The 144179-nt window shown below is 37.6% G+C and overlaps 1 protein-coding gene across 1 annotated transcript; it reads right to left on the bottom strand.

Moving 5' to 3' along the window:
* Window positions 1-45511: 45511 nt before the first annotated feature.
* Window positions 45512-110482, bottom strand: LOC149772462 (glutaredoxin-3-like). The gene is made up of 10 exons (XM_089947781.1): window positions 110365-110482; window positions 103237-103351; window positions 98790-98864; window positions 96185-96304; window positions 93426-93510; window positions 86850-86939; window positions 76468-76612; window positions 67545-67655; window positions 60712-60844; window positions 45512-52825 (listed from the first exon to the last, which is right to left on the bottom strand). The coding sequence occupies exons 1-10, from the start codon at window positions 110427-110429 to the stop codon at window positions 52772-52774; spliced, it is 993 nt and encodes a 330-aa protein (XP_089803907.1). The 5' UTR covers window positions 110430-110482; the 3' UTR covers window positions 45512-52771.
* Between the last annotated feature and the right edge of the window lie 33697 nt (window positions 110483-144179).

Here is a 144179-nt window from a genome sequence, read left to right on the forward strand (position 1 = left end):
GTTTTGGTGCTGAGAAGTTCGTCCACCAATAACACCTTTTTGCGTCCGGTCCCTTGGGGAAGAGACACGTGAGTCATAAACAGTGTCGCTTTTCCATCGGTGATGTGAACTTTGTCATTCGATTGTTGCACGTGTTGAATCTTGTCGATGATTTGGAAGGTGTCAATTCTGCTGGGTTGCTAAACTCGATCCAAACGTCGGATTTTAAACTGTCGTGATGAATGGAAAGTCTCAAGCGATCGTCTTCTTTGGCTTGACATTGGCGTTTCAGAGTGGTTAACAAAGAAGCCCACACCTCGGTGATGAAGCCCTCTGCTTTCTCCAGTGGTACGTTAGACTTTAAATCTTTAAACTTCACCGTGTAGGTGTAAACCGTCGTTCTAAATTTTCTAGAGGAGCGCTTTTCCGTCTCTCGAATGTAGTAGTACTTTTCAGGGTTTACTAATAGTGAACTTTGCCTGAGTGTAGACTCTCTGGGTCTGGATTCTGGTTCACTCATGTCATCTTCAAAATCACTGGCATGAATTTGTGCCAAGACTTCAGCTACTGTACGAGGCGATAAATCACGTTTCTGCCTCTTACGTTCTTCTCCTTTCTTCACAAATTTATGCGATCGTTTCATCTTGACTGCGAAAAGTCAAATAACTACATTTTAAACGCCATGGACCACTTTATATCCATGACAGAACAGCGTATATATAAAGGGTGTGTGACTTCCCTTCCAATATTCATTTCAGTCTCAAATCGAGCAGAACGATGGAAGAGGCTACACAGATAGAACTTTTTATCAGAACTTTGCGAGGTGTCATAAGAAAATTTTCTTCAGACAAGCCGACGGACTACTCACCCTGCTTTCGAGATACAAGTCAAGGTAATTGCTATATCTGTAAGAAGAAATGGCATTGGTCTTCAGAGTGTCCATACCGTCAAAAAAGCAAAACAGGTGCTAGAAGGGACAAAAGTCAAGATACCTGTTATCATTGTCAAGAAAAAGGACATTGGTCTTCAGATTGCCCGAAGAAAAAACGTGAGGAAGAAGAAGAGAGGGGTTTAGAACAGGAAGAAGAAGAGGTACCCTCCCCAAATGAAGAACCCAGACACGTTCAGAAAGAGAAACATGAGAAGAAAAGAAGACGGGGAGAAAGTGAGGAGGAAGTGGAAGAAAAACCTGTGAAAGTGAAGAAATTTAAAAAGCAGAGAGAGCGCTGACAGAGACAGAAGAAGTTTATGAACTTTTTAAAGTGTTATGCTGTGCTGTGAATTGGATTGTAAAATTTGTACCAGGATAGACCAGGCATAAAACGTAAATGTCTCTTGGTTTTGATTTTTAGAATACAATATGGGTAAAAAGGTCTATTTGAGTTTTAATTGATTTTGGCAATTGAAATACTATCTCTTTTCGAGAGAAGTGGGTGGCCCTGAAAAGGACCGTTGGGTATTTGTTTCTTAGAAAACAAACTCAGGAAGCGGGCGTAATCTGCTTTAACTGCCTTAAGCCATTGCGACGGGAAAGGCCTACTTCTGGACTGGCTCCTATCGATATTTTGTGATGCGTATATATCAGCATAGTACGCATGTATATTTTGTAGTATTTCTTTATTTCCCGTATATAAAATATTGTTAATTTTCATTGCTTCAATTTTCTTTTCTTTTCCTTTTTTAATTCCAGCCCTCTCCCCTTATTGTAAACACCGCTAAATTTCCCAGCTCTTATTTTTATTCCTTGGGTGATATTATTGTCATATTCCTCCCACTGTTTTTCAATTTCTTTATCTTGTTCTGTTTTGGGTTCTGTTTTTCCTTGTATTTCACTATATTTTTCCTAAATCTATTGTCTATGTAGCTTCTGCATTTTGCTGTAATATTTCGTGATGTTTTTAATTTCTTTTTTCGTTTTATTCCAATCATTCATAATATCACTATAGTCCCGTGAGCTAAATTCAGCCAAGCGAAGACGAACAGTGCTCACATAATCATGATTGAGCAGATGAGCATTGCTCATTTTCCATGATCCTTGATACGATTTAATCGTGTTAGTGGTGGTTAAATTTATACATACTGGCTTATGATCTGAAATTTGGTCCGATAAGATAGAGTAATTATTGACCGTATGTGTGTGTCCTGTTGAGATGTAATAAGTGTCTAGTCTACTCTCTTTAATTCCATATTTAAAAGTATATTTTCTTAAATTACCATTTATGTATCTATATGCAATAGTGAGATTGTTTGTTTTTAGAAAGGTTTCTATTAGTTTATGAAGTTGTTTGTCCCAGTCTAATAAGCCTTCACTTTTATCCATATATGTTTATATCCAGTTAAAATCACCTCTTATAATGCATTGTTCAAGGGCATAATGCTGTACATAAATAGTGAGTTTCATAATAAATTTGACTTCTTTGCACTTATTCCCCAGGAAGGTACATGCACATTAATAAAGTTCCATTTATTCGCCCTTATATGTATTATTCTACCTTGTAGTTCATTTGGTGATTTAATGAGTTCAAGGTTCAGTCCCTTGGCGATATTTCGAACAATTGTAGCCATCCCATATTTAGTTTCTGTTGGATGATTACTAGTGTAGACTAGGCCGTCTAGTTCCTCTTCTAATTTCTTCACCACTTGATCTGACATACCGTGAGTCTCTTGAATTAGGATTATATAATAATTTTTGAAATATTCATGATGTTTTCAATTTTGTTAGTGATACCATTAACGTTCATAGTCAGGATATTTAAGTTTAATCCCTCCATCTTGGCCATGACGATGGTTATATACGGCTAAATTATGAATTATTGAAATTAATATATATATATATATATATATATATATATATGTATATATATATATATATATATATATATATATATATATATATATATATATATATATATATATATATATATATATATATATATATATATATACGTTAAATTTAAATGAATCAGTTTATTTCGTTATGGTTTTCTTAGCACTGTGTACATTTAAGGTTATTACTCTCCTTTTGTCTTCTCTAGTTAGAGAAACTGATCTCTTTTTTTCTTGGTGTTCACCAATGTCCTCGACCCCCTGGGCGCGGGATTCGACAAATTGTTTTACTTTTACATCAGGAGTTTTATGTTCCCTTATGAATTATATTATCTACATGTCTGGCCGTGCCCTAGGTGTAGATGCAGTACGTTTTCGTTTGAAAGACGTATTTGGTGTGGATGTTTTGGGTTCTTTCTGTTTCGTAGTTATAGGTCCTCCCACCTCAGGCTCCTGGGGTTTAATGGGGGATTCTGTAGCACCAAGCAGGTTAATTGATTCCTCAACTGGTTTGCCAAAGTCATGTGATTTTTTTAAATACCGAACTCGGTTCCACCATTATGGACCCAGGTTCCTGGGGTTGAATGGGCGACTTTGTAACATCCATTAAGTTAACCGTTTTCTCAATTGGTTTATCCTCAGCTGAGGTTGGTTAACCTGTTCTATGTGTTTTGTACTGTCTGTTTCGCTTTCACTAGCCAAGATTTTGTCCACGTTATGTTGTGCCTTATCTTCTAAATTTGGTTATATCAGTATAAAGTATAGATCAGATGTTTTCTCTAATAGGACTAATTCCTTCTTTTGTTTGTTTTGCAAACGTCTAGCTTAGTTTGGCTCTTTTTTTCTTAGCGGAACTTGCTTTCTTCGCCGGTTCCTATTGAAGGGATTGGTCTCCGGAGTTGTCTGCGTGTTCTGACTCTATTTCTACTTCCTCTATTTCTGAAGGTGTAGTTTGTGTTTGATGTGTTTCATGATTTACTTTTTCATTAACATTGCTCTCTACTGGGTCTGGCACTGTTTTAAGTGCATTTACGGTAGCAGCATCTATAGTGTGCACTACTTTTACATATGTTTGATTGCCTGTCTGCTGTTGACAATCTCTTGGTAAATGCCCTGTCTCCCCGCATCTATTGCATTGCCTATGGTACTGACAACCTTTGTACCATGACTTGATCATGAATCCCATACAATAGCAGAATGGTGGAATTTTCGTTGCGTCTTCCTCTGTCACACTGAGGATATGTACCCTGTGTATACAGAAGGAAAGGCCCAGTAAGTTGCCTTTTGGTTTTTACCATTTTAACTCCGTATTTTCTCTCCACCTTGATTGTAAGTTCACTTGTCAGAACTTGTGGGAGGCCGGAGAAATGAATATCTACGAGCTTCTCTCCCAATGGTTTGATACAAGGGTGGGGAGCATAGAACTTTGCCTTCTTCCCTTTTATCTCCATTGTTTGGTTGTTTTGAAATAATGGTATATCCCCTTTTGCAAATAGGAAGTAGCAACCCCTTTCTCCGTTTTGCAGCCCTAGAATGTCACCCGCTTTGGTACCTTTAGCAACCAAATGCTGAAGGACCTCAGCAGGGCGAGGTCTTTCCTTTTCAGAGAATTCAGATAAATCTATCATCTGACAGCCGGGAGTTCTGTCGGCGTACAGAATTTCTCCCTTGCTTAGTCTCTCCTATTTCAGTGAGGAAATAGGTATTTTTATCTTTGATATTCTTGCAAATTTTATTGAAGTTACTTCGCAAATGGATACAGTTCTGTTATTGAATATTACACCATGTTGCCGAGAGAGAATTGTTTCTACTGAGTGCGGCCACCACCATCACCAATTAACATAGAAGAAAGGAACAGGAAAACAAGAGCAAAGAAATAATACAAAGAAGAAGAACCGATTAGTAACCCGCCAAGCCGTGAATAAAGGATGTGCACAGAACAAAGGAACTCTCAAACAAAGGAACGATAGGAACACGTAACAGAAAAAAACAAAAAACAAAGGAGAGGCTTGGAGCGGAGGAGCAGACTGGGCGTTAGGACAAAAACAAAAGATAAGTCATCAATCAATAATAGACGCAGTTTAAGTAGAAGAATGCAAACTAGGTCCAAATAAATGGCTCTATTCAATCCAAACACGCAAACACACAAACCACCAAACAACCCTATCAACAAATCAATAAAAATAATGGATGTATCACAACTCCAAACAGCACCAATAAAGCATGTAAAACAAGCAAGATTAACGCAAGTCGTACCAACCACAGCAAACTCCAATTCAACCAACACCACACTGGGACCCCACATTCTGGTCACAAACACGAACCAAACAAACCAAAAACCAGCAGACATAACTAACACACCCCACCCAACCAACAGAAACTACTAGAAATACAAAACTACACTCCAGGGAACAATATAAATACAATGCCAATGCTATCGCCAGTCCTCTTCAAGGAAGCGGAAAAACACACACATAAAGATATAGACGCCACTATTCCAAACCTAACAAATGAATTTGACAGTAACCTACTTACCTTAAACTCCCCACAATTAGACCACATAACCATAACCAGCACCCCAAAATTCACCAAAAATGAAATAACCAATCTTAGAAACATGCAAACAAACCAACAACAGGAAATCAAGCAAAAAAAAAAAAAACAATAAATTAAAACATTTGGAAAGAAACTATACACTCAAGCCATACTCCTGGACCATCTGCGATAATAACACCAAGGGAACCACCAACCTATGGGAACAATTCCAATGAATTAGACACTACCAAACTACCCAGCAGCATCACTAATAAGGCAACCCAAAGACTCCAAACAAACCAAAACCCCATAAACACATACCAAGGTGAAGGCAAGGGCCCGCTAAAACCCCAAAACAACCAACCAACCCCCCACAAGTAAGGTTAACTCAAAACAGGAAATAAAGCAACAACAGAACCCCCAAAACAAAATTCACAATTATCATTCCATCGAACACACCATATACATAAGCAGCAGGTGCAACAGAATTACTAGTCTAAGTACCAATAGTATTATGACAGCACTGGCCAAAATTCACACTGGACAATTCAAACTGATAAGACCAAGGCGAAACTACCTGATTGTCCAATGCAGCACAATTCAACAGGAGGAAAAATCCAAATTGAAACTATAGGCCCAATAAAGATCAAAGTAGAGGGACACCATAGCACTCAAAGGAAAACACGAAACACTTCGAACTCCAAACACAGTGAAACCACAACTAATCTGGCTGAACCCACTAAAACACAATCTTTAAAAAAGTAAGAGCACTAAACGGATACAACAAGGACATAAGCAATGAACACCTACTTCATAAACTCACAGCAAATGGAACACAGACCACCAAATCACAAGGGACAAGAAACAAACAAAGCAGTTATAGAGGCTACCGAGCCAATACCCTCAATAATAAAACTAGGACAGTCAGAAGTGTAAAATAAGCTGGAAAACTACATAAATAGGCCAAGATGTTGCACCAAATGCCTGCACTGGGGACCCTATGCCCTCAGATGTATATTCAAACCAAGTTGTAAGTACTGCGGAGGTCCACACAAAGGAGAATGCCACACAACTAAACAAAAATGTGCTAACTGTAAAGAAAATTATTATCCTAGATCGGCAGAATGCGATTTGCAATAAAAGAGAAACAAATAGTGGACTTAATGAACGAAAAACACCTCACCTACCAAAAACATTATCTGTAAAAACAACCCCAACACAACAAAATCTACCTCTGAAGCAATCAATGATCACCAAAACTCTCCACACAGAATCAGAAGGGAAAATACTGCACCACAAAACATACCCTCGAATCAGGAAACAAAAGAACCAAAAGCTACAACCCACATTGTAACAAACCAAGACCACCCTGATAACACTCCAGATACAAACAAAACTATCACCCCAAACATCCCCAAACCTAACACACACCCCAACACAGAATTAATACAGGAAGTAATGAACCTAACAACAGGAACCCTAATACAAGATCTCAATAGCATAATGAGAATCCTCAATACCATTTTCACCATACTAGCTGATTGGACCACAAGACTAACAGATAAAGACAACGTCAAAGATGGATAGTACAAAAAATAACAAAATCACCGTCTGGCAATGGAACTACAGAGGAATCTTTAAAAAACTATCAGAACTACAGAACAAACTGAATAATACGGCCGTAAAACCAGACGTAATCTGCCTACAGGAAACCCTCATAACACAAAAACACAAACGCCTGCCCAAACTACAAGGATATACCCAGGGAATCTTTAAAAACAGACCCAAGGGGCAGAATGGGGGTGGACTAGCAATTGTTTTGATAGATACTCTAATCTACTATGAAATAATAGAAGTATCCCCTAACCTAAACATCAATAATAGCATCGAAATAATGTCAGTAATGATAAATATAGAAACCACAAACATTCAAATAATAAATGCATACGACCCAGGGGGTACCTTCTGCCCTACCAACCTAATCTCACTAAGGGCAATCACTAATAACAATAACAACAATCTAATTATCTGTGGCGACTTCAACGCACACAGTGAATTATGGGGAGGTAAAAAGAAAGATCAAAGAGGGAAAATGGTTGAAAAATGGATAACTGAGAACAATTTGGTCATCTTAAATGACGGGTCGAACACTAGATTAAAACCTGAGGATGGCACTTTCTCAGCCATAGACCTAACCATCACTACCCGAAAATTGGCTCAAATCACAAATTGGTGGGTGGATCAAGAAGATACGTTAGGAAGTGACCATTTCCCCATCACAATCAATATTCAAACAAAAACTCAACACATTCCAAACTAAACCCCACCTAAATGGAGATACCAACAGGCAGACTGGGACCAGTTCCAATTATTACTAGCTAGAGTAAATCCAGATAACTTACAAAGCCCAAATATTGACATGTATTATGATAACATAACATACACAATTATAGAGGCAGCTAACCGATGCGTCCCAAAAACAACTAATATCCAAAATAAAAACCCTGTACCATGGTGGACTAAACAGTGCACTATAGCACATAAATACAAAAAAGGGCCTTAAATAAATATAAACGCACCAAATATTCTATCTCCTTCCAGCAGTATAAAGATAAAGAAAAAGCACTAAAACAAACTATAAAAACTACTAAAATTAATCTATGGCAAAACGTTTGCTCTAAACTGAGTCTAAAATCAAGCTCAAAACAAATATGGGACAACATCAAAGCCATAAAAGGGAAAGCAACTACCTCAGCCCCAAAAATTAAAAATGCCATAACAAATAAAGATAAGGCAGACCTCCTAGAGAAGCATTTTTCGAACATGAGTAGCAGCAATAACCACATCAGAAACTTTCAAGAACACAAAAAACTAATGGAGGAAACCCAACCTCAAACGTTTCAAGACCAGGGAACAAAAGAACCTCACCTAAATAGTGACATCACAGTACATGAATGGGAGATAGCCCTACGATCCAAAAACGAAACATCCCCTGGTAAGGATCAGTTAGGTTACATTATCTATAATAAAAAAAATACCTATCAATATAACAATAGCCATAATCAAACTCTTTATTAGGATATGGGATAAAGCCCAACTACCCACCAAATGGAAACAGGCCATAGTAATACCAATCCCCAAGCTAGGTAAAGATCTCAACAACATAAATTCGTACCGACCCATCTCCCTTATAGATAATATTTGCAAAATAATGGAGACAATAATCGCAAATAGGTTAGTAGTGAATGGGGATACCCTAGCGTCAATGGGACTTATCATTAAAAAACACCCTGGGACACTCTAGCGTCAAGGGAAAATTAACATGGAGAAAAATCGTGGGACAATCTAGCGTCAAGGGGAATTTAACATAGGAATAAATCGTGGGACTGTCTAGCGTCAAGGGGAATTGAATACGGAGAAAAAATCGTGGGACTATCTAGCGTAAAGGGAAATTGAATATGGGAATTTTTTTATTTTTTTTTTAAAAAAAAAAATAAATTTTTTTTAAAAAAAAGGGGTAGGCAATTGAAAGGCTATCTCTTTTCGAGAAATGTGGGTGGCCCTGAAAAGGGCCTTTGGGTTTATGTTAATGTATCCATTAACATAAAGGGCATCTGCGGCATCTTCTTGTCCTCAAGCTGCGTCTTACTCGAGGGCCATAAATCAGTGTCCTCTTGAGGCAACCTTGTCTTTCTACGTACACTCTTCGTATCCACAGACTGGTGTCTGACTTGTCGACAACGGTCCACTTGGACCGGACATACATGAGCATGTCCGTCCTAAACATCATTGAAGACACAAGGGTGGATGATTCGACTGTGGTCCACATCTTGAAGCGACGAGAACAGGTGAATCATTGCAGTGAACTGCGCTTATTTATAGGTAGAGGAAGGATTGAAACGGATTGAGTTCATTCACCAATCCGAACACGCGTTACAAAATTCAGTCAGCCCGCATCCAATCCGAAGAGAGCAGTCTGTGACGTCACGTGGTCTATATAGATTCGCTAGCGCTTGTGTGCAGTCAATCTATGCGACAGTGATTCAACATGACGGAAACTCAGAAAACGATCCATTGGGGTGCACCAGCAGGGGAGACTGCCCAAGGGAACCCGGACTTACTTTCAGAAGAGGTGGATTGGGATTTTGTGGATTTTCTTACCTCGCAAGAATTTGTTCCGGAACCTTCGTTACCTTCTTCATTACCGCAAGTGGAGAATTTTAGACAGAGACAGAAAGAAGAATTGGAGAAATTTATACAACGACAAAAGGAAGCGGAACAAGCTTTTCTCCTACAGCAGCAGCAAGAAGAAGAGGTAAGAAAAAAACAACAGCAACAACAGCAAGAAGAAGTAGCAGCAAAGAAACAAGAGGGTGAAAATCAAACGGTCACGGTACTGTTGGACATTTTAGCGGAGTTAAGAAGTCTGAAACAAATGTATCAGACTTCTTTATTACGACCGAAGAGAATACGACCTTCCCGAGCTAAACACGTTAACCCTGTGACTAAGCCTACCGTACCACCCTTAGTGATTTCAACCCAATCATCATCAACATTACGCAGTCCAGAAGTAGGCCTTGGCCGTGGCAAAGGCTTAAGGCAGTTAAAGTTGATTGCTTAAACTAACCCCTACACCAGAAAAAAGGCCCTTTTCAGGGCCACCCACATTTCTCGAAAAGAGATAGCCTTTCAATTTGCCAATAACCCCAACAAAAAAAAACAACCCATTTTACCCCCTATAGTACGTGTCTTTGTATGAGTGCGTGAGTGTACGTTCTTATTTTAAAATCATAACTCAAAGACACTTACCTTGTATAATTAATTTATTCTTTTTTCCATTGTTACAATCCAATTCACAACAGAACACTTTAATTAAAAGTTCATTTACTTCTTCTTTCTCCTTGTTTAGTCTCTCTGTTTTTTGAATTTCTTCACCGTCTTTTCCTCATTTTCTTCCCTTCTTCTTTTCTTCTCCTGTTTCTTTGCGTGTTGTAAATAGAATTGTCTTCTTTCTTCCTCTTCTTCCTCTGAAGAATCCCTCTCTTCCTCTGAAGAAACCCTCTCTTCTTCTGAATAATTCCTCTTTTCTTCTGACTCCTCTTGTTTCTTTTTTGGGCAATCTGGAGACCAATGTCCTTTTTCTTGACAATAATAACAGGTATCTTTACTTTTGTCTTTTTTAGCCCATTTTTTTCTTTTTTGACGGTCTGGACACTCTGAAGACCAATGCCCTTTCTTCTGACAGATATAGCAAGTATCTTCACTTTTATCTCGAAAGGAAGGAGAGTAGTCCGTGGGCTGGTCTGAAGAGAATTTTCTAATGACCCCTCGCAAAGCTCTGACGAAACGTTCGATTTGGCTAGTCTCTTCCATCGTTGTGCTCGGTTAGAGAGTGAAATGAATAGTGAAAGGACAAGACACACACCCTTTTATATACGCTGGTCTGCCATGACTAAAAATTAGTCCATGGTGTTTAAACTTGAGTCATTTGACGTTTTTCACTCAAGATGAAACGATCCTATTCATTCGAGAAGAAAGAAGAAGAAAGTAAGAGGCAGAAACGTGATCTATCGCCTCGTACCAGGGCTGAAATCTTGGCACAAATTCATGCCAGTGATTTTGAAGAGGACATGAGTGAACCAGAATCCGAACCCTCTAAACCAAGTTCACCACCCTTAGTCAACCCTGAAAAATACTATTCCATTCGAGAGACGGAAAAGCGCTCCTCTAGAAAATTTAGAACCACGGCTTACAAATACACAGTGAAGTTTAAAGATTTCAAGGCTGAAGTGCCGTTAGAGAAAGCAGAAGTGTTTATCACTGGGGTGTAGGATTCTTTGCTCACCACACTCAAGCGACAATGTCAACCCAAAGAAGACGATCGCTTGAGACTTTCCATACAACACGACGGTTTGAAATCCCCTGTTTGGATCGAGTTTAGCACCCCTGCAGAATTGACCGCTTCCAAAGTCATGGACAAGATTCAACACGTACAACAATCTAATGACCAGTTTGACATCACCGATGGAAAAGCCACACTGGACATGACCAACGTCTCTCCTCCTCAAGGGACTGGACGCAAAAAGATGTTATTGGTGGACGACCTTCGCAACACCGAAACAAGTCTCGTCCGAATTAACAACCCTCATGACCAGATGTGGTTAGCCCGAGCCATCGTGGTGGGACGAACCTATGCCAACAAGAACGACACGGCAGAATGGAAAAGAGCCTGGAAAACTATTCAACAATCGGACCGAACCAAACAACGAAACGAAGCAGAACTCCTGTTGCAACAAGCTGGCCTGTCCAAAGACACACCCTGTGGCATTCCTGAAATGCAAAAATTGCAAGATGTCCTAGCTCCACGATACACCTTGAAAGTGCACCCTCAAGAAATGCGTGGGCCTCTGTTGTTTCGAGGCCAAGATTTTAAGGACGGAAAATACATTCATGTCTATTATCACGATGACCATTTCGATACCATTACCAGTATCACTGCATTCCTGGGATACGGTTATTACTGTGAGAAATGTGACCATGGTTATAATAATCGAGAGCAACACAAGCAGGATGTTTGGCCTCTCCACCCTGTCTGAGCGAAGGACCAGTGCCTTGTTCAACTTGTCTGTGCACGTTTGTCAGCCCTACCTGTTACCAACAACATTTGAAGACGCAAGGTTCACAGAAGAAATGTGCTTGTCAACTCCTGAGATTGTGCCCTACGTGTGGACAAGGCATACTTACCAACAATGCCAAGGCACACGTATGTCGAGGAAAGAAATAATGTCACTTTTGTCACCACATCGTGGACTTGGAACACCAATGCTACGTGCAAAAATACCAACCTCCACCAGAGAAAGAGGACGGTCACAAGACGAAAGGCAATTTCATCTTTTTTCGATCTCGAATGCATGCAAGAGACCTGTATTCACATTCCTAATTTCTGCGTGGCTCATCAAGCGTGCGAGAAGTGCATTCAAGAACCTATCTTCAGTCATTGCCCTCACTGCAGCAAGATTCCTGGAGGGCGTGAAAAAATCTTTCGGGTACCGAACACGTTAGCCGATTTTGCCCAATGGGTTTTAGACCCCATCGACAAGACGTGGAGTCAAGAGGACATCGAACGTTACGGAGATTGTCATCGTCATGCCACGGTGATGGCTCACAATTTCTCCAGATACGATGGACAGTTTCTTCTCAGATACTATACGGAACATGGCACCGAGCGTCCTAAAGTGACTTTGAACGGAGCCAAAATCATTTTCATGCAAGTGGGACAAGTACAGTTTAAAGATTCGATGAGCTACTTGGCCATGCCTTTGAGTCGAATGCCTAAAACGTTTGGAATGACAGAAATGGCTAAAGGGTACTTTCCACACTTTTTCAATACGGAAGCCAATCAACACGCCGTTCTACCCCATTTACCTGAGGCTCACTATTACGACCCCGACAACATGCGTACCGAACAACGAGAAGGTTTCTACGCTTGGTACCAGCCTCACGCCTCGGACCCTTTCGACTTTCAGGAAGAAATGCTAAAGTATTGTCGTTCCGACGTGGACATTTTACGGCGTTGCTGTGGAAAATTTCGAGAACTGTTCATGGAACACGGAGGGGTCGATCCTTTGAAAGAAGCTTGCACCATTGCCAAAGCGTGTTCCTTAGTGTATCGACAACGATTCCTGCCTGAAAACACCGTGGCTGTCATCAGCCCTCAAACGACCCACTATGTCAAACGTCAATACTCGGTCAAAGCCCTACGCTGGTTACATTACTTGTGCGACAAGGAAGACAAGTGGATTCAGCATGCCCGTAACGGAGGGGGTGAAAAGACCATCGGAACGTATTCGGTCGATGGCTGGGACTTAGAAAACCCTAAGATCGTGTACGAGTTTAACGGTTGCTTATTTCACGGATGTCCCGTCTGTTACCCTGATCGTAGCACTAAAAATCAGTTTTTGCAACGAACCATGGAAGACTTGTACCAGGACACTTGTCAACGACGCCTAAAGTTAGAACAGGAAGGATACCAAGTGGTGGAAATGTGGGAACGCGAGTACGATCACCGTATGAAAACCGATCCCGAGTTTAAACGCCTCGTGGAAAGTTACCAGTTCATGGACCCGCTGAACCCGAGGGATAGTTTGTACGGAGGAAGGACCAATGCCACCTGTTTGCTGTACCAAGCCGACGAAGAGAAAGGAGAAGAAATGAAATACTTGGACGTGTGTTCGCTGTATCCCTACGTGTGCAAATATTGTCGCTTTCCTGTAGGGCACCCGCAATTGTTCACGGAACACATCGACCTGAAAAACATTCGACAATACGAAGGCTTGATCAAGTGTAAAGTTTTGCCTCCCACGAACCTATACCATCCCGTCTTACCTCACCATTGTCAAGGCAAACTGATGTTTCCATTGTGCCGTACTTGTGCCGAAACGTGCAACCAAGACCAACCTTGTCAGCACACCCAGGAAGAACGTGCCTTGACGGGAACCTGGGTCAGCGTAGAATTGTTCAAAGCTCTGGACATGGGATACCAACTGTTAGAAGTGTACGAAATTTGCCACTTTCCCAAGACACAACAATACCACAAGGGTGATCCCAGTCAGAAAGGCATTTTCTCTGACTACGTGGAGGCCTTTTTGAAACTGAAACAAGAAGCCAGCGGCTATCCTTCCTGGTGTCACACTCCCGAAGACCAAATACAATTCAAAGAGAAATACTATGAACAAGAAGGCATTACTTTAGACCACATCGAGAAAAACGAAGGCAGGCGATCGTTTGCCAAAGTGATGTTAAATTGCTTGTGGGGTAAAATGGCACAACGACCGTGTTTACCCAAGACGGAATATTTGACAGAACCTTCCCCCTACTTCCAGATGATTCACGACAAAACCAAATACAAGAATTTGATCTTGGTCAATTACGAAGAAGATCTGGACTTTGTACAAGACGACCCTTTTGGAAATGTCATCATTGCGGCTTACGTGACAGCTCATGCTCGCTTAAAATTGTACGAAACTTTAGAACTGTTAGGAGAACGCGTCCTGTACTTTGACACGGACAGTTGCATTTACATCCATCACCCGAGTGAACAGCACCCTAACATCGAAGGAGACCGTTTAGGGGCCTGGACAGACGAGCATCCCGACGACAAGATTCTAAGTTTCGTCAGTGGCGGTCCCAAAAATTACGGCTACGAATACCGGGACAAACAAGGAGAAGTGCACACGACGTGCAAAGTGAAAGGACTGACTCTGAATTATCGTACCAGTCGTGTGGTCAACTTTGGGGTATTGAAAGAAGCCTTGCAATCGGGAGAGGATGAACACTTTAAAGTGACCACCTATCAACCGAACAAGACTGTACTTTTACCCACTCACCACATCGTCAGTCGACCCTTGGAAAAAGTCTATCAAATCGTGTACAAGAAGCGAGTGCGACTTCCCAATCATTTCACCTTACCGTATGGACACGTCGGTATTGGTCTGTATATAAAAAAGGAACCCTAGGCAAGATCGATAGTTCATTGGGACTATCAAGACCGAGCGAACAAGATGAATACTTTCAGAGAAACACAAAACAAGTTGTTTAGAAAGGCACAATTCAAGTGTGAGGCTTCTGAAGTGGAATGCGATTGTGAGCCTTGCGATGGGTACGATGCTGTACGTTGTGACCTTAGCGATGCCGTAAAGCATCATGGGAACTTTAGTGTCACTACCCCTATCATGGAAAGGGATGATGTGCGTGTCAAACCTGAGGGATGCGAAAGTGATGCCGCTCGTCCTCTTGGACATTTTACTGGGTTTCGTTTTAAAGGGGAATGTTCACCTTCACGTCTACCCCTCTACGGATGTCATCCAGCCCTGAGCAAACTCCTGTTCATGTCACCCAACCCTCATCGAAACGAACCTGTGAAAGACGAATATTCGTTTCCTGTGCGTTTGTCGGAATACTGCGACTTTGAAAATCGTCTTCAATCGTTCAAAGGAAAATGGCCTAAGTATCTGGGAGGACCGACCCCCGAAGAATTAGTCAGAGCCGGATTTTTCTACTTAGGCGAAGGAGATAAAGTCAAGTGCTTCAGTTGCGGTGTGTCACTTCACCACTGGGAACCGCAAGATTCGGCCTACGCAGAACATGCTCGATGGTCACCGAATTGTCATTACTTACTCTTAGTGGGACCGAGACATTGAAGTAACTTACCATAATCTGTTCATGGATACTTTACAAGAGAACATTCGTGCTTTGCCTGTGGAGTTGAGAGAACGCATTTACCGAGAGCTGGTCAAAATACAAGTGAAACGTAAAGAACAATTGCATCCGTTACGTCACCGGTGTTTGAACCACTGGTACCTGAAGGCTATACAAGGACTGATTCAATTGAAAGTGTTCCATTGGACAGACATTGATCAACGATCCCCTAGTTTTAAAAAGGATTGGTTTGTTATGGACGATTCTATCTACTACATCATTGTAAACTTACTGCATCGAATTCCAGAGGAAGAGTTAACGAATTACCAACATCTTGAACACAATGTCAACTTGGTGAAAGAGGAAACTTCTGAACGAATTGTAATGTGTAAATTAGTGACTAAACGATTTAAATTCGACACTGAAGTAAAACCATGTTTGTGCAAAGAGTACATTTCTTGTGTCAGACCAAAGAGGATTTAGTATGACCTATTCATGGATACTTTGCTAGAGAACATTCGTGCTTTGTTTGCCTGTGGAGTTGAGAGAACGCATTTACCGAGAACTGATCAAAATACAAGTGAAACGCAAACGCAAAGTTATTGAACCGTTTTTAAATTATGCTCTGTTCCAAAGTATAAGAAGACTGATTATGAGTGGATATTACATCAGGCACAAAGGTAAACGAGGATATTGGCCACCACCCAAGGATTCCAAAAACAGTGTATATACTTATGGATACTTTACAAGAGAACATTTTGGGCTTGCCTGAGGAGTTGAGAGAAAGGATTTACCGAGAGCTGGTGAAAATACAAGTGAAACGTAAAGAACAGTTGCATCCGTTACGTCACCAAATCTTTAACCACTGGTACCTGAATGGTATAAGAGAACTGATTCGTCAGAAATTGTTTCAGTGGTCAGACCTTGTTAGTGAGTTAGTGAATGAACGAAATGTTCATCGTTTTGGTTACTTCGAGATTCACCTAGAGCAACGCATTGAGGAAGACGAGTTAAAGGATTACCAACATATGTTACATGGAATAAGCTTAGTGGAAGAGAAAACTTCTAATCGAAGTTTGAACTGTAGGTTACAGTATTCTAGATTTCCTTCTGGAGAACGAAGATGTCTGGGTAGAATGTACGTGTATTACTTCCGATAAAAAAAAGAGAGTACAAAAACAGGAATCCATGCCACGGCTTATGTCACAAGTGATTGAACAGATTCCGTGGAAGGAACTCAATGACCATATTCAAACCGTGGATCATTACCATCGATTATTACAAGAACTGTATCCATTCAATTTGGGTCGAGAAGTGGTGTGTGTCTTAGTGACTTGTTTTCTGGGATTTCGTTTACCAGCCGATTCTTTGTGGACTCTTTACGATCAGTACTTACCACCTCAATGGCCTTAAATGGTCACGAAAAACTCCTTTTGCTCAAAGCCTTGCGGTTTCATCTGGATACTTCTCGACCTCTACGGGAAATAAAGATTCGTCAACTTTTAGCTACCCAAGACGTGTATGACGATGTGTGTGTAGCTTGTGACTTACATCCCCATTGGACAGATGTCAGTGCCTGGAAAGAATGGGATTTTGAGGCTTGGACCCAAGAAGTGGCGCAGTATGCACGAGAGTTGTTCAAAGAAAAAAGTTACTTTTCAACCCGTGTTAGTGACGGTGCCAGAAGAACCCGTCACCCAGGACGGGACTGTCGTGGACAGGCCTCAAAGACCCTTTCGGGAGGACACTTGTGTGACCTTACCCCCTACTATAGAACTGGTTAGAACATTACCCAAAACATGTTGTTGTACAGACACTTGTTTTTATTCCACGTTAATGGTTATCATGTGCCTTTTATCCTTCTACTTAAGCCTTTGGCTTTTATGTATTTTTGTCTTTCGTAATCATGTTTGAAACATTCAATAAACGTGTTCTGAAAAAAGTATATAAACTCTTGTCTTGTTTGTTTTCGTGTCACAAGTGACATTTCTGACACTATGGCTACCTCTCCTGTCTCTGCTCCCTCTTCCTCTACTGTCAAAGTCATCGACGAACACTTAGATTGTGCCAGTTGGGAGGCTTTGTATCTTCGCCATCCCTTTAACATGCTCATTTCTGGACCTGGCGGTTCAGGCAAAACCGAATTCGTCAAACGTTTGATCGAACATAAACATCATTTGATCGATCGGCCACCTCAGCGGATCGTGTGGTGTTACAAAGAGTGACAATCGGCGCACAGCCTCTTGCGAGAAAGTCAAGGCGATTCCATCGTGTTTGTGGAAGGCATTCCTAAAGAAGACGACGGCATCGTCTCTGACTCCCGTCAAACCCATTTGGCCATTTTTGACGACATGTTAGGAGAAGACGAAGAAGAAATTAAACTGTAGTTCACGCGCAAAGGGCATCACCGTAATGCCAGTGTCGTTTACATCACTCAAAATTTGTTTCAACAAAGTAAAGCCCATCGCACCATCAGTCTCAATGCGCATTACGTGGTCTTGTTTAAAAGCCCTCGAGATAAATCGCAAGCGCAAGTCTTAGCCAAACAGTTAGGGACGCCTTGGCTGACACAGGTGTACGACGATGCCACTCAAACGCCACACGCCTATTTACTCGTCGATTTGAAACCGACAACCCCCGAGGATTTGCGATTTCGTACCCACTTGTTTCAACACTGGTGCCAAGACGGAGGGCCTGTCCTGTACACGTCTCCGTCCTCGACTTAATTTCACTCCACATAAAAAAATCTATAAAAACCTCAGACCCAATTCGTCAGTCTCACACAGTGTGAACATGACGTCCCTTCAGTCGCATCTTCCCGTCAAATTGATTCGTGCCTTGTATGGCATCAGTCGAGAAAAAAATCCACAAATACGAGCTCGTGTCTTAGAAGCTAGTCTCAAAGAAGTCTTACGATGGTTCACGGTGACGGCACGTCAAATACTCCAAGGAATCATTCAGATTCCTCATCAAACCAAACGCTTTTTTGATCGAAACAAAGTCGCTTTGGTCCAACTGGCCGATACCCGCATCGACACTCAAACCAAAAAACAAACCATTTTGAAACCTGGAGGGAGCGGTACTCTAGGAGGGGTCATCATTCGCTCTCTCTTAAGATGGGATCCTAATGCCCCCAAACTTCTCCCCAAGAAAAAAGTCCAACGAAGCCCAAAGAAGAAAAAGAAAAAGACCAGGTCCCCAAGAAGAAGAACTTCTCCAGTGGCGGGGCCCTCCTCTTACCAGACACCACCCCGGAAAAAGAAAAGAAGCCCCCAGAAAAAGAAAAGTCCACAGAAGAAAACTAGTCGCAAGAGAGGCACTTCGGCCAGGACGCAACTTTACACTCGCAAACCACGACCTGCCACGGCAGTGACTGTGTCTCTGGCAGCCTCACGTTCATCCACTTCTCCATTAATGACACCAAGAACTGAAAAGTACTTGGAGACGTTGATCACTCCAAGAACTTCTCCGTTGATGACCCCAAAAAGAACTTCCCCAGTGGCAGACTCTCCAATTTAGTGGCAGTGGCTGCTGCTCACAAAGTACCTTCTCCCAAAATCAAAGTCCATGAAAGATCGGGCATGTTACAAAGTTTACTGGATTTGTCCAAGCAAGAACTGGCTCGATTTAGTCCGTTGCGTACCCCTCCACGACGTGTCATGCCTGTCCTCAAACTGATACGACGTAAAGACAATCAGTGGCGACGCGTTCCAGTATAAAAAAGACCTGTGACCAAGTCGGGGGTATCAGTGTTTTCTTTGGTGCTCCTGAAGACTCAAAGATGTCACCCTTCAGAAAACCCCAAGGAAAGAAAAGAAAAGGACTACCACCACGTTTAGTCAAACATGGGGATATGTTATCTGTCCTGTCCAAAGCTTCTCCACCTCTACGAAAAAAACTCATTCAATCGGCCTCCAAAGAGGTCATCGATACCGTGTGCGAATGTTGTTTGAAATTTTTGAAAGGCACTATCCCTTTGTCCAAACACCAGAAACAATGCTTAAGCAAACATGGTCACGTTCTTCGCCAAATGGTTCAAAAGAAAATTCCCATTCGTCAAAAGAAGATGTTGGTCCAACGTGGAGGCATTTTACCTCTCTTGTTAGGCCCCATACTGAAAGGAGTCTTGGGAACCATCTTGGGAGGACTGGTGGGAGCAAGATAAAAAGGAATTCGGAAGTCCCAAGATCTCAGAATTGACCCCTGACAACCCCATGGAAGGACGAAAACTAGCTTTAGTGCCTTACAAACGATGGATGGAATACCATCGGTGGCAAGAACAACGCACCCCGCATTTACCTCCCAATCCCAGTTTGAGCGAGATGTCCCAGTTACAACACGAATTGCAGTCCTTAATGGATCGCCAAGATTTGTCCGAAACAGAAAAATCGCAAAAGTACGGTCAACTCTTGCAACGACTGCAACTCTTTCACCAGAAAGCTTTAGACGAAACAGCTCTACCCACTCTGAAAGATTTTAAGACCTTGATGAAAAGTCCAGCACCATCATCATTACCACCATCACCACCACCACCACTACTACCATCCCCAGGGGTCACCAGAGATGCTACCCCACGAAGGCCTGAGGAAGAAGAGATGCGAGAAGTGTTTCAAACACCGTCAGCAGCTCCCATTTCGAGTAAGATTGCAGCATCCTTGTTGACCCCGTCCCCCACACCCCAACGAGAAGAAATGAAAGCTTGGGTTAAAAAGATGATGTCCACTCCTCCTTCGACAGAAGTGAAAAAGAAAGAAGGGAAACCAGAAGTGAAAAAAGAAAAGAAAACCAAAGCCATTCCATTGCCACCTCCACCACCACTACCTTCGACTTCTACTCCCGTAGCCCATCGAACACGTAAATCCGTTTCTAAACCACCCTTTCGACCCACCCAAAGTAGCATCACCGAAGAGTGGGTGACTTATTAACACACCAAAAATGGAAAAATTCTTAGCCAGCATTTACTACGATCCCTCCCATCCTGCAGGTTACGCAGGAGTTCAAAAATTGTATCGTGCTGCCAAAACTCGACTGAAAAGTCTCCGTTTACCTCAAGTGCAACGATGGTTACAAGAACAAGCTACCTACACTTTACACAAACCCATTCGACGCAAGTTTGCCAGAAGTCGCACCCGAGTGGAAGGCATCGATCATCAATGGCAAGCCGATTTAGCCGATGTCTCTCATTTGGCCAGTTACAGTCGTGGCTACAAATATTTGTTTTGTGTCATCGACGTCTTTTCCAAATTTGCCTGGGTTGTGCCCTTGACTTCCAAATCGAGCAGCGAGTTAGTGCGAGCCCTGCAACGGGTGTTGAAACAAAGCGGTCGTCATCCTCTTCGATGGCAAACGGACAAAGGCACCGAATTTCTGAACCAAGCTTTCCAAAAAGAATTAAAGAAACGTGACATTCACTTTTTTACCACCGAGAATCCTGAAACCAAAGCCAGCATCGTGGAACGTTTTCAACGCACTTTGAAAGAACGCATGTGGAAATATTTTACGCATCACCACACTCTGAAGTACATCGACATCTTACCGCACCTGGTGCAAGCGTACAATCAATCTTACCACCGAAGCATCGGACGTGCCCCGCAAGACGTGACTCCCGACAACGAAGTGCTAGTGTTTGAGCGCCTGTTTGGTACGTCCCCGACGAGGGCTGTCCCCAAGAAAAGTGGAGAGTTGGCCGTAGGAGATTGGGTGCGCATTGGCAAAACCAAACGCACTTTCGACAAAGGTTACTTACCTAACTGGACGACCGAATTGTTTCGCGTCACTGGACGAGTGCATGGCCGTCATCCTGCCGTCTATAAATTGGAAGACATGAACGGAGAAGTGCTCAAAGGAACGTTTTATTTGCCCGAGTTACAACGTGTCACCAAAAAAGAAGACGACGTGTACGACATCGAAAGCATTCTCGAACGCAGAACCCGTAAAGTGGGCAAACGACGTGTCAAAGAAGTCAAAGTACGTTGGAAAGGATATCCACCCAGTTTTGATTCTTGGATCGTCGCCTCGCAAGTCATCGACTATAAAAAGAAGTGACCATCATGCCCTTTCACACAGACACAGCTACGTCGACCACTCCTTCACCTAGTTCTTCTGTGCAAGAATTACAAAAACAACCCTTGTGGGTGTGGTGTGGAGAACGTGTGCCTAAAACGCAAATCGTCTTTTTCTGCCAAATCTTCGTGGTGTATTGTGTCATCGGGGCAGCCATTGCCAATTTGAGTTTGCAACAAGGAGACAAACAATTGTGGACCATTTTATTGAGCAGTTGCATCGGTTACCTGCTTCCTAATCCCTCCCTGGAATTCTCCTCGAACGGGAACCACGGGAACCTTGTGTCCAGTGCCAGTGCCAGTCACCACTCCAACAACAACAACCACAACAACAACCCCATTTTGGGCGGAGACACGCCTCTGACGTCCAGTAACCCCTCGGACAGCCACAGAACTCTGGAATTATGAGTCACCAAAACCAATTTTACTTAACCTTACCCAGTGACAGTTCCATGGAGGTGTTTCCCAAGAACACGTTGTGCTGTTACACGGCTAAATTACCTCAGGCCATCCCCTTAGATCACGAAGCCCATTGGGAAGTGGCTTTAGTAGAAATCATTCACCCGACTCAAGTCCTCAATGTCCTTGCCAATCAAAATAAATTTGATGTGGAAGTTCATGACGAGCAAGTGCAAGAGTTCTTGAATACCCATGTCAAATATGACAAGAAAACCTATAATGACAAAACTCAGACGTGGACCTACCACTTGTTGATTCCCCCAGGCTATTATTTTGGTGGTCAACATTTGGTCAGCACCATAGCCTCCAGGTTTAATGTCGTGTTTCTGAAAGCTTTGGAGCTTGCCAAAAAAGTGTCACCCTGGAGTACCACAAAGCAGCTCGTCGCTTCTTGATGAAATTTGACCAGAGTAAAATCGTGTCCATTGTATTTTGTCCTGAATTGTTTGACATGTTGGGCGGGAACATGGAGATGAGGAAGAAAGTAGAAAAAGAAAAAGGCGAATTACCAGTCATTTACGACAACGAGTCTTTTACCCAGTATTTTCGTTCCCCGGTAGAACTGAACCAAGGACTGAATTTGATGTTTGTGTACTCCGATGTGGTGGAGTACAACGTGGTGGGACACACCTCCGTACCGTTAATGCGTGTCATTCCTTTCAAAGTGGATAGTACCACGACCAATGACGAGGAAGGTGGAAACACTTACCACGTCCACCGCGAATTTGTACATCCTCACTATTTGCCTGTCAGCAAGTCGTATTTGGACACGGTCAACATTGCTATAAAAGGAGATTTGGGACAAAATATTCCATTCACCAAAGGAAAAGTCACGGTGAAACTCCATTTTCGAAAACGGTTCTCTCACGACTCGTAAGTCATGTATCCAGTGTACCGAGTGGTTGCTCGTCAGCGAGGACACGGTTTAGGAGATATGTTAAAATCGGCCTTTCGTTCGGTGGCCCCGGTGTTTAAACCGATGGTGACACGCGGATTGCACGCCTTGAAAGATGCGGCACTGATGCAAGGCAAAGAATTTCTCCAAAATGTCATCATCGACAAACAAAACCCTAAAGAAGCCTTCATGAGGGCTGGCAAAAATGTCTTGCTGCAAACGGGCAAAGACATTTTAGGCCGACGAGACACACCTATAAATGCCCTGCACGCTACCGAGTCAGGGATTCAGCAAGGACAAGGCAGAAAGAGACGACGAAGAAAACACCCTTTCACCAGACTTCAAGCTAGAAAGGCCAAGAAAAGAAGAACCGTTCGAGACTTAGACGTTTTCGATTATTGAGAAAGAGACAAAAAAAATGATGCACCGAGAATCTTGCGCTTGTCCAAGTCGGAACTGGATCTGTTTGCCATGCCCCCCAGCATGATGACGATGCAAGAATCCCAGTGGGTGGAATTTCATCCCGTCTCCTCTTTGACCGATTCCGCTCCCATCGAGTTTGAAATCAAAGGACAGCCCGAAGATTACATCGATCTGAATAGCAGTTACTTGTACTTGAAAGTCAAAGTAACCGAAGTGGACGGTGACGCTCTCATTGAAAGTCCAGAGTAGCTCCCGTCAACAATTTCATGCATTCCTTGTTCAGTGGAGTGGACTTGTATTTGAATAACAAACTGGTCAGCAGCAGCATGGATACTTACCCTTACCGAGCGTACCTGGAAAATCTCTTGACGCACGGAAAAGAAGCCAAGAATACTCATCTGGATGCTTGCGTGGTATGGAAGCCTGACGCATTAGGTGCAAAGTTCGACAGCACTACAATTGCTGGGGATGATCAAAATACAACGGGATTTATAGAACGAAGAAAGAAAATTGCACTAAGTCGTAGTTTAGAACTGATGGATCGTTTACATTTGGACATGTGGTTGCAAGAAAAGTATTTGCTGAACGGAGTGGATGTCCGCTTGAGACTGAATCTCAGCAGTGCCGCTTTCCATCTGTTGTCTAATGCTAACGATTACAAAACTGTCATCCAAGAAGTCAGACTCTACGTGCGACGTGTGGAAGTGTTACCTAAAGTAGGTAATGACATCAGTCAGACGTTGAGCAGAACGACCACCAAGTATCCGATCCGACGAGTGGAAGTGAAAACCTTCACCATTCCCGCTGGACAGCGATCCATGATCGAATATCATCTGTTCCAAGGACAGCTACCCAAACGTTTGATCCTTGGTATCGTCGAGAATACAGCCTTCAACGGAGCTATCGATAAAAATCCTTTCAACTTTCGACACTTTGGCGTGTCCAAGATCGAAGTCAGTCGCGATGGCAAGACCTTGTGTACCCGACCTTTCGAACCTAACTTTGATGCCGCGAAGAATTACTTGAGATCGTACTTGTCCCTGTACGAAGCCACCGGACAGTTAGGAACCAACACCAATCACGGTATTACGTACGAGGATTATGCAGGAGGCTATGCTTTGTGGGCTTTCGATTTCACTCCAGACCAAGGCAGCGACGAGGGACATTTCCACCCTATAAAATCCGGCCAAATTCGAGTGGAAATTCAGTTTGCAAACCGAGACCCTGATGTAACGGTGAACGTCATCCTGTATGCCGAATTCGATAATACCATAGAAATCAACAGTTTGAGAGAAGTCATTCTAGATTATTAGAAGCTATGGAAGACTGTTATCCCTCTTTACCTAGTGAAGAAACTTTGGACATGGAATGTGAGGAGACTGTGAAAGAAGAAGAAGTGATCATGATGAAGTCAAGATGGCCAGAACAAGAAGCCCATTTAGTCTCCTGTTTTGCCAAACACTTGGTCGAAAAAATGTAGGAATTGATCAAGAAAAATTGCTATGGATGTCAAAAACGATCATCCCAGTCAAATTCAACACGATAAATGCCTGATGTTGAGTCAAGAAGAAAAATTGGACGAGTACCTGGACGAAGCTTGGAGTCTCATCTCGGACGAAGACGTGTGGCATCAGTGGTATAAAGACTTGCGTGAACATTCTTGTCCACCATTAACCACTCAAGAGATCGATCGTATCGAAGCTCTCCTGAATCAAAGTGAGGATACGAAACCAAGAAACGGTTATTTGTCAGACATTTTCAAGCAAAAAGTCAGGATAGAATTGATGACTTATTATTACCTGTGAAGAAAAGAAAACCACACAAAACATGGATACCTGGGAACTTTATTATCTTTTGAACCACAGTTCGTATACGGCTTCTTGGAATCCTGTCGTCTGTGCTAAAGATGAACTCCCTCATCGCAAACCTCAAGACCGTCAAGCTTATGTGATCAACACGGACGACAGTCATCTCCCAGGAACCCACTGGGTAGCCGTTTACTTTCCTCAAGAAGGATGTGTGGAATATTTCGATTCGTATGGATTGCCACCTTTGGAAGACGATATTATTGACTTTATGAGAAGAAATGCTCAAACCACCCGATTCAATAATGTGAAATTACAAGGCACAGATTCCTTGGTGTGTGGACAATATTGTGTGTATTTTCTGCATCATCGCAGCCTGGGCTATTCCTTAGAACATTTAGTGACTCATTTTGATCCTCGTTCTTCTTCTAGAAACGATGTGAAAGTAGATCGATGGTTCTGTGACCATTATGCTTATCTTTTGTCTCAAGCTAGGAAACGTAGTGTCCATCAATGGCCTAATGACTTCCAACAGTGGAAATCACAATTTCATTCACAACGTTGTCAGCCCTGTTTAAAGTAGACTGTAAATTGAAAAAAATGTTTGTGATTTGAAAAAAATGTTTGATGTTATAATGTTGGATTATTGTTAAAAAATGTTAGAGTTGTTGTTGGTTAGTGTTAAGTGATTATTGAATAAAAAATGTTGTGTTTTGAAAAAATGCCTTTGTCTTTTGTTTGGCTATAAGAATGTTTGATTGATGCTCTTTAATTTCTTACTATCCCTCTCATGTCACTCATTGAACGTTGCGGCTCGAAAACCGTGGAGGGATGTTTTCCTTCACGTCCGCGCTTTGACTTTAAGAATCGGGTTGTTTCCAGTCTAACCATCCATTGTCGACTCATCCTCCTACGAAGATGTGCTCCAAACTAGCTAAGCTAAACGAAGCCTACGTGAATTTGCATAGGGTCAGACACAGTCTGATACCGAAGCCAGAAGAGATAGAGAATGTGAGAATGTTAAAAGTCACTGAAGACCTGATAGAAGAGCTTTTCAGAGAAGAAGTGAACAGGAAGAAAGAAGAATGGACAGAGAAGTACAGACTTCGGAGACAGCAGCAACAGTAGCAACAGCAACAACAACAACAACAGCAGCAGCAGCAACCTGAACCTGACAGAGGCTTTGTCGATTGTCGTATCGACACCAAAGAGTTCTTCTTCTCTTTCCGAAGAAGCAGACCTATCGCCAGAAAGTCTATCCTCAGAGGACATCGCATTCTTAGAAACTAAAAGATTGCCATAGCAAACAAAAAACAGCCCTTTTCAGGGCTACCCCAATACTCAAGAAAAGAAATAACAATCGATTTGCCAATGTGGAGGTAGAGTAGTGTGAATATAAAAACTAACTCTTTTTTAATAGTGCGAGGATATGTGTTTGTGTATAAGTTTGTGTGTTTGTAAGTGCTCACGTACGTTGGTATGGATAGTAGATTAAGATCATGTTTTTTTGGTGTTTGAGGTGTGGGGATAGTAGATTTGGGGGTTTGATTGGATTGCTTTGCGTATGTGAATAGTCTATTGAAGTGATTAATGAAAAAAAAATTTTTACAATAGGAATGGGTAGTATAAAAAAAGTGAGTGTTTCTTTTAGGTCCGCGCGTTGTTTTTTTTGGTCATGATCTAGGTAAGATCAATTTTATGTTTTTAGGGGGGAATGTTTTCCTTCACGTCCGCACTTTTAGTATAAATTGAAACTCGTTCGGCAGTCCAGCTACCCTTGTTGATTGATCAACACCAAAAATGAACACCAGACTAGCGAAACTGTTGGAACTTCATGTGCACCTGGAATATGCCAGGCGCCTGTTGAACGAACTGGCCGCGGAGGCCATTGTCGAAGAGGGAAGGATGAGAGAGGAGGAGGAAAGAAGAAACAAAGAAGAGGAGGAGAGAAGATACAAAGAAGAGGCGGAGAGAAGATACAAAGAAGAGGAGGAGGAGAGAAGAAACAAAGAAGAGGAGGAAAAGGAGAGAAGAAGAAGAAGAAATTTCAGAATCCCAGAGACCGAAAATTGGGATTCTGAAGCTATTTATCCTGCCTCTGTTCTCTCCCCAAAAAAAGTAAAAAGTAACTGTGGAACAAGATGTGTATGTGGCGCCAGGCCTGGAAGGTGCCACCATTAAGGAGGTGTCCATGAAGTTCCAAAAAAAACCCAGCCCTTTTCAGGGCTACCAAATACTCTAGAAAAGAAATAACTATCAATTTGCCAATGTGTGTGTAGGTAGAGTAGTGTGAATATAAACACTAACTCTTTTTTAATAGTGTGAGTGTATGTGTTTGTGTGTTTGTGTTTGTGTTTGTAACAGTTCACGTAAGTTTGTGTGAATAGTAGATTATTGGTTTCTTTATTGTTTCTTAGCGTATGTGGAGAGTATAGCTAGGGTTTTATTATATGAAATGAGAAAGTGGGGGGATGTTTTCCTTCAAGTCCGCGCTTTGTTTGGTCATGATCTAGGTAAGATCAATTTTATGTTTTTAGGGGGATGTTTTCCATCACGTCCGCGCTTTCACTATAAGAACCCACAGTATTCGTCGTTCAAACCATTCTACAAAGAATAAAAAAAGAAGATGGAAGTGTCCCAACTGTTCAATGATTTAAGGCATGTTTATTTTTGGATGGTGGATGGTGAATATGGAGTTGAAAGGATTGAAAGAGATTGGAGGTTAAGAACCAGTGTGCACTACGTGAACGAACTAAAATTAGCCTGGGAGATGATAGAAGGATTAATTGAAGAAGAAGTGAAGAGACTGAGAGGGCTAATAAAGCCCCCCCTAATGTCAGAGTGGAAACATTAAAAGAGGTCCTGGAGAAGGTAGAAGAAGTAAGAAGGTTTATGGAAGAGATAGAAAAAAGGTCAGAGTGGCCCTTTGTCAAAAGGACTGTTGAAAGATTGAAAAAAGGGGAAGAAAAGATGAGAAAGGTGATAGATGAAGAAGTGGAGAAAATAAAGGACAGGTGGGCAAAAGATAGAAAAGAAGAAGAAAATAGAAAGAAAAAGGAAGAACTAGAGAAACTGAACGCTAACTGGATAAAAATCCAAGAGAAGTTCCGAGCCATGGGTCACCCGGACTGGATACCGGAAACAGAAAAGAAGAAGAAGAAAGGAATGATGGAAAAAATAAGAGGATGGTGGAAGAAGTTAAGGAGTTAGAAGAAGAAGAAAAAACCCAAAGGCCCTTTTCAGGGCCACCCATATTTCTCGAAAAGAGAATGACTTTCAATTGCCTACCCCTTTTTTTAAAAAAATTTTTTTTTTTTAAAAAATAAAAAAATAAAAAAAATCCCATATTCAATTTCCCTTGACGCTAGATAGTCCCACGATTTTTTCTCCATATTCGATTCCCCTTGACGCTAGACAGTCCCACGATTTATTCCCATGTTAAATTCCCCTTGACGCTAGATTGTCCCACGATTTTTCTCCATGTTAATTTTCCCTTGACGCTAGAGTGTCCCAGGGTGTTTTTTAATGATAAGTCCCATTGACGCTAGGGTATCCCCATTCACTACTTAGGTTAAAACACCACCTAGAAACCAATAACCTACTATCCATAAATCAATGTGGCTTTTGGAACAAACGGTCCACCACTGACCAACTTCTCAGATTGGAAACAGACATCAAACTCGCTTTTAACCCACATAGGAAAACCGATCGCAACATCATAGCGGTTTTTCTAGACCTAGAAAAAGCGTTCGACCTAGCATGGACCAATAAACTAATGGCCAAATTAAACCAATTTGGAATAATTGGACGCTTGTTCAGCTGGATTGGCGATTTCCTCACAGGCCGGAAAATTACCACAAGATTAGGCAACACCCATTTGGAAGAATTTTCACTTGAAAATCGAACACCGCAAGGCAATGTAATAAGTCCCCTACTATTTAACCTAATGGTAAACGACCTTGACCTCAATGCAGCCTCCACAAAAATAAACTTGTCACAATTTGCAGACGATAGTGGCATATGGAGGAATGGAAATCCTGCCAATAAAACAGTAGTTAAAGAAATCCAGCAGAGCCTAGACAACATAGGGAGATATACGGACAAGTGGGGTTTCAAAATATCTCATGAAAAAACTGTGGCAATCATATTCACCCCCAAACGAAATAACAACCTAGTCTATCCAAACTTCTATATACAAAATCAATTAATCAAATACGTAACAGTAGTAAAATTCCTAGAAATGTTCTTTGACAACCACCTCACATGGAAACGGCACATATATACCGATGGATCACAAACAAACAACCCACCAAGAACAGCAGCAGCAATAGTCATCCATGAATTCAATAAACAAACGGGATCCAGATTACCTGAATATTGCTCCATTTGCACCACTGAATTCTGGGCTATACTTTAATCACTACATTGGATCAAAGACAACCAAATACCTAAAGCAGTCATTATAAGCGATTCCTTAAGCGTTATCAAATCGATCCAAAATCGCAATACACACTCTAGGGAACAATTCCTCGACAGAGCATGCCAATTAATCGACGATATCACCAAAGCACATCAATTAGTCGAGCTCATGTGGATACCGTCGCACATTGGAATCTCTGGCAACGAAACAGCAGACAACGTTGCAAAAACCAAACTAGGAGATCAAAACTCTATCAAGCTTAACTTTAGCTCTACAGAAGCACTAAGCTTCGCACAAACATATATAGACCAAAAATGGCAAGATTTTTGGAACTCCTCCACAAAAGGTAAAAAACACCATGAAACCCAAAAAACCGTAGATAGGAACATACAGCTACCTAAGGGTACATATTAGAACAGAAAACCATAAACAGGATAATAACTGGAAAAACTAAACTAGCAAGCAGTTTTGGAAGGTTTATAGGACCCAAACCAGCAACAATTAACTGCTTTAACTGCCACACTACCGAAGATCTACACCACGTAATCAATATATGCCCAAAATATCAACCCGCTCGGAAAATATTTATCAAAAACCAAAAAGAGATTGGATCACCACACACATACCCAGAGTTACTTATGTGACTTTAATAAAAATAAACAATCAGCACATACAAATATAAATAAATTCGTAGACTCGGCGGGACTTAGGAACAAAATATAATTGCTATCCCCACAAAACCAAAAGACCCAGTAACTAGCTAAATAAATTTAGAAGCCCCCATTTAAAAACCCATAACATATAATTCAATTTTATAAAAATATCAATAAATAATTCACTTACGAAGGACCTATCAAAAACTAAGGAAACCGCAAAATCGGATATCCTAGATGTCCTTAACGAACCGAGTAATCAGCTAGGACTCCGGTCCTAGATGTCCTTAACGAACCGTGTAATCGGCTAGGACTCCGGTCTCTTGCTAAATAAAGTATAAATAACATTCAATCTCTAAAAACATTAATAAATAAATAACTTAAAGAGGCAATATCTAAAAACTTATAAATAACATAACGTAGAAAGCACACCCTAAACACCTCGACTAATACTACCATAATAACCTTGAAAATCTCTCTTCATACATGATTTCTGATATCCTCTATAAACAGCATAGAACACCCCATCCCACCCTTTTTAGAACATTTAAAAAAAAAACAACACAAAAAACCCGCAAGAAACACCAGGCAAATGCAACAAGAAACCAGCGATGTGAAGCAACCAGGACCGTTCCCGAGCTCTCCTTCCCACTAACGACAGCCAACCATTCAACTGTAAGGGACCTTTATGGACCCACAGACTGAGGCCAAACTATTAGGGTTCCTTGAACTCATAAAAGCCTTGGGGAGGTGGCACCATTCCCTTCCCCAGGAACAACTAGCAGGCTGCGTTGCAGTCAGAAAAAAGTGGCACATGCACAATTGTGCGCACGCCACCATAATTAAACTCAACAACAACAAAAGCATTCCCTTCACCTGTTCTCGTCACAAGATGTGGACCAACGTAGAATCCTCTACTCTCGTATCGTCAATGCTGTTCCGTACGGACTTACCCATGTATGTGAAATCATCATGGCCAATTATCAGGATCACGGATACAAGCGTTTGGAAAAGAAGACTTTATGTGGAGAGACTAGGCTGTTTGAAGATAGTTCTTATTTACGGACCAGAAGTCAGACAAAGTTTGAGGAAAAGAAGAAGACCTATGCGATGCACTCTATGTTAACGGAATAATGTAAACATAGACCCAAAGGTCCTTTTCAGGGCCACTCATATGCCTCGAAAAGAGCTGCTTTCTTGCCTCAAAAAAATTATTTGTCTGTTATATGCTGTATATGTGTTTGTCTATTGTCTGTATTATATAAATCTAAGTCCCACTCCTTTGCTAAGTACTGTGACGTCACCTCCCATGATTGCAACATTGTTACCAATCTCCCATACCGTGACGTCAGACGCTATACAAATTCCACTTTCCCTTGTCCGTAAACAGTCCCAATATTCCCCATGTTAAATTTCCTTTGTCCGTAGACAGTCCCAATCCACTTTCCCTATATATTCCTATGTTATATTCCCCTTGTCCGTAGGGACAAACCCCCTAGTTTAACATTAAAGTCCCATTGTCCGTAGGGTATCCCACTTCACTACTCGCGTAGGTTCGGCTCGAAGTCCCTTGTTTTCCACTTATTTCCAAGGACTTCTCGACAACAATCGTTGTCAACTGGATGTTCTAATAACGCGCCAAGACTATAAAATTGTTTCCTCTAATCGACCAATGACCACAAAATATCCCAACTTCACATTTGCATCACAACTTCAAAACTTCATGACTACTCATTGTTAGAATTCCGTAGAGCTACTTAAATACCATAAAAAAACAAATCACAACTCAAACATCATATAACGGGAATAATGTTATTACTCTATACTTGGATCAGTCGAACCACGATTGAGCGTCATTTCACATGTAACTTTGCACCATATTTACCATCATGTCAACAGTGAAAGGTATCTCTAAATAATGGAACAATCCCTTCTATATTAGTCCATTGTACAAAATATCAATCCCTATCACAAATATTTCACATTAGAATACATTACCATTTAACATCTTCATATTTAAACAGGAACTACTTGTCTCACGCCCACTTATCCGGCTCTGACCTGAACTCAACTACGAAACTAAATTCTACCATCATGAAACCTCATCAATACTACATTATCTAACGTTTGACCCTAGAAACTGACAAACAGTTCGGGCTGAGAAATATTTCCCAAACATCGATTTCCCATAATCAAAGATGTAATCTAAACATTTAATAAATCTAGTAAATGGAGACGTAAATACAAATGGCGCATACATTATATATATATATATATATATATATATATATATATATATATATATATATATATATATATATATATATATATATATATATAATCCATTGTTGACTTTTTCCTATGCTTGCATCTCATCAGTTTTAGCCTGCCACTAGTTATCTATGAGACTAGCACATGCCCTCCTTTATGAAAATCTTTTTCTCGTTTCCTTTCTTAAAGAATTAGAATATTGTCAATTTGCCCATTCTTTCGATTATGTCCATCTTATTTTCTGTCGTTTCGAATAATCTGTTGCCAAAATTGGTTGAGGGTCGTAGTAAAGATGTCTCAAATGCTGTTCTTCTTTGTCACTTATCTGAAATGCTGTAAAGGCATTTAAAGCATAAGGTATCACTAACCAAATTATAGATAAGCCGACAGGGCGATTATCATCAGAGTTCTGTCCAATTCTGCCTTTCATATGGTTGATTCAAACTGTACTACTTCATTATTGAATTATCATGTGCTCTTTTTATCTGAATTTTGTTTCCCATAGATTATATGGTTGTATTTGTCGAATCATTGTAACGTTTCTGTGTCCGCGCACGCGTGTGTGTGTAAGTAAGTTTGAAAGTAAGTTTGATTTGCAAGGTGTATGACATCTTAATTTAATATCTTATTTGTTCACTGTGTTATAAAATTTCGCTTATTTAGTGTTTTAGTTTTTTAAATGACATGTTTATTGTTTAGTCGGGATCTGTGGACACAATGGTCCAACTTTAAGTATTCGTGGTCTTCAGAACAACTAGCGCAGTTTTTTGTATCATTGTTTTACTGTGGGCAAAGATGCATTTTTGACAAACTAAAACAAAATCTCCTTGAAAGAATCAAAGTCAAATATCTGGTACAGAGAAAGGCAATTTTTGTTAAAATCCTGGAAAATGTGGTTGTTTGTTGCTTGTAAACTGTCGACTCTGTGGAGATTCATTTCACAACACTATGGAACTATTAAGATGCCGTAAGATGTACATTTATATGTTATTATGTTATGTTGTTGTTACATTTTATCAACACATCAGTAAGCTAACTGTTACGTGTTTAAGCTCTCATAAACAGTAACAAGAAAAAAGTGAAGACAACAAGCTTTGTAAAACTTAACAAATAATTTATTTCCCTCGAAAAACAAGGTAACAAATAAGGAAAAGAACTTAAGGGTTTTAAGAATATAATCCAAAAATAATCCAAGAATAATCCAAGAATTAACACTTAGAAGTCCTTGACTCCTAGTTATAAAATGTAATGAATTTGAGTTTGAGTCCCGACGAAAAACAAAATGGAAGGCGATGACGAATACTGTAGCCAGTATAGTATTGACGTGTCAACAGTTCTTTGTTAATCCACAAACAATACTATTCCGGTGTTTGAATTCCGAATAAAATTTCAATAAATGTCTTTGTCCAAGAATTCTGTATGATCACTTAAATATTCTCAGGGAAAAGAATAAATCTCTTAGAATCCAAATAATTTTAAGAAAAATTAAAATTTAACTCCAACTGGTCACAACAGAAAAAACCCACATTGACGTCGAAGTGTTTAAAAGCCCAACTAAAATTATTTTTCAATACATCACTATTATAAATGACTACTGCTCAATTCCGGTAAAAGTAGAATTTCGAAATACAGGCTATTCACATGTGTAAAGTCACGTACACCCAGTACAGCCTCGATTCCACCATATAAATCCACACTAAGAATGAATAAAAAAAAAAGAAGAAAAAGAAGTTGTTTACTTCAGCTCTTACTAATTCTGTATCAAGGTCAGGAACTAGGTCAGCTTTTAGATACACAGTTCTATTATTAGGTGTTTAGGACAAAAACAGTCAGGTCAAACTAATTTCTAGAAAATGTCAACTTCCTGTAAACAAATTTACATTACTATAACATGTAATGGAATAAAAAAATTAAAACTAACAATCAAACAGTTAAATAAAATCAAATATAAATTAAATCAAATATACATAACACAGATACATAATATTGTCTTCATGATTAGAAGTAATATTAATACAATACACTTACTAATTCATACTTATGTTAACACATTACAATCGGTAATTCATATTGCTGACGAAAGATGCGTCGACTTGATCATGTATGTCAATATAATGATGCTAACATATTACAATCGGTACCCCATGCATAAAGGACGTCAACTTGATCAAGTATGTCTATTTGAACTATCCCGTTTAAGACTGGTATTTATTCCTATTTATTTATGGTATCTCTGATTAAATTCTTGGAAATTTAAAAGAAAAAATGGAGAAATTACCTGTTGTAAGAACTGTGCATCATTTATTTCCTAAAACAACGTTTAATAAAACAATCCTGTCTCTGAATGAAATTCTGAACTTTCAGGAAGACTATCGATTTTATGTCGAGGCTTATACACACCCAGTCACACAGTGTACACCACCACATCCATTCATCCTTACATTAACACATATTCACCTCTAGCCATCCATCCATGCATACAAACGTACATACACGAAGGCAGGCATACACTTATACAGACATACAAAATACATACGTACATACACCTTCCATTCATCCATCCATACCTACAAGGTAGATTATAGTTCAAGAATTAGAGATGCGTGTTAATTTAGTGAATATTGTGACGTATATTCACACGTTAGTCATAGAACACTCTCTTTATGAGCTTAAAAAGAAACTGAAATAACCTAAAAAGGAGGGAGTGGTTTCCTGGAACCTTTGAAGTGTTTTCATGCGTGAGCGTGAGGAGCAAAACCAACTTTAGTTCAGTTTGTAGAATACGACAAATGGAACCAAGTGGTTTACAATTCACGGATATAACATTAAAACTTAAGTCTTCAACGTAACGTATGAGTATGTTGACAAAGTTCTTAATTCAAGCTTACGTTTAGACCAATATTTCTAAGCTAGGTTAGTTGCCCATCCTAGGACGGGAATTTAAAAAAAAAAAATGAAAATAAAAAAAAAAAACAGGATACAAAAAATCACATGGGATGAGCGAGTTTTAAAAGACAGTTTGAATATAAAAATATCCCCACAAAAGTTAGTTTTTTTTAAAATTGTAATTCCTCCGGGAGTTTAGAACGCGCGATCTCTTGTCTTACAGACCTTACACACATAAAGACAAATTTGAATGTTTACATATAAGATAGGCGACCATGAAATTCGGCACCCAGCAACACAGTATTGTAATGACTTGAGCTTAATTGATTTTTGTTTTCATTTCTTTACGATTAACTTATAAGCAAGGCTTTTTACCTTTGTCCAATATAAAAGGAAATACAGCGTAATATTGTAAATTGCACGATGAAATTGTTTTCAGAAAGATACAATTTCCAGGTAAATACAACATCAAAGCTTAATGGATCAGACATACCTGGATTTTTCATCTGACTTGATGAGAGTTTGTAACCAACAGATAATTGTATGTACATAAGATGGAGTGGTGTTTGATGTTTAATTGTCATAAAGCACGACATACACTGTCAATGTGAAATAGACCGCCTTTATCATATTTTATTATTTTTATGTAGAGCTGTGAGAAGGTCAAGGAGACTGCATCGAAGCTCATCTGATGGAAGAGCCCGCGTACATGGGTTTAAATGATGTTTATGAAGGACAAACAAATAATAATAGTAATAATATAATAATAATAATAATAATAATAATAATAATAATGTCAGTTAAACTTATCCGAGAAACGGAAACACCTAAAAGCACATAAACGCTCAAATGATAGATGTGATGTGATGTGATTTGGATTTTTAACGTAGCTTTTACATTTTTCCAGACATATCGCTACGATGTCTGTAGTGTGGCAGTTTAAAATGACGTCTAGCAGTGGGGCATCATGCCGCAGACATGTAGCATGATGTCCCACCCAGTCACATTATCCTGACACGAGGCCGACCAGTCCTAACACTAACCTCTTAATGCTGAGCGCCAAGCGAGACACCAAGCGGACGCTCTAACCACTAGGCCACCGGAGCGGTCTCAAATGATAGATAAATAGATACATAAACAAATAGAGGATGAAGGAAATATAGATAAATGGAAAAAGGGAAATATGTAATTAGGAAGGAATGACTGCTTGGAGTTATTTTGTTAAGTAGCTTGTTTACCTTTGTGTATTTCTGTTTTCCATTCGAGAAACTCGTACTATACAATAAATTTAAGATAAACTATGACTTTTATATTAAAACACACCTAACAGTTATACTCAGAATAAGTTGTAAATTTTTATAAATGCAGTTATAGTAGCTTGTACACACGAAATAAATAGGAATCGCTTGTCAACGGTTACTGCAATTTTGAGTGACCCACAGTTATTTCTTGTGCAGTTATCAATTTTAAGACACAAAGCTGAAGAAAAGGGTAAACTTCGACCATCTTTAGACTTCCAAATTCATTGTATAACCTTTTAAATGACCTTGAAAATGTCTGCGCGCATCCAGTAATATAGATACGGTGGATCAGACATACTTATCCCCCTGGATATCTGATTACTAGAGGAGTTTGAAACGAGCACGCAAAAGGTAAAATTAGCTGACTATATTCAGTGGTTCTTTGTCGTGAGACACGACAGACAATTTCAATCTTGTAATACGAGATATGCGCCTTTTCTAAACTAATTTATCTATATGTATCGCTTTACCCTGGCCAACTAATGAATATTGTACAAAATGCTATATTTACATAATGTCTTTCAGGATTTATACGCTTGTTTACATTCACCGAGATGCTTTGTCATTAGAAAGATCCCGTGTCAAGATTCACTGCTGTATATAAGTAATTACGTAGATAACAAAAATGTCTCTTCTTCTGCTCTATTTAGCATTATCGGTGCATCGGTACTTCTAGTACTTGACACCTCATGTATCAAATTTCTTAATAGGAACAAAACTGTCCCACACTGATCTGATGGTACGATTCGAACCATTACCCTTTTTGTCGTGAGTCTGGCATGCTAACCACCGACCCGCCGGACAACAATGGTAAATGTGTTATAACTTTTTATTTATGTGTAATCTACAATATGGAAACGTTTGTTCCACGCGTGATTTAGTTATTATAGTATTATAAAGCGGGATAAAGTTGTCATGCAAAGGTAGATATTATCTAAATAGGAGACTAGTATATTGGAAACTTATTGTATCTTTCGCTTTTTTTGTGATACAGCAATGCATCCATAAATTGAGGTTTTTGGTGTGTAATTATATTGATGTGTGCCTTGTGTGTAATGATACTATTTTGATATATTACTATATTTTGATTTGCTGTAGTGCATTCTTAATCTTGGTTGTATTCATTATTCAACCTCCTTGCAAATAAAACTACTACTATGAATATATTTAGTGGAACCTAATTTATTTTCGATTTGGTTTTGATCCATTACAAAAAATGGTGGAGAAGATTTTGATCACAGTATCGAAAATTCTGTTTTCGATGAAGATGGTTATGATTACCTACAGCAAATTGGGGGAAATATATAAATTGATATATTTCTAGTATTGATATTTTGGAACAATAACATGGACCACAGCAACAAATAAATAATCTGTCAATTTAACAATGTAATTATGAGTAGTTACAAAAGATGAACAATATGATTTGGATGAGAAATGATTTTACAATTAATGGTAACTCATAAAAGTTATGTTGTGCACATTGAAATACAATATTAATATAACAAAGGAACAATCAAGAAACACTTTTGGCTTAAATTACACCACAAGGTTGGTCTACAAGGTGAATCTAAAGACAAACAAAATTGGTACAATTCTAGCAGTACTCAAACAATTTTTCCCAAATTATAGGTTAAAAGAAACTCGAGGTCAAAGATTTATAAACCCTTCATGAATATGAAATGGTTTCTCCAAACTCTTTTCAAGCTAAAAAAAAAAGCCGATATTTCGTTCTTAATGTGTTCCTTGAAATGTGTTTAACTCAAACTCAGGTATAAGCAGGCTTTCTGAAACTATACTTCCCTGGAAAGAATACGAAATGCCCTACAAGAATCAGGTGCATGTTTGAGGCTGGTCTTAAGCAATTTAATATATTAAATATTTTCTTCCAAAATTCAATTCAGCTTAATGAGTGGAGTCAAATGTTTTGAACCAATGAGAATGCGGTGCAATATAGAGTTCTAACACAACAATACATAGGAAATGCGTACGGATTTCTTACAGCTTAAAACATCACATTATCGCGAGAGAGCGATTGACAGTCTACGGATGTATCATTCTTTTGTCTAAAACTAAGTAAAAGAAAGAAGCAAAACCAACATGTCTTCTAAAACTTACCAAATAATTTAAATTTCTAAGTTATAAAATGAAAATTTAAGAGGAACTTACAGTATTGTGAATTCAATCCAAAATAATCTTAAACTTTTTATCACAAGCATAAAAGATTAGACTGTTCGGAATGAATTCCAGGTCTTGAATGTGATGATGCATCAATAGTCTTGAATCTGCTTAAGTGCAAACAATCTTGATGCATCACAATGGTATTGTCCAGAATAGTTTTGAACAAATTCACGATAATCCCAAAATATTGTTTAGCACAAACAGTCATATGAGCACTTTGTAATTCCAAAAAATAAATAAAAGAATGATTGCTCTCAACTTGACTCTAAACAAAACATTAAAAAATGCGACAGACTGAAAGTAAAATAAGAATATTAATAAAAATAGGAATAGGAATAATTGTTTTCTTCTCTCCCTATATACATCTCTACAACTGTAATACGTGTCTATGTCGCAATTCATCCCCTCATAACATGTTTCTCCATACATCCCCACGTGATATATGACACAATACTGAATTATACCAATAGAAAACTACGTCAAACTCTACACAGGTTCATTACTATACCAAAATAGAATCTACAATAATGGATAAATATTTAGCTCTGTTATATATAGTAAATAAATGATCATTACAATTTACAATCATGGACAAAGATTAAACAAAAAGGATACACATGCAAAACATATGGGATTCATAAATTTATGATTTTTACTCCTATAAATTTGTTAAATTAGGCAAATCGGTGCAAACTTAGATATGTTATACACATTTTCTGTTTCGTCATATGTAGATTACTGTTTTTCAAGTTCAGACATGAAGTACACACTTTTTCCAAATCGCCAGGCAAATGAAGCTGTATGACAGTCTCTCTGTTTTGGGGCTGATAAGGAGAGAGAATGCTGATTTTAATGCTGATTTCACCCTTTTTCCTCAGTATGACGAATTAATGGATGGAACCAAATCGGAGAGAGAGAGAGAGAGAGAGAGAGAGAGAGAGAGAGAGAGAGAGAGAGAGTCAGTGGTAAAGAAATCTAATTTAGAGAAAGTTATTAACTAGAGAACTAATTTATTTTAAACTTTACTTACTAATTTTTCTTTCAAGTATATATGTAAAGAAGGCTATAAAGAAACTAAAACCTGTAAGTGGTTGTTTTACGTGAAGGTTACATCAAGCCGAGGCAAACAGAATAAAGAACCGTTCCCAGGAACAGGCCACTGTAGCTGATTCAAGCTGATCCGATGGCAGGAATCGATCCAGCCTCCTTCTGCTCACAAATAACACACGGCAACAACTGGGCTACCGTTCATAATTAACATGTTGGCCGCTTTCGTGGAATGTATACTTAACTTCAAACAAGCAGCTTGAAATCATGTTTTAACGCATAATTAGAATCGGCAGGCTGATCTAGAAAACATTTATTTATATCATTTGTGATTCAGAAACATCATATTTTATTTAAGATTTAGTTGTATGTAAACTGCTGTAAAGCATTACAAAAGACGTAAAATGATGCACACAATAATTAGCACTATATGTTGCTGTAAAAAGAGATCCGTAATTCACACTTCAGTCGTAAACACATAAAAGCGATGAGCATCACTATATCTGTTCACCTCTCAAAACAAAAACTATTTCTATTCTTCAGAAATCAAATAAACAAGGCGTATTACCGAACATTGAAACACCACAGACTTAGCAGATTGTTTCACGGTTTACTTGAGATATCGAATTTCAATAAACGCTTTAAGCTTTGAATTTTACAAAGCTACAAATTATTATACACAAAAATTGTCGCTTGTTCACTGCATAAAAAATGAGATTTCCTGTGAACGGAAACTGCAAATTTAATTTCACTTAAGTTTTTCAAGTAACGGTACACACTCTAAAGTAGTTTTCGTGTAGTTTCCAGAGGTATTGTAAAATGATAATTATACATCCCGTTGATTTCAGAACTGTCTGGAATCATCAAGTTTCAGTTTCATTACATATATTCAGAAACCATTCAGAAACTACTAATTAGGGGGGTGTTGTCAAGTATAAGATAGTGTCAACGGGGTTGTTCCCAATTTTATGAATTTCATAGTCGAACAGTGTTGAATTCTCCCATCAGCGCCCCATGTAGCTTAATATCAGTTTTATCTTAGTTCATATATTTACAACCTTATGGTATTAAAATAAGTAACAAGAAGCTTGAAAGCCCAACAAGTTTTATAATTGAAAATATAAGTTATTTCCTAGATGCAAAGCCAACAAGTAAAAATAAATTGCAGTATGGTGAATGAAATTCTCAAGTCCCAAATAGTTCTATCAAGTCCAACAGTATCGAGTAATCCGAACGAGTTCCAAAGGGATTCTTAATGATGGTCAGAAATGTATTTATAGTATCTCCGAGAGAGCTATACATCCAAACGTCCTAAAACGAATTCACAGTATTTCAGTGACAGCTATTAAATATCTAAATGTCTTTCAATGAATTCACTGTAATACCAACAAATGAATCAATTAAATAAATGAATCAATTTTCTCAGTATACTGAATAACTTGAAGGCATGTAGTACTGCTTAGAATGCCTAATTTCCCAATAAACATTTCTTATATAGATTACTAAAACATAACTAGATATGTAAGACGCATATTCTTTCTTCAATGATCTGAACTAGTAACCAAGATCAAGTGCTCTACACTAACTAATTAAGAATTAGGTCATCTCAGCTTGTCCTTTCAGAACTGATGTCCTGAAGTCAGAGCACATGATATTTACTTGGATAACTCAGCCCTGAAACTTATGAATGAATCTGTGCACTATACATGAATGACTCATCTCCTAAAAGTACAAACTTATGATCAATAGAGAAAATTTTGTATTTAAAATATTAACTAAAATCCTTTATAAATTATAACCATGAATGATAATACAGATAATATAGGTATACATAACACCTGCCCTGTCATATTATAGTCTGACTCTACATCCCCGTTTGTTTGTACCCCCCTACCGTTTTCAAAAACGAGAAAGCTTAATGTGATAAAAAGTGACAGAACTAAGTCAATTGAATGACTGATTTATATTTTCTAACCTGACTGTAACCAGAATGGCACTAATGCTGACATCCCCTGCACCATTTCATGCTTAACGGACTTTCCATACTAACACGGCGCCATATTGCGTACACTATAGGCTAGTTGATTTCCATCAGACAACATAATGACGTATTTCATCCTGTTCGGCACGTGCTGAATAATTGCGTAAATTACGTAACGCTGAGAGTTTGGAATTATATCCATCTGCATACATGAACGTAGAAATTAAACCGCTTGTTAAATCCACATGAAAAGCGTAGTTGTCATTTTCCTTTGCTTGATTCGACATTGTAAATATCGGAAGCAGACGACTTATGTAAGTACATCTGTAGTCGTGATACACCCCTTTGCTGAAAATGGACTTGTCTAGAAACTGGAAATGGATCGGAGCATGTCCGTCTATTACACTGAAAAATTCCGTTAAGCATGAAACGCGCATAAGATGACGGTGTTAGGGCCACTCTACGCATAGTCAGGTTAGAAACTATAAATCAATGAATGAATTGACTAAGTTCCTTGCACTTTTTATCACATTAAAGGTTTCCATTATTTAAATCGGTAGGGGGTTACAAACAAACGGGTTTGTATTATCAGACTATAGTCAAACAATTATATATATATATATATATATATATATATATATATATATATATATATATATATATATATATATATATATATATATATATATATAATGCAATGAGGTACTTTTATAGGGGCCCCTAGTGGCCGAGTGGTCTAAGCACTCTCCGTTATGGATCACTGCTATCTCATCTCTGTCTGCGTGGGTTCGAGTCTCGGATTCGGCCAATGTTGGTAACTATGTGAAAAAGCTTGCCAGTAGCTTCTCGTGGGTAGTTGGTTCTTTCTGGGGTTTTCCCGGGTTCTTCCTCCACCATTAATACTGGCCGCCATGTATAGCCTATTGTGTGCTGAAAAATGGCATTAAAGCCTACAACAACAAGTACTTTCATCCACGTGGAAGTACATCCACAAATCAAATATTCTTTTCGCTTGATATGACTAATATCAATGATGCATGATTCCAACATTAAATTCCATGTGACCAATCTTTGATTCTTGTTTTTCATTTTATTAATGAAATTAAGGCAGTTGTGATCACTGAATACAGCAATCGGAGAAGGAGCTGAACTAAGATATACTTGAAAGTGTTGCAAGGCCCAACACTCTTCAATAGTGGAATAATTTATCTAGTGCTTGTTCACTTCTTTTTAAAAATAGCACACTGGATGATCCACACCATTTTTGTCTTTCTGTATCAATATTCCTCCATCTCCTACCTCACTTGCATCAACTGACATTTTAAATGATTGGTTGAAACCTGGAGCTGAAAGAACTTGAGCTCTTTCTAACTCTGTCAATGCGGTCATCGATTCCTGGGATTGGAAATGAATCTGTCTTCATAAGACTGTGTCACAGGTTGACTTAAAATTATTTCCTTGTTTTAATTATGCATTAAATAAGTTTAGATTTTCAGTATAATGAAGATATGAAAATATATTATCTTAGGTTGACTGTGCTAAAAACACATTATCTGAAGTTCACTGTAGAACAAACTCGTTTAAGCAATTTGACCATGATAATGGCCTAACAGTTCACAACAGGCAAGAAACTTATGCGCTTCATGAAACCTACAATGGGTCTGTATAAAGCGATCATATGCAATGTAAAACTCTGACAGTCACAAGTACAATTACTATTGGCAGGAGCTAACACCATGACATGTAGAGCGGTCAGATTAAGGTAGGAAATTTCTTTATTTCTTTTATTAGTTTGAACAATATTGGGAAAAGTGTTGTAACTGCACACAGCTTGGAATTATACTATTGGGAGGTAAAGTTGTTTTTTAATTTATTGTTGTTGTTGATATACAACAGGAGTTGTGTTTTGAGGATTCTATTTTATTCATTCATTCTAGTAGATTGTTTTTCACTACTTACTTATTTATTAGTATGTTTTTCACTACTTACTTATTTATTAGTATGTTTTTCACTACTTACTTATTTATTAGTATAAGTCATTGTTTATAACCTACAGACTATTATGTTTATCAAATATATTAATTGTAATTCATATTCAATTGTGCAATGCTCATTCATTGAATATACTATACTTTTATGTTCTAATCTACTTGTATAGGTTAGCTCCAATGTACATATTTCAAATTTTCATTGTCCTGCATTCACAAAATGATATGTTTGCTTTCATTTAGAGCAGAGAGATAAAAGTAATTGAAGACCAGTCACATTATCCTGATGCTAGGCCAACCAGTCCTAATACTAACCTCTTAATGCTGAGTGCCTAGCGAGGCTGATGTAAGTAACATATTTATAAGGTCTTTGGTATGACTCGATCAGGGTTCAAACCTGCGACCTCTCATATCTGAGGCAGATGCTTTAACCACTTAGGCCACCAGAGCAGTGAGGAAATGTCATACCTATGGCAATGGCAGCAGTAGTGACAACATATTAATGCAAAAGTTTCATGTCAAATATCTAGCAAGTTATGAGACTCGATTGGGGGAAGATGCTTCATTGCACATATGCACCCGAGGCACCATGTTCTGCACAATACTTGTTTTGTAAAGTACTGAGATATTGTCCTAGAAAAAGAGGTGTAAAAAAATATGAAACCAATTACAATTATGAAACAATGAAATGTCACCTAAATATTGCTGTTTATAATTATGAACACAATTAACGACAGATTCTTTGATGTGTAATGCATCCTATAAGCAATTATGCCACTTATGTTTCTCAATGTTATGGAATTACAAACAAATCTGCACACTGTAATTTGCTGACATTCAGAATCTTTAAAATAAACTTTTAGCATCAACTTTGGTCTTTATCTTTAAAACCCAGATATTTTTTATACGGGAAGAACTTTTCAAGGTAAAATAAAACTGAAAAAGCTAGCTAAATATATAATTAAGTGGTATATAGGTTCAGTAATGGAAATGTTAACTGAATACAAAAGGTGTAAAAATGCACACCCTGCCAAATTGCTAATGTCAACAATGAATGCTAAGCCGAGACTAAATGAAGCCCACCTAATTTACAGTACAACAACAATTATGGAGGATATAAAAGTGCAGTTTGGGATGGAGATTTTAGTCTCTGATACAAAGTTCTTTTTATATCCTCCATTTTTATGTTACTGACTAATGCTGGCTTCCTCTAGCTTTATCACTTGTAGCAATTTGGTAAACAAGGTGTGAACAAAAATACAATACTAAAAGCAGGAGTGTAGTTGAGGGCACAGATGATGCATTCAATGAGAAAATCCCCTTATGGAAATTTACAACTGGTTTGATCAACCACTGAACTTAATGAAATGTCTTACCAAGATTTAAGGATGTAATTGTGTATATGTTTGTAGCGAAACCCCAAAACTACATGCCCCACCTGCTGTATTGAAACGACACCATTTGAAATGTCAAGCTGCTGTTTGCAATTATATTTGTGCAATTATGAATCACAACAAGAAAAACAGAAACAGCCTCATTGTTGCAGACAGAAGAGTGCCACTGATGCTGAAATTATGTAGCAAAACATCCACAAAAGCTATGAACTGTATATAAATGTACATTTATTTTATTCTTTAAATAACATATGAATGTGCCAGGAGCTTCAATAAAATATTAATATACTGTTCACCTTGGAAAAGGAATCACATAGTAAGTCCACAAATTTAAAAGGAAACAATATTTACCTAAAATGATATGGGATTATAATAACACATCTCTATTAAATTTAAGACAATTAGTTCACACATATTATTTTTCTGAACTGACAATAATTGTTCCTGCTTCTTCTGAATACTGAATTATACCATCTCAAGAATGGAAAGGACATGATTTAACAGAGAACACAATTTTCTGAATAAAACAATAATTCAAGTCTTTAAGCAAATGTTTTACAGGTTTGGAAAGGGAACCAGCAAGTTAAAAAAGAGACATATCATGTGCCCTTAGTGTAACTCGAGTGTTACCACTGTTCCATTCATTCTCATTGTTCTGATGCTTGACTCAACCAATTACAGAATAGGTCACACTGTACTACTTATCTATCAGGTCCGATTCCAATCTTTAAGTTACATACCATGAATGAATAATTTTGCCAGTACAATAAAAACAGAATGCAGAATAAACATCAAGAATGATTGCAAACAAAATTATAGAAAAAAATGAGACAAAATGAAAATGTACCTCAAGAATGTATTTGAAAACTGATTTTAGGGCTGCTGCTAAATTTATATGACAGATATCCCATTCACATGATAATCTGGGATCAGATTCTATACACTGAAACATTTTTTAACTTCAAATAAGTCATGACCTTGTTCCTGTCAAGGCAGACATAACCATCACTGACGTGGAAATATCATCACTGGTGAGGAGATATCATCACTGGTGTGGAGATATCATTACTGGTGTGGAGATATCATAATTGGTGGATGAAGCTGCATAAGTTTTATTTGAACAAAACAAAGGAGAAAGTCAAATTTGCTTCAATGTACAGTGTGACCCCGCTATGGCAAGCTCCGTTATAACACAAATTCGGATATAATGTGATTGTGGTGTGGCTCCCGAAATTTCATATACATGTATTTTTCTTGTACAAAAAAATCTTTCTTAACAGTACGAAATAACTAAAAGCTTTATTATCATTTTGGGGAAGAGATCGAGTATGAATAATACAAGACGATTGTGGCGTGGCTCCTGACATTTTGTATGTATTTTTCTCGTAGTCGAAAAAGTAGTTTTTTCTTCTTAAAAGTATGAAAAACAACGCATAAAAAATTTATTCTGGGATCACGTAGGTCTATGCCAATGTTGCAAATTTGGATTGTTTTTCCTTATTGGCAGCAAAACATACCATGTGGCGATTTTTATTTATTGGCGACGTTGTTGGCCGTTTAAACTTTTATATACAACCATTGGTTTGGAGTGCAGAAATTCAGAGGCCACATGAAAGGAAGCCGCAAACTGGATATAAAATGCACTGAAATTTATATATTGTTACATAAACAAATTGTTTGTCCATATTGACAAACCATCTAAACAGTGCATTGTTATATTATAATCCACTTATCATGATGTCTAGCATCAGTACTGTATGTTGTGAAATATCCGCTTTTTTGTTGTTGACATTTCTGGTAACGGAGATCAACCGGACGAGGTATTATCTCGTAATCTATCTTTCATCAGATTTTTGGCCGCTCACCCATAATTAATGTATTTACAAAGACTGACATTTGTATGTGGATGGTAAGTAAAATTCCTCTTCTTTTCAATTTGAATTAAATTCTTCAGAACACTCCCATTTTCTGTAATAATCCCTGTCATCAAACCTTAACACCTGCGTCTCTATTGTCCGTTGACCATGTGTTAATTTTCAGACGCATGTGTGGAAGGCAGCATCACGCTGCTACCACAAATGTAAAAAAAAAAAAAAAAAAAAAATAATAAAATCTACATCTTACTTCTTGGTTTAGTCAAAAGGCATGGAGGGACAGTAACTAGAACAGTCCAAACGATGGCCAATTCCTTTTTAAAAAATGTACCCAGATAAAATAGTTTGCTGAAATTTCAAAGGAAATAGATTACCTTTGAAGCAACGATTGTTATGATAAAAAAAAACTTACTCAGCAAATGGAGAAAAAAAAAAATCGGTCTCAATTATGCAATACAATTATTTGATGTTGCCGCCACAATAAGAAATGGGCATTTGTTTGGTTCTCCAAAGATATCCTTTAGTGGTGACTTCAATAATGCATGCACCCTTCATCAAAGAAAGCAGACTCCAATCTTTTAATAAAAACAAAGAACTTTTCATCAAAGGAATTCAGTGCCAAACTTAAATAAAAGTGATGGAATCTGATGGACTTTTGCATTTTCCAATGTGACTGGAACACGTTAACTGTGCCAAGAAAGTTTTCTTTTTGTAGGGAAAATGGTTATGCTACCAACGGCAGCTTAAAATGCAAACTAACTTTTACCGACTTGGGACGTACTGAAAAGTAAATGTGCTTCATCATTCATTACGTGACTGTGCTATATTTTTCCACTGAATTCAGACCAATATGACCTGTGACAAAATTATTGACTATTTTAAAGCCATGTGTGTGCATATTTTCGATGGAATCACTTGCATTGTGGATTCAATGTATATGATGAGGTTCGCGGGTGAGTACACGGTGTTGATACTATTCATGCTATACATTAGACATGTATATATAAACAGTATTCGCGTATACACAATGGAACCCCGCTATAACGCGATAAATGGGGTCCACAAAACTGGATCGCATTAATATCGGGGTCGCGTTAATGTGGGGTTTTGCAGTATTTTACTTTTTTGAGAGAACAACTCATTGGCACATATACATGTATTCATGTCTGCGGTATATGATGAACAGGGTATCAACACCATTTACTATCGTGCCGTCGTGGCATTCAGTTCATCTATAATGTAGGTAATTCTACTGAAAAATTGCACAGATTTATAATATTCAATATTTTTTCCCCTAATCATTGTATCTGAATTCAACGTCTAATATATAGCATAAACATAGTATCAACACCGTTTACTTGCCGTCTGATATCGTACCGTCGGGGCTTGAAATCAATCCATAAAATATGTAATTCCACTGCAAAAATTGCATACATATTTAAACTATTCAATAATTTTGTCACACATCATTATGTGTCTGAATTCAATGGAAAAAATTAACAGCAAAATTAGGTTAAGAAAGACGAAGCACGTGTATGGTTCATTACGTTATAGGATATATGAACGGTGTACAAATTTCATACTGCTAAAATTTTCTCATATGCGTTTCCATGTACATTTATCCATTGCAAATTTCCAATAATTAATGCTTGTACGCCTATTCATTTGAACGACTACAACAGAATAATTACAAATCAACACATGCTTTCAGCGTACATGTAAATTTTATTTCAGATAAGAAACATGTGAGAACTACTATACTAATCATGGCGCAAAGTGCAGAGAATGGTTTGCGTTTGTGAACTTGCTTTTCCATAACGATAAAATATTTTTATAAAAAATTGGAAATTAATAACGAGTTCATAAACAAATACCATACCCATGTAAAACCTGAGAACTAAGTGCAGTAGGCCTGCATTGGTTTGTCACGAGTCACTTTTTAAAGAAAAATGTAAAGCTGAACGCATGTACAATTTCATACCATTTCAATTTCCAGCTAATAAAGTGGAAATTATTTACTGGTCAACTAATTGCGTCTAATAACACCACCAACCCCAGAAAACATGTTGGCGGCTTTCGTTTTTTGATGTTTATGAAATTGTGAGAATCTTTTATCAACCACCGCATTGTCTGCTGATTGGCTGTATATACAGTTAAAGAAGAAACACATGTCGGCTATTGTTTGAGCAATGATTCTATACAGAATTAATTGAAGACAATCACAAAGACGACTTACTGGCTTTACTCATGAACCAGTAATAAGTAACATTTCCGATAATGTTTATTTTGGCATAAAACTTCAAAAACCTGGTGAAATTGTTACATTTCAGAAGCCAAGCCACGACTGTATTATATTTGAATTCATAAGTGAATTCTTCCACAAAATGATAGTAAACGTTTTACACACTATTGCTCTTACTTTAAAAAAAGTATTTTTCCGGGTATGAGAAAAATACATGTACATGTATTTAAAATTTCAGGAACCATGCCACAATCGTATTATATATCGTATTGTATTCAATTTCATACATGATCTCTTCCCAAAAATTATAATCAATCTTTTATGCGCAAAGTGCAGAGAACGAATTGCATTTGTGAACTTGCTTTTCCATAACGGTAAAATATTTTTATAAAAAATAGGAAATTAATAACGAGTTCATAAGCCAACCCCATGCCCATGTAAAACCCCGAGAACTAAGTGCAGCAAATGTCACGAGTTACTTTTATATATTTTTTTTAAAGCTGAACGCATGTACAATTTCATACCCTTTCAATTTCCATCTAATAAAGCGGACATTATTTACTGGTCAACCGATTGCATCTAATAACACCAACAAGCCCAGCAAACATCCTGGCGACTTTTTTTACTGGATCAGTAATAATTAACATTTCCGATAATGTTTATTTTTGGCATAACACTTTAAGAACCTGGTGATATTGTTAAATTTCAGAAGCTACGCCACGATTGTATTATATTAAACTTTATACGCAAACTCTTCCCCCAAAATGATAATAAACGTTTTACACCTTATTTCAGGAACCACGCCATGATCATATTAAACTGGAATCCATATGCGATCTCCTCTCCATAATGATACTAATTTATTTATACACTATTTCATGAACTTTGGAGAATTTTTTTTTCTTCATGTGCAAATATACGAAATTTTGGGAGCCACACCACAACCGCGTTATATCCGAATTCGCATTAAATCATGGCGCGTTATAGTGGGGTTCCACTGTATGTACCAATTCGTGGTTCTCTAAATAAAGTAAACTATTATATATGTCTTCTCTGTTTTCACTACAGGTGTATTTCTCATTTAATATGCATCGATTTAAGATGGTAACTGTGCTGATGAAGCAAATATTTTACCACCCACATTTATTACCTACACCCCCTCCCCACAATTCTTTTGGGTATGTAATTTTCTTCAGCTAAATGACCTGGTTGCTTATAATGCAGTTTGGTCTATAATGCGGTTGGGTTCTATGGTTCCCAACTACTGTGTTATAGCGGGGTCACACTGTACATTCATTACAGTTGTAGTTTTATTTTGATCATAAATTTCATGCTATATTTTGCATTAATGCATTTGCCCTTTTTATAAGGCACACATTTAATTAGTATATATACATAGTTATTTTCCTTTAACACTCTCAGAAAAGGAAAGCACAACTTTGGCAAAATGCACTTCCGTCTTGTGAAACAATGAATAGAAGTAATACATGCAGAATCTAAATGCATTTCAGTGAACAGAAATTAAAAAAACACAATGAGATGATACATGAAATAAAAACATGAATGGAATGCTAGCAAAATACAAATAAAGCATAAATGAGAATAAACACAATGCAGTTTTGGCAAAATTATCCATTCCAGCATCTTTACCCAAATTTGACTCTTTAGCCAAGACTCAGCCTGTTTGGTTGCAAATCAGTCACACGAGTTCTAAATTAAGTCACCAATGAATTGCACTTTCTCTGCATGCCTTTTAGCAGCAAGCAAAAATATTCTGTGACACATCAGGCTAGGATGAACTGACTTGGCTGCTAAATATCACTTCCAAATATACTGACAACAATCAATTTATCAGTTAAGGGTGTCCACAAAATATTTCAAATAGTGACAAAGATGACAGACTACACAAGCCTTCTTTTGTATACACACTAAACAAAGTGTTAATATAATGAGAAAAAGTACCTTCTAGTGTGTTTAATGTATCATGACAATTTAATACCTGAAAATATACCATACATGTGAATATAAAATAGAATGTCAGAAATAGTGACTACCAAAATGTTATTGTGCTGTTCACACACTTGAAAAATGTTCTGTTTTGTATTATAGTTACTGAATAATAATTAAAATTTTAGTTATTATTGAATTGTAATTAATTACAGATATTACTCTCTTGTAGTTATTAATGTATTATAGTAATTATTGACTTATAGTTATTCATGCACTGAACTATAGTTATTAATGCATAATAGTAATTACTGACTTGTAGTTATTAATACATTATAGTAATTACTGACTTGTAGTTATTAATGCATTATAGTAATTAGTGACTTGTAGTTATTAATGTATTAATTACTGACTTGTAGTTATTAATGCATTATAATTAGTTACTTGAAGTTATTAATGTATTATAGTAATTATTGACTTAGTTATTCATGCACTGACCTATAGTTATTAATGCATAATAGTAATTACTGACTTGTAGTTATTAATACATTATAGTAATTACTGACTTGTATTTATTCAAGAATTTTAGTCAGTTTCAGATCATTCTTAAGCTGAAAACTGAAATAAGTTACAGGTTATATTTTCTGAGATTTTTGTTTTATTTTTAACAATTTATCCAGCAACCCAAACAATCTAATGTCTGAGAAAAGTAGTCTTAAATGCATATACAAACAATCTCATTTCTGAGAAAAGTAGTCTTAAAGATATATACAAACAATCTAATTTCTGAGAAAAGCAGTCTTAAAGGCATATACAAACAATCTAATTTCTGAGAAATGTAGTCTTAAAGGCATATACAAACAATCTAATTTCTGAGAAAAGTAGTCTTAAAGGCATATTAAAACAATCTAATTTCTGAGAAAAGTAGTCCTAAAGGCATATTAAAACCTTAAGAATTGAAGTTAATCATGGATTAATAATGAACAGCCTTTTCGCGGGAACAAAAAATATGTTGTATTTTCTAGTAAATGATATAATCTTATGTATAGTGAAGACTGGTACAGCAAATTTAATAAAATTCCAACTGTGTCACAGATTAGTATGCTTGAAATTGCTACTGCCAGAGTCAAAATGTTGTCCTGAAATTCACAACCAATGGAAGAAAATTATGCATTATGGAAACAAATCTGGGATACATCTGATGCAAGTTTTAATTCAGATGTCTTCTGAGTGTCCTTGAATAGAGATAATCTGTGACGAATATTGTTGTATGACATATGATAATGACATATTTAAACCTGATTTTATTTCACAGTAATTATTACTAAATATACTTTTCCAAAGTAATTTGTAATGGCACAGTAAATCTTAAAACTGAACATAAATTTTGTAAATATTCCTTCCCTCAGGATTGGCCTTCCTTTAATACCTTCTCCAGTTCACCAGACTCTTTCAACTCCTGTAACATTGTAGGGAAAAAACATGCAAATTAAAATTACATCTTTTATCAGTTTAGCTTTTTATACCATATACACTAGTTTATTTATCAAGTCCAACTGCAAGCCATCACATAATGTACCAGCAGATCTGAGTCTATGTTGTTTGTTTTACTGATTACTCCTAACAAACTGCATAGACCCAGATCTGGATCTGTGCACATTGCAGTTAGAATCAACTTATAAGCAAGTATATACAGTATTCAAAAAAGGTTTACAAATCTTATTTTCTTGAATACTGCACATTCATAAATTTAAACAAGAAATGAAGTCACACATAAATGTCATACGTTGATAAAATCTGAACATAAATACAAAGAGTATTACTTGCTCTATGTTAAATATAACTGATACAAAATACATGTTTCATGCCTTTTTCACACAACAAATATACATCACTGGTTGTCACCTGATGCAAGGCTACCATTTCATCAAACTACATTGCATTGCTTAGCACTGCTTATATCAAAATGTGCATACTGTATGAATTCAGCACACATCTGATGCAATCAAAGGAAAGCAAATGTGATCAGTTACAATTTCTTTTAACTTGAAAATATATCTCCCATGTATACTATCTATGTACATGTACCACTTTAATCACTTACACTTATATATATATATATATATATATATATATATATATATATATATATATATATATATATATATATATATATACACATATTGTACACACACACACACTCTTCAGTCAACTATGATAAAAATTCCAAAAGTAATTGAAAAAAAACTCTCACATAAGGAAGAATAAATCAACAATATTCAAGCAAGCAAAATGCCAATAGTGTATAAATATTTTAGGCTGTAGTGGATACCACTTTTCTTAGTGAAAGCAAATTTTTAGTAAATTATGTTTCTCCGAGAATACTTACCCGATCACATTTAAGGTTAGGGATATAAGCCTGCTACCTCTCGAATCCAGCCCTACTAAAAGACGAAAATTCGTCTTTTCTGTCTATCTCTTATAGACCAAAGGGCAATAACTCTTGCCCCTTACCTCCCCTTGCCACCGCCAGGTGTCACTAGTTTTTTAAGCTGAGCGATATATATTATATGACGATGCTTGCATAGCAGGGTGGTTGGGAGGGTTTTTAAGTAATGTGATCGGGTAAGTATTCTCGGAGAAACATAATTTACTAAAAATTTGCTTTCTCCTTCAAATACGTTCCCCGATCACATTAACGTTAGGAGAATAGGTAATAGGAGGAGGGAATGCTGAGCATCCTACCTCCACCCTGGGTACCTTCTAGGGAATGATGGCTGGATTCCCCATTTGAAAGATAACTCGTTCTCCTAATTTCATCAGCAACACAGCCTAGGGTCCTGTGATATGTGACCCTTATATACGGTTAAGAAGATAGTTATTGAAATCTTCTTACCTACAAAATTTCACTGGCGAATCCAGCGAAGCTGATAGGCTGTGCTGATTGTTTTAAATGGGTCTGGTGGTCATCTGGGCTGCCGACACCGGACCTACCAGATTCAAGGTTTGCCTCTACGAAGCCAAATCTCTGAGATAAAAACTGGAGAAGGTTGACTCTGCATGCCAGCCAACAGTTTCTATTATATCTTGGATCGAAACATTGCGTTCGAATGCAAGGCTCGCTGAGATTGCTCTAATCTCATGAGCTGTAATCTTCATGAGGCGACTCTGATCTTGTGAGACCTCAGAGTACGCTGAGCATATAACCCACTTCAGCCATGAAGCAAGGGCTTGAGGGGTGATACCCCGTTTACCAGCTTTGACCAGAAGAAAGAGGCGCTTACGTGTGTCCCGACACACCTCTGTGCGTTTTAAATAGTGCTTGAGTGCACAAACAGTATCTTGCATGGCTGTTGCTCTTGACTTATCTATGGAAGAGAGCGAGCAAATGACGATTCTTTGATTGCCAATGGATGGTAACCTATTTTTGGCTACAAAGCCTGGTTGCGTCAGGAGGACCACCGAACCATCTGATCTGAACTGAAGAAAGTTCGGGTCACTGGAAAGGGCATGTAACTCGCTCACCCTGCATGCTGAAGCTAAGGCTATCAAGAAACATGTTTTGTATGATAGTAGCTTTAACGAAGTGTGGGCTAAAGGTTCAAATTTGTCCGAACTGAGCCATGTTAAAACCCAGGACAGATTCCATTTTGGAAACAGGGTGAGGGATTTTGGTCGATTGAAATCAAAATTGGCTAACAGATCTGATAGATCTTTGTTATGCCCAATATCACATTTACCATGATGGTGAAATGTGTCTGACATCATGGAGCGGTAGCCTTTGATAGTAATTGGGGCCAACTGTTTCTTCTCGAAAAGCCAGAGAAAAAAGTCGGCCAGTTGAGGGATTGAGACACTCAAAGGGACGATGTTATTGATATGGCACCAGTCCCTGAAAACATGCCACTTTCCCTTGTAAGCCTTCAGAGTGGAGGGCCTTCTTGCTCTTGAGATTCTCTCCACAATCAAAGGTTTAAATTGTTTGTCTCACAAGGCTGTCCGGACAAGAGCCAAGCGTGAAGAAGAAGACGGTCCGGGCAGGGGTCGAACACCCGTGACCGCGGTTGTTTGAGAAGATTTGGGCTGGTTGGAATCTTCCTGGGTAGATCTATCACTAGATCGAGTAGATCGGTGACCCAGGACTTGTTCCATCTGAGAGGGGCAATCAGAATCATCCGACAGTTCTGACCCCTTAACCTCTGGATTATTTTCGGTACCAAAACCGTGGGAGGGTAGGCGAATGCCCACAACCCCTCCCAGCTGATTGACAGAGCGTCCACGGCCCAAGCCTCTGGGTCTGGAACCAGAGAGACGAAGATGGGCAACTTGCGATTCCACCTTGTCGCAAAAAGATCAATCATCGGACGCCCCCAAAGTGTGCAAATCCGAAGAAAGACTGATTGATGGAGTGACCATTCCGTGTGAATGACTTGACCTTTCCTGGATAGAGTGTCGGCCAAGACACTGAGTCTGCCGGGAACGTGTCTGATTTGTACGTTGATGTGGAGGCTGTCGCACCAACATAGAAACTGCCAGATCAGAATGCACGGGTCTGGTGATTTGGTGCCCCCTTGTTTGAGGAGGTAAGTCACTACCACAGAGTTGTCTGACATAATGAGGACAGTTTTTCCTGTGAGTTGATCCTTCCAGAAATGAAAGGCATTGATGACAGCCCTCATTTCTAAAAGATTGATGTGGAGAGGCCTCTCCCCTGGCTCCCACGTGCCGCTGACTGATGTGAAGTCCGGCAACAGGTGGGCACCCCAACTGTAGGTACTGGCGTCGGTACATACCGTTATCTCCGCTTGAGGCATCTCCAGAGGAATCCCCGTGGACAGCCAACCAGGGTTGTCCACTGACACAGGAATGATTGTATCTCGGGCGTGATCATTATTGTTTGATTGAGGGGACTTGAAAAGGGGCGCCATTGTGCCAGTAACGTCATCTGTAAGGGACGCATAAAAAAATGGCCAAGCGGGATCAAGTCCGCCGCCGCATTGAATAATCCGAGGAGTTGCAAGAATTCTCTCGCTGAAATCCACGTCCTGTTGGAAACGGACTCGACGAGTTCGACGATCCGGATTATGTAAGCGTGAGGAAGCCGTACCAGATTCAGATCGGTGAGAAACTCCATACCCAGATGGACAAAACGCTGGGATGGACAGAGATCAGACTTTTGCCAGTTCATGAGAAAGCCTAGATGATCTAAAAGTGCTAAAAGATCATTTCTGCCTTTGAGCAGAATAGAACTTACCATATGTTTCTGGAGGATGTCATCCAAGTACACTGCCGTCCCTGTAGATGAAGTCGAGCAGAACAGGGTGACGACGCAATCCATAACCTTGGTAAAAGCCCAAGGACTGATGTTGAGGCCAAAGGGTAGGACCTGGAACTGATAAACCGCGTTGCAGTAAGTGAATCGAAGAAATTTCCGTGACGCGAGGTGGATAGGGACGTGAAAATATGCGTCGGTCATATTTAGACTGATGGCATACTCGTCCCGCCGGATGGAAAGACGGATTGATCTCGCCGGTTCCATCTTGAATTTCGGTGGTAAAATGTATTGGTTGAGGCGACTCAGGTCGATGATCGGCCTCAACTTGCCGTTTGCCTTCTGGATAAGAAACAGCCTGGAATAAAACCCTGGCGATTGAGGTTTTTTCACAATCTCCACCGCCCGTTTTTCTATGAGTGACCGTATCTCCTGTTGTAGAAAGGTATCCTTCTCCTGATCGGACGGTACGTCCATGAAGAGGGGAGAGGAGGACAGGGGAGGGGCATGGCTAAATGAAATCCAAAGCCCCTCACAAATGACCTGGATCACCCGATCGTTCTGAGGAAAAAAGGTGGTCCAGTGGTCCTGAAATTGCAGGAGGCGGCTGCCCACAGGTAGGCTGTCTGTGGGTGGTGGCGAGGGTATGTCAACTTTTAGAGTTAGGAGGCTTGAAGACGGAGAAACTTTGTTTCTTACCGCCTCTGTATGGTTGCCTCCTAGCTTGATTAGACTGTTGTCTCATGGCATTGGGTTGGGATCTATACTGCACATTTGATTGTAAGGATCCCTTGTCCCTGGTCCGCCAATCATTCCTCCGCTGTGGCAGGGGATATTTTCTAAACGCCTGCGAGGGTTGGGCGGCAAGTTGGACGGGCAGTTCCTTAGCTGCCTGCTTCCGAACTTCTTCAATTTTTCCTCCAAAGGCGACCCAAACGGAGTCATCCATAAAGCCAGAGTATGATGGGGCTTCAGCGACGTGGACTGCAGACATGTGTCACATCGTATCAGGTCTAAGTTGGCAGAAGCAGTCAACGCATTAGCCATGGAATGGTGAGCTGCCCGGTTAATAACTCTAGCAATCCGTGCCGTCGCTTCCCAAGCGTGCTCATTGTCGGAAAATGCGAGTCGGAAAATGGCTAATGAAGCCAAGTCTAACACTGAAGATGTAGCGATTACGTTCCAGACTAGCTTTGATGTGGCATGGAACACATTTTTGTCCACTTTGTAAAACAGTGGAGCAGACATGTGAACTGCTGTCATATTTTTGTCCAGGACCGGAAGATCCGTACTGAAGGTGTCTGAATGAGTTTTGTACCAGCAACACGAGAACGTCGCTGGTACTTGGCTTTCTGAAAAGAACGCCTTAGCATTCCCCGGATCACCTATTCATCCTGATAGACGATCATTGATCTCCTTAATTTTTGCCGACTGGGGAAGGAGCTGGAAGGACGGCATCTCTTCCTCCCCGTCAAGATCTACAGACGCCTTAACTTTGTAGTCTTGAGTGGCGGTAGGAGGTGGAGGGCATTCTGAAGTTGCCAACACCCTATAAATTTCTTCCACTGCCGCCTTGAAGCCAAACTCAGTCCGTTGCATGGTTGGATCTGTGTACGGCTGATTTGCAAGAGTTTCGTCACCCTTACTGTGTGCCGAGTCGTGTTCTTGAATAGCTTGCATTTCTGGATAGAGCATACCAGGTGGCATAGATGATGCAATTCCGTCATCCTTGACACTGTCACTAACTCTCCCTTGTGAATAAGCTGTGAACACATGGATGGCCAGCCCTGCCGGCTGGTTTGTCTGGCTTGTGGGCGGCCTGAATGTTGGCGACGGTCCTGCTATCACCGGTACTGGCTGCTCCAATGGCCTGGCTGGACAGACAGATTTCTCACTAAAATCTACGCCATAGTATTGGTATGTTGCCGGCGGTACAGCTTGACAGACGGATTTATCACTAAGATCCCCGTAAATCATATTTGGTCGGACCGTTTTAGCAATAGGGTCCCCATGCTGGGACAGCTGGACGGCCGGTGACACAGAGGTTGTATAACGAAATGGATCCGATGGATCCGGTAAAAACTCCATGCGTCCTGACTTACAGGCCCGAAGGCCATGCTTGGACATGCGGGGGGACTTACGCCCACTGGGCAGCCTAAAATTGGGGGAACATTCCCCCAAAGCATCAGAAAAAACTGTGGAAGCGAGTTAGGGAAATAAGGGTAATATCTGGCCTGATGTCAATAGCTGCGTCATCGTTTCCTGGACCAAACGAAGCATCTGTTCAAAGGTGGACTGTTGTACCCTGTCAACATTATTTTCCTCCATTGCCGCTGATGTTACTGTGGCTAACGGTTGCAAACGACGAACTTTAGGTAAAGCGGGGACCCCAACGTCCCCCACAAGACTCGCAATGGAGGCTGTCTTCGGATGTATACTGAGGACATCAATGCTATCTTTCTTCGACTTATTCCGTCTGTCCCTCCCTTTTGCTGCCTTCTGGACTACATCAGCCCACATTTGCTCTGTCCAAGTATTACACACGCTGCATGGTATAGATGATGTACACTTGGTACATACAATACAAGAGTCATGGTTGTCTTCTTTTGCTTTGAACTTTTTGCATTTCATGCATTTGGTTGACATTTCTACTGAAACGACACAAGGAAAGAAAACAAAGCACAAATTAGCAATTCAGCATGTTATTAATTCGCTAATACCACAACCGTTACTAACGGAGTAAGTGAAATTAGTCAGTATCACGTTAACTCTTAATTGACAACACGAGTTCAGCGATAGCATGTGTAACATGGTCTTCAGTGGACAAAATCCGTAAGGGTGACAAAGTCATTCAATTTTAAAAAAATTGTTAAAATAATGTATACAACCTGTAGAAGAATGATTGTCCAACGCAATAAATCCAAATTTAACTTTGGATGGTCCAATTTAACGCTATGATGGCTTGGATTGTTTGGAGGTATAATGTACGTGTTATCAGTACAAGCGAAGCTTAAAAACAAGTGACACCTGGCGGTGGCAAGGGGAGGTAAGGGGCAAGAGTTATTGCCCTTTGGTCTATATGAGATAGACAGAAAAGACGAATTTTCGTCTTTTAGTAGGGTTGGATTCGAGAGGTAGCAGGCTTATATCCCTAACGTTAATGTGATCAGGGAACGTATTTGAATGAGAAATATGTATCTTTAAGGACACTTACCAATCATAATACCTTAGGATACTTAACAATCATAATACATTAGGATACTTACCAATCATAATACCTTAGGATACTTACCAATCATAATACATTAGGATACTTACCAAGTCATAATACCTTAGGATACTTACCAAGTCATAATACCTTAGGATACTTACCAATCATAATACCTATGGATACTTACCAATCATAATACCTTAGGATACTTACCAAGTCATAATACCTTAGGATACTTACCAATCATAATACCTTGGGATACTTACCAATCATAATACCTTAGGATACTTACTAATCATAATACATTAGGATACTTACCAAGTCATAATACCTTAGGATACTTACCAAGTCATAATACCTTAGGATACTTACCAATCATAATACCTATGGATACTTACCAATCATAATACCTTAGCATACTTACCAATCATAATACCTTAGGATACTTACCAATCATAATACCTTAGGATACACAGTGTTGAAACTCTATTCATGCTATATATTAGACATGTATATATAAACAGTATACACCTATATGTACCAATCCGTGGTTCTCTAAATAAAGTAGAATATTATATATGCCTTCTCTTTTTCGCTACAGGTGTATTTCCCATTTAATATGCATAAATTTAAGACGGTAACTGTGCAAATGAAGCACATATTTTACCACCCGCATTTATTGCCTACACCACCCATGCAAATTTTTTGTGGTACATGCATCATTTTCTTCTGCTAACTGACCTGGTTGCTTATAACATGGTTTGGTCTATAACATGGTCAGGTTCTATGGCTCCCAACTACCGTGTTATAACGGGGTCACACTGTATGTGTTATCATCAATGCAAAAGTTCAAGTGTCATACCTTGACAATATCAAGCCCTCCAATTAGCTCTCCTTTGACATACAGTTGCGGGTAGGTTGGCCAATTGGAAAATGTTTTCAAACCCTGCCTTACTTCTTCATCTGTTAAGATGTCAAATGTTTGATATTCAACACTGGAATTAAAACAAAAACTTGATTTAAGAATTCTGCATTTCTTAAATACAAACATAAAATGATCAACTTGACGATACACTGCACCATAAAAACAGTTTAGGAAAATCAACCTTATAACAACAGCTTTTCCATCAAAATTTATCACGAGGTGAGATGGCAATGAACTTTTACTATTGAGAATAGGAGTGAAACAAGGACTCGGAAAAATGACTCGTTCATAAAGTAGTCCTTCTCCTAATGATGATGAAGGTAAAAAAAGGGAGTGATTCCATCATTATGTAAATAAAAGAAACATGAATGTGGCTGACAAGTTTTGAACAATGAACTTAGAGTGGGACTGTCTTGCCTTTGAACGACAAGAAAACAAACTTTTGTGATAAATTAAGTTTATTTGAGAAAACCTACCAGATTATGGAATTACCTTCTGCTACCTCTTCCAAAATGCCATTATGATTACCTCCCCTATCTCGCTAAGTGGCTATCTGTATAAGAGATGTTCATCATTTGAACTTCAACGATAAATCACCAAGGATGCTCATATATGCAGGCAGGTATCTCAAGTCTTATTTATGAGTGATTAAGTATTCTTAAAGAAACATAATTTCTGATAAAAAGCTACCTTTTCCCATGGAACACATTACTGGATCACATTAACATTTGGAGAATAGATAAGAGTAGGTGGAAATGTAACCTCTACCTTTGTAACCCATCAGAGGACATGATGGTAGAAATCTTCAAATGAAGTATAAGACCAGTCTTCTAACAATGCAGCTGCACAACTTGGGTATAATTTTGATATTGAGCAACATATAATGTTAAGCTTTAACCAAAGAACATGGAAAAGCATATGTGTTTTCCATATCATTGTAATTTGTCCAAGTGAATCCACTGATATGAATCAGTATATCAACACCAATTATGAAGCTGATAGGTTTCAACTAGGTCTAATGGATGTTTTTCAAACTACCACAGGCCAGCCATATTTAGCACTGTTCTATTTCCAATATATTTATGAGAAAGGCATTCTTGCCTCAAGTTGCTGCTGATTGTATGGTTGAACCTCTTGTTCCCTGTAGACCCGTTTCCAAAGCCTTTGTCCCTACCACAGGATACCCATTATCTTAGCCCGGGCCAATGTCACCACTGACAGCAGCACGCTGGATACATACTAACCCAAACTAGCACCACGGCTAAAATGGCACATTAAGTATGGTGCAAACATGAAGATACAGCATAGCTCTATTATTCTGTCACTCCTTTACTCCTTTTAGCCCTTCACCCCTTTTCACAGCTTTACAACTGGAGATATCACATCGAAAAGTGGACCACTCACTGACATGACTTTCCATAATGTAATGTTTGACTATACAATGAGCCTATATGTATACAGGCTATGTTGCAATGCATGGCCTGTGCACTCAAGGTATATCAGTTTTCCCATCATAAGCACTTTGCTCGTGCAGCATGGAGTGAACCAAACTCACTACATTGAAATAATGCATGATATAGATAAACCACCCCAAGGTAATGCTGTACACAGAAATAAAACCCAAGTACATCCTATTCCAAATAATATGTAAACAATAAACCTTGGGACAGAGACTGATCGTGTCAAAATGTGGAAGACCATCAGCTGGAGAAGTAATTCTTGTGCAACCTGCTACAGCCTCCAAATAACAGCAGAGATGGGAAAGCAAAATGGCAATGAACAACAAAGCAGTGTAGCCTATGGCTATGCAAACAAACTGACCAGCATGATCCCCATAATAGCCAATAGAAGATGGAACAGCCAGCTATCTACAGCCTATCTACAGCCTAGTTCATTGTAAACCTTGTATCACACATGGTAAAGAACAGCTGGTCAGCTGACTGGATCGACTGCTCAGCAGGGTTCTCATGCTTTTTGAAACATAAATTTCCAGATCTTTTTTAGGTTTATCCTGACAGAAATTGATATTCTGAAGGTTCATTTATGACCCTTACTGAATGAAATTAAAACATTCTGTCACGTAAAGGTGTCAGAAATCAAAAGCTGTTCTCTTTTAAGACTCTCCCATAATATCTGAATTAGACATATCACCACATGCTAAACCAAAGGACGCATCACTAGAAACAAGTATACATACTGACAGTCATACAAACTGGCATGTAACTTTTATTTACAGTTAGAGAAAAAAATAAGTTTAATTCATCCTGTTTACCTACGTATGTTGGTACAATGAGTTTTTCTTTAGAACAGGGTTATTCAAAATTTGGAGAAAAAAATCATTAATACAAAATTGTATAAATTTGTCTAAAACAAAAGACCGAACTTATACAAAATAAACTTGGCTTTGGATGGTTCTCCAACATCTACTTTTAATATAATCATAAAATGGACCATATATTTAATGGAAACATTATTAACGGCACCCAGAGCTTGATTTCTGCATGGAAAATACCCTTTTGGTCTATATATTTAGATAGTAAAATTCACTGCAAAGGCAAGTTAGGGGTGGAGAAGGTTACTACTAATGATAATATTCAACAGTGTGTTATAAGCAAAAACTACCAAATAACAGTAATAAGGTAACATTTAATACATTTTCATTAACTTTATATATCAAATGAGGAAGTAGGAAGGTAGTTTTATTAGTTTTCTTTTACACTCACTGAGATCACATGATGCAGACAGGATATTTGTACACTGCAAAGCTAGACTGATCCTCATACATTCCACACAAGATGCCAATATGAAGCTCACAATGAAGTACACAGTCTACCAATCCAATAAATTCAACTCATATCAGTACAATTACAACGGAATTATTTATTTCTTTTGTGATGAAGTGGTTACTGAAAATTCCTGATTTCTTCCCAACTTTGATACATATTTGCAAAATTAAAGGGGCTTTATCACTGACAAATTATTTTTTCTCGTGACTATTTCCTAATTTCCAGGTTCTGAAATTGGGACAGCAAAAAGACATATATGGAGTGTGTGGTTGTGGGAAAAATCCAGAAAGGGCAATCGAAAGCATCCTGCACCAAGTCTCTCAACACTACATGATAGCAAAGGTGCTATGCTGCCACAGGAAAATAAGTTCTCCCAGCATATCCAAAGTTGCAGTCAAATGGCAAGAAGGCATGAAGGCAGGCAAGATAAGAAATCCCCCCATGATGATCATTTGTAATGCAGTTGTTTGATTAATTCTTTTCAACTCACTATAGTGATATCATACACTAAACTAGCAACAGACTCTTAGTACTGGAACGAAAGTTCAAAATTTCTGTCTCAGAAAACAGATCTTTTATCAGTCTCTTTCTGAATGACCACAGACCCAATCTCCTCCAGCCAGAACAGGTGTTAGAATGGTTAGTGGAAGAATTCTTCATGCATTCAAGACAGTCTCATCTCAGGCATGCTGAACTTCTTACATTTCATGCACTTATACTGTGGACCTATCCTACAATAACTATGTACCTACAATAACACAATGAAAAATGCCCATTTTAAAGACAACATTTAGCAGATTAAGACACAGCAGGAGGTAAAACAAAAAATTAAAGTGAAGTTCAAGCTGCCACAAATAAACATTATTTACAGTATGCATACAATGAAACGAAAAAGAGCACGGACAGAGACCAAATCCAGAAAGGTGGAAAGTCCTAAGGGGTGTTCCAGTAAAACATACTTGGGACCCAGGTAAGGCACTTTCATGTGGAGTATACACCCACAAATGCAATTCTGAATTTTATAGCATTTCCATATTAACTCTTAGTGCAAACTCCTGGCAAACAGTACTCAAAGAAAGCTTGAAGTGATGAACATCTGGTATGTAGCTAACCACCTAGCAGAAACAGGTAAATAACTGTAATGATATTTAGTATGAGTTGCTTCCCATAGATACTACTATTATGTTCCAGGGAGTTGGAGCTGCATAAATTAATTCCCTAATATTAACATCATCATCAGGTCATATGTTCAATAGAAATGGGTATCACTTTTCTGACAGTGACAGCTATAGTGTCACCATCAACAATGTTCTGGTGGGTTTTTGAAACTCAAAAATCTTCTAATGCAAGTTTTCAAATGAAACTCTGGAATTTATATTTTATATGTTTAATATGTGTAGCCTGATATGAAAGTATTTCCTGTCTTGCCTGCATAAGCAGAAAGCTATGACTTAATGGTGCCATTCATAGGTAGATCCTGCTATATATATTACAGCTATTTAATGCTTTAAAACAAAAGTTCTCCCTTAAAATCTTAAGTTCACAGGTTACACTTCTGAAGACTAGTAACAGTATGACCCTAAAAAGAAACCCATACCTGTATACCACAGTTTGATGAAATCATCGTATCCCATAAAAAATTAATACAAAATATTTTATGAGCTAATTGTTGTTGTTGTTGTTGTTGTTGTTGGGTTTAATGCCATTTTTTAGCACACGATATGCTATACATGGCGGCCAGTATTAATGGTGGAGGAAGAACCCGGAAAAACACCAGAAAGAACCACTGACCCACGAAAAGCTACTGACAAACTTTCTCAAATACCCACATTAGCTAAATTTGAGACTCGAACCCATGTAGACAGAGGTGAGATGGTACTGATCCGTAACGGAGAGCACTTTAGACCACTCGGCCACTCAGGGCCCCTTTAATAAGCTAAAGAAACATTGTTATGAAAATATTATATAAAGTTATTTCTGATAATATTAAGACCATCTTACTGGGATGGTGAGTATATATGAGAAGTGAACTTGAACTATTCAGTATGACTCAAGCATAACACCTAAAGGTTCATTTGTCACATGATCAATCTCATGTATACTTATTAATATGAAAGGATATCTCATTATCAATCCTGTCCAAGATCCTGATGACAAAGCATATATTCCAAGTTTGATCCAAGTCTTCATGACAACAAATAAAATTTTCAACCCTTAAAAGTCATGACATTGTTCTTTCTAAGGCAGGCATAAAAAACAGATAACACTGATGATATATCACTGATGCTTATATTAAAGCGATCTTTAATTGAACAAACTGAAATAATCTGCAAAATTTGTTGGCAAATACTCTAGAACTAAATATTTCCACTTACTGCAGTTGCAACTATATTTTATCCTAATTCAATGCTGTTTTCTGCAATTTATGCATGCAGTTGCAATTATTTATGATCAAAAATTAAAAACGCTGTCTTTGGCATTTTATGCATGCAGTTGCAATCATATTTAATCCTAAATTCAATGCTGTCCTTTGCATTTTATGCATGCAGTTTTTGGCATTGGCACTAAACACATGGGGCACAGCTCAGGACAGGGCATGTGGTGCACCTCCATTGGAAAAGACACTGCAGCTTGTGAGGCCAATAGGACAGCCACAAATAAATAATGGTGACTGGTCAGGAAAGCCTGAGCCAGTGACCCAATGATCTGTGTTGCTGCCATCCCCTGTCCACACTGCCATTGCTGCCGTCCCTTGTCCACACTGTCACTGCAGACATCCCCTTTCCACACTGCCATAGAACATTCAGGGCACACACTGGCCTCTTTAGCCACCTATGTACCCACAGACCTAACAATCCCCCTCAAACACTGGATGACTAAAGTGGTCCTCGACATATGAACTCATCATATGCATGCAGATGCAATTATATTTTATCATAATTTCAATGTTGTCTTTTGTATTTTATGCATGCAGTTGATAATCCTTAAAGCACAGTTTTAATAATGCAAACCTCTGAAAACTCAAGTTCTTTCCTGTAAACTCCCTCAAAAATGGCTAATCCAACTTCAGTAACTGCATTTATATTTCATTCCAAATGAGTGAAAACAACACAAAACAAAGGACACAAGCAATAAGAGCTTTCTGTAAATGCATTTCTGAGACCACAGATGAAAAACAAGTCACAAGAAATGCAAAAAGAAATTGAAGAGAATGTACATGGAATGCAAATGTTACAGAAATGATGTGCAAATGAAATGCAAATGTGGTACAAAGGATTCCTTATAGGTTCTGTACATCACTTTTAGTCCACTGCATTACACGTGAATGATATCAAACTAACTAAATGCATCAGAAGTTAATAGCTTTGTAATGAGAAACTAAATAATCCAAGAAAACTGTCATCATGTGGTGACATTTGCAGCTAATACCTTTCTATCAACCAGATGAGAGTAAGATGAAGATCAGTTTAAAAAATGTCAGCACGCATTTAATTCAGTATAAAAAATGTCAGCACATGTTTAATTGTGCTAAAAAAAATGTGTGTATGTGTGTGTTGGGGGGAGGGGGTCTATTTTAGATCAATCAACAACCAGCAAAAAGAGTGTCAGGGAAATATACTGTCTACAGTGACACTACAAATCTTGTTATATTGTAAACCAAGCAAACCAAAATTCCATTTAAACTTTAATATTTATTTGGCCCTTAATGTTACTTTTTTTCTCCATAATATCTACTAAGGAAATACAAAATATATGCCTCAAAACCAAAATTTTTAATTGGTCCCAAGGGTTTTGGGTTTTGATATATATATATATATATATATATATATATATATATATATATATATATATATATATATATATATATATATAAGGAATGCTCAATAGTTCTTGGTTTCACTGCTTATTTATCTACATGTCTACATGTACATATGCATGCACCTCTCTCTCTCTCTCTGACCATCCATCTCATCACACCCTTACTCTGTCTCTGCCAGTATTTGGACCATCTGTTTACTGAAGCCACATTTTGGCTGCTCTGAAGATCCCTTCATAAACAACATCACAGGGGCTTTGTTTATCAACACTCTTAACCTGAAACGAAGAAGATTTTTAAAACCATATGTCATTCATTTCAAAACCAAAAGCCTTATTACAAGACAGATTTTTTGTAATTAAGTAAGACAGCAAAATATTAGGCAACCAGTAGAAAGCACATGATTTTATACTTACATGGTAAACATCAGTGGGCATAAAAATTTCTGTGAAAGTATGTATTGACTGTGCACACCTGCTCCTTAATTAAACACCATAAGACTTGTAATCCAAGAGTCACAGGTTCTAAACCTACCCAGCCAAGCCCTGGTCAGCTGCATAGCTGCCAACCCTCCAGGCTCACAATTAGTGAAAATAAGGATATAAATTATTGAATTTTTACATGAATTCATGAAGCAATCTTTGAGTCCAGGAATATTTGTCAGAACAAATGTTTAGCATGGTCTCCAGCTGATAAAGGTAGATAAGGTAGATTGTGTTCAACAAGAAAACTCACAAACAATGCTTCAGCATTGGTGGCTAATAGGTCTACCATCGAGAGCTGAAATCTCATGCGATTTCTTAATTTTCCCAACATCTATGTACTTTTTACTACCAATGTGCTTCCTCATATCATCCCTGCCACCATGCCCAATGCTAAAATTTGTGGCACACTATGTGCAAAAAGCATGATGTACTTCGATGTTTGATGGCAGAATGCATGGACAATTTTTGGTATATTCCAAACTAAACTTCACTCTTTGTGCAATACATATCTATTTCCTTGTTGGTGATGACATTTTCAAGATGCATTGCCAAATAGTAATTCAAATCAGTGTTTGCAAAATTCCGGTTAGGCTCCAGTTTCTCTCAAAAGCATTTGTATAACAACTCTTATACATATAGAGTAAAATACGCTAAAATGCCTGCTACTGGGCCAACTGTACCAATCAGCTATAGTTCCACTAATATCACAACTAGCAGTACCGGACCGTTTCAGCAACTGCCGATACCACAACTAGCGCCAATGGGAAGTCAGTTATTTTATTAAAGATTTAATTGCTGAAAAAGTCATGAAATTCACACCAAAATCATGAGGGTTGGCAGCTATGCAGCTGCCTCAATGTGACCTTGAGGGAAAGTCATTTAGCTTCCATTTCCTTGGTGGATATAGTCAACAAGTTGTTGATAGTGCTGTTACAACCAACTAACCAACCAACTTTGTTGAACAGCAACTGTTGCATTTACTATAAATGTGCCCATTTTTGCTCTCCTAGAACTGACAAGACTGACTCCTTGATAAGGATACCATGCAAAAGTCTTTTATGACAAAAGAAAATGATTTAGTTATTAAAACCGTGGGATAATAATCTATATTGGAAAATGATCTATATCGGTTAGCAATCTATATACTAGGTTGTTAAAATAACTTTATTAACATGACAGTGTCATGACTGTTCATACATCAGATTTGTGAGATACAAAAAATGCCCCGTATCTGGGATAATGCAAGGAACCAATTAATTCAGCAATTGCTTTAATTTTACCTGTAATGTTGTATTACAATCGGTTTTAAAAATGAAACTAATCAGAGAGTACAATTTTCAGACAATTTAGAACCTGAAAAAGACCATAACAACAACTCACTAAACAAAAGCTGGAATTTATTTTTAACATGCCCAAGCTGCACAGTTTTGCAGTTTCTCTTTGTCTTATTAAATAAACCTTCAATAGTTGGCAAATGTTTCTGCTATATTAGCTTCTTATAGATTTTGCTCAATCCAACAACAAGGAGAACTTTATATCTAACTTCATATATCATTTACTATACACTGTACACAAATATTGAACTTATGAAGGCATGCTTGATTTGTCTACCTCAACATAAATCATTTATAATGTACTGGAGACAACTTTACCTGTCAAACTGATTACAGGTGACAGCATTTCAATAATATTTATTTGTAAGATTTTAATTCAATCAAAGTCCAAGATTGAACTCTTAAAACTTTCAAAAAAGTGAAACCCCACAATAGCACAATGGCCTGTCAGGGGGTGAAATAGAAAATTTAAGCATATGTATGACTCAGTATGTATGCTTGTGTTTTGCCCCAAGGTCATTAAACAGAATCTGTATAAATTATATACCACTCAAATTTTCTTTGCTTTGAATCAGAATATTTTATTGTTTTTTGAAAAATCTGATCAATTTTCACTAATTTAATCTTGGATATATATCTTTTTGATGTTGTTGTAGTTGTTGTGGGGTTTAACGCCATTTATCAGCACATGATAGGCTATGTATGGCGGCCAGTATTAATGGTGGAGGAAGAACCCGGGAAAACCCTGGGAAGAACCACCGTCCTACAAGAAGCTATTGGCAAGCTTTCTCACATACCCACATTGGTCAAATCCCAGACTTGAACCCACGCAGACAGAGGTGAGATGGCACTGATCCGTAACGGAGAGTGCTTTAGACCACTCGGCCACTCGGGGCCCCCGTATTTTTTTGAATATAAACTACTGCAAGAATAATTGTTAATGAACAATAGGGTAATTTTCATATGGAACAGAATATTATTCACTGGTCAATTGAAGATGTGATGATTGTCTAACACAACCAAGACATGTGCATTTGTAAGTAGCTATTTTTCTGCATTACAAATCATTCCTGTATAATCAAAATGACCTTTAGCTGCAAGATTGATTAGGAAGTACATAAACTGATTAATAGTCTTTGAGAATCTTTTTTAAACCACTGCATTATTCGACACCTGGTTGTTTATGCCAGGTGATTAAGCAAACATCTGTCAACTATTGTTTGAGCAATGATTTTACAAAAGAATGCATTAAAGAAAAACATCAGGAAGAATAATAACAAGATTATTACTTATTTCATGAACCAAGATCAAAATGCAATGATTGACTCTGACACCAACAGAAACGTTTAACATCTTTATTCACACATAGAAAGATGCAATCATAAGATACTTCTGTCTTTAATAATACAACAATTCTTGCCAAATTATTAAATAAAACACATTTATTCTGCCACAAAACTCTGCGCTACTTCTGGTGAAATTAATTTTAAATTTTGGGAGCCACACCAAAAATCATACAGCATCTGAACTTGTGTTATATAAAAGCATGTTACAGCAGGGTACACCCAAACCAGTCCCTATTGTCAAAAAATAATTTTAGCATAGATTCTATACTTAAATTCTTATTTTAAATTCTTATTTTAAATTCAGTTACAACATACTTACGATCAGTAATTTTCACATTTTAAAAAAATAAAGTATTATTAAGTTTAAAAACTGTACACATGTACTGAGAACTGGAACAATCAATAACTAACTGCATCTTAATCTATGTTCATAGCTAAGTTCATTTAATGAGTATGTAATGTCAAAAATTCAAAGTCATCCCACTGGTGTTTCAAAGAAGTTGTAACCATCTATTTGCAAAGTATCTGTTTGCACTGTGTCATTTCATGTTTGAATTCATGCTTTAACTGACTCAATTTTAAATCTGCATTAAAATGAGACACATGCTGACTGAGCATGTCCATCCTATGGAGGATGTATTGACTACAAAATTACTTCATTTTAAACTGGAGAGTTTCTTAACACTTGTCTCTAGAACAGACCAGGAAGCAAACTATTGCCATGATTTATGTCATTTTTATATCTTCTGCTGTGCTCAAAGTTTAGAACATTTAACAAAATCGTTTTGAACACTACCTCATACTACCAGATTTATCATTACTTCTGTGACATTTGTTCACAAACACTGATCACCTGCATGTTGTTTCTCTGAACATTTCATACATATTGATACAATATTAGGTTGTATGCTTCAAAAATGCAAATTTATAATTCCTTTCTTTGATGTAAAAAGAATACATAATCGAGTCCCTATGAGTGACTGATGGTCTATGGCTGAAGAAAAGAAGTCCAGGAATTTAGGATAATAGGATAAGAATATTTCATCCTTAAAATTGTTTATTCTTCAGTAATAAGAAAATCTAAAAACTAGCTGCTGTGGTGTACATAATTCTTGTCAGATTGGACCCATTTTCATTTAGGAACAAGCAAACATCATTACAAGTGTTTTGGTGAAAACCCCTCTGTCAATCTGACCATCCCTTCAGAAGGAGTAGTGACATCAAGATTTTTCAGATGGCCATCACGGTAGTCATATTGGATGTATTCACGGTAGTCATATTGGATGTATTCATGGTAGTCATATTGGATGTATTCACGGTAGTCATATTGGATGTATTCATGGTAGTCATATTGGATGTATTCACGGTAGTCATATTGGATGTATTCACGGTAGTCATATTGGATGTATTCATGGTAGTCATATTGGATGTATTCACGGTAGTCATATTGGATGTATTCACGGTAGTCATATTGGATGTATTCACGGTAGTCATATTGGATGTATAATTTGCTTTCATCTTGGGGCAACTAGGTATCACAAGATGTCTTCTGGTAATACTCCATGCTGATATGGCCATACGTTTGGGAGAAGTTGAGGGATGGTGGCCATATTAAGAGTCAGTTTGCATATTTTCATTCAAGCCCAACTGGAGACAAAAACTCTTCTGGTGAAAACCACATATCAAATTAAATTTCCATTTAAAGGGAGTAGATATAAGATTTTCAAGACTATTATGATGATGGCCATACTGATGTCAGATTTAAGCCATTTTAATTTCAGACCAAGAAGACATTAAAAAAATCTTTAAATGAAAACCCTTTATTGATATATGACTTTCCATTTTTAAGGAGTATCAATAAGAAGATTTCCAAGCTGGACACCGTAAGAACTCTTTTGGTGATAAACCCCCATGCCAAAATGAGATTTCTTTTAACAGGAGTAGCAATAACAAGATGGCTGCTGTGGTGTGCCTACTGGATGTCAGATAGAAACCATTTCCATTTAGGACCAACCTGACATGGGGCCCCGAGCGGCCGAGTGGTCTAAAGCACTCACCGTTACGGATCACTGCCATCTCACCTCTGTCTGCGTTGGTTCGAGTCTCGGATTCGGCTAATGTGGTTATGTGAGAAAGCCTGCCAGTAGCTTCTCATGGGTCGGTGGTTTTTTCCGGAGTTTTTCCGGGTTCTTCCTCCAACATTAATACTAGCCGCCATGCATAGCCTACCTTGTGCTGAAAAATGGTGTTAAACCCTACAACAACAACAACCAACCTGACACAATTTTTTTAGTGAAAGAAAATTTTGACATGACCAGCCTTCTAGGAGAAATAGTTATAACAAGATTTCCATGATAGTCATTGTGGTGATACTTTGGAGACCAGGCTGGCACCATTTCCATTTAGGACCAACTAAAAATCATAAGATTTCTTTCAGTAAAAAACCCTAGCTGATGTGACCATTCACTCAAGACAGAAGTGATAACAAGATTTTCAGCATGGTCACTGTGGTGACCATACTGGCTGTATGAGCAGCAGCATTTTCATTTAGGACCAACCTGATGTCATAATTTGATATGACTATCCATTCTGAAGGAGTACTGATAACAAAATTTCCAAGATGGCCATAGTGTTGGCAATATTAGATGTGTAAGCGCACTATTTTCATTTACGACTAATAAAGACATCATAAGAAGTTTTCTAGTGATGCCAGGTGTCAATATCACTTACTGTTCAGGAGGAAATGCAATAAAAGGATTATAAAATGATTTGGAAGATGGTTGTTGTAGCAACCATATTCAATGTTTAAGCAGCGCCATTTTCATTTAAGACCAACTAGACATAATAGGTCTTTCAGTAAAAACCTACATTTATATGGCCATCCACTGAGGAGGAATAGCAATACAGTAAAACCTGTCATGAACGACCTCTGCTATGAGCGACCACCTGTCATTTCCGACCACAATCGTAATGCACGGATCGATTTTACTATATAAACACTCTGTTATGAACAACCACCTGCTGAACGTGACCAGCGACCGTGATTTCTTGGCAAAATATGCATTTTGACACTGCTATGAACGACCGCATTGCCAAAAAAAACAAAACAGATTGACACCACTGACCTTAACTTAATCTTTGTAAACATTAGAGCTCAGGATAAATGTAGTATGCAAACAAAGTGCACATTAAATAACACTATAGTTGAACAACCATATATAGAGATAAACACCTCTAACCATCATTTAATCCTTTGTAACAAAGACTGCATAAATAGTAATGATTGCTCTAATAAAGTATTTAAAAAGAATTTGTCTTGCTACAGTACCAGTTTTGTGAAATTTACAACTCCAGCGTACGGTGCCATTTGTAAACTGCAGTAAACCAGACTAAAGTACATGTCACTAACCGCCATTGTAGTGCTGAAGTCATGTGAATAGCCAGTAAGAGTAACATCAAAGGGAGTAATGATGGATATACGCAGTCAATTTAGAGGTTTGTATTTTTTCTTTATCTTTATGAAAACTCACAAAACCCCGGTAGTCCTTATGTCCCAGTGAGAAATCGTTTGAAAGGGCTTCAGTGTAGGTTTGAGTACATTGTTTATCTTTCCAGTTAATCCATAATGCCTGGAGGGTGAATGAGCTCATTGTCTTTAATACTAGTAAGTGAGAATCATATCCGGACTTTTTAAAAATTATTTTTTATTTCTTTTGTCAGTGTTTCACCAAGCCACCATCTGTTTACCTGGGTGCAGATGGTCGCAACCTTTGTTTATCGAGCTATAACGCTGTTGATTTAAACTTCGTCTCAGAATATATGTATTGTTTCTTGATGAGTTAATTATGTCTTTTGGTTTCATTCATTGGTACATGATATATATTTATTCCACATTTCCCCAAAACCTGATCAAAACCGATAGTCTTTATAATGTCAACACTAATAACAATGGCAGAACCTCCGCTGAAAAAAAGAAAAATTTTAACACTGGAAGAAAGGATTAATGTCATTGAAAGAAATGAAAAAGGGGAGACCGCTCGCAAAATAGCAGTCAGCTTAAGCGACGGTAAAACGCAAGTTCAAAATGTAATCAAAGACAAGGAGTCCATTAGAAACGAATGGCAGAAAGGTGCACAAGCACAGAGGAAATATGCCATGGCACAATGGACAGTTTACGGAGATCTGAACGAGCGAGTATGGGAGTGGTTTTGTGTTGCAAGGAGTAAAAGCATACCAGTAAGTGGAAAGTTGATTCAGGAAAAGGCAATAATTGAGATACATGTTCAGACCAAACAGCTGAGTAAAACATGTCAACAAAGAAGTATAATGGATTTCTTAAAAAACAAGTGAATAAGTGTATAGAATAAGATATATACATCATATCGAACTGTTCATTTTTTGTACATATTAAAGTGATATTGACATATAAATTTTATTCTCATTGTTTGATAGATGTATATCTTTATTATATAAAGATATTTTGAGAGGAATGCAAGCAATATTTAACAAAAATTATGACTAAAGGATATGATACATGTACAGTGAGTATGGGTATTATTTATTTTTCAACAATGCTAACTATTGACCCTGAAAACCAGTCCATTTTCACACACCTCTTATGAGAGACCACCTGTCTTGAGAGACCGCTTTTGGTTGGCAGAAGGGGCGGTCTCTCATAACAGGTTTTACTGTAATAATAATTTAAAGATGGTCACTGTCATGGCACATTGGATACCATCTCAGTACCATTTTCAATATAACCAACTAGACTTTATAAGAAGTCTTCTGGTTAAATCCCTGAGTCAATATGACTTTCCATGTAGGAGAAGTAATGAAAACAAGTATTTTCAAGATGACTGCTGTGGCACATCAGATTGGTACCATTTTTGCTTGGAACCAACTAGACATTATAAGTCTTTCATGAAAACACCATGTTGATATGACCGTCCCTTCAAGAGGAATAACAATAACATTTTCAAGTTGGCCACTGTGGCAGCCATATTGGACATCTTAGTGTCACCATTTGATTTTGAAGGAACAAGACTACTGGATGAATGTGTGTGTCAAGTTTCATGACAATAGCAGAAGAAGTTTATAACAAGTAGCAAAAACAAACTTGTGCTAATGGACAGACAACAAGCTATCCCATATAAAGCTTTTCTGGTCTATTACCAGTAGTGTTTACAAAAGTTATAATCAAGAACTAGCTGGCAGATACTGTTTGCACTGAATATGGGAAAACCAATTTAGGCAGTTTTCATGGTTGCTACAGACCACAAATTAAGAAACCTAATGAATAAAGCTCTTGCTGTGGCAACATTACATAGCCATACCCAGCCTACAAATTAGGAAACCTAAAGAACAAAGTTTTGCCGTGTAAAAGTAGAAACATACCCAAATTTAAGAAACCAAATGAATAAAGTTCTGGCTGTTTTAACAACAGAAAGCTATACCAATCTGAAAATTAAGAAACCAAATGAACAAAGCTCTTGCTGTGGTAACAATGGAAAGCCATATCAATCCACAAAAATTAAATGCAAATGAAAATGCAAGTATGTTCTTTGAAAATTGGTACTCATGAAAATAAATGTATTTGATGTAAATCATAATAAAGTGATATCTGTTAGCTACCTCATATTATTTGTCATACGATGTGTCAACTGCAAACTGCACAAAACCAGATCTGCTGTTGCAAAATGCACAGGCAGATCTGGGTTCATGCAGTCTGTTAGAAGTAATCAGAAGGAAAATAAACCACAGACCAGAATCTGTCAGCGCATTCTGTGACTGCAGATCTATGTCTATTTTACATACAGTTGGACTCGACTTGTAAGCAAGAATACAAAGCACTTTAAAAAAATGGAACATCTGTCAAATACACTTATGGTGCAGTTACTATATAATTTTTTCATGGCGATAACAGACCTGTCCTCTAATGTTGCCTGTTGAGGAAGATTTGAGTCTAGTTCCCCTGACTCTGCCATTTCTTTTACAATGTCCACTCCTCCTAACAAGTCGCCATTCACATACAGCTGTGGATAGGTTGGCCAGTTCGAGTAGGTTTTCAGGCCTGCATAAAGAGGTAAATAAATTCAATCAAAGCAAAATTAAACAGCTCTTTCACCCATTATGAAAATTACCCCATTTACTGAATCTATGAACAAACTTTATCTTTAATTACAAAAGTAAGGGGCCCCAGATACATGGTTCCCATGCTTTTCTAAAGATAAATGTCCAGGTCATTTCCAGGGTGTTTCCCAGATGAAATTAATATTTTCAAGGTTCATATATGACCTTTATTGAATGGAATTAAAGAATATTTTAGATTATAAAACATTCATTTTCTAAATCTAGAGAAGTTTTTTACTTTCAAGATTCTCCAAAACATCTAAGCAAGAAAGATGATCATGTACAAAACCACAAAATGTATCACACAAAACAAGTTTGATTATATTCCAATAAATTGGCATGTAAAAAAGATGTAATGTAGAGAATACAAATTCTAACTTTATTTTGCTGACCTGCATTACATTCCTAAGTGGGAACAACATTTTTAATATAAATTAGTTTTGTTTCCTTTCAAACCTTTATTTCTAAAGAATACTATAGCAATATATATATATATATATATATATATATATATATATATATATATATATATATATATATATATATATATATAATATATATAATTATATATATGCATCTTATAGAAAGTAAACATTTACTATTACAGTATATAAAAAAACAATGAAAAGACCTTAACCATGAATTTATTTGGTAGTCATTTACCAGTGGGCCTAGCAAATTTAAACTCGTGTTATATCGAATCATACCTGCATGAAATCAATAGGAATATGATTTATTTTCTCAGAAATGGCATGTATTATAACCATTATGTCTTTAATCTACTGACAGACTAGACAAAACTATGACATAGATGAAACATGACCAGGTACTTGCCATTTACATTACTAGTAACATGACTTCACGAATCTCAAACAACGACATCAAAGTCCAACAGTCACATGATATTAACAACAAACTCCTTTTTAATGTTGTTGTACAGAAAGAACATATAATTCTCAACATATTTATTTAGAAAACAAGAACAAGCTTGTTGCTGTCACAGCAATCTGGCCAGTCTGATTTATCAAGCACATGTTAACATGGTAGTTAGGGCTGTTCCAGTAAAACATATACCCCCCCGGGGGGAAGGCACTTTCAAATTCATACAACCCACAACAGAAGCAATTAACAAAAATTATGATCCACCGTCAGATGTGTTTTAATCGAGAAACACTGCCCCCTACAGAAGTATATTTTTTTTACATAACTTCTGGCTATGGGTTAGTGGGCGGTAGAAGCGATTTTAATATTGGGTTGGGAACAGAAGTGATTTAAATGACAGATGGCTGGAGGTAATCTACTAAATTCTTATAGAGCATATGACCTACTGCTTATTTTTATTTGTATTCATTCATTATAATCAGCTTTTTGTCCTTTTGTTTGTTTGTCTGTCAGCCAAGTATGTCTCTGATACAGTGAAATCACAAATTTTCATGGTGGCTTATTATTTGTAGATGTCATTGATCAGTCCCTTAATACCTACTAATTTAACATCCATGAATACAGATTTTATAATAGATATTTCTATTCTAATACAGAAATCATGAATTTGTATCCTTACTAAACTCTGTGTTTCCTAAAGTGATAACTATGTCTTGCTATTTTTCTTTGTTCTCAGGCATGCTGCTTTTGATTAGAATAAAAGTTAAATCTTGTATTGCTTTAAATGTATGGTCAGATTCTATGATTCACTGTTATTATTTTATCCAATAAATGTTTTGGTAAACTTATTTGATTTGTCAGAACAAAAACCAATAATGCCTGTGGAAGTGATGTTGCATCATTTGTCTAATTTTACACTATATCATTTCTTGCAAGAACATATTTTTCAGTTACCGATGTCTTATTTTTACGCCTTGTTGCAAGACTAATATAAAGTTATAAAAAAAATATAGCAAGTCAAACATTTTTATATCATAAGTTAGATTTTAAAAAATGGATAAAAGTCAAGGAATCATTTTTCCCAGAGCACTCATAAAATCAATGTCATTGCAGTTAACTGTATTGTCAACAGCATCATAATCATCACTGATGGCCTAGCAGTAACATTCTGCAATTTCAATCCAGTTGTCACAGGTTCTAACTCCCACTTCTAGTCTTTCATATGAGACTTATACCTATGGCCTGAGGGGCTTTCATGGCAGAGTGGTATAAGATGCTTGTCTTGTGATACAGATCTGAGGGGCTTCCATGGCAGTGGTACAAGATGCTTGTCATGTGATTACTTGCCTCCAATGTGCTAATGAGAATGTTGCCAGTTACTTGTGGAAGGTCAGTGGTTCTACATAAGTGGTGTTTAGTGTCTCAAAAGGACTTGGATTTTCTTCAGCAGTAAAACTGGTTGCCATATATATGTTCTTCATCTGAAAATGGTGTAAAGGCCATAATGATCTACTTAAACCCGAGATCTCACATCTAAATGACTTCAGCTGTTGGAGATAAACGTCAAATCAACAGAGGCTCCATGTGCCCAAGTGTACTAAGGTGCTTGCTTTTACATCACTTAAACATCTCATGAGTGAGTTTGTGTCACAGATCAACCAATTTAGGTTGGTGGTCTTTTGGGGTTCTTCCTCCACCTAATATATTGTACAAAAAATCACAAAAAAACCCCAAATCAAACCACACTGAATCAACCAAGTAATCAACCATGGCAACAGCAGCAAAGGTACTAGTCAATCATTTTTGCCACAGCTGTATGAGTTTATAACTTTTGACTCAAGTAATTTTTGTAGACCTTAGAATATCGTCAACTATGCCTTTCTGACAGTTACCTAAAAGTCATCATCAGTTGGTGCAAATGGATTTTTCATGGTGAGCATATGAGATGGAAAAGTCTTGAGCAATCCTGCATCACACACTGCCGAAAGGTTTACATTTTAGCTCACTTAGATTTTCTTTTAACAATGTTCATTGTTCCAACTAGAACTGTTATAACTTATTCAAGCTATATTCACCAATATCTGGAGATATGCATCTGTAATAAATATTTGTAACAAAGTATGAGAATGCATCAATGTTTTTCAGTGATGCATCTGAATTGAGCAACAACCATAATCAACAAACCAAGAAATAAAATTATTCACATCTCTCAGGCAGAAGTAGGGTATAATCATAATCTGCCAAAAGATTTTTAAATTTTTACATTTGCCAAATATTTTTTCCAACCACACTGATTCAGTGGACATATCACCAGAATGGACAGAAACAGACCAGAAGGTTAAAATCAATTTTATAAAGCTTTTAAGTAACTAAATTCATATTGGTTTGGTTAACTGTACACCCTTTATTGTCTTCCTTTTGATGAAATTTCTTACTGAAGCTAAGAAAATAATGTTGCACACATAAAAAAGAGAGGCACACTTCTACTCATTATTGTATTTTTTATACTTCTCCATTCCAGCTTGTTCTTATGATCTCCTCCCCCCACATACTGTTTGTCTTGTTTATGATATGTATCTAAATTTCTCACTTACTACCACTATACAAATGTTCTGTGAATATGCATATCAGTGTGAAACACAATGGGGAGACTAAATCCAAGACTGAAAACCTCTACATTTCTGGATGTATTCTGATTGGATTCCATAATTCTGCACAAAACTCAAAAGTTCAGGATTCTCTGTACTAATTCAGTTCCCACTGTAAATTTGTGCAAACACCACAATATTAAAATTCAGTAACTTAAAATTTTGAGTGCTCATGATCAAATTTATATCAGTATAGACACATCTATGACGACAGCTTTTGTGAAAAGAAAACCATAACAGCTGCACCATTTTCTGGATCTATACAAATTTGAAATGTGTGCTTTCAATAATGCACCAAAGAGTCAGCTGCTGATTTCAGTAATGAGTTGTCCAAACTCGGGTCTGTAAAGGGATGGAAATTATGTTAATGAAACAATGTCCCTCACAATTTTCAGTTACAAGTAGGACAAGCTCTCAAAATATTGTTTTCACTAAAATCTTACTTTCATTATCAACCAATCAGGGACAGTCAAACCCATATATACTCTATTTTATCTTCACTGATTTAGAGCATGGTTCTCGTTCTTTCACATCTGTAGTAATGTGAGTCCTTGAACAACTCTCATTGGTTGTAAGCCTTTTTCGACCATGCTGAATGGACACACTGTAAGATAATGTTCAAGTAACAGAAACACCATGGGATAACCAGAGACCAATAAAGTCGAATAGTCAAGTTATCTCCTCTGCAGGGATGCTGCCAGGATTTCAGGATGTTTTGTGTGTGTGTGATCTCCAATGAACAAGTGGTGGCGGTGGGAATAGCCATTGTTAAATATCTCCCTAACACTTAAATATCTGTCACTCTTTCTTACTGTTCCACTCTGTTACAGCTCTACTGAAATCAAAATTCTCGAAGAGATGTCATCTCTAGTTGTATAGCGATTATTACTGTGATGTCATTGGGCATGGTCACGTGGTTGTGGTGGGGTCTTGGTTGGAATGGCATAAAGACCATAGGCTTACTCCATATCTGACAGCTAATTATGATGTTGTAAACAGAATTAAAAAATTTCTAGCAATTCAGTTGGACTCGGATACCTGATTCATAGTCAATGAACAGGTTCTAAAATTGATGTGTTTATTTTGAACCTATGTTCCTCCATCACATTCAAGAGTTGGATATACCAAAGGTGTAATTGGTACAATTGCATCCTAAACTACTATCGTGGCTACTTCAAATGTTATTTAATGTGAGACTTTAATGCAAGAACTCGTAGCTTCAGTGATTTTTGGGTTAAAAAAATAAATTTCTTCTCAAACAACTCAATTTGGTGCAGATTACATTGTCTTTTAATGATTCTTGATGTGTAAAAATTGCACAAGAAATGAACAACATCAGATCAGAAAATTACTACCACTGGGGAAATACTGATAGGAATATACAGAAATAATGATATAATTATTTAAGTAGAATATGTGGTGACAATACTAGCGCTAGTTCTACAACTTTATGCAAAATACATCTTGTACAACTATTCTGTTGTTTCTAACAGCACAGTAATATGGCAATAAGTTCTGTCCACTTTTTACTTTAGTCCCTTGCTAATTAATAGTTTTAGATTTTACAACACTAAGCACATTTTACCTTTTGACAATAACACATCATTATAGATATTTAGATTGCAAGAAAATAGAAGTTACAATTTTATTAAAAGCACTGGTACCAGTAAGACTAAAGGAGATGGTTAAAAAAAAGAATCAGGATGAACAAGATTAGTAGTGTAGTAAAGAATCCATATATCAGAATGACATCAAGTATTTTTTCATCAATTTCATCATCAGTTAATGATACTGCTTAAAAATGTATTGTACTAGATAACAGACTTTTTTAGTTATCCATTTTGCAATACAAATACCAAATGATGGCTTGGAACTAAGTGCCAAAAGGTCTGCAAAAAAACCCACCATGATCAAAATATACAAAGAACCGAACACAAACAGGACAAATTTTATCCATCTTGCTTTGAGTTTAAACAGATCAGTTGGTCTCTTATGTTTAATGTCACTTAATGTTTGCACATAGAGAGCATGTACTTCATTTGGTCATACATCTGCGTGATATAAAAGTTTGTCTCTTTATTCTTTTGTTGCTCAGTGGTTCTGCCAACTTGAGATCTACACATACTTAATTATGTTGTATGGGGATTCTCTGATGTTCCTTATGAGCATTAATCTGTTAATTATTTCTGAATTTAATATGATCCTCCTCCTGTGTATGAATATTATGTTGTGCTGAGAACTCCTTTCATTGCCTGCTGTCTGAAACGCATATGCATAACTAGCTTGAACAAGTTACTGTTCTTTATGGTTGTGCAATTTTCAACATCTCACAAGTATGGCCCCATGGGTAATCTCTCTTGGATATCTCTGTTCCAAAAAGAAAAGTTTTGAACCAGAGGTCTCATTAGGATTTTAAAACTAAGAGTCCATGGCTCCCACCAGGAAAAGTTGCAGTCTCCTCTCAGAAAACTATGCAAATTATAAGAACTATTGGTTGCCATACAGTTTAATTTCTACATTCTATATAACACTGACATAGCTTTTGCTTGTCCATCAGAGTGAGTCTGAATTTTTTCTGATCCAAGGAAGGTCTTATTCAAAGCACTAAGCTAGGCATCACACTTTCTTACACTTGGCTACTGTCCCTTCCAAACTATCAGTTCTAACAACTTTAGCACTCTCCTGAATCTCACAATCATCGCCAGTTTGCCATTGAACCCCAAAATACTCATTCAAGTCCAAGTCTCAACATGTCAGGATTCCGAGGTCACGTGCACTGCTTATTCTGTTACACTCGGATATGAACAAATAATGAAAGTTAAAGTTGTTTATTCGATGTACTGTTATAAATGACCACATGTACATCTCTGGGTATTTCTGCCTCTGAATTAAAGCACTGTAAATATCAGTAGATTTTCCCACCCAGCTGCTAGTCAAAGCCTTTGATCTTGCCGCTTAGCTATTACAGCATGTTCTTTTGATGTACTCTTATAATTGTGACGGGGGGTGGGGGGGAGGCTTTCAACCACTAAATTCTGTCATTGTAAATATCAGCACAGCTAACTGATCAACACATTTTCCCACTATGCAGGTGACTGAAGCAGGACTGGCAAGTCTTCGAATTTTACGGCCCACCTAAATAAAAAAAATTGGCGTCCAAATACGCGTGATTATAAGCGTTTCCAAGACCTCTGTCAGTTTTCACCAACATGAATCCTGCCAAAGATTCACTTCCTTGAATCAGTGTTTTGCTGCCTCTTATGCCAGATTTTTCTCTTCCATAATGCTGCATTAGGGTTTTAAGTCCAACATTCCCATAGTCTGCTTGTTTAGACATGGGTATCTTGAATAAATATAACCAGCATATTGTCCATCCAACATGTACATCAGACTCACACTCAACATCAATTATGGGCTCGAAATCACACACTGGTATTTCCAGTTACCTTTTGCCAATGTCCAACAGACCGATATACATGAAATTCATTGTCATCATAGCTATCACCAGCCAGTATTTGCCGACTGAAAATGTCGTCTGAAGACAAAACGTTTTGTGATTCAACCATTTTGGTTTCCTGTGTGGCCCTTATTGGAAACACGCATTTGTAAAACTTCTACGATGAAAGTAAGGCTAAAACTCTATAAAATGCCTGTTCCAGGGCCAATGAACCAATCAAATTTAGTTTAACAGCCATTCATATCAAACCGAAGTATCCAGATATCTGGATGTCGCATCAAGTGCTGTGAGACAGCTGCGGCAGCGCGAATTACATCGCGAAATGTACTTTTAAAGTTAAAGTTAAAAGTTTAATAAAAATTGCATACTGCACAAAGCACATTTTTTAATATCCGCAACGTTGACGTAACTTGCCGAATGCGTATCACTGCTTTAAAATTACGCGAATTCGTACAAATTACGTGCACTCGCATTTACTAGCATCATTTTCTGACCCAATGTTTTATTCACGTTTAGACCGCTAGGAGAGGATTAGATGCGATTTTATATATACATTCGTTTTTTTCTTCTTTCTTTCTTACAACCCCACCAGCAATTTCTCATTTTGTTAACACAACCCACAACAGAAGTGATTTTTCTAACCAACCTTCCACTGTCAGAATCAAAATAGTTCGAAAACACAACCTCCTACAGAAGTTTTTTTTAAGTGCCGTCCCTGGGGAATATATGTTTTACTGGAACAGCCCTTATGTGATACAACAAAACTTCTGAAGTTGTTCTCAGAATAAATATTGGGAATATTGTGTTCTTTCATTTTTGTATTTTTATTACAACCAGTACATGACTTTCATTTAACATTTTTTTCTTCTTTCTCTACAACATTTTAAAATGTGGATTGTAAGATTTGTGTACTCATGCGACTAGCAATGCAATCACAAGTACCTGGTCACAGTTCCTCAATGCCTTAGTTTTATCTTGTCTTTCAGCAGATTAAAGACATAACGATTTTAATACTCTTAATTTTTGAGAAAATAAGTAATTTTCATATTGACTTCATGCATGTATCACTGAATCGTTTAAGTTTGCTAGGCCATCTGTCAAAGCAGCTGCACTCTGCAACCATTAGACTGGTTTTCATACCTTCCATGTAAGGAAAGATACAAATATTGAGCTGATGGTGAGAATAAAAGTCCACCAGACAAATCTAACTCACTGAACATTTGGAATAACTCAGCATATATTTTTATTGCAAGCACCCAATTGAGCTATACTGCACCCTCAGAATATTCTGGTTAGAACTCGATAAATTTAACTCATAATCAGTTTGGTTACTACTCAATTAACCCTTTACCTCATAAAGTGTATGGCTCTTTAGCCCTTCGATATACATGTAGCAAAGTTACCCAGTGCAGTGTGCTATAAAAAGAACACCTGTTAGCTATTCGACTCCATACACATAGGGTTGCCTGTTTTACATTTTTGGTACACAGCTATTATGTATGGAAAAATTTAAGAGTAAAGTCCGATCATTATAGCTGTGTAATTATTTTTCACAGATGATTTTTTTATGTGCTTTAAAATCTTGACAGAATTCATTCACCGTCAAGTTAGTGAAGCTGCGTGACCAAGCATAGCTGCCATTTCTCATACTCGAAATTTACAAGTTCTTTGTCTGAGTTTACATCACTAAGTCATCTGAATTTGATAATTTATAAAACTAATTGCTGCTACATCAATATCAGAGCTTTTACCTAAGTTATTGAAGCTTTCATAGTTGTGATTCTAATCATGAAAACTCGAGTAAGTACTGAACAAAATCTGAGACCTCCATTTCGGAGAGTGGAGAATACGACCAAATAACTTTAAATAACAGATTTCGACCAGAGCATAAACAGCTACCACACTGTAACCACTAGGCGGCATGTATTAGTAAAGTCATTGGCACTGTGCAACAAAACAAACCTATTATCCCCAAGGCATTTACCACAGATTAAGCATATGGTAGCTATTGTACAACACTCTACCACTAACAAACCACTTTGCTTTACAAACAACTAAACAACAGTAGTATATAAACTGTGGCTGCCGATTATTTCTAAAACACCTGTCAAAGAAATCCCACAAATTATATTGATTTACAATTATTCAAGCAGACTTGTATATTGCCCTGTTATTTACCCTTCCTAAGCGTGCACGCAAAAAAAATCCTATGGAGCCTCTCGCTATTGTTCCTTTAAGACTATCGTACAGGTATATCTACTCTCAATCAAAATGTTTGTCGTATATACCTTCAGTATCGTAATTCTTTTATTTTTTATGTAGATTATTTTCATATTTACACTGAAATAAGCTAGCGTGCATTTGTACGATACCATATAGTTTAATGATAACTGATTAGCTGAGGGTTAAATACTTGACTGGAGATTACTAATATGGTGGTTCTTTTGGAAAATACACGTACCACCGTGGCTGAAATAACACATATGGCTGCATTTTCTGGTGGATGGACATCTGTCAAATAGACGTCAAGTATGTTAAAACATGTTTTACATTCATTATCCTACCATTTAAGTTAGAAAAAAAATATTTATTTCACTTCACAATAGCACAAATGTTATGAGCCTTGTGGCATCATAAGGCATGTGATCTCATCTTCGGCGATCGACAGAAACAATAAATACTGGAAATCGAGGGAAAAAAACTTTAAAAATTTCAGACTTGGACCAAAGATAAGCCAACCCCACTTCTTCCAGGCCTTATTTTTTTCCTAAATATTTTGGCTTATACACGAGTATATACGGTATTCATTTTTGACATTATAATCAAGTTTGCATGAACAAAAATTAATCTCCACTAAACAGCTTCAGGTGCAAACTGGCAAAATTGTAGCTCCTCTACCCCAAAAGTATTATGAAGGTTCATTTCCCAGTCTGCAACCAATTAATCCATACAGCATTTCACACCCATACATTATGACAAAAACACAAATAATGGTCACATATGTGGGTAAAAATGTTTTTGTTATTTTGTTATATAATTTTCTCTGACAATCTATATTAACCTAATGAATCTGAAAGGTAGAAACAATTCATTGTAATAATACAACAAAAAAAACACACTGACATATCATGAGAAATTAAATGCTAATGAAAGATAAATTTAGTGATGTCGATGAAAACCCTATAACCTACCCTGTCTGACTTCCTCATCCTGAAGTATGTCAAAGCTGCTGTACTTGACATTCCTTTCATTGAGAAGTTGGACCATCTGTCGGCTAAATCCTACAGAAAATTTAACACACTTAAAAGCAGTTAGCTTACAAGAAATACAAAGTTTCCGTCTCAGAAATGCAAGATACTGTACCTAATATAAATAAGCATAAATAAGCATGAAGACTTCACAGATACAATCAAGAAGACTTCACATATATAATTAAAAAGCTTCACAGATACAATCATGAAGACTTCACAGATACAATCATGATGACTTCACAGTTACAATAATATTTATCTTAAGAATTCTTCTGTGGGAAGTGGAAAAGTGGCACCTGAGTTGTGTTTGCTTAAAACAGATCAAATGCTACAATATTAGTTAATGTAGCTTAATTCCAGATCTGAATGTTCCTTTGTAAAAAATTTCACCATTTCTTTTTCAACTTTTATGAACAAACCAAAAAATTTTGTACCATAGAAAAATGACACCATTTTAACTGTATATGCTATTGGATGAGTATTTCTAATTTACAAAAACGACAACTTTGCACTAGATCAATGACCTTTAAGTTTTATGTTATGCCATCAAATAAACTGACCAAGAAAGAAGATGCTTTAAATTAATCTAAGTCCACCCTTGAAACAGATAATTTTAGAACAAAAGGATGACAAATGAAGGTTTAATTCATTAATTACTCCAAATAATAGACACTGAAAAAATGGGACCACCCTTTGACAACCAGAACTCTTGGCTAATTAATATTAGCTCCATGAAGACAAATTATACTGACATTTTAAGGAATGAGGAGAACTTTTAGAACAAAGTATGATATCCACCGTCACAAAATCCACATTGCCAGGCAGTGTGATTTACATGCTAATTAAATATACCTAAAGCTTTTGCCAGGTTATGCCAGTTCACACATGTCTGAAGGAAAGATTCAACAGATAAGATCAAATCAGTAAGGCTAACACAATCTATATATGAATTTTACAAGTTTTCTACCGTAAACCAAGTTGGAGGAGAATCATCTTCATAGGGAACCATACTCCATCTATAAATGTCCAACTTTTCTCTTTTTCTTTGCTGAAGACAAAGTTTGTGACTTCTCAATGTTATCACTTGGATGCCTTCACATACTTAGGCACCCTTGGTACATACTTGCAAGGGCTGTGATGATATCCCCTCAAATTGCTATAGCCATATTTAATAGGCACAGGTCTGATGAGTGATAAAGAAAACTTGTATAACACTGCTGTATAATTTCCACTATGTCTGAATACATACAGGTAAATTTTCTACATTATCTGGTCTTGGTATCCACTTCACAGTTTTATTCATGACACTTTACTGATTTTACCTGTACAGAACAACATTTGGCCATTCATACAGTCAGGTAACATTGTCTTAAAATGGATATTGTAGGATCTACTTCATAAGTAATAATAATAATAATGAGGACTTTGTATAGCACCTAATCTTTAGAAGCTCTAAGCGCTTTACCACATTAGACAACACCTGTAAAATAAAAAACATATAATGATATGATTACAAAAACAAACACCATGAAATTAGAAAACATTAAAAAACATGCTGAGAATATATAAGGTAGGAAACATTACTAGGTCTTTAAGTTTGTTCTTGCAGTCAAAATAAGTGAGTTTTGAGAGTCCTCCTGAATGTGATCAGCATGTCTTTGTGTCTCAGTCCAGTGGGCAATTCATTCCACGTTGCTGGGCCCTGGTATGCAAAAGAACGCTGTCCATATGACTTTGTTTTCATAGTGGGAATAATGAGTATACGATTGTCAGAAGAGGATCGTAAGTATCTTGCTGGTGTGTACACATGGGTGAGGTCAGATAGGTATGTTGGACTAGAGTCCAACAGTGAAATGTAGCACAGAGAACACATTTTGTGTTTGATTCTGGATTAAATGGATAGCCAGTGTGGGTACAGAGCAGCGGGGAGGTGTGCTCTGATCGTGGTACTCTAAGTATGATCCGAGCATCTGTGTTTTGAACTTTTTGAAGTTTCTGGAGTAGGTATTGAGATGAACCAGACAACTGAGTTACAATAGTCCAGTCTTCAAAGTACTAATGAACACACAAGTGTTTTAGTGGCATCAATTGAAAGATATTTGCGAATTGAGCTGATGCGTCTCAGCTCAAGATATACAGCCTTGCATATGCTCATGACATGTTGGTGCAATGTGAGAGTACTGTCAGAGTAACACCTAGGTTTCATACTGATTGTGTGAATTTAATGTTGGTGTTGCTGATATTTATTGTTTGAGGTAAAGGATGTGAATGAGAAAGTCTTGGTGTTGTGATCAGAATGGCCTCAGTTTTATCATCATTCATCTGCAGCTTGTTACATGTCACCCATGATGTCACATCAGAAATGCACCTCTCTACACCTTGCATGGTAGCATCAACTTCAGTTGGGTGGCTAGATTTGTATATTTGGGTGTCATCAGCGTACAATTGGTGAGACACTGGATGATGATCTATGACACTTGAGAGCGACTGAGTGTATAGAATGAACAGAACAGGTTCAAGAACAGACCCCTGTGGAACACCACAACATAGATCAACTGGGTTGGAGTGTATTCCATTTGCAGATACAATTTGTGTCCTGTTGACCAAGTAGGACTTGAACCACAGTAAGGCTGTATCATGAATGCCAGATACATGCTGGAGACGGTGAAGTAATATATCATGGTATGTTGTGTCAAATGCTGCAGAAAAATCAAGAATGGTGAGGACTGTAATCTTTACGCTGTCTAACGCAGAGAGAATGTCATTAACTAGTTTTAAAAGAGTAGTTTCAGTACTGTGGCAAGGGCAATATGCAGACAGTACATTGCTAAAAAGATTTTTGATATGAATGGGAGATTAGAAACTGGGCGGTAGTTCTTTAAATCGTTATGGTCTAGTGTTGGTTTCTTAAGCAAAGGCTTTACAATGGCAGTTTTGAAAAATGATGGGAATTTGCCAGATGAGAGAGAGGTATTAATATCATCAGTTAGTGAAGGCAATACTGGATCTAAGCACTCAAGCAGCAGTGATGTTGGAACTGGATCAAGTTCACATGACTTTGGTGCACTCTTCATCACGACTGTACAAACAAAATCTATAGAGACAGGTTCAAATGCTGTTAATGGTTGCCACTCAAATTCTGTATCCCAACTGTATGGTGACGACGAGTCAATTGAAATTGTGGTGTCAAGCTTATCTCTAATGGTTTGTACTCTGTCACGGAAGAAATTTGCAAACATGTCCAGAAGGTTGACTGGAGAGAAGGTAGTTGGAAGTGGTGTAGATTTGTTCAACAATGATGCTTCAGTGCCTTCATTTTTTTCATAGTTACTATAAGCAGAACATTGGTGATTTTACATGTATATGCAACCAATTAGCTTCTCATACAGGTAACATTTTACTAAAATTAATATTTTAGCATCCACTTTAAGAGTATTAATAGCAACACTCTAATATCTACCTGTACAGACCAGGTATGGCCTTTCACTGGCAACTGTCACATTGTGCAGCTCTGCATTAGCACTCCAGTGTTCAGGAGGATATAATGTCTATTTTTGTTTATAGAAGTAGACCACTGACAAGACCAGACAGACAAACACTCTATATGTGTAGCTTACTCCAGCTGTCATTCTATAATACATGCCAAACTTGCATATTATGGACAGAAGTCAATAGGCAACAGTTCCAGGAGTAATAAAGGCACAGATGCATACACTGTGAGGGATGAAGACATCATCAGCCTGCACACAAGGGTTTGAAACCATATCATTTGCTGGGAGTGAGATGAAGAGCATCAGAACCTTTTCACATATCAGAATTATGCATCGGTTACATGGATCAATTATCTCATACACCATCCCAACCTCACAAATTGGAAAATGCCATGCCAGAAAAGATAGCCCTGTTTCCTCATTATCAAACTCAGCCATATACCTCAGGCTGTAATGAGCCATGACTACTATCAAACATACAGTTATGTTCCACAAGTCCCATAGTTCTGCTAGGCACTTCCTACACATGATGCCCAGCTTAGTGCCTCTGTACCCATGAACCCAGTTTATACAGCCATCTAACCTGCATAGTGCTGTTGGGCACTTTTTAAGCATGATGTCCAGTATATGCAGACACTCTCATGGATCAGTCTAAGCTGCAAAGTGCTGCTAAGCACTTCTTGCAAAGGACATACTTTTGATTAAGCATATTCTAAGAAATGTTCCAACAAAGTTTGATTGAAATTGGCTCGTTCCAAAGAAGATGTTGAAAATATGTTGACACATGATGAATGATGGTTGACACAATCCAGATGGACAGCCCTGGTGACCTAATAGTTATAAAGTCCACCTCAGATGCAGGAGGTTGCAGGTTCAACCCCGGCTGGGTCATACCAAAGACTTATAAAAATGGTACTATCATTGCAATATGACTGAAAGATTCTTAAAGCTATATTAAAATTCCAAAACACACAAGCTTGGTCAATGATGTCATCTAGTACTGGAAATAAGACAAACTCAGGATCTCATCAATCTGACATCTTTACTAAATTTAAAGTTATCTTGTGGAAACCAAAGTCTGGATGACAAGCAATCAGGGGCCATAACTCGACCAAATGAGACTAAACCATAAAGACACATGCAATTCTATGTGACAAAGTTCATACCAAATTGCATCAGAATTGGTAGAATGGATTTTTTTTATAGCTATGCCAGTTATAAGCAACATCCCATTCAAGAAGTGAAGTTAACTGTGAAGAACCATAACTCCATCCAAAACGTAGTTGATGAGACAAAGTCCATAAAGGCACATAAAGATTTATGAGACAATGTACACAACATTTCTGAAACAGAATATTTTGAATGGTTCCTGATCAGTTCTGGTTGCAAAGATCTACTGTACTTGAGATGTATTATTGATGAAGAAAGGGCAATAACTCCATCAAAACTGGAACAAAACTCCACAGGACATTTATATACAATAGGCATTTCACGTATCACAATGCCATCCAATTATGAGTAAGGATTGCACATGAATACTGGCTACAAGATATGTGAATGAATACACTGATGAACAGATGGACAAACACACAAGGCAAGTGCTAGAGAGTTTATACATCTCAATGCATGGTTGTAATAAATAAGAATCCATACAGTTCCTGATTTTAAAACAAATTGCACTTTCTTGGCATTATGCAGTATATCCAAACACATGACAAATAATTGCCAGAATTAGCCAATGTCGTTCTGCTCTAAAATAGTGGTATTTACTTTTTGAAATTAGAGGTTATAGAGTTAAGGTTTTAATTTATTTTTACCCACTGTAAACAATTTAGATATCAATTCAATCAAGCATTATTCTCTCTTGCCTACATACCATTTTAATATACAGACTTGATCTGGTGTATTAAACAGCTGACCAGTTTGTATTTCTATATCACACACTCAGATTTGAACTTTTTTTAGGCGCCTTCTTTAACATCTGTGCTTATCTTTATGCATTGATAAATTCATAAATTCCTGTTCATTTTGAATTTCATTCATACAATAAAGCTCTAAATATTTTGTATGGAGTTAGGGGTAAAATATCTCATCTGAATATGTCTTGACCTAATGGCCTTGATGTGCCCCCATGCAATATCAAACTCATTCTTTCTACAGACTCAGAACAAAACATGAATGCTGTTTTGTTTATTTTTCATACTAATGCCCTCAGACACTTTGTTGCAAGCAGGAAATCACAAGTTACTTTTCCCCTTTCTAGACAGCATTATATGCAGCACACCTGCATGTGTTAATTCATATGATAATGTGTCCTTGGATCAAAATAAGATAGCATTAGAATAAAATGCATTGTAGAAAATAAGATATTCTGTTCGAGTTTCGACACAAAAAATTTATAAAAATAAAAGCAGGTTTAAATGAAGTAAAATAAAAAAATTCCATTTGTTCAAAATTCTGTCTGTCAAAAGCAATCATAATTCAAAAGAAAATTTTACTGAGGTATGGATTGAATTTTAAATAAATTCTAACGGATTCATTCAAACATGTATTTATCAATGCACAATGCCATCATTTTTTATGTTGTAGACCATATACTTTGTAGTGCAGCAATTGTGGTTACACAGTCTTGGCAATTCAAGGCACATGATAGTATCAAATTACTTTTAACACTGTGAACAATCACAATATGCCACCATCTGACCTGTCAAGAATGTGTCTGTATAAACTGAAAGAACTTGTGTAAAATAAGTAGATAAATAAATTTATGTTGTCAATTACTGGATAAATTATTACAAATATCCAAGTAAAGGAAATTAAAGTGGAACAAATCCATACTCAATAGTCATAAGTAATTTTCATGTTTTTGTAAGTAAAACAAACATTAAAAAACTCACATATCAAACCAGACATAATCACCCCAATTAGGAATAAATAAGAAATAATCCCATGACAAATGATTCAAGAATTAGGTAATAGTATAAAGTATAAAGTAATGGAATAAAGAGACAGAGAGACAAAATACCACATCTAGGCTCTGCTGGTGTCCCTTTCATAAACAGCATCACAGGGGCAGCCTCAATCAACTTCTTTAATCTGGTGTTTAGATCCTGGAAAATCCAACAATACATGCACATGGTTCATAATGATATTTCAAAGGGAAATTCAAGCACTTTCAATGACAAAAATGTCATTTTAAAGAACTAAAATTAAGTGTGAATAAACTTAGGAAGAATGTTAAATTATGGCATGTACAGTCCACAAAATATCAAAGTAAGTATTTCATCTTATTTTTTTTAAAGTAGGCCCAGGTGAACACATTGCAGCTCAAGGGGGTTTTGGAATACGGGGGTAAAGGTGCAGTCATCTCATTACATTAGCTTGGAGACAGCTCTGGTGGCCTTGTGGTTAGAGTGTCCACCTCAAATGCCAAAGGTAGTGGGTTTGAATCCCAGCCAAGTCATACCAAAGACTTATAAAAATGGTACTAGCAGCTGCCTCGCTAGGCGCTCAGCATTAATAGGTTAGTGTTAGTACTTGTCAGCCTGGTATCAGGATAATCTGACTAGGTGGGACATCATGCTACATGTCTGCAGCATGCTACCCCAGTGCTAGACATCACTATATACTGTCACACTGTAGACATCAAAGTGATATGACAGAAAAATTGCTAAAGCTACTTTAAAAATCCAAATCACACACACACACACACGCACACATTAGTCTAAGATATAGCAGACTCATTTGCCTGAGTTTCTAATTTCTTCTTAATGTTTAATTCTCGTTATGCTTTTCACTCATGCCATAAGTCTTCGAAATAATTTTACTCACTGATCCATCTGAAGTTAATTTTGATCAACAAATTCCTAGTTACACCGAGGATGGGGACCTTACGCACATATCCACCTGAGGTTACTCTTGATCATCAACAAGTCCCTAGTTACACTGATGCTGGGGATCTTACGCACCGATCCAGCTGAGGTTACTTTGATCAACAAGTCCCTAGTTACACTGATGCTGGGGATCTTATGTACCTATCCAGCTGAGGTTACTTTTGATCAACAACAAGTCCCTAGTTACACTGATGCTGGGGATTTTATGAGCTTAGGACAAATGCATTGACATTTTAGCAGTTGCAAGATCCTAGCAATATTGCACTTCTACAGTACTTCATCAATTGTAACTAAACACATAATACTGTACAAGCAATCTTCTACACATTTCAAGTGCTTATAGGTTCAACAGTACCATAACTGTACCATTCTGAGGCTTTTATTTTTGAGTACCTTGATCAGTTAGCAAGTCCACGGTAGTGTGCTCACTATCAGAATGACAAGCTGACCGCAGCTACTTCATCCAATGACTACAATCAGTCACAACACAGTTCTTTGTTCATCCCTTGTCATTATTCTTAATTATTCTTATACAAAGTGTGGAGGTGTGCTGTATTACTGGTATACCAGTTTATCACACATTTATTTCTGGTGGTATATACCATGGTACTTTTTCAATGTATCAATTTTGGTAGTTTCTGTCATTAAGGATTCTACAGAAACAGACCTCAAATTCACAAAGTTTTCATGCTACCCACCAAATTTCAAGCACTTTTGAAGATTGTGTCAACCCCTATGCACAAACTAGGACAACTTAAAACTTAAAGTCTATGAATAAATGAACTTGAGATAAACGATGATTCAAATCTTGTAATGAAAGGTTCACATGCTTTCATCACAAAAGAATGCTAAATAATATAAAGGCCGATTCTTTTCTGCCAAAGTAAATAATTTGAAACAAATATCCAAGATTTTCAAAACAATTTCACTAATGTTAAACAACTGAACAATCAAATGGAACCATTAAACATGTATAAATCCCAAACTAGAAGCTATGTTTCAATTTCATAAATCTTTAAGACCAAAGCACTTAAACTGGTCAAACTTTTATCTTTCGAAAGAAATTTTATAGAACGAAATTGAGAGAAATTATCTCCATGACAACCCTGATAAACAGGTTTACTTCAATTTTCCTTTAGCAGTTTGCAAATAATCAGTAGTCAGAATTTGTGCTAAATTGTGGATAAGATTTTACTCTAAAATGAGAGGTTTTATTGTTACTATTCTATGGTCTTAATCTAAGTAACCGAAAAATCAAAACCAACAAGTTTTGTGTAATTCAACAAACAATTTATTTCCCTGTACAAAGTGAAAATTTTAAAGGAACTTACGATATTGTGAATTAAATTCCAAATAGTCCTAAATGTTCACAAGTCCAAAAGAACAGGATATTCTGAATGAATTCCAACAATCTTGAATGTGCTGATGTACTAATAGTCTTGAATGAGTTGATGTACCAATAGTCTTAATGGACCACAATGACAAAATCCAAAATGAATTTGAATGAGTCCATCACAAGTCCAAAGGAAAAGAATATTCTGAATGAATTCCAACAGTCTTGAATGTGCTGATGTACTAATAGTCGTGAATGAGTACTTAATTCCAATTATTACAATGCCCAGGATATGTATCACAAATTGGCTTTAAGACCAGTCTAAGTTTGTAAATAAGGTTAGACATCGAACTCAAATATCAACAAGTACATAATGTAAACTAAATATGCATAACATTATGAAACTGAGACCTGTCACTAGAAACCAGACAGTCAAGTAAATAATTCCATCCAGCCATAAATAAATAATCACCAATAAATCAGCCCTATCACAGAGTTCTTATGGCATAAAGCAAAAGACTGATAAGTGTAAGTAAGATAAAGGATACTAGACCATACCTCTTTGGGCTGAGGTGCTGGTTCTGAGGTTGTCACAGATGAGGTTAAGGCAAGGACTTTCAGTTTCTTGGTCAGCTCACCAGCATTGGCACCATCCAGCCTGTCCACCTCCTTCTGATTCTGAAACAGAAACCTCATAGTCCAGAGGCATATTCTGTTAGTTGAAACTGGAAGAAATCCCCCATAATCATGCAAAATATTGGAGTTAATCAGTACAGCCCTTATACATAATACAGCTCTACCCCATCATATTGCCTTTCATTATAGTGTGATTCCAGATTTAACATGGAAATACAGTAGATTTGCTTATAAAAATTAGTCACATTGGTCTTAAACAGCCATCTTTGTGAACTCAAAAAGTGGCTTCTTAAGTAGATTCCTAAATGGGGCTAATTCCAACAATAATATGCTGAAAGGGACCTCAGAAAAGTGAATGCATACAACAGGTGGTACAGGCAAAAGAAACCATAGCTTTGACTGTAATTTCTTTTACCCTATATGCATTTATGAGACCATTTCATTCAAACTGGATTTTGCCAAACCTTGTTGCTACAATCAACACTGTTTTTCTGTCTTTTATTAGTCATTTGAATAATCAAGTATTATTTTCAGTATCAGACTATATGATGGAAGATATTGTCAAGGTTGCAAATCAAATGAGCCAAGTAGTCCATTATGGTGTCATGCACAATAAGCCAATTATTTCTGGGCTAGTAGTAAATTTTCCAAGTGACCTAATGTAGTTCAGATGTAAAAACCCCAATCACTTATAACATAATCATGTCTCATATCTACCTACTGTTATTTGTTTATCAGGACAGCCAATCAGTATACCGGCAACATCTGTATCTGACTTTCACGCAAAATATAAATGACATAATGCTCAAGTAGTCGAGACCTGCAGGACAGGAACTTCTCATATATAAGTATGAAGTCTTTGTTATTATACAAAAGTTTTAGTTGAGACAGCAAATAAGGTTGAAGAAATTTGACATTCAAACATTTAACTCTAAAACGGAACATTGTTTACAATGATGAAATATGCTTTCTGCTTACACTGGCAAGACCAGCAAGATAGGAATTCCTAGCATGTCAACATATCAACTTTAGTCCTATTGTAATATTATACCAAAGTTACACCTAAATGCATCCATGAATTTAGAAGAAATGTACTTTTAAACAATTTTAACACAAAACTCTGACATCCTTCACAATCATGAACCAATCTTTCTTCTACAGCTGGTGAGAAAAGCATGATATGAAGTCTTATCATATCAGTGTATAAACTTTAGACCCAATGTAAATAAAATGTAGGTCACAGTGACATTCCTCAGTGGTATGAGTGTGGCACTAACAAATATAGATACCATCATATATTTTGATGATTCTTTTATGAATAGAACTTGATAAATAAAATAAAACCACAAAATTTAACCAAAGTCTGTGACGCATGAAATGAAGGTAATTGTTACCTACATTTGTGGTGAGGGTGTAGTACTCATCAAGATGCATCCCCTCACCAACGTTCAGGACTCCAGGTATAACTATTTATACAGTGCGCAAAAACCTGAGCTAAATTCAAAAACTTAACCAAGAATGTATGTACAATTTTGGCTCCCACAGTCCCATTTCTTGTGAACAATGCTATGAAAACCACTCCAAACTGTTGTATATCACTTAGAAAAACAGGAATGGTTGACATTCATTGAGGGCATACACACATGCATGCTTATATCTTTGCAGACACTGGCGCATCAAAGAGGGGAGATGAAAAGTAACAGCGCAAGAAAGTCAATGTACTGAGAATACTGACAGTTTGGTGTGTTGAAGTGATACTAAATTACTGAGGGTCAGATGCAACAACAGAACTCCTTGTCTTCTGTTGCAAACACACTGCTCTTAATAATCTTTGTTTTCTTCTAGATTTTCTTTTCTTTGTATGTTACTACAGAATTTATAGTAACACTGAAAACATTTTGATTTCCTTGTAAAAGTATTTTCCAGTATTGTTGCATTGATTACCATACTAAGGGAGATAGATACTATAAGGTATTATCATTTACCTAAATTTTAGTTGTCTCCCTTGACATTTAAATAGAACAATGCCAGTTTATCTACATACATTGTTAATAAATTTAGTCAGATCTTTTCTAACTAACATTAGTATTACAAACTATATTTAGTAAAAGAAAACGGAGGATATGTCAGAGGCATACTGGACATGAACTTCTTCTCAGCCAAACATGAGAAAAAATATAATGGCCTGAAAATCTAATCAGTTAATTTATATATGCATATAAACATGCCTACTGGAATTCATCTATCTGCCTTCACTGATTTTACACAATCACGCAAACAAATGTTGTTTTTTTTAATCCAACAGGACTTGGTTCAAAAATATCAAGAAAAAAAGTAAAATGCTATAATGGACCCAAAAAAGAGATTTCAACATCTTCATACAAATATGCATTTTAAATTTAAATTTTCTCTGTTCAAATATCATAAGATACAGCTCTTTAACAATATTTCTAACATGGGTGTGTAATACACAGGATTTCTTCTATCCAAGATGAATGATAAATATTTAAAAATTGGATGCACTCACTTTTATGAATATGAAAGTTGGCACTGCTGAGATGTTGTACCTCTCCGATATAACTGGCACATCCTCTGCTTCTAGCTGAAATAGAAAAGTACAACAACTCAGGTACTGACATTCCACCACCTGTCTGTAATAAATATAACTTATATTTACTTCATCTATTTTATACTGAAAGAATGCCATTTAAAACATCTGGGAAACAAAAATGTTATGAATGTGTACACTATATGCAAAATCACTTCAGGCCATCACAGTTTCCACTGTAAACACAAACAATAATTTTGATACAAGCAACAAGGGATCAGAGTTCTCAGTAGGATTTTAATGCTGGACATCTAATGCTACTTTTTCCAAAAAGAAAGAGTCCAATATATAGAAAACTGTTCACTAAATAACATAACTGACAGCCCATAACTAGAAAATGAAAATGGTTAGAACATTCATCTTGGATGTGAGAGGTCACAGGTTTGAACCCCGACAGAGTCATAGAAAAGACTTTTAAAAATGGTACAAGCAACTGCCTCACTTTGTGCTCAGCATTATGAGGTTAGTGTTAGGACTGGTTGGCTTTGAGTTAGGATAATGTGATTAGGTGGGACATGATTCAACATGTCTGTGGCATGATGCCCCAGTGATGGACATCAATATAAACTGCCACAATGCAGATACTGTAGCAATATGACTGAAAAATTGTTAAAGCCACATTAAAAGAATGAAGGTCTTGGAAGTGGAAAGCTCTGGGAATACCTGTATCCTACCATATGCTAATTGCTGGCTAAAGAAAACAAACTATTGCAATCTGTTTGAGTGAGTACTGGGTACTACAAATAACTTTAAATCTGACCAATCGATAGTACTGATTCTGATTTTGTGGTCCTAGCAGCTGGGCTATGCCCCATATTCACCAAAAAGCTCAATGTTATTTCAAATTACTGAAGAGGAGAGGAGCCAAGGTAATTTTTTTTAAGCAAATAGAAAAACATCTGCTAACAGTGTTAAAAGAAACATTTTCTAGACACGATCTTTTAACAAATCCTCAACTTAAATGCCACTTGCAGAGATACTGCCAGAATGTTATCTAAAGGGGAAAAGTACACCCCTCCCTGTCACAAAAAATGGGGGGGTTAGAACAAAAAGAAGGGGGAAGAGGAAACAGCCATATTTACCTAACACTTCAATATCCATCTCTTTTTCTTCCTGCTACACTGTTAAACCCTATTGAAATCAAAATCTTTAAATGATGATGCCTCTAGTTGTATAAGCATTAATCTCTTGATTTTTTCTAAGCTTAATATGTTCCTTATCTGTGTATGAATATTGTTTTGTACTGAGAACCCCTTTACAGTCTGCTATCTGAACAGGCATATAAATAAATAACTTAGCCAGCTTGATCAAGTTTGAAAACTGTTCTTTATGGTTGTTATGTACAATTTTCCACAGGTATCGTCTTTTGGATACTTCTGCTACAACATAAGATTTTTCACTAACAAGCTCAGCAAAGTTTAACTTTCTTGAATTAGCACTCTAATGGCTACAAAGCCAGCTTTACTGTTCCATAATGCTGTAATAGGATTTTAAGTCCATTAATGTCATAGTCTACTCGTTCAGAGTTACCCTGATCAAATAAAAATCTTTACTTCTTAATTTCATTTTCAGATTCTTACTTATTAGATTTATTGTAACCATAATGCTAGGTCTATATGGTTTTATAGCACATAATCCCACAGGGCTAAATTGTGACAAGAAACGATAAGTGCGCTCAATTTTTCAATTGTCTGTATTTTAACTGATCTTTTTGTTGGCTTTATGTACAATTAATTTTGAAGCACCACTGAAAGGAGGGACTGACTGGTATGCCATCTGTTTTGTCCATACAACATGTACATCGGACTTGTATTCAACACCATTTCTGGGATCAAAATCATACAGTGGTTATCTCCATTAACACTTTCACATCTCCAATAATCTGATACACTTCCTTACCTTAAAAATAAATTGACACCATCAGTGACTATGATCAGCCAGTATTTGCCAAACACAATTGTCATCTAAAGATGAACCACATTGTGAATCTGCCATTTTGGGTCTTCTAGATAACCCATATAATAAATGCACATTTTGAAAGCTTCACTGATGCAAGGTACAAACTATAACAGAATGCTTTTTATGGCCCAATGTGCCCATCAGATTTAGTTTAACAACCATACATGTCAAGCCAAAGAATCTAGATGTATAAACAGTTACAAAAAATATGTTGTGACAAGTACTACAATATTTATACTAGCTTGACTTATGTTGCAACATGCACTTTAAGGTGAACAGCTGTATAAAATTGTATACTGTGCAGAGTACATATTCATATGTGTAACTTGAAACTAATTTTGCAGGAGTTATCACAATTCATCACTTTCCAAGTGCACAATTTCATAAAAATTATGCACAAATCAAACAATCACAAACCCTGGGAGCATCTTTGCACTTGCCCTACCAAGCCATACTTGTCTCTGATTATTTTGACACAATGCTGAAACTGTTATACTTTAAATTAAAAAGATATAAAAATGCTTTAAATTGCATAATTTTCGGTGTACACTTGCAGGTCATTATAGTGTCAGGGCTCTCAACAGTTTCAGGATCAGGAGTCCTGGACTCTTCACTCATGGAGTCCTCTGCCTATTTCTGAGAGTCCCCAGACAGGAAAATGAAAACTAGTCCAAATCACATATACTGAAGTCCCAGTTATTATTATTATTATGGCATATCGGTGATTTTATAGTACTATTCAATTCAAACTGAGAAAGATTAGATTACTTTCATGACTTAAATGCATGCCAATTTAAACACTTTTAAAACAAAAAAGGGCATTTGTTTACCTGCCATAAAAATCACAAATGATTACATACACATGCAAGAGAACATTGGTTTCTTTGAAGTCAAACTGAGAAGGATTAACTAAAAGAACTGAATTGAACAATTAGTCAATGTGATTTCAAGCCTGTTTACCCAAGTCTAGTCATTAGCTACTTAACACACCAGCAATGGCTGACCAAAACTATAAAAAGAAAATTGGTTCTGGTTAAAATATGGTGCATTACTGGAATGCATTATATGAAGAAAATATTTTTTCAACAAGAATTTCATGTGTATTTAATGCCGAAGATTTGGTCCCTGAGTGCCCCAAGTGTACTTCCCAAAATATTGTGTGACTGTGTGTACTAAAAATTTAATTTTATGTCATCAAAAGAAAAGTTTTTTCCTGGTCCTGATGGAAAATGGTTCTCAACAGTTTTGTTTTATTGAACGCTACAAAACATTTGTTACCCCATAAAAGTTTAAAACAGAAATTAAATGTCTTTTTCTTATATCAGCAGAATCTGTAGATTCTAATTTCATTATCAGTTAGTATCAAAGTAATGCAGTTGTGCCACTATTACAGAAAATACTCATGAATCAGATATATATATATATCAATAGAACCAACAGCTACCAACTCTTAAAACTAAGTAGATTAAAATGCAATGTAATTATCTCAGTTCAATTAGGATGAAAGTGTTGTACCTGAGGCTTTAATAAGTCTTGAATCTCCCAGCTTAATTGTCAAATAAATATATATTTAATGCTTGATACATTCAATAAGTGACACAGCACTAAGTTTACATGAGCAAAGGGCAACTTCTTATTAATCATGCAGGACAAGAGACTACTAATTATATGCAACCAATGACAACCAGAACAGACATAGTACTGTTCCCTAAAAACTGGTCATGTGCATTGCTTAATTATGTACCCACAGTGTATCACTTTCAATATAATTAAGCTGATTGTCTTCATAAGATGGAGGAACCTAGAAACAGACACACAGAAGGGGCTCAATATCAGTAATTTATTAGTGTTTTTGAAGAAAAATTTTAAAAAATTCAGTGTGCACAAGGTTACTTTCAGACAAATTAGACACCAGTTTTTCTGACAAGCCTGATGGACAACTCATTCAGCATATGGCTGAGGCCCAATCATGAATTATTGGGGCCCAGGGCACTGGGCAACATAATTTGATGAGCTCAGGATTAACATCCAGCTATGCAAACAAAATTTCAAATGCATTTAAATGATAACAGTTATTTCATTTTTACACACCTTGGGGGCTAAATGGTAAATATTACTCAATTATTATTACATCATTAATGTATTATTAAAATTCAAAACATTTTCTTTTACAGATAGAGTTTCTTGCAGATGAATATAAATGTTTCTTTCATACTGTATGGATGATATATTGGCAGGTAACTATATACTTTATTAAAACAAACGTTTCAACTTGTCTTTGACTGCCAGAAAATGTTATTTTCTGACAATGTCAGGCTTGAAAGGAAGATCTCGAAGACAAATACAAATAAGCAAATCATTGTTATAAGTTCTTTTTCAAAAATTATATTATCTGTGTAAAACTCACAATTAAAAACTTGCAGTGGATAAACTGTGTGTCTTTTGCCAATTCTTTCAGGACATCATTCATCTGTTGACACTGCGGTGCCCAGTTTGCAGAGAAATGAACCACAAATACATGGCTGAAATTACATACAGTGATTTAACAAGGATGCAATAAAAATGTATATACATTTCACAAATTTCTCAAAAATAAAATTGTTTAATATCTAAACTTCAGTGTTTTAATGTACCTTCTGTGACATGTCCAGTATAGTATAGGTATTTAAACATACAGACAGACAACCACAATTCTTTACTTCAATTTGCTGCCAATATCATACATGTACAATAAAGATGGAGTATAACATTTCACAAGGCACTGGGCTGTTTGATTTTCCTTCTGTTTGTTTTTAACACAGGGTGCTATTATGCAGTATCTAGGTATAACATGCATGTGGGAGAGTATATACATAGTAACAGTTGTCAATTAAGTTCTTGGATAATACTTTTTCTTTTTTTCTGAGAATAATAAAGTTTAATATCCATGGTCACATTCCTAATTATATATACAATTATGTATACACATACATGCATACACACACACACACATATATATATATATATATATATATATATATATATATATATATATATATACATACATATCAAAGTCTTTGTTATAATATTTACAATATTTAATTTGTTACAGCATTTGATTTGTGTGGTTCATCAAAGAAAATTAGCCCAATTATAATGTCAATTATAATTATAATGGTTTTATCACCGGGCACATAAAAGTCATAAAGACTGTGGTGATCATTTAAATAACAAAGCCTGATAGAGGTGGCAGGTAACAGGAACAATCAAAAGTATACATGTACCTCATTCACTTGAGGCATAGCAAAGATGTGAGGTAACAAAAACCTGACACAAAATTGCACATCATTCATGATTATTAACCTAGAATCACATATTGTTGGTTTCGTGCAACTCAAATTTGAAAGAAATACTTTGTTTTGTATATATTTCCAAATAATTTAGAAATATCCTTGAGCTAACATTCTATACCTTGCATAATTGAGTACAGCTGGAAGTAAATCTCTCTTGTGTTCCAGCCGTATTAATGATCTCTATACCTTGGAAGTCATTACAAAAACAATTAGTGGGAAATAATTGTATTGTCAGCAAGATATTGTTTGTGATATTAGTGTTTGCCAGAAAGCAATCAATTATTCTGCTGCTGGAAATGATAAGGAGAGTGTAATGATTTATTATCAACTGGTGTACCTAGGGCCAGCAAAGTTCTGGATGGTATTGCACACATTATACTGTACCCACCAGTTCAGAGTGACACACCTGATATTCTTTATAAGCATTTGATATTACACTGACAATCATATCAGGAAAAAAAATTAAAGATAAATTAAAACTTATGACCATTCATATCCTCTTTCAGGCTGGTACATGTACATGCAAGATTATACTTCCAAATACTGGTAAAAACTGGTTAACTTCTTGTATGTCTAATGCCATTGCCATATACATCAATATCTACTGAAAGCATGGAGCTCATTTGATCCACAAACCCTATAGCACCATTCACTCAATCTTGGCACTATATCCAAAAGACCAAACTCCTTTGAATAAGAAGTGTTCAGCCATCTATAAGCTCCAGTGTGATAATTTTAGAAAAGACCATTTTTGGGAAACCAGTAAAAGCCTAGAGATCTATAAGCTCCAGTGTGATAATTTTAGAAAAGACTATTTTTGGAAAACCAGTAGAAGTCTAGAGATCTATAAGCTCCAGTGTGATAATTCTAGAAAAGACCAATTTTGGGAAACCAGTAGAAGCCTAGAGACAATAGTTAAATAAAGAGTCATAGACATCAGCTGGTGAACAAAATAATTAATGCATACTGTTTCTTGCAATAACATCACAGTACTCTGTAGAGAAGATAATACACTTGACTCCAGTCCAGAAGTCCTTCCTCTGATGAAGGCCTTGTGATGAGGCTGAAAGCTAAGGAGTCGTTATGCCACAGAAAGGTATCTATTCTTAGTTTCATAGCCTTATGGCTTGCAACCTCTACACCATACCACTCATAATTTTTGTTGGAATCTATTTTCACATTTCAATTTACAGCAGATAAAAATATTTAATAACATATTCAGAAACAGACATTAAACATATCATTTTTCTTCTTGGTCTTTGAAAAGTTGCCTTTTTAAATAGTAGCAATAGTAGAAGTTGCTGCTGTTGTTGTGTTCTTGGTATAAAATAAAAACAGGTTTTTTTTCAATGACAAGTTTTTAATATAAAACAAATTTATATGTTCATTCATTGAAGATGCATCTCTCCCATGATAAGTCATTTACAACAGGGTTCAAAATCATACACTGCACTATAAACGAGGGTGCAAGTTATTGAGGCACCTCCAAAAAATAAGAAGTTGTGCAATCTCTGCTCAAAAAATTACAGGAGGGGAGAACTCATTAACCTCTGGAGGTTTTTGTCATTTCTGCCTGAAACGCGAGTAAGAAAGACATTTTGGGGGCTATTTCTGAACACATCCTAATAAATCGTCTTCCAAGAGATTTCTGGTTAACCTAATGCCTAGTTGTGTTAAAAACGTCATTTTTCATTGGCTATTTCTCTTGTGCATGAGCAAAAGGGTAAAAGTTGGAGTTCTTTATTTTCTGTAAAGGTTAGCCTGTACGTGTGCAGTTCAGACTGGTTTGCTTTAGATCTGAGGCTAAAAGTCTAAAGTCCGAACACAAAATCGGATTCTGACAACAGGCAAATTGTTTGTGGAAAAAAATCTGGTCCCAAGAAATCTATTTGTCCCTCTGTATTTTGTACTGTAACCAGAAAGTCCAGATTATATGGTATCACTGTAGGGTGACATCTGTCTACCTTCCTATAATACCACCCACTTTAGTGTATCTTAAATGACCTTGCTGCTACAGAGCTTGGAAGTAGGGTACCACCTCCTGAAGTGTAAACGAGGCACCAGGGGTTAATGAGTTAATGGTTGAATACTTGCTTTATAATCATTTTGAAAATAAATGTCAATAAAGTGCTTCTTCTAACGTAGTTGTTTGTTATTCTGTGTAAATTACATTTATTTTCAAAATGCAGAACATCTGAATGATCGTTAACATTATTCCAACTGGTTTCAAGAACCTTCACATGAATGCGAAAAGATCTGTGTATTACGTCACTGAATTTTGTTTTATGTTGATTAGTCTGGATCCCTTCTTATTTATGGTTGAGCAGAGTTTGAAGAAGGGAGTCTAAAAAGCAGGGGAGCAGATTAACCATCGATACACCAAGAAACAAGACTACTTTTTCAAAAAACTTGCAACATTTACTTTGTGTAACAATTGTATATGTCAAACCAAATCTTTGAACCTTTTCAGTTAGTAAAATAATGATGCCATGACTTCACTGCAAGTAATAGTGAAACTTCTTCTCATCCTTGAGGTTCTCTACCAATTCAGGATTTTTCTGAAATTTACTTCTCCACATTGATCTGTATCTTTGAAAAAAAGTTCTTTATTTCAAAAGGTATTCATTTCACCTGGTTGCCTTGCTATATTTGAGCACATTTATGATTGAGTAGCTTAATTTAAGGAGGTCTAATTAAATTAAGTACACAATACTATTTATAAGTGTTCAATTGATCAGTTGAAATGAGTTTATGCAACATATGACCGGGGCTGCTAGGCCTTATACATGCAGGACTTGCATGCCTCTTAATATTTCTTTTATTTCACAGCCTTTATTTGATACAAACAAAGCAATTAATGTGAGAATAGAAAGGAGACCAGATTTTAATTCAGTGCAACAATACAAATACTTCTGCAAGTCAGCTATCAAAACACAGTTGGCACTTATTTAGGTTCTTAGAGAAATGCTTGAGGACATGGCTTGAGATTGACACATTTTATGTTTGACATGGTTCCCAAGCTTTTCTAAAGAAAATATCCAGATCGTTTCCAGAGTTTTTCCAGAATGAAATTACTTTTTTCAAGGTTCACATATGACTATTACTGGATGGAATTAAACAACATTTTATATTACAAAACATGCATTTTCTAAATCTAAAAATGTTTCTCTTTCAAGGCTCTCCAAAAACATCAAAGTCAGAAAAGATGATCATGTACAAAACCACAAAATGTATCACATGAAACAAGTTTGATTATATTCCAGCAAATTGGCATGTAAAGTCATTTCAGTGTACAGAATAAAAATTCAAACTATTTTTCTGCTTTATATTGCTAAGTGGAAACAACATAATGAATATAAACTAAGTTTTGTTTCCTTTCAAACCTTTAATTCTAGAGAATACTATAGAAAAATACATATGCATCTCATAGAATGTAACATTTCCGTTTACAGTATATATATAAAAAACAATAAACGCAAATAATTAGAATCTTGTCTTGTAACTAAGAGTTTAACCCTGAATTTATATGTGCCAATAAAATTCCAAACAAGATTTTTCAAACAACCTATTCTCCTTAAGATAATCTGGTTAAAAATCCATCATTTAAAAAACATTTTCAAAAGGGTTGATTTAAATTTTGACAAAAGACCTTCAAAATTATATTTCAAAGTTTAAATTACCACTTGTGATCTAAATTTTCATCAAGTTCAACAAATAAAGGTAATCTTTTTTTCTAACTTAAAAAATGGGATTTATGCTGACTGCAATATAAGCAGGTTTACAAATTATCAGGGCAGAAATTATTGAGGTAGTAGTGTATTAAAAATTAAGGCTACTTTATAACAGTACTGTTTGCTACATACTAGTATGTTTGGAATAAAGGTGCCCTAAGATTATGTGGTACAACTAGTTAGTTCCACATCAAATTATACTTCCATTTTTTAAAGGAAATGAATCATTGCAGCACATTAGCCAAGCAGACACAAGTGAAAAAAATAGCGAATATTTACTAAATAAAAGCAGGAAATAACCATGCCATGTTTAGAAACATGACTTGCTTTGTCTAGTATTTCAGGTTAAACCAAGTATATCTTGTTCAAGACCATATTTATTTTGAAAAATTTTGTCAAATGTAATTACAAACATATGATTTGAGGGGAGTAATCAGAAAGCATGAGCTTTTTAGAGCACTGACTCCCAAAAGCATACCTTGGCAAATGAATCTAATGGTCACATGTTGAATATACATGACAGAAAGCACAAAGGGGATGCTCACCAGTTATTATGTACTTTTGAGAGAGTGACGCATGTAAGATGAAGTTGTTTGCATTTTAAACATGCACAATGGAGAGAATGTTGGCATATCTCTATGCTACTTTCATGTAATGTGGATGAAATATCTTTGGATATTATAGTCATGGAAATTGTACATCATCTAAGCACACTGCTAACTAAAGTGACTGCTCCCTTGAGCTAAAAAAGATCAGCCTGAATTAATCTTAAGTACACTATCTTTAGCAGTCTTAAGTACACTATCTTTAGCACCTATTAAAATTGGGAAAATGTATTATGTGCAGCTAGACAATACCAGCTTCTGAAAGTGCAATGGATGAATTACCAAATATATAAAATGTAAAAAAAAGTTATCAGCTCTTTTTTTTACAATTTACCTCTGAAGTCCAGGAAATGAAAATGACCAAGTGGAGCTAGCATTTTTTGGAAATGTGCACATCTGATGTAAGGCCAAGATGTATACTCTATAACCCATATTACACCCATCAATCATACACCAAAATAAAGGGAATTAAAGGTTCTTGGAACAATACCTAAGATATACAAGGTCTTTTTTAAATAGCCAGTATAACCAGTGAAGAAACTTGGGAAAGTCTTTAACTTTAAAGTTCTAACCCTATACAAAATACAAACGTGTAGAGTGTCACCAAAATGTTTTATTGACCATTACCAATATGTATGTCAACTGTCCAACAAAAAAATATACATCCTTCATTATGAAACGGAAATTGTCTGCTCTTATGTCAACTTTTTGAAAATGCAAGTTTTGGTGAATTCCAAATAATTACTGGGTACATGCTAGGGGGTGAATCTGGTGAAATAGTCTATGAGACTGCATCAAAATAGGCCATCCAAATTTCCTCGGACCATTGCCACCTCAATAGGATAAATGGACATTTATGTTGAGGTGATGGTTCAGTCAAGTGCCTATCGAAAAGTTGGAATCCACCATCAATGTGCCGTGTGGCATAATGTAGTCATTCATCAGTAGACCTAACAAACTTTGAATAATTTTACATCATTTAAGTCATACCTGCATAAAATAGAGAGGGCAATACTTTAATTGCTGAGAAAGTGTGAGTATTATTCTTCTTATATGTTTGATATGCTAACAAATGAGATGAAACTACAGCATTTATGAAATTTGACCTGGTACTCACCATTTACATTACTAGTCACATGACTGAGCAAATCTCACAACCTTCATGTCCATGACATTGGAAGTCCAACAGTCATGTGATATCAACAATAAACCCCTTCAGATGCTGTTGTGCAAAAATTGTGAAATATTAAATTAAAGTCAAATACTGTTTGTAACTGAACGAAAGGACACATAATTATCAAAATAAGTATTCCTTGAGAAATGACCAGTAACTTTTCATTGTCTCAGCAAAGTCGGATTCATCAAGCAGAGAGCACATTTCAATGCAGTAGTCAAGTGATACCACAAAACCATCACTGACACATTGTCTGTTCTTGGTGAACATTTCTCCACCAGTCTCTGATCATTGTTTCCTGAATAAAAATGTTGAAACTCCTTTTGACTCTGCTCTATGCCCCATCAAAAATGGGCAAAAACAATAATGGGGTGGTAAGGTCTGAGGAAACTCAATCTACAAAATAACATTACATGGTTGTAAATTTTGCGACTCAGTTGTCTTTTTCAAATTATATATAATCATGCGTTCGCGCCATCGTAATCTTTTGAAATTATGCCAGAATCCCAGTGGTCCTAATTAAAGCTATGATTATTCAAGCGATGATTAATTAAGCATATGCATTTGATTTTGAGAAAAGTACATGTCCTCGAAAATACATAACACTAATTCAAACTATCATGGTAGTGATTTCATTAATAATACTTCGATATTTTCTACATCTGTAACGATAACTGGACAATGATAAGTAACCTTCCGCCTTCCTTGATAGTGTCATCGAACTGCGTCTCGTCTTGGATGCTTAAAACTTGCGTCATCTTGACAATGTTCGACGATAACGATAACAACGATGAAGACCAGCTACATTGGGGTTCCGAAATTTAAGTTGGCACACATACCGAAATATTGACAAGAATAAGAGCGCATATTCCATCTCAGATAACCAATAATAATAATAATAATAATAATAATAATAATGATAATAATAATAATAAATCATTCAGTATACATTCACAGTGTGAATTTTGTTCCTCTTCTTTTTCTTCTTTTACTTGTCACAATTCCAAGGAGATTTTATTAGTTTTTATTTCAGAATGATATGAAGGTGAATGTTTTGATTGGTTGCCTACTTAAATTTATGATGGTCCATAGTCAGAAGAGTTTACCAACATAAAAGAAATTCTGCTTTTGAATTCATTATGCAAAGCGTCTGTTTTTCTTTAACAAGATTTTTATATCATCACATAATGGCAATACATTTTTTTATATAATTAAACATTTAAAACTGTATAGGTCAAGATTAAATTATGTTAAGTTGAAACTGACAGATTAAAGCTTGAACAACAGCAAGAAAAATGATCTAAATTCATGCTGAATAACTATACCACTGACAATATTATTGTATATCATGTGCCCACTTGCATAATATAAGGGGCAAACCTATGGTGTCATCCTCTGTGTGTACGTGTATATATATATATATATATATATATATATATATATATATATATATATATATATATATATATATATATATATATACATTGTTACAAGTTATGAGTCTATGCTCAGAGACTTAAAATATTAAGTAAATGAAAAGACTGAAAGACAACAGGCTTTGTAAAGTTTAACAAATAATTTATTTCCTTATAATACAAAGTGAAAATGAGATAAAACAACTTATGGTGTTGCAAATTAAATCCCAAAGTAATCCAAGAATTACACACACATGTCCTAATAATATAAAGTCCTGAATAAAACTTGGTGCAAGTCCCAAAGAGATCCAAAACTGAAGGCCATGATGTGTCTGTTATTATTATGGAGTGCTGATGTATCAACAGTCTTTTGTTGAATCACAGTAATATAATTCCAGGTTTGAACATATTATAAATTCTAGTGAATGTCTTTATCCAAGAATGTTATCAGTGTACTTTTGTATTTCCAGAGAAAATAATCACTTGAATTCAATAATTTGACGATGCATGCATGCATGCATGCATCCATCCATCCATCCATCCATACATACATACATACATACATACATACATACATACATGATGATCATGTTCATCCATCAGTGCCAATGAGGACCATTTAATGTCATCGATTCACTGGGGGTGGGTCCGGAGATGGCTGATCAGTCCGATCCAGGCCCGGAAGGGTGTTGCAGTAGGGACATGGATGTACAGGTTACGACCGGGAGTTGCAGATCTGCTGTTCCTGGATTTGCGCAGATCATGTTTTTCAGCTTTGTCCATCAGTCTTTTTCTGCTCAAAGGCTGCCACACCAGCAATGACTTGACTGCGCAATGCAGATCAGTTAGCAGCGACACTCTCCCAGCTGTCAGGATCAATGCCTAGGTTCTTCAGTGAAGCCTTGAGGGTGACCTTGTACCTCTTTTTTTGACCACTGTGAGATCTGTTGCCTTGGTGTAGCTCTCCATAGAAGACCTTCTTAGGTAGGCATTCTACCGGCATGCAGACAACATGGCCAGCCCATCGGAGTTGTGCCTTGCACAGCATTGTGTGGATACTTGTCATGCAGGCATTAGTGAGCGCCTCTGTGTTTGGTACCTTGTCCTGCCATCTGATTTTCAGTAGTTTTCTCAGGGAGCTCATATGGAAGTGGTTCAGTTGTTTTTAAACTTGGCAGCTATACACAGTCCATGTCTCGTAAGTATAGAGGAGGATGGGGAGAACAACTGCTGAGTAGACTTTGAGTTTGGTGGCAAGCTTGATGCCTCTCCTATCCCAGACATTTGAGCAGGGTCTGCCAAATGCTATGATTGGCTTTGGCAATCCTGGTGTTGACCTCATCGTCCATATGGACTGCTTGTGAAAGGGTGCTGCCGAGGTATGTGAACCTGTCTACATTTTTGAGCTTTTGGTTTTGACAATGATGAATGGTTCCAGGTAATCTTTTCCAGGAGCTGGCTGATGCAGAACTTTGGTCTTGTTGGTAGAGATGGTGAGTCCAAATTTGGTTCACACTGTGGAAAAAAAGTTCCATGCTCTGTTGCATGCTTGCCTCCATGCTGGAGTTAAGGGCACAGTCATCTGCAAACAGCAGGTTGGGTATGTTCTCAATTTGAACTTTGGTTTTGGCTTGAAGCCTCCTTAGGTTGAACAACTTCCCATCCAGACGGTATCAGAGACCTACTCCAACATCACTGTCCTTGAAAGCATCCATCAACATTGCAGAGAACATGAGGCTGAAGAGAGTGGAGGCTAAGATGCATCCGTGTTTCACACCATTCGTAACTGCAAAGGGTTTGGAATAGTTACCCTGGTCCTGGACTCTGGCAAGCATGCAATCATGAAACTGCCACACCATTTCAATGAAGACTTCTGGACATCCAAATTTGGCCATGATCTTCCAGAGGCCTTCTCGGCTGACAGTGTTGAATGCCTTAGTCAGGTCCACGAAGGTGGTGTATAGCTGGACATTTTGCTCAAGACACTTTTCTTGCATCTGCCTGGCAGCAAAGATCATGTCAATGGTGCCTCTCTCCTTTCTGAAGCCACGCTGACCTTTTGGCAGTAGGCCGTGATCAAGGTGTTCTGTGAGTCTGTTCAGCAGTAGCCTAGCGAGGACCTTGCCAACGATGCATAATAGAGATTCCTATATGGTTGTCGCAGGATTGTCGATTGCGTTTGCAATTGTGAATTTAGCTGATAGATGCATGTTTGTATTCCTGGGGTATGCGTTTCATCTTCCACATCCCACAGAACATCTCTGTTAGTCTTCCCACTAGCTTAGGCCCACCAGACTTGTTGATCTCAGCTGTGATGGAGTCTGCTCCTGGAGATTTCCCACTAGACAGGAGCTGAATGGCCTTATGAGTTTCCAGCACTGTTGGAGGGTCAGCCAATCTATCGTTGATCTCCACCTGGGGTAGATGGTTGATCGCTTCATCGTTGATGGAAGAGGGTCTGTTGAGGATACCGTCAAAGTATTCCGCCTAGCGGTCCAGTATATTCTCCTTCTTGGTTATGAGATTGCTGACATCGGAGCTCAAGAGTGGGACTGTGCCTGATGTTACTGGGCCATAAACATCACGAAGAGCACTATAGAAATTCTTCATGTCGTGTCTGTTGGCAAAGGATTTGAGATCATCAGCCTTTCGATTCAGACATGTGTCCTGCATATCGCGCAGTTTCCTCTGCACAGCTTGGCGGACTCTGCTGAAGGCATCTTTCTTTGCAATGGACTTGGGGTATTTCTTCACAGTTCTAGTCGAACCAGTCTTGGTGCTTTCGCGCAGTGACGCCAAGGGTTTCAAATGCAGTAGAGTACACTAAATGTTTGAAAGCCGCCCAGCATTTCTCTACGTCATTGGTATCAGAGTCTGTGGTTTCTAGCTGGCTTGTCATAGCTTCAGACAGAGCTTGCTCGGTGTTGCAGGCGTTTAACCTGGAGATGTTGAGTCGTTTTGGGACTTTAATTCCATGTGGACGTCTGGGAGGTTTAATTCTAAGATTCATCTTGGAAATCAGTAGCCCGTGGTCTGTCTAGCAGTCAGAACCACCCATGGCCTTGGTCACACGGATATCCTGCCTGTCATTGATACGAACTAAGATGTAGTCGATCTGATGCCAATGCTTAGACCGTGGGTGCATCCAAGTTATTTTATTACGGTAAGGCAGACGGAAGATGGTGTTTGTGATCAGGAGATCATATGTTGCGCACATCCTCAAGAGCAGATGTCCATTGTTGTTTCAGTTGCCAACTCCATGTCTCTGGCGTTAAAATCACCAAGAATGATCAGCTTGTCCGACTTTGGTACCAAAGCAATCAGAGCTTCGAGATCTTGGTAGAACTTGTCTTTGGCTTCCTCCGAGTAGGTCATGGTTGGTGCATAATCACTATTGAGTGTGGCTTGCTTTTTCCCATGTAAGAGTAGCTTCAGCATTATAAGCCGCTCATCAATTCCCTTTTGTAAGATGGAGAGCTTATTTACCAAACTCGACTTGACAGCGAATCCAACTAAAGACTCACGACGTTCATCGGTGCCGCGTCCACTCCAGAAAAAGGTGCAACCAGCTCGAATTTCAGTCAGTTGGCCCTCGTCGGCCAAACGAGTTTCACTCAGGGCTGCTATCTCTATTTTGTAGCGAGCATCTGCTCTTCCAATTAGGGCAGTTCTTCTCTCTGGTCTGTCAGCCTCTACACGATCCAGTAGAGTGGGTATGTTCCACGCACCAAGAGTGAGTGGAACCTTTCGGGTTTTCTTTGTGTTTGGACCGCAGAAATGGGATTCCCTCCAGCCGCGGTAAGCTGGTCGGGGTAGATGAAGCAGGCATTTGTTATGGGCACCTTTTCTAGCCCCTTCCACAGGCTGTGGAGGTAAGCAGCGCTATCCTGAAGAGGTCTTCTTAGTCGCTCAGACGGATGCCGACATCCATTTCTGCTAGATCAATAGAAGACGAGCATATGACCTGAGCCACCTGTGTGCAGGTCCGCCACTACGGCTGCTAGTGCATCCACACCTGCGTGTCGCAACTCGCCCAACACCGCAGGACTTGGACACTGGTCATGACGTAAATGACTTGCGTGTGAGTTGGATTAAAGTGAGGAAGAGTTGCGCTGCGTCAGCCTCACTCTCTCGTCCAGGCTCCACTTTGTCCAGTTGCAAGACGTAGTCAAGACGGCTGGAATGGAGATTGGATGCAGTGGATGACCAAGGCGTCCTACGTGTCATGCCGTGCTCTTAGCGATCAACATCGCTTTGATGGGTCGGCCTTCCTGCCCGTTGATCAGGTGGTGGTTCCTCCGCGCAGTCTGCCGGGTCCAGTCTTCACATGCAGTGGGTGACAATCCCTGACTCACCAGGGTTTTGAGACCCGTTGGTTACCCTCAACCTGGTTTGGCCGGCCAGTCGAAGCCGTTGCCCGTTGTGTGGCCGCTGAGCATGTTTCAGCTTCTTGGAGCCACAGGTGAGAGCTGAGCGCCAAGTGGAAACCAAAGGTGGATTAGCTACCTCCAAGGGAGTACGACTGCTACCACCACCAGAGGTACTACCCCCTCCATGATCACCTTTTACACCACTATACATACATACATACATACATACATACATACATACATACATACATACATACATACATACAGACAGACAGACAGACAGACAGACAAACAGACAGACAGACACACACACACATACATACATACATACATACATACATACATACATACATACATACATCTGTTGACAAAGGGAGAAAACTCTAAACAAATAAGTTTACATAATATACTTACCTAAACTTTCATTTGGAAGTACAGTCTACATGTTATAGTCAGAAAATGTGATGAAACCATGTAGACTACCAGTATAATAATACAAATAAGTGATTTGCACTAGTTGCTGCACGAAGCCATAATTTAAATTCACTTATTCTTGTTTCTGTGAAGAGTTTCAGCTATTTACAATGGAAAAAAGTTTCTGATGTTCAATACTAATTTTTCACCAAGCTTTTTCCACTTCAAATTATGATGCACATAACACTTTGTAGTGGGTAAAAATATCAGATGATAAGATAATCATCCAATTGCCATGGTCCATTTTTTATTGAAATCACTGATCTGATGAGACTCCGTTTTGTCACATAGCTTGGTTTAAAAGACCAATGTCCCTTGTATAAATTTGGCAGAACCTCCTATCAACTTTAATTAATAATATAATAATTGGTCAGATGAATTTTGCATCTTAACCATTATCACTGACTAATACAAAACGTATGAATAGTACTCTCAACCAATTATTCACTTTTTCTGGTTATGACAACAAAGAAACTGAATATTTTTCCAGAATTTCATCATGTCTTCTACATAAAATTCCCCAATATCTGAAACTGAGAAAACAAGTAAAGTTTAAAAAGTCAAGGGAAAAAGATTATATTCTGAAGAACTATTTATTCCTGTTGAAACAGATGAGATTATGATGCCTTTAGGGGTACAGATACTCATCAGCAACACAATCTTTGAGTTTGTTATTACAACAAAACGAGTTTATTTACTTCTTGAACAAACCATGTCACAAAATTTGCAAACAAAATGTCATCATATTATATATCAAAATGAATACTGGGTTTCGTCATATTATATATGAAAATAAATACTAGGTTTCGTTATTTCTTTCAGAGGTACCCATAGTATATTATTTCAGTCTTGTCAATTGAGAAATACTGAATTCATTCACTAATACTGCAGCACGTTATTCAAAGTGCTGACAGTGGGATAATGGATCACAAGCATCTTGTTTGACCATATCCTAGTACTTATAGCAATATTTTTCTGTATGATGTTACATTGCAATAGGAATGTTTTCAGGGAGCTGTCCACTTCGAAGAAGCAATCTTCAGCTGTATACATATGTAAAAGTTTAAAATATTATTCTTTCTTCCAATCATCTGTATATGTTAAGATTGTTTTATACACTGAATATTTCAGAATGAATCTTAATTTATAGAAAACCATACCTGCGCCACACGCATATATGTGAACTTGCTGTATGGGAGAGCTTTCTCCCAAGTTTATGGGTGTCTTTTGTCCCCTAACCACTCAATCAAAATTTTCTTGTACGCAAAATTATAATTGAAAAATTTAATTATTTCCATTTTTCACATTTTGGCTCCAGTGTAGTATATTGTTATGGTAATACTGCTTGTGATCACATAACTGAACTAGCTTAAGTAGGGCAATGTAGTTACTAATTTCTACCTTTAACTGTGTTGGCATGGTTTGCTTTAAAAGTATGTTACAGTGGCAAGAATGACATAACGCATCATGCATCTCATTAAAGCAGATTATTAACTATGACAACAAATATGCCATCACTGAAATCCATATTCACGGAATCTGCATCAAAGGTATAAAAAGTAGCATGTACCAATACACTATTTTACAACTTTACAGCTGAACATAATCTCTCAATTCTGGTAGCAGATCGTTTTTTCATATCTAGTCAAAATAATGTTCCTGGACTCAGAAATTGCACAAATAGCCTTATGCAAATGGACATAAAACTTCTCACATTAAGACTCAAACTTCAGGTCCTCATGGGTGACAAAGTCACAGACAATTGCCGCAATAACAAATTTGTCAACCTTATTGACGAGCTAAAGGATCAAGGGGATAATAAAATGCGGACAGTCTTAGTTAGTGTTTTTGACAAGGATATACACAGGATAGCCACAAGATTCCTTGAAATACCACCATGTAATATGGGATCCACAGAACTAATTTTTGTATGATTGTATAACAATATTACTGTAAGTATTGTAAGTATTACTGAAGTTTAGTTTATTCTTCATACGAAATGATAATTGCAATTTACTACTACTGCTACTACTACTATTACCTCTACTACTACTACTACTAATAATAATAATAATAAATATGGATGTAGTAGAAATTAATCCACAATGCGTGGGATGAATGAGGGCTTTGTTTTCATCTAAAATGCTAGTTGTAAGCAATAATAATTTATAGGATTTGATTGTTATTGTTTAAGGATGTTATTAGTGATGATAATGATGATGACAAAACCGTTTTCAAATACATTTTTTTAATGTCGCAAAGGTGTGATAATATAACATATGTATTGATCAGTGAGTGCTTCTTGTGAACAATCTTACTAATATTCAAACAACATTAGATGATTGGAAGTGCAATAAATACCCTCTTATTAGATTATATGGACTGTTTATCTCCTGTGATCAATATTGATAATTATCAGCTTTTAATGGGCAAACAACAAAACAATATTACAGGTCTGCATGGCTACTTGGAAATTAAGGACTGTGATGGGTACCTTTAAAGGAAAATTTTGCTCCAGTGCTTTTTTCTTTTATTATTAAAAACTGTTTCAGCGACATTTCAAAAGAATGATATCGATAGAAATGCAATAAATTCTAACAGATATGTAATCTCTCATGCAAATCCTCATAGCAGAATTTTTTTTAAAAAAGTTTTTTTATTATATAAAAAAAACAAAGTTGCCTTATAATATAATATTTTCATTTACCTATTTTATATTCACGGCAATTAATAAATTTCAAAGTTCTAACATTTGGCATTTGTATTGCTGTTGTGACACTGTCTGAGAGGTTCATGATATTATTCTAGAGTGAGAGAATTGGGCTGTAAGATGAAATTCAGGACTACTCTCTGACTCCCAATGAAAAAACTTCCCAAAGTTGAACTACACAGTACCATACTTTATCAGTTTTAGCATACAGTCAGCAATGTGATTCTACCCACAGGCAGGAACTAATTTAATCTTCTTGGTTGACTCGGTGGAGCTGACATTGCCACATCCCAAAGCAGGGCATATTCCATTAATGAGGAAAATTCAGCCGCTGACTCTAGAGGAAAGCTGGATCCAGTATATCATCTTTATAAGCACCAAGATCAACAATGATGAGGGATGGCACCTATATAATCCAGGCAACATACAATCTGACAAGAAAGGCTAAGAATGCTATATTGAAGCATTCTGAATGGCAACAATTTTCTACGAAAGAGCTTTTTTTGTATATTTTAATATTAAATAGATAAATATTTCTTGAATAGCTATAATTCTTGTCCATTTGCAGGTAAAATCAGTTTTCTGAAATTCTGTCCTCTTTGAGGTCAAAACTTCTGAACAAATTTTGAAAATCTCATGCATGCAAAATGACATATTTTCTGTTTAGGTTAGAGATTATTTGTAGCTGAATAGACAAGTTAAATTGCACATGGTAAACAATAATAAATATTATAGCTGTACATGATTCAATGTGGTTATTCTTGTCAAATACAGATTCGTGTAGGAAAATGATTATCATATTCAAAATCTCATGCAATTATTCTGTGGCAGGAAGACTTAAATGTTTACGAAAACCAGTTCTATTGTGCATGCATTGTAATGTATGTTTATACTTATATACATGTTGAAATGTCCCTCAGGTATTAAACAGTTCAGTTGTATTTGTAATTTTTAAAATGTATTTATTTATTTATTAATTGATTGATTGATTGATTGATTGCTCTGGGGAGTTGTTGAACTCCATAAGATTGTTTGTCCTGGACATAATATTGTTAATGGTAACTTCCTTGACATTTAGGAACAGAAGATGCTAGACGATTCAGCAGGTTGGGAGGAGTGAAATACATGGAATATTTTCTCAGATATCCATATTGTGATTATATTTATTCATAGTCTTTATGTGGACATCAGTTAATAGCATTGTGCGTTATCTAAAAAGTCAATGTCACTTTCTCAATGACAATTTCTACACTGATCATAAAAGTTGATGAAATGTACGTGCATTTGTTATATCTGTTGACAAACTACCTACACAATTACTTGTACTGGTTGATGATTTATGTCAGCTTTCTTCCAGTACATTAACATATTTGTGGACAAATCTTTTTCATCGAAATTGTGCGAACCTGATATACACACAAGTTAAAGCGTGGAAAAGGTCCAGTATACCTTTTTTGGCATTAAGCATGTCATTAATATGATAGTACATGTATCTGTGAGCATGCATAGGTCATAGGTCTTTTAATTTAATTACTTTCTGTGAAGTAAAGCTGCGAGAGTGGGTGTCAGAAATAATATAATTATTAACTTACATCATGAATAAACATCTTCATGTCTTCTTGCTGTACATCCTCGTTAGATCCTCAGCTGTGATTATTACTGTACTCTTTGAACAAGTAGCTAGCCATGGCCTGCATGATGAGTCTCCACCGAGCATCAATAATGATGGCATTTATTTAACTACAAAATGACTTAGAAACAGTTTAACAATGAAGTAAATCCAAAGAGAAGCCAGAGTATTCACTATGGCGGACTTCCACCAAGTTGGGCTCGAAAATGTCTGTTCTAATGATTACTCATAACAATCTGCATACATCAATATCTGCTGTCCCATTATGCTGTGGCAGATCTGGGTCTGTGCAGTTTGCAGATAGACTGGACTTGTATCGACAGTGCCTAAACAAGAAACCTTGAATGTTTTCTGTGCATAATATCTTCTTCATTTACACTTCGTTTAGTGTTGCTACACAACTGAATACCAATAAGCATTTAAAATAATGGTCAATATTGTTTATAATCTGCAACATTATACATGTGTAACTGACCAATCAGAACCCTCTGTGCACGAGTCATGCTCCACTCGTACTATCTACAGGCATCTGCCTCTTTGATAGCACTCTGTGTTAAGACATCACAGTAGTCATTTATATATAATAAAGTTATTGATAGAACACGGAGTCTCATCTTATGTTTTAACACAATAACACAACATGGTGTCAGAAATGGGATAATAATTATGATTGGAATAGCACATGGATCGTAAATGGATATTTTGAAACAATAACTTTACAATCCACGGAAGATTTTGCACGAATTTAAAACCTTAAAAACATTGAAATTTCTGCGTACGAACTTAATACCTTCGACATGGATCTTTCCAGCGTGCCAACCCCTACCATGGACTGGGACAATTCCAACCTTACCACCTCATGGGCTAAATTCCAACAACACTGTGAATTAATATTTAATGGACCGATGAGTAGAAGAAGTGATGCGATCAAAGCCAACTACATTGTACTTTGGGTAGGCGACAAAGGTAGATATATTTTCAACACATGGACTCTAACGGATGAAGATAAAAAGGACCCATCAACGCTCTTTACAAAATTCAAACATCACGTGCAACCAAAATTTAATCCGGTCTTTGCCAGATTCAAGTTTAACAATGAAATTCAAGGCTCCAGGACAATATACCAATATGTGACTTCATTGAAACTCTTGGCCAAGGACTGTCTCTTCAAAGACGAAGACGACTTGATTCGTGATAGAATTGTCTTCGGGGTATCGTCACCAAGGATACGAGAAAAACTTATCAACGATGATGAAAAGTTGACCTTGGAAAAGGCTATTAACATCAGTCAAAGCCATGAATATGCCCAGGAGCAGTTCCAGACCATGTCTGCATCAGCCAAGACCGGAAGTACATGCGACAATTCAACGACAGGCCAAGACAAAAGAACTACAGCCGAAGAAGAAATGGACCACATCTTCCAGACGGAGCGTCAACGTGACCTGTGGACACTGCGGATACAAATCACATTCAAGCCAGGACAAGTGCCCTGCAAAAGGAAAGACTTGCAATAAGTGTAATAAACTCAATCACTTTGAGAAAGTGTGCAGATCAAAAACGGTCAGTGTGATTAACAATGAATATAAAAACGAGGATTTATATATTGACAGTGTAGCAGCAGGGAGGGAGAACCATACAAAATTTAGAAGGTTCCAAATGTCAAAATAAGGTCTCCAAAAGAAAAGGGTTTCAACCAGAAATAACGTCTACTACGTTTCAAGAGGAACCCTTGGAGATAAACCTCCTTGGGAGGTCCTCCTGAGTTAGTCCAAATACGGTTTCTGGTTGAAAAACTCATTAATGGCCGTTCGATTTACCAAATGAACCGATTCGTTGTCGTCGCCCTCCCTGCTGCTATGAATTAAAAAATTGTTATATAATAATATGGCGCATTCGGAATCTTACACAGCTAGACTAGCCAGAGAGCGAGAAGAGGCATTTAAAAAATATATCCCCGTAAAAGAAAAGTTCAAAAAAAAAACAAACGTACAGTCGCTACAACAAGCACAAGTTGAATTGACAGCTGGCACAGAACAATTATTTAAACCCGTTACAACAGCTACTGAAAAAGCCGCGGCAGTGACTGAAAGAGCTTTATTGGGAGATCCTAATGATGATATTAAGGAGGAAGAGGAAAGAGAAAAAGGTATTCTTCCAATATTAAAACAAACCGCTGAGCAAGCTGAAAACATTGCGAGGAGAACTAAAAAAAACACAAACGATTTTACGAGATCTTCCAACTGATATAGCTGCAGCAAGACCGCCCGGAGAGGTTTTTGTAGATGCGTCAGAAACGCTACCTGGAGCCGAAGCTCCGCCGGAATACAAACCCGGTAAAGTAGAAATCAAGGAGGATACGGCCAAAAATATTAGAAAGAAAAATTACGATACCGCGGTTGATCTTGAAGGTTAATTTAATGATCATGAAAACTACCTGGAGCCGGGTTCACCATCGTTAAGGTATGACCAATGGGAACGGTTGGTGTTTGTTACACATAAAGGTGTTCAGCGGGTCACGGCAAAATACGAAAATGATTTTGACCAATTTAAGAAAGATGTTTATGCAAGGGTCGTTGCAAGCCCTGTTGTGACCGCAGATCTATCAACGTCGTTAAACACTCCATTAAAAGCAGCCCCGATAACAACACAACCGACTAGCGTAAAAAAAGCATCCGGCGAGGGTCTGGGAAGTGGTTTTATTCCTTGTCCTGATAGTATTTTCAATGATGTTTCGCGATTAGAAGTTCTCAAAGGAGGAAAACGAGTGGAAATAACTCAACAGAAATAATTAATGAAGCAGCTGATATCTGTCGGCGATTGTTTCAAGGTGGTGTCATGGATGCTAGTATTTACCGAGAACTTATTGATGAGCTCGTTGATGATTACAGCGATTAAACAATAGTAAATAGCATAACATGGTCATATATAACAGACATACACCTGTGCAGATCAGAGCAGTAAACTCACGATTACCAATCTATAGAGCAACTTACGGAGACGGACTTGGTGATGTGACTCAAAGATTATTTGCAGGGTTAGCATCAAAAGTTGGTCCTCTTGCAAAACAATTATCGATGAAAGCCATTAATGTTGTTGCCGAAAAAGCTCCTGGTGCAATTGTTGATGTTGCTAGTAAGGCACTTTCGGCAATCAAAGAAAGACTAGCACGGTTAATAAGACGAAAATCACCACCGGTGAAATTACCAAGCACCGAAATTATGCTCGCGGATGTCAGTAAGGTGATAAATCAAGCTGCAAATCAAAAACTAGCAGCGTTGATAAATCAGGAATCTGACGCACAAAAATATAACAGCGAATTTGATAGCAGGAAGTGGACTTCGTGTACGACGACGATAATCACCATTTGGAAAAATACGCAATTGTATAAAATGTTTAAACGCATACCCAACCCAGCATTTAACATAGATGAACTGGTCGAGCAAGATTACTCGGTGCATGATTATTAATTTTATTCCTATGATTCAAAAGAACCAAATCAACGAGGGCGTATCGAACTTCAAGATCATGATACAAGTAGATATTTTCTACCTCATGAGGCTTTTATTGAAGTAGAAGGTGAACTTGTAAAGGCGGATAATTCCACATATGGTGAACATGACCGAGTTGGTTTTGTCAATAATAGAATTATGGCACTGTTTAGTAACGCCACTTACATGAATGATGGAAAAAATATCGAATCGATTCAAAGTGATGTTGATATTGCTACAACAATAATTGGTCTAGCAAGATACTCTGACGACTTTATAAGATCGCCGGGCCATCAATGATGTTTGCTAAAGATATTACCGACAACGCTGATCATACTCAATATGCTATGAGACGACCAAAGAAACACTCTGCCGCTGCTGATGACGCAGATGTGGAATCGGTAGTTATAAGTGTTAAGCCCAAATACAACTTAGGATTTGCAACACGCCCAGAAATGTTGTCAGGACTCAATAGGATGTTTTCGTGTGCGATTCCACTAACTCACATCTTTGGATTTTGCAGAGATTTTAGAAGGGTTATCTTTGGAGCTAAACACATAGTTGTGCTTAACAGAAAATAAAGTGATAATGATGCGATCTGGCGAGGAGCTGGTGTTGTTGCTGAAGGTGATGCTGATACTGCTTATGCTGGCAAAGTAAAGATAACAAAACTTTCACTGTGGATGCCGCTATTAACCCCATCGATCACGGAAGAACCGCGATTACATTTTTTATGAATCAAGGTGGTAAATCATTGTTATCGTGGTTAACAGTAACCACAGATTCCATTCAAAGTCCTTCTGTTGGTTTGTTTACCTGGCATATAGCATCACAACAAGGTATTTCTTCGCCACGACATATTTTTATTGCGCTGCAAGGTAAAAGCCGGGGAAATAACCAGACACGATCTCGTATGACATTTGAGAAACTTGGTGTTACTGATGTTTCGTTGAGAATAAACGGACAACAAGAACCATCTGAAGATATATCACTAAATTTTACACAAAATCATGCAGCGCGTGCATATCATCGCTGACTGACGTTTCTGGTGCGTAACACAAATATAGATACTGGGACGCAAATATCACAGTTTGATTTCACAAATCTGTATCTTATTTATTACTTTCCGTTGGAGCATCTTGATTTATCCAAGCAATCTGTCGTTGATATATACTTCCGAGCTCATATTGGTCACCTACCAATTATCAAGCCTGATCCGCTAGTTAGTGATACCGATTACAGAGCAATCGCAGTCATACTTAGCAACAAGGCAATGTTACTTGAAGGTATCAGTGGCCGAATGAGACTCGTTGATGCACCAGTAGAAAATATGTAGATTAAACATGGTAGATAATTAGATCAAAAGTTAATTAATAAATGTCATATAGACACGTTAATGTCACTTTGACTTCTGGTCAGATAAAAAAATTACAATTAAAGAACGCGAGTGTATGTGGGACAACGATAATCGTGAAAGATGATCAAATCGCTAATGGCGGTCCAAACAAGTTATCGCTGACTAAAACCCAATTAAAACATTTCAATAAAGCAAAACAAGCAAAAACCGGAACTCAACTTGATTCCGCTCCAAAAGCTATCAAGGATATGATTAAAACTGGTGGTATGTTTCCACTCCTCGCAGCAATACCAGCATTAATATTCGCTGATGCCCCAGCTGTCGCAAAAGCAGCCGCGTTAGGAGCTGTTGGAACAGCTGCTAGAATGGCATTAAAGAAAGCAACTGGGAAGGGATACAAAAAAAGGACAGGGTCTAAGACTTCCAGGAACTCCGCCCTCATGGTACCCCAAACGCCGCTAACAAAACACAGTGTATCACACACCGATGTCAAATTTTGATTTGCTCGATGCTGCTAAACAACTTAAAATAAAAAATTTCAGAGGTGTTTTTATGCGAGATCAATTACCACAACAACCGAATAATCCAGAAACTGGAATTATTAATTTCGATAACAGCGATGGTCCAGGAACTCACTGGGTTGCTTGCGCGATCAATCCACGTGGAATTATCTATTTCGATTCGTATGATTAGCACCGTCAGTTGAATTCCTCAAATACGCACGAAGTATTCTCATTCCAGTCTGGCATTCAACGCTGCCAACACAAACACTAACCGATCCACCAATACGTGGTCGTGAAGTAATTAATGTGCTTGACGTGATATCAAAATCAACCAAACCGCCTCAAAAAGTCGTGCACGAGTATACCGCGGGCAGATTTAACATTTTAAACAATCCTTAAAGAATAATGGTAGATATTTACGGAAGATCTCTCATCGAAGCAAAGATAAAAAAAAAACGCGGTGATGTAGATTTATCAAAGTATGCGACCAAAGATGAAATCGACAATCTTTAACCGCTCTCCGTGATAGACCCAGATGAGGTTGTTATTTTTCAGGACCGATACGGAAAATTAAAAACCAGTAATATCAAATGGAATGACATAGTTCGCAGGGTTCTTGGAGCTACCGCGGATAACATCCCTGTGTTTACTGACAGCGGAAAAATCAGAGACTCAAGTATATCGTTTACAACCATCAGGAATGAAATTGAAAAAACGTTGCAAGTCTCAGAGACGAGATGAAAAAAGTTGTAGCGAATCGCTTAAAAAAATACCTGTGACACAATGACAGGTGAACTCAGCATGAACGGAAACAAGATAGTTGTTTTAAGAGATCCAACATCCGACAAAGATGCTGCAACGAAAAAATATGTTCACGCATTTCGCAACCTTAGAAGCGTTATTATCAAATCGTTTAAAAAACACCGGTGACACAATGACAGGTGAACTTAACATGAACGGAAACAAAATAACAAAGTTAATGGATCCAACATTTAATGAGGATGCAGTGACAAAAAAATACGTAGATATCAACTACAGCGTCGTTGACGATAACTTATGCAAGTTACGGGTCAAGTATGACGTTCACGTAAACGCATTTTCAAATCTTCGTAGAAACTTTAGAACAATTAATGAAACCTCAGAGGAATTCTTTGGTGATCCACTCACCGTTGACATAAAACTTACTGATATCAAAACCAACATTGACACGATCAAACAAACACAGCAAGATATCGTAAGTGGGATTCCTGAGATCGTTAACAAAACCAGATTGATTAAAATACCACCTGGAGTTACTCCCGGGTATTTTACCAACATAGTATACACGTTATCATCTGGATTTGCAACATGGTCTAAACAAAATAAAACTATCAAATATACCGCAACAGTTACTGGTGTGTATAGACTGTCTGTGTTCAGTGCTGCATAATTTGAGATTTTCACAACATATCTTTGGAGGCATTCCACCGACAAGTTTTCCGGGGTTGTAACTATCATATTAAACAAGGGAACCGAAGAGGAATTTATTCTGGAAGCAGCTGATAAGACATTAAACGCAACATCTTAATGGTGGTGTTTGGAATTCGTAGCTAAACACCTCAATTGATTACTGCGTAAGATAATAAATGGTCCCCTTAACAGAGTTAAGGACAACAGCATCAACGACAACATTAGATGCGCAACAATATAGATACGATCAAGTACGCGAATGGCAATCAGAGTTAAAAACCCTCATCGACAAATACAACCTAAAAGTAAAAAAATATAAACGACGAGCAGTCATCCTGGATGCGTTAGTATACTCAGTATCCGCGTTAGTATTATCAGCGCTAACACCAGTAACAACTGCAATCGCAGTAACGATATGCGTTTCATCATCATCAGCAATTGCAGGTGTTTTTAATATAATCGCGAAAAAATATCCTCGTGCACGAGCACAAAATTGCACGATTATGTCATACAACTAAACACAGCCACGTCCACATACTCAAAATTATCGTCGCTGATATCATCAAGCCTCAACGACGAAACAATATCAGATTCCGAATTCGCGCTAATGGTTAAGATATACGAAGACTGCACTCGCCATTTAAAAACGGCAAAGATAAATAATGACAGAATTACTTCAACAGATAGTCGAAAATACAAGCCCCCAAAAAACTTCAATGATAACGGTAAGCTCGACTAACCCTGAATTTAGTATTAATTTTCCAACTGCAATTCCTGTGAAAGAAATCGCACTAGCACAATTACGAGTATATCACAGTTGGCCCAATATTAGATCAAAATCACTTGGTAGATTACCAGCAAATAATTCATTTGTGTTTGCAAATAAAAACCGACCAGATGGCACTCCCGACTGGAACGTCATTGGGATACCAACCGGGTCTTATCAAATCGAAGAAATCGATGAGGAATTATAACGTCAAAAAAAAAATATCACAGGAAAAGAATCCAAGATAAAAATAACCGTTCATGAACCAACCCTGTCTTCTGCGATCGACATAAGCACCACCAACTACGCTGTCGATATATATCAAAGTTCGATCAGAACAGTGTTAGGATGGCCTGAGATTCCACCTGAAGCACCACCAATACCACCAGACCCTAAAAAGTCTGATTATGTCACGGACAATAAATCATACCACGATGATGTCTTCAACATAATCCTTTCTCGTGTGCGAGATCTAACAAGTCCAAGTGAATACCGTAATGGGTTTTGGTTTTTTGAAAACAATGGGGTTTGGACTTCATTGGATTAAGCTGATGTTTTGGGATATTTCGATACCCTTAATAAAGGATACAAGGACATGTTAAATGAATTACGGCAGAGTTTTCAAGAACATATTTTTGATTTATAGTTAAAAAACTCAGTTATCAAACGCATAGAAATATTAAATCAAATTGCACATGACATGGAATTGTTTAACCTACGACTTATTCAAAGTGTATTAAATGCCAAAGATGGTTCTGTCAGAGTAGGGTTTGCAAATAGGTATAAAATACACGTAGATGATATTTCAACATTTAAATTTCCAGGGTATATTCCACCAAACGAACTCAAAAAATCAGTCAGTGATATCATTGATGAATATTTTCCCGACTAACTCGCACAGTACAAAAAAACATTACCACCGGCAACTATTCTTCGACACAACAATGACACAGAGTGGACATGGCGACATGTATCCCCGGAAATCGTAAATATAACCCCTGTGGTCGCGGTCAATCGTGTGTGTGATGTCATTGATGGCAGCTACAGCACAGACACTACAGTATCAAATCAAGCCCAGCAAGGATTTGTTCTTTATTCATTCACCCCGAAAGAATCGCCTGGATATCCGATTGTGCAAGAGCCGATCAATCAGGTTTATTTGCAGTGTTATAATACACTGTTATCAAGAATAAATTTCAAACTAACAGACCAATCAGGTCAACTTCTGGATTTAAGGCATGAAACATTACATATTAATTTACTTGTGAAATCCTAAAAATCTCATTCAAAAAAAATAATTCTCCTGAGAGTCAAGGTGGATATTTTTTTTACTGTCGCTCAGAATTATAAGAAATTTATTTTTTACTGAAAAACTGTCAACGCTCTCAATTCGGAAAGTACTTAGCTAGTCAAAACAATAAAAATCGACTGATTTGCTAATTCTGAAGGGTACTTAGCTAGTCAAAATCATAAAAATCGATTGATTTGCTAATTCGGAAAGTACTTAGCTAGAAAATATCATGGAAAATCGACTAAAATTCACAAGCAAGTATAATAATTTTATTTTTGTGCAACGAGCATCAGTAAAAATATTTTATTTATATATATTTTGTGCACATCGACAGATTTGCTAATTCTGAAGGGTAATTAACTAGTCAAAATCATGCACATCGACTGATTTGCTAATTCGGAAAGTACTTAGCTAGTCAAAATCATAAAAATCGTCCGATTTGCTAATTTCAAAAGAGTGTTTACTAGTCAAAATCATGCGAATTCAGCAAAAAAAATATATCTGCAAAGAAATTTATTTTTTACTGACAGACCATGATTTCTAATTAATCAAGTGAGTATTATATAATGTACCAGCACGTGAAAATTTTTATACACGACAAACAAGCACTTGAAAACTACATCAAAGAGGTGTTTATGCAGTCCCCGGTCAGCACAGTTGATTTAGTTATTGATGTATTCGGTAATGAAGATTTTTTATTAACGCAGGGACAGTTAGATGAACTGCGGCAGAAACGTATTTGTATGATCACACGTGACATAGACCAGATTTTAAATTACGCGCATTCCTGAATTAAATTTGAAAGGCTTAAAGAAATATTATTTAACTCATCAGATGCAGGTCAGATTGATACAAGTGAAAATAACTAATCAGATTGATGCAGGTCAGATTGATGTAGGTAAAAAAAATCATTATCTGTATCAGATTGATGCAGGTAAAAAATATTTTTTTTTACTGTCAGTGCAACCAGACTGACATTCTACTTTCAATTTCATTTCCCAGTAATCAAGGGGTTTAACTCTCGATCCTTCACGATCTGACATAATTTTTTTCAATTGTCTTACACGAGTATGAATTACTCTCCTGGCTTCGTATTCTTCAGATAATGCTGATCTAATTTTTTCGATTGAACGACAAAGACAGATAAATTCATCCAGTCGCTGTTCTTCTATTGCAGCCAGTGATTTATATAAATCCGAGCAGGTAAAATATACCGCCCTTCCAATTTAGCCTCATGTAGTGTTTCAAAATCAGACACGATTTTTTTTAGTATTTAATTCATCAGATATATTAATTCCGTTTTCTTCTAATTTTTAATAGCAACAATTACATCACTGATATTTTCGTAATTCATTATTTATATATTTAAAAGAAAATAAACCAAAAATAAACAGTAGCCACGATGAGCGATTATCAATCATGAGTCTTGCACTGGCCTATGTGTTTCACGAGGTCCTTTCAAACTTTTGTCTTACAGATCTTTTCCTTTAGATTCTCGGCATCCTTCGTGATCATTATTTTTCTGAATGTTTTGTTTTTATGGGACCCATATGATGCAGAGCTTTATGCATCCAAGGCTACTGTTTATTTTGGGGAGCGCATCACAAACATACCTCCAGCGAATTCTCTAAGCGAAAGTGAAGCGAAATGTTAGAGTATTCAGAAGGCTGTCTGTGTATTGCATTCATGAACATACCCCCCAGATCAAATCCCAGGGGTGAAAAACGTCACCCCCATGATTTGACGTGGGAGAGATATGTACATGAACGGCTTCGGCTCCCGCTCCCCAATTAAAACCATATTAATCGGTACCGTCGACATTATGTCCGTTACGAGACTCGATCTACTGGCATTGACAGAGTCGGGGACGAGAGTCAGCCGATCTACAATTGCACCATAGTCTAATCTAATGATATAGGATTTAAAAATTATCATATAGGTAACTATTGACAGACAGTCTACAGCTGAATTTCTGAACTAGATTCTAAACATTACTGCTGAATTTAAGTTCTGAACTAGATTCTAAACATTACTGTGAAAATAACATTACCTGTACTGACAATTTTTGATTTTATCAAATGCGGAAGTGTTAATGCGAAAATAGACTGCGGCGCAGTGTGTATACAATAAGACGGTTATAATTGGCTGTAAAAAAAAACTGTATACAGTTCTGGCCGCTGGATAATAATACCGGCAAGGTAGTGTGTTGCGCAATTACCTTGACAAAGTCACATTGACGAGTCAAGGGTGGAGATAATTGCATCATTGACTTTTACGCAGTCGCTGTGGAGTTATCCCGTTATCTGTATCTACATAACGAAATAGAATCCAGTTATTAAACTTGTATGACAACGTTGATTTGATTATATTTTCTGCAACACGTTGGACCGAACGCGGGTGAATACCGAAATATTTGCCAGCCGTGCCCATTGACTGAAAAACTCTCTCTTCACCGGTCGCTATATTTAAAGATTGAACCAGCTTAGGCCTTTTGCTCCCCTCAGCATTCCCACGTCTAGAATTTTCTCTTTGTGTGATAGCTCGGAAATTTTGAAGAGAAGTATTAAGTTTATCTCCGTTAATATGATCGATCACAAAACCGTCTTTGATCTTCCCAAAGAAACACTCGAATACAAACCTGTGATTATAATAACTTTTCCAACCAGCGGTAAATCTAAAATAACCAGAATTATTAACAACACCAACTGGGTTTTTCAGCAGACAAGGTCTAACTATTCCATTACGATTCGCTTCGTAATTCTTGATGATAGGGTGTGGGATAAACTCTTGATTCATTTTATATAATAATGTATTTGTCTAATTTATAATTGGCCTAATTTATAATTTGTCTGAAAACTTAGTTATATATTCGCGCTCACATTTCAGCGCATCATTGTTATTTTTTTTTATCATAATATCTTTTAAGTTCCCTGTATCGCTTACCGCTGCAACTTGCGCATAACTGTGTTTTACCCCTGACTCCAATACCACATCGCAGACACGGCATTGGTCCCAAACTCCCTTTTCGGATGCTTTGGGAATGTTCCCCGCAAAATTCTTTTCTACAGGATTTGTTACAAGGAGTTACAGATCCCACTTTAAACCACTTGCATTGATTGGTTTGAGGCATTATATATATAATATTTCTTATTTAAATGTTTGTCTTAAATATAATATGGAGGAGTTTGAGAGATTATCTGCAATCAAGCCCCGGAAAGCTTCTAGATTTGATCTTGACACACTAACCCCTGATTCGCGGAGACAAGCCCTGACTGGTCTGTTTGATATTATCAGAGACGCCAAAGAAGAATTTCGTAATGATGAAGCATCTCACGTGTGGTCTACATTCAAAATTATACACGACGGCGATGTCAAGGACGCTACAATGAGTGATGCAGGAGCGAAAACAATTATCGATTACCCTTTTGATGATCAAAGTGATCAAAAATACTTTTTCAGAGTAAAGTTTATTATGCGTTCGGATGATGACAGGTGGATTATCCGTGACAAACGTGACCCTGTCCTTGCTAATGGAAAAACTGCTCTGTCAAGTAAAGATTCCAAACCAGGAATGTTAACTGGGATTGATAAACCATATTACGCTCGAGCGTATCCTGTAACAGCGGTCATTTATGGAATTTATCCGATAAAAAGAAAACCAACATTAATGATCTTGCCCCAATGAGATTTTCATCACTGAATTGTGTAGCTGAACGAGTAACAGAACATTTTACAAATGCGATGCGCGGAAACGGTCTAACGGCGTTACGACGTGAAAAAATAAACAAATGGGCTGAACGGATCAAGGATACAGGAGCTATAATAAACGATGTTGCCGAGTTAGAAAAAACATTAAGATTCCCCATAACCGTAGCAACGATAACAGGGGAAGTATTATACGAATCGAAATATAAATCGCAAGGAGCTCCAATAAATATCATTGATCATAACGCTCACGCTTGGACCAGTGCAGTCACAATATTTTCACGAGATCTAACTGTAAGATTTTACCCATCTTCGGAAAATTCCGAAAGGAGGAACTCTGAGAGAAACATGTTTGATTTTATTAAACAGATAGGTGAAAACGATCCTGTGTCAGTGTGGTTATTTTCGAGTTCAGATACTGAAATATATGATCAATTTGTACGCGTTAACGGTGAAATAGACCTTGAAGAATCTCTTCATAAAACAATGAGAAACCTTGCTCAGAGATACTCAAAACATACTGACCGATTACTAACTAATTGTTTCACTGTTCCATCAGTTGTAGCCCATGCTGCCAGAGAAAAAAATTCGTGGAAGCCAACCCAAAGTGAGTTTCTCGAGGATGTACAATTAAGTTGTTGTGAATACGGACAAGGCGGATTGTGGAATACCAAGTATAATTACAAGGAAATGATATCAGTTGATATGGTTGCATGTTATCCAGGACGCTTTCTCGGGATGGGAGAGTGTTCTGGATACTTTAAAAGATTTGGACACCCCACGAACTCGATGACGCGAGTGGCCATTAATGGACCATTACCCGATTTTGACCTGACAGGATTCGCTCGTGTAGTATCATTTGAATTCGCTAAGGGTCTTCATGTTATTGTTTGGTTTGGTCGGTGAAAAGCGCTGGGCACCAATAGTGTTGTTACGATATATGCTTGATTGTAAAATACTGGTATCGTTGACGGTCAGTGAGGCAATTATATCATATCGGGCACAGACCGAAGTTTTGTTACCAACACCTGAACTGGTTGATTGCGAAAGTGATGATTACGATACATTAATCGCCAACCTCGAAGAGAAAATAAACGCGAAGGATCTTGGTAGAAGAATAATTGGCAAGTTTACTCAAGGTGGTGCATATGATCATAAACGACATTATGCAAGATTAATCATCAATAAAGCTGAATTAGATTTTATAATCGCTGATGCAACCGCGAGAGATATATTTGTAAGTCGAGAAAACGCTTATTTATCTGACGGAACTCGGCTAGGCACAATTGTAAGTTATACTGATGGCGAGTCACCTCAATATACTCTTTTAAGATCTTCAATGCTAGCTTATGTTTCCATCAATTTGCTATCGATGATAAATAGATTCCCTGACACTGCAGTTAGAGTTGCAACGGATTCCTTTTACATCAACAAGAAATACCTGAATTCGGTAACTCGTTTTACAACCGATGATGCATCATGGGGTTCGTGGAGAATAAAGAAGAAATGGTATATGATTATTGTGAGTCCGCAGATGTTGAAATCAAAGATAGTTATTATAAATCAGAATTATCAGAAATGTCGAGTGCACCATCTGCGTACGATTCAGTATCCAGACACAAGACTGTTTATCTCAATGGGCCGTGAGGGTCTGGAAAGACCACTCGAGTGATTGAATTATTTCAGAATTCAGATATGATCGTGTTAACACCTACACACAGCCTCGCACGAGAGATGAAACAACGTGGGGTTAACTCATGCACTTATCACAGCTTTTTCAGATACAAGGGCGACACATGGACCCCTGATCGAATGGGAGAGAAATATATTCCAAGGATTATAATTTGGGATGAAATATGTACGGTACCGTTAGAAACATTAAAAACATTTCTCGACTGGTTATTAACAAAAAATACAGCTGTGATAATGTGCGGCGATCATGGCCAGCCACCACCTTTTGTTGGACCATCTCCACATTTATGGTTAAAAGATTTTGTTGATTATTACGAGGAGATAACTGATGATTATAAAGAGCTTGATGCAGAATTAAACGAGTTTAAGAAATTAATCAGACTACAACCGAATAAAATTCAATGTGAAATAATGCATGAAATAATTTCAGAGACTTCAATGAGCGACTTTCTGCAAACGTGGAGACCAAACGACTTGATAGTGGCAAGTAGAACGATAGTCAGAGACACACTTCAACAGCGGTTGTTTCAGTTACAACGAGAAAAATTTCCAACGTTGCCAGTGCCGTTGTGTTATCGACCAGCTGATACGCGACGACAAAATATTGACGTGATATACCAGGACAGTCAGGGAAACAAAATCTCGTATTAAATGATGTTGTTGCAGTTGATATCAATGTTGTTGAAGATGCACTGCGCGCTGATAAATCCCCGTTTTACGCTAGGATACGCAATGACGATACATTCATCTCAAGGACTGACTATCTCTGATACAGTTGTTTAGATCATTGATGATCGTATCGAGTGGTCAAACTTAGTTTACTTGGCTGTGTCCAGAGTCAGAAGAATATCTCAACTGCGAAGGATTGTTTTGGATGAGTCAATGGCTGATGAAATTAATAATGAAAATAACAATGATATAATAAGAAAAAAAATAGCTGGTTACAAACAGAGTGACAAAAAAATAATCGCGATTTTGACCTTGATGTTGAATTTATCATGACACTGAATCAACAGCAGAATAATCACTGTGCGAGCTGTAATTGTATAATGTTGTAGCAGTATTCGAGTAATAATCCAAGACAATTCACCGTAGATAGAAAAGATAATCGTCTTGGTCATACACGCGAAAATGTGATGCTGACCTGTCTTGAATGTAATCGACGTCGGGGTGCTAGTTAAGTGATCTGGGTGGTAATTGTGTGTCTTCGGGAATTACTTGTAATTGTTCACGTGTGAATCTACGTTGAGGAGCAGTTGAATCCAGTCTGTAGATTGCTGGTCTACCAGTAGATCTAGTTATACTAGATATCTTGTGTGTAGTGATGCTCCAGATAGGATCAGCCGCTCTTTTTTACCCTTTTCTAGTTCACCTGGTTCATATAAATATCTCACAGTGGTTGTGCTGAAAAATCACGTCGCTGTGGTATATGTTTTTTGGTAATTGCGTTAATAGGTTTCATGTTGGTTCGAGTAATTTCATTATTTAATGCAGCTATTATACCTGATAATCTTGCAACCCATTCGCGTGATCTCTTGTCCTGAATGAATTCCTTCGCGTATTGATATCCAAATAAACGCTCAGCAAGTGTTCGATTAAATCGCTCAACAATTGCCTGATCACGATGAATCGCAGTATTTCCTCGTCTAATGTTGACATTGTGTTGCTTCATCAGCGATGATACTGCACCCTGAAATTCTTTGCCAGGATCAACTTGTAACAACTGTGGCCATCGTAGACCACCTCGTTGATAAATTCGTTCAAACGCAGAAGCAACCTCAGATGCTGTTTTAGTCGTTAACGGTTCTGCATCTTTGTATCTACTTGCAACATCAACTACAGTTAACGCGTATTTATATGTTATTTGACGTCTTCGGATTTTAATAGTATCATGTGGCAGAAATAATATATCAGCTTGATGAACTTCATTAGGAACACTAACATCAAAATGTGCAAAGTGAATTTGTTTAGGCGGTGGTTGGTAAATTTGCCATATTGCCTGTTTGGATAACCACTTTTTAGCAGTATCGCGCGTAACTTTTGCTGCTTCGGCGAGTTTACTAATTGCTGTGCTACCCCTCCAGTATCCTCTTGGGGAATAATAAATCGACTCCATTTATAATTAATTACCAGCACCTAGCGCTAATTTACCTTTCATTGCAGATTTTATTAACCAACTAGCTAACCTCTCCTTGAAAGATTTATCAGTGATGGAATTTAGCGCGTGAATTAATTTCACATCCGTGAGATGCCTCTCTTGTAGATTTTTACTTTTATAAGCTACATCATGCGCATGACACACCTTATCAATAGCGTTTATCGGATACTCACCTGGTTTTGGTTGATCTTGGTCATCAAGTCTGATATCAAGTCGGGTTCCAGGGCCACAGTAATTATATCCTGGGAGGTGTTTTTCTCCTGAGTATTTAGCCCACAGAGTTCCAGGTAGTTTTGTTAATTTTGCTGCAATATCACCTCCGTGTTGCTTTTTATTTTACCTGACTTTGGCTTTGACTTTGGGTTTGGTTTTGACTTTGGTTTTGGTTTTGGCTTTGACTTTGGTTTTGGCTTTGGTTTTGGTTTTTCACCTGACTGCACCGAATTGTCAGTGGAAATAAATTTAAATTTCTTTGTACCGCATCGTTCGCACTTGCCCGTAACCGCAGATCTATTATTTTTTGTTGTAATGGTTGTTAGATCACTTGTTGGTGTGCGCGCCCTGCATTTCACACAATATAAATCCATATTTATTTTATATTATTCTAAAGGAGATCACTGACTTTTCTGCTACAAAACGACGAGAACCAGTTAAGCATCATGCAGCGCTACCACATTCTGTTCGTATGATTATTATAGGACCATCTGGAAGTGGTAAGACGCAGTTGTTACTTAATTTAATAATGAAGTGGATGAAGTGGGATAAGTTGTATTTGGTAGCACCATCTGTGGACGATCAACGACGCTATGATGTAATAAAAGATTTTAATGAAAGTGCAAAATCGTTAAATGAGAACAGAGATGATGTTGTTGAATTTATAACTGACATTAATGAAGCGAAAGTGTTGATGATATTGATGGATTTATTAACAATTTAGTTGTTTATGATGATGCAATGTTGGATAAACAATCAAATCCAGCTAGGATATTTTCCAGAGGCAGACACAAAAACACAGTTGTGATTTATGTAACCCAGCGGTATACACAAATTCCTAAAGTGATCAGGGATAACTGTTATATTCTTACTGTCTTTAACAGAGTTGATACTCACACGTTACGAAATATTCATCAGACCTGGTGTAGCGGCGATATGGACATAAATAAATTAAAAAATTTCTTTAGACGTGCTAAAATAACCCCACATGGGTTTATAACAATAAACTTACACGATCCTAGAACACGGTATCGAGTTGGTCTTGATAAAATTTTTTAATTCATAGCAGCAGGGAGGGCGCCGACAATGAATTGGTTCATTTGGTAAATCGAACGGCCATTAATGAGTTTTTCAACCAGAAACCATATTTGGACTAACTCAGGAGGACCCCCCAGGGAGGTTTATCTCGAAGGGTTCCTCTTGAAACGTAGTCGACGTTATTTCTGGTTGAAACCCTTTTTTTTTGAGACCTTATTTTGACATTTGGAACCTTCTAAATTTTGTATGGTTCCCCCCCCCCCCGCTGCTAATGTAAAATGGAATATAATTGCCAATGGCCAGGCGTATGCGGCGATAGAGGTAGGACCTAATTTAGTTTCTATTGATTTTAAATTGGATACTGGCTCTCAAGTTAACATCATACCATTGCATATATTCAAAAAGCTAGGCATAAAACATCCACTTCAACCTACATTAAGCACATTATCCGCATATGACGGCAAATTATTGAGTACAATGGGTACAGTCAATCTAACGTGTAAACGCACTGAGCGTGCACATGAACTCGAGTTCTACTTTGTTAAAACAAAAACACCACCTATTCTTGGTTTACAATCTTGTATGGAGTTAGGCTTAGTTAAATTTACATACTCTGTTCAGACACAGATGTCAAATTTACAATGTAACAAGAGTACGCCCCTCACCACGGCAGTTCTCAAGGAATATGCCGAAGTCTTCAATGGCATAGGTCTTTTCCCTGGGGAATGTACCATACACATCGACCCCAAGGCTACACCTGTAGTACACCCTCCACGGCGAGTACCTGTTGCACTTCAAGACAGACTCAAAACTGAACTTGATCGCATGGAATACGAAAATATCATTGCCCCGGTTACATCACCTACAGCATGGGTAAATTCTATGGTTGTCGTAGAAAAACAATCCGGTAAACTAAGGAGTAGTGAATGGGGTCACTTTAGCGACAATGGGAATTAGCATCAAAAACCACCCTGGGTCACTTTGGCGACAATGGAAATTTAACATTAACCACCCTGGGTCACTTTGGCGACAATGGAAATTTAACATGGGCAAAAAACCCTAGATAAGATTAGCGACAATTGGAATTTAACATGGGGAATAGAGTTTGGGTCTGTCTAGGGACAAGGGGAATTGAACATGGGGAATAGAGTTTGGGTCTGTCTAGGGACAAGGGAAATTGAACATGGGAATAGAGTTTGGGCTTGTCTAGGGACAATGGGAATTGAACATGGGAATAGAGTTTGGGTTTGTCTAGGGACAAGGGGAATTGAACATGTTAGAAAAAAAAACTACTTTAGGGACAAGGGGAATTGAACATGGGATTTTCTTTTTAAAAAAATTTTAAAAAAAGGGTAGGCAATGGAAAGTCAGTCTCTTTTCGAGAAATGTGGGTGGTCCTGAAAAGGGCCTTTGATTTTATGTTAATATTAACATAGACGGCATCTGTCACATCTTCTTCTTCTTAAACTCCTTCTAACTGCAGGTCCATACACAAGTACCCTCTTGAGGCATCCTTGTCTTTCTATGTAAACTCTTCTCATCCATAGACTAGTAACTGTCCTATCGGCAACAGTCCACTTGGACCGGACATACATGGGTATGTCCGTCCTGAACATCATTGTTGACACAAGGGTGAAAGATTAAACGTCGGTCCACATCTTGAGGCTCCGAGAACAGGTGAGTGATTGCGCTGAACTGCGCTTATTTATAGGGAGAGGAAGGATTGAAACGGATTGAGTTCATTGACCAATCCAAACACGCGTGACAAAATTCAGTCAGCCCGCATCCAATCCGAAGAGATCAGTTTGTGACGTCGCGTGGTCTATATAGATTCGCTAGCGCCTGTGTGCAGTCAATCTATGCGACAGTGATTCAACATGACGGAAACTCAGAAAACGATTCACTGGGGTGCACCAGCAGTGGAGACCGCCCAAGGGAACCCGGACTTACTTTCAGAAGAGGTACATTGGTATTTTGTAGATTTTCTTACCTCGCAAGAATTTGTTCCGGAACCTTCGTCTCATTCTTCATTACCGCAAGTGGAGAATTTTAGACAGAGACAGAAAGAAGAATTGGAGAAATTTATACAACGACAAAAGGAAGCGGAACATGCTTTTCTCCTACAGCAACAGCAACAGCAACAAGAAGAGGTAAGAAAAAACAACAACAAGAAGAAGTAGCAGCAAAGAAACAAGAGAGTGAAAATCAAACGGTCACGGTACTGTTGGACATTTTAGCGGAGTTAAGAAGTCTGAAACAAATGTATCAGACTTCTTTATCACGACCGAAGAGAATACGACCTTCCCGAGCTAAACACGCCAACCCTGTGACTAAGCCTACCGTACCACCCTTAGTGATTTCAACCCAATCATCATCATCAGAAGTAGGCCTCGGCCGTGGCAAAGGCTTAAGGCAGTTAAAGTTGATTGCTTAAACTCACCCCTACACCTAAAAAGGCCCTTTTCAGGGCCACCCACTTCTCTCGAAAAGAGATAGCCCTTCAATTTGCCAATAACTCAAAAATCAACAAAAAAACCCCATTTTACCCTTATAGTACGTGTCTGTGTATGAGTGCGTGAGTGTAGCTTCTTATTTAAAATCAAAACTCAAAGACACTTACCTTATATAATTAATGTATTCTTTTCTCCATAGTTACAATCCAATTCACAATTCACAACAGAACACTTTATAAAGTTCATACACTTCTTCTGTTTCTTTTTTTACTCTCTCTGTTTTTTCAATTTCTTCACCGTCACAGTCTTTTCCTCCTCTTCCTCCTCACTTTCTTCCCTTCTTCTTTTCTTCTCCTTTTTCTTTTTCTTCACCTGGCTGCTTTCTTCCTCTGAAGAATCTCTCTCTTCTTCTGAAGAATCCCTCTCTTCTTCTGACTCCTCTTGTTTCTTTTTCGGGCAATCTGGAGACCAATGTCCTTTTTCTTGACAATAATAACAGGTATCTTGACTTCTGTCTTTTCCAGTCCCTGTTTTTTTTTCTTTTTTGACGGTCTGGACACTCTGAAGACCAATGCCCTTTCTTCTGACAGATATAGCAAGTATCTTGACTTTTATCTCGAAAGGAAGGAGAGTAGTCCGTCGGCTGGTCTGAAGAGAATTTTCTAATGACCCCTCGCAAAGCTCTGATGAAACTTTCGATTTGGTTAGTCTCTTCCATCGTTGTGCTCGGTTAGAGAGTGAAATGAATAGTGAATGGACAAGACAAACACCCTTTTATATACGCTGGTTTGCCATGAGTATAAATTAGTCTATGGTGTTTAAACTTGAGTCATTTGACGTTTTGCACTCAAGATGAAACGATCCTATTCATTCTAGAAGAAAGAAGAAGAAAGTAAGAGGCAGAAACGTGATCTATCGCCTCGTACCAGAGCTGAAGTCTTGGCACAAATTCATGCCAGTGATTTTGAAGAGGACATGAGTGAACCAGAATCTGAACCCTCTAAACAAAGTTCACCACCCTTAGTCAACCCTGAAAAGTACTATTCCATTCGAGAGACGGAAAAGCGCTCCTCTAGAAAATTTAGAACCACGGCTTACACCTACACAGTGAAGTTTAAAGATTTCATGTCCGATGTACCATTGGAGAAAGCAGAAGGGTTTATCACCGAGATGTGGGATTCTTTGCTCACCGCACTCAAGCGACAATGTCAACCCAAAGAAGACGATCGCTTGACACTATCCATAGATCACGACAGCTTGAAATCCCCTGTTTGGATCGAGTTTAGCAGACCGGCAGAACTAACCCCTTCCAAAGTCATGGACAAGATTCAACACGTACAACAATCTAATGATCAGTTTGACATCATCGATGGTAAAGCCACACTGAAAATGGCCCACGTCTCTCTTCCTCAAGGGACAGGACGCAAAAAGGTCTTATTGGTGAACGACCTTCGCAGCACCAAAAAGAGTCTCGTCCAAATTAACAACCCTCAAGACCAGATGTGTTTAGCCTGAGCCATCGTGGTGGGACGAACCTATGCCAACAAGAACGACACGACAGAATGGAAAAGAGCCTGGAAAACTATTCAACGATCCGACCGAGCGAAACAACGAAACGAAGCAGAACTCCCTCCTGTTGCAACAAGCTGGCCTGTCCAAAGACACACCCTGTGGCATTCCTGAAATGCAAAAATTGCAAGATGTCCTAGCTCCACGCTACACCTTGAAAGTGCACCCTCAAGAAGTGCGTGGGCCTCTGTTGTTTCGAGGGAAAGACTTTAAGGATGGAAAATACATTCATGTCTATTATCACGATGACCATTTTGATACCATTACCAGTATCACCGGATTCCTGGGATATGTTTATTATTGTGAGAAATGTGACTATGGCTATAAAAATCGAGAACAACACAAACATTGTGGATGGAAATGCTCAGGATGTTTGGCCTCTCCACCCTGTCTGAGCGAAGGACAAGAAAGAGTACATTGTCCTGCTTGTCTGCGTACGTTTGTCAGCCCTGCCTGTTACCAACAACATCTGAAGACGCAAGGTTCACAGCAGAAATGTGCTTGTCAACTCCTGAGATTGTGCCCTACGTGTGGACAAGGCATACGTACCAACAGTACCAAGACACACGTATGTTCAGGAAAAAGAAATGTCACATTTGTCATCACATCGTGGACTTGGAACACCAGTGCTACGTGCAAAAATACCAATCCCAACCAGAGAAAGAGGATGGACACAAGAAGAAAGGCAATTTCATCTTTTTCGATTTCGAATGCATGCAAGAGACTGGCATTCACGTTCCTAATTTCTGCGTGGCTCATCGAGCGTGCGAGAAGTGCATTCAAGAACCTATCTTCAGTCATTGCCCTCACTGCAGCAAGACTCCCGGAGGGCGTGAAAAAATCTTTCGAGGACCGAACACGTTAGCCGATTTTGCCCAATGGGTCTTAGACCCCATCGACAAGACGTGGAGCCAAGAGGACATCAAACGTTACGGAGATTGTCATCGTCATGCCACAGTGATGGCTCACAATTTCTCCGGATACGATGGACAGTTTCTTTTGAGGTATTATATGGAACAAGGCATCGAACGTCCTAAAGTCACTTTGAACGGAGCCAAAATCATTTTCATGCAAGTGGGACAAGTGCAGTTTAAAGATTCGATGAGCTATTTGGCCATGCCTTTGAGTCGAATGCCTAAAACGTTTGGAATGACAGAAATGGCTAAAGGGTACTTTCCACACTTTTTCAATACGGAAGCCAATCAATACGCCGTTCTACCCCATTTGCCTGAGGCTCACTATTACGACCCCGACAACATGCGTACCGAACAACGAGAAGCTTTCTGCGCTTGATACCAGGCTCACGCCTCGGACCCTTTCGACTTTCAGGAAGAAATGCTAAAGTATTGCCGTTCGGACGTGGACATTTGACGACGCTGCTGTGGAAAATTTCGAGAACTGTTCATGGAACACGGAGGGGTCGATCCTTTGAAAGAAGCTTGCACCATTGCCAAAGCGTGTTCCTTAGTGTATCGACAACGATTCATGCCTGAAAACACCGTGGCTGTCATCAGCCCTCAAACGACCAACTATGTCAAACGTCAGTACTCGGTCAAAGCCCTACGTTGGTTACATTACTTGTGCGACAAGAAAGACAAATGGATTCAGCATGCCCGCAACGGAGGAGGTGAAAATACCATCGGAACGTATTCGGTCGATGGTTGGGACTTAGAAAACCCCAAGATCGTGTACGAGTTTAACGGTTGCTTATTTCACGGATGCCCCATCTGTTATCCTGACCGTGGCACTAAAAATCAGTTTTTACAACGAACCATGGAAGACTTGTACCAGGCCACTTGTCAGCGACGCCTAAAGTTAGAACAGGATAGATACCAAGTCGTGGAAATGTGGGAACACGAGTACGGTCACCGTATGAAAACCGATACCGAGTTTAAACGTGTCGTGGAAAGTTACAAGCTGATGGACCCCCTGAACCCGAGGGATAGTTTGTACGGAGGAAGGACCAAATGCCACCTGTTTGCTGTACCAAGCCGACGAAGAGAAAGGAGAAGAAATCAAATACTTGGACGTGTGTTCGCTGTATCCTTACGTGTGCAAATATTGTCGCTTTCCTGCAGGGCACCCACAATTGTTCACGGAACACATCGACCTGAAAAACATTCGACAATACGAAGGCTTGATCAAGTGTAAAGTTTTGCCTCCCACGAACCTATACCATCCCGTCTTACCTCACCATTGCCAAGGCAAACTGATGTTTCCTTTGTGC

Source organism: Sinohyriopsis cumingii, unplaced genomic scaffold (genome assembly GCF_028554795.1).
Source record: "Sinohyriopsis cumingii isolate HCF-2022 unplaced genomic scaffold, ASM2855479v2 utg001460l, whole genome shotgun sequence".
Lineage (NCBI taxonomy): Eukaryota > Metazoa > Mollusca > Bivalvia > Unionida > Unionidae > Sinohyriopsis > Sinohyriopsis cumingii.

Coding starts and splice junctions, on each gene's coding strand:
- LOC149772462 (XM_089947781.1), bottom strand. CDS start 110,429: ATGACGCAAGTTTTAAGCATCCAAGACGAGACGCAGTTCGATGACACT. Junction 93,511..96,184: donor CAGCACCTCAGCCCAAAGAG/GTATGGTCTAGT, acceptor TGGATTTTCCAG/GATCTAAACACCAGATTAAA. Junction 76,613..86,849: donor GGATGAGGAAGTCAGACAGG/GTAGGTTATAGG, acceptor CTCTTTATGCAG/GCCTGAAAACCTACTCGAAC.